At 46.4% G+C, this 126,173-nt stretch overlaps 3 protein-coding genes and 1 pseudogene across 8 annotated transcripts; all 4 read left to right on the forward strand.

Annotated features, from left to right (window-relative positions):
* Positions 1–23,901: 23,901 nt before the first annotated feature.
* LEMD1 (LEM domain containing 1) lies at positions 23,902–41,781 on the forward strand. The gene is made up of 9 exons (XM_084611142.1): positions 23,902–24,077; positions 31,764–31,935; positions 32,278–32,403; positions 35,559–35,632; positions 36,489–36,576; positions 37,307–37,401; positions 38,890–38,982; positions 39,421–39,509; positions 40,219–41,781. The coding sequence occupies exons 1-9, from the start codon at positions 23,931–23,933 to the stop codon at positions 40,463–40,465; spliced, it is 1,131 nt and encodes a 376-aa protein (XP_084467268.1). The 5' UTR covers positions 23,902–23,930; the 3' UTR covers positions 40,466–41,781.
* Positions 41,782–52,547: 10,766 nt separating this feature from the next.
* On the forward strand, positions 52,548–81,443 carry KLHDC8A (kelch domain containing 8A). 4 transcript variants are annotated; one of them, XM_084610882.1, is made up of 9 exons: positions 52,548–52,890; positions 57,708–57,922; positions 60,696–60,755; positions 67,463–67,529; positions 67,731–68,162; positions 73,051–73,215; positions 76,876–77,091; positions 78,080–78,181; positions 79,624–81,443. In XM_084610882.1, exons 5-9 carry the CDS (start codon positions 67,787–67,789, stop codon positions 79,815–79,817), a joined length of 1,053 nt encoding a protein of 350 aa, XP_084467008.1. In that variant the 5' UTR covers positions 52,548–52,890; positions 57,708–57,922; positions 60,696–60,755; positions 67,463–67,529; positions 67,731–67,786; the 3' UTR covers positions 79,818–81,443. The 4 variants fall into 4 exon arrangements, with proteins under 4 accessions (XP_084467008.1, XP_084467005.1, XP_084467006.1 ...); XM_084610879.1 differs by lacking the exon at positions 60,696–60,755; XM_084610880.1 differs by lacking the exons at positions 52,548–52,890; positions 60,696–60,755 and having other exon boundaries at positions 57,330–57,922.
* A 2,415-nt stretch (positions 81,444–83,858) lies between these two features.
* On the forward strand, positions 83,859–121,662 carry NUAK2 (NUAK family kinase 2). 2 transcript variants are annotated; one of them, XM_084611520.1, is made up of 7 exons: positions 83,859–84,044; positions 111,563–111,683; positions 113,931–114,082; positions 115,570–115,635; positions 117,516–117,635; positions 118,552–118,684; positions 118,812–121,662. In XM_084611520.1, the coding sequence occupies exons 1-7, from the start codon at positions 83,931–83,933 to the stop codon at positions 119,936–119,938; spliced, it is 1,833 nt and encodes a 610-aa protein (XP_084467646.1). In that variant the 5' UTR covers positions 83,859–83,930; the 3' UTR covers positions 119,939–121,662. The 2 variants fall into 2 exon arrangements, with proteins under 2 accessions (XP_084467646.1, XP_084467645.1); XM_084611519.1 differs by lacking the exon at positions 83,859–84,044 and adding an exon at positions 103,481–103,887.
* Positions 121,663–124,564: 2,902 nt separating this feature from the next.
* Positions 124,565–125,178, forward strand: LOC311511129 (small ribosomal subunit protein eS25 pseudogene; annotated as a pseudogene). Its single transcript has one exon. The product of its transcript is annotated as a small ribosomal subunit protein eS25 pseudogene (transcript).
* Positions 125,179–126,173: the final 995 nt, after the last annotated feature.

The following is a 126,173-nucleotide window of genomic DNA, read 5'->3' on the forward strand; positions in this document are numbered from 1 at the left end:
GTGGGGGAATTAAAAGTTAATTTGACCACATTTCTCAGAAAGCCAAAACTGGAGTGGCATGAAAATCACATGAATTGAAACCTCAGAATTTCTGTGCAAACCTTTGCCAGGATAATTAAAGGGCCAATGACACATCATGACAAACCTTCTCTTTCAGTGCAACTCTGCTTTTAGACATGTGAAAAGAGGGTTCACCTGATTCTTCCCTCACCCGAAGCAGAGCCCAGTGGCTATGACCGGTAGCCGTTTTTAGGGTAACAATACATGATACCACAAGATGCAAGTGATTGGTCAACCTGACAGTAGCAATTGCCCTGTAGGTAAATTTAGTCCTATGACTTCAAGGGAGGAATAAACAGTAGGGACAAATGTACTCGTCTTTTATTGCAGTGTAGACATAAACTTAGAATAAAAAGCATGGGTCAGATTCTTCTCTCAGGGCTTGTCTACATGGGAAAGTTTTACAAGTTATACCAGTATAACGCCCCAGGTAGACTCTCTTATTCCTCAGTTTTTCCAGTTATTCCTGTAGTAACTCCTCTGGGCCCAATTCACTGTCACCCTGCACCTTGCGTTGTCATTTATATCATTGCAAAGCAGGTGTAAAATGTTATCAGAATGCAACGGTAGCATTTTACTTTCACATTTCACTGGCGTAAATCGCTGCACAAGGGGCAGGGCAGCAGTGATTCAGGCCCACTGACTTTAGTGGACTTTCTTTGCATTTAAACCAGTGTAAATCACATCAGAATTTTGTCCCTTTGCGCTTCTCTAACCAAGATCTCATAGCACTTTATTCATTAAGCCACAAAACCCTCCTGGAAGGTGACTAATAAATACATTAACCATTTTACATATAGGGAGATTGAGGGCTTCTCTATACTGAGGATTTTTGCACCTTTCTAGCTACACCAATTTTTGCACTGGTACAAATCCCTAGTGTAGACATGTTGCATCACCGTACACAGGGGTTTGCCCTGGTGCACCATGTCTACACTAGGGGTTTGTCCTGGTGCACCAATCCCCAGTGTAGACAGGCCCTTCGAGAAATGACTACCCCAGGACCACACAGTGAGTCAGTGGCAGAGCTGGGAATAAAGCCTAGAAGTCCCAGTTCCCATTCGTTTGCTCTGACCACAAGATTACACTGCCTCTTGCCATACAACCGAGAAAGAGAGGAAAAGACAGCATGGACAGTCTAAGCTAAAATAAAGATTTCCCATTTCATCAGCCTGACCTGGCTGTTAAGAATAGCTGGGGTTGAAAAGCAGAACCCAGTGAAATCAGTAATTGCTGGGCTAAGGAATAGGTTCTGTCCAGCTGGTTCAGAAAGACATTTATTAGGACTCAGAGAAAGTGACATTATTAAAGTGAGCATGCTGATTTCAGACAGCTCCCAATTCATCACTGTGACAGTGACAAACATGGCCAGGGGTTGTGCAATTGACTAAAGAGAATTCTCTGGCTTAACATTTTTAATGCACCCTGCATTTTTTCTCTGCTGCACAGGGCTTTATCCAAAGGATCTTCTCCCTTGAATAGAAAGGGCAGCGTAGCTCTGTGAAGCATACCCAGCTCTTGCAAATCAAACAGGGCTTCTGTCACTGCTACCGAAGCCAGTTCATTTATTTTTTAATTATTCCTTGCTCCTTCAAGTTCCTTTTTCTACCTTTTCAAGAAGAACGGGAGCATTAGGCTCAGCTGTTCTTGCCTTCATTCTTCCAGGCTCGTTCATCATTGTCTGCTCCCTGAATGGAAGGCAGAGGGGTCACTTTTAAAAGCCTCCGTGCGACAAGTTTCCCTAAAGACATCAATAGTTCCATAATGGAAGCTGGGTCCTGTCAGTCAGACTGCCCAGGTTCTGATGATGGTTTTGTGTCTGCAGCTAAGTCAGTCTGTCCTGGGATCCGCTAATATCCAAGGAGAAAGGTATTTGAGTGATGCAAGTGCTTCGCAAATGTTTGTTAGTTAAGCCTCCCTGTGAGGTCTGGTAAGTAATTTTTTATCCCTGTTTAATAGAGAAAGTGTAGCAAGGAAGGGGAAGGGTCTTGGTCTAAAATGAGCTTGTGAAGCGAACTGGAAGTGGCCGTGTAAGGACAAGGAACGTGTCTGGTTCTGAGCAGCTTCTCTAGGTGCTCTGGATTCTTGAGACCTGGGCTCCATTCATGGTAGTAGCTGCCATCTTCCTCTCTTGCTGATTCTGAGTTGGGAAGGGCAAGTCATGCAAGGGTCCAACAAGAATCCTCAGCAGTTCTGCCTTTCCCATTCCCCCCTCCTTTTGAATGAGGGCCTGAACCTGCTCCCATTAAAGTCGATGGAATTTTTGTCATCAATTTCAACAGCAACGAGGATGAGGCCTTGGAGACATAAGCAGGCAGAGCAAAGGCCTGTCCAACTGGAGTCAGCACCCTCATTGGACCTGTTGTACCGTGAGCAAAGTCCCGTCCACACAGTCAATGGTAGCCACTTAGGAGCTATTTTATGGTTACTCTTTCTTTTGGTATTGGCCATTACTTTTTTGCCACCTCTGGTTTCCTCTGGAAGCTCTCGTGGGGCCAGATCCATAGCTGATGTAAATCAGCAGGGACTCTGCTGGAACTAAATCAATCTACACCAGCTGAGGATCTGGCCAATTGTCTCCCTGATTGCCTATGTCCTAATGGAAAGCCCATCAAAGTCAATGAAAAGTCTCAAACTTCAATGGGCTTTGGATCAGGCGCCTCGTGCTTTGGACCTGGCCCAGGGGGCTGAGATGCAGAGCACTAACGGTAAATATCAGCCCGTTGCTGGGCAGGAAAATGTCAATTCAGCAGGAAAATGTCAATTCAGCCGGAAATGCCATGGCTGCAGTACAGACCATATGCTAAATGTTTGTTATCTCCAGGTTCAGCTTGATTAAAACTTGTCTTTAGTTCCTTCTAGGTGGCCATTTGCCTAGAATAAGGATTTCCTATCAGTTATGTCAGGCTTGCCAGCGCCTTATGTGAGCTGCTGGCTCATTGTGGATACGTATGCAGTGGCAGATAGTTAGCAAAGGGAAATGCTGGCAGAATGATGTTGCCCATGATACATGTTAGAGCCAAGATTAACAGAGCTTGACCAGAGAATGGGGAGATCTATTGTTAGTACTACCTGCCTGACTGGGCTCAAAGGGACACACTATCTACCTATTGTATTCACACTTACCGTAGAGTGACAGCATGGTCAGATATGGTGTGGTCCAGAGCCCTGAACTCTACTCCTGGATCTGCCACTGAGCTGCCAGGTGACTTTAAGAAAGTCACTTAGTTCCTCTGTTTCTCCTTTCTCTCCCCCCCCCCCCCGATCTCTTTAGACTGTAAACTCTCTGGGACAGACTATCTCTTGCCATGTATGTACAGTGCCTAGCACAAAGGGGCCTCTAGGTGCTACTATAATATCAGTAATAATAATTTGTTTGGGTGCAAAATGCACTCCAATGAGTTTTACAAGACATAATGGGCTGAATTTAGCACTGGGGTAACTCTGTTCGTTTGCACACACCAGGGATTGACTTGATCCATTAATAATATTAAACAAATGTTCATGGGTTTTTAATATTAAAATCCAAGAAGATCCCATTTTCATTTTTCTTAAATTTTAACATTTCCTTGGAAATGCATGAGAAAAACAAACAGAAACTAGCTATGAACAAAAGTTAAACTCAGCTGTCAAGTTTCATTGTCCAAGCTGAAAAATTTGGAAACAAGCAGCATAAATAATGGGAAACAAATCTGACTTGAAAATGTATTTTAAATGGTAACAATGTAAGGGCCTGATCCTGCCATCCTTTCTCACGCTGGGTCCGATTCTGATAGCCTTGCCCACACTGAATAATACATTACTCAGAGGGCAGCCCCATTGATTTCACAGAGCTACTTGTAGCATAAGATATCAGACTCTGTCCCATTGAGTAGTACCTTACTCTACATATAGTGCAGGTTTCAAAGCCCACTGAAGTCACTGGATTTGTCTCCCACTGACTTCAGTGGACTTTGGCTCAGGCCCAAAGTCCAACTAACTTCGATGGGGTTACTTTGTGTGTATGAAGGGACAGAACTGGGCCCTAAAGTATTTGAGCTCAGATTCACCACTGGCATAAATGGTTGCAACTCCTCAAGCTTCAATTAATTTTATGCTTCTTATGTGAATGGTGAATATTACTAGACCATTTCCATCCAGCTCTTCCAGGGTGCAAGGAAACTACCCAATAGTGAGGTAGCAGGTTCATTGCACTATGACTTCAGATTTTTATCTTGACAGTGTATCTTGAAATTTCCCTGGAAATTGTCCCAATGTCCCATTTCCCTAAAAATGGTAGGGTATTGTTACCCTTGACATATGCTCACAACTGTACTTTCAAGAGGGTACCATTTCTAGGGCCTAGTTCTGATGGATATTATGGGCTAGATTTTGTTTTCCCTATATCTGGGAGACAGATCGTCCGCTGGTATAAATCAGCCTAACACTATTGACTCCAAAGGAGCTACACTGATTTACATGAGCTAAGGATCTGGCCTCTGGGTTTTTAAATATCCCCAAAATATGTTCGCCCATTTTAGGTGCAGGTGGTAAAACCCTGTTAAATAGTTTTAAAATCTTAACAGTCCTGAAGTTCTGCAGTACGCCTGGGTTTCAGGAGGAATTTTTAGCTAGAGCTGGGCCCACATAATATGTATGCTGAGAAATTTGAATCTGGATTCAGATTTTGACCACCCCCACAGTTGAGACAGATCTGGTGATTTTGTTCAGGCCCATGGCTGAGGTTGGGGGATGGTATTTGGGTAGAGGGGTTGAGGAGAAATTTTCTACCTTTACAAAAATAGTCATTGACTCAAACGCGGGGCCCCATCTGACTCCTGATGAGCCAAATTTACAGCTACTGACATCAGCTGAGGTTTCACGGGCAGTAGTGTCGTTGCAGTGAAATGGGAGTCTTTCCATTGACTTTAATGGGAGCTAGATCAGGGCCATAGGACAGAGTTTGGCCCACTGTCTGCAACAGGAGCTGAAGTGGGTTCACTGAGCCTGATTCTCCGCTTGCTTACACTGGCTTAAATCAGCAGCAGCTGAGGTGGGCGCAGTTACCTCAGGGTAAAGCCACCAAGGCATTTTCACTGGCTCTTTCTCTCAGTGCAAATTTGCAAGTATACCAGACCGGTTCGGCAGAGAGTTCCTTTCTGCCACCTCAAGTCACAGAGTGTCGCTACAGTGAGAGAGAGGGAGACACTAACGAACTCGCTTCATATCTTGCCTTCAGACAGCTTCGTCCAGTGGCACTTTGCTCCCTGCCGGCTATTACCTCAGAAGACCCTTTCGCTGGCTTATAATAAAAAGCAGCAGCATATAGAGAGACGCACACAGAGCTGCCACTATGCTAAGAAACCCTGCAGACAGGAAGACTCGTTAAGGAGCCTGTTGTCATTGTTCCTGACTCTGAGCCTCAGAGGTAGCATTGGGGCCTTTTTAATTTGGGAGCCTGCTAGAGAGGTACATAGAAGGCTGTCAAACGAAGGGGAAGGTGGGGAGGTGGGCGGCTGGAGAAGTTTATTAAAGGGACTCTGTCCCTTGCTTGCTGTCTGCTCTATATTAGTGCTGGGCCCTGATTGGAAAGACCAAGTCAGGCAAAAGCACAGAGGACAAAGCCAGCCCACTAGGTAGCTGCACTCTGGTTCCCAGGTTACTGGATGGGGATGACGTGATTTTCATTGCCATGTCGGAATGACAGTGCTGGGAATTGAAGGGCTCTTAATGAATACTGAATGGCCTTGCTGGAAGCCGGAAGGTCAGTCAAACATTCTCCATGGCCTTGAGGAGCTTAGCATGACCCCCTGAGAGCCAGCTGAGCTATTGACAAGCAGCCACCCTGAATGGGATTTTAGTTGCAGTCTCTCCATTGGGGTAACTATCAGCTTGGGATATTTTGTAACCCTGGGGGTGGGAAGGGGCAGAGTCACATGCCAAATGGATTTTTTTTTAAAGCAATATATTTGCCATTTCTCTTGCAAAATCTCCTTTGGGCCAAATCCTGCTCTCACTCAGTGGACTTATTCTGCACTCACTCTGGACCCGACCAGCAAATCTCTCAAGCACATATTTAATGGGACTACTCGTTGATAAGCACATGCAAAAGTGCACTGGTGGATCAGGGACAAATAGCAGCACTTGACCCAGTGTGTTCAGTTTAATTCAATTCAGTTAAAGATATTGTTCTTATTTTTCTCCTAAATGTCTCCATGTAAGTTAGAGACAGGTCCAGCCCTGAATTTCCACAAAGTTACGGGATGTATGAATCAGGCATGTCTCTGTTAGCAGCTCGCCAGTGTCAGAAGCTATGATTCATTGCTAACCACTGTGGGCAATACTTGCCCCTCTGGAGCTTATGCTAGAACTTATATAGCAGTTCCCACTCATGGATCTCAAAGCTTGGATGAGTTTCGTTATCCCCATTTTATAGAGGAGTTAAGTGACTCACTCACATGGTAATTTAGTGACAGAACTGGAAGAGTCCACTCTCCCAATCCCATGCCCTGTACGCTAGCACACACTGCCTTCCTTGCTGAGATAGGGATGAGGGGTCAGTTGAAGTTTCCTTCAGGACTTTCTGTATTTCAGAGACTAGACTGACCTAGCCATAGAAATGTAGAAATTTAGTGTTCAAGACTCCTGTTTTCGAGCACTTTAATCACTGTTACCCTCTTTCTCATTGGCAAAACTAGATTTAGTCATTTGCAAAGTTAGAAATGCTAAAAATTAAAATAGGGGGAAAGTGCGGGTGGGTTTGACTTCAGATGTTATTCTTTCCCTTCCATGTGTTTAAAAAAAAAGGCTTTTGTTTGCATAATTACATTTTGCAGCTGTTAGAGCTGTTACTCCCTAATGTGAGCTGTGCTTTGGGGCATGATTTGATCCACTGAAAATGGACAAGAAGACACTGAGCTTTGATATCAGCTGCTTCTCATTAATTGCGGTTGCTGGGTATATATCGCTAAGCTTTGTTAGAACACCCCAATAAGCCTAAGCTTAAGGTCCCTGTAATATTCATTAGCTTAGCAGACTGTGCAAACTATCTATGTTTCTGTGCATGTGGGAATTGCAGCTCACAGGCTTCCACGGGCAGCAAGTGTTTGGTTCAACCCCCTCTTCTTTTATTGGAAAGGAAAATTTTAGAGAGTGTGACTGGGGGCATCTGACATGGAGAAGGCTGGAGATAGGAGGTTCTGGCTGGGAGAGGAGACTGCCAGGAGTTCTGCATCTGGGGTTGGGGGGAAGTCTGTCTTGCAAATAAAGGCAGTGATTGTCCATCCCTGCCCACCCTCCTTCCCAGTCATCAGCAAGAGCTGCTCTGATTTAAAAAACGCTCTCTTTTTTTCCTCTCCCCGTCCCCAACTAGGTTTCCTTTGGATGCTCCTGAGCCTGACCTGCCATAGGGGATGCCCCAGTTCACCTTCGCTTGCTTCTGCGGGCTCCATGGCTTCTGCAAGATGAAGAGGAAAAAAGAAGAGCCCAGCGCAGAGCAGGAGACGTCCGTGTGAGACTTGTCTCGGGTGTATCACGTTTACCTGCTCACTCACATCGCTGGATCCCAGCCCCGGTTTGAACTTGGTATGACACTACCCACCTCAGGGGGAATCAGTCCCATTTCTGCTCTCTGACCTCTGTAGCCATGATGAGGCACCCATCACATCTGTGTCCCTTGCTTATTTTGCTCCCCTGCTGTACCGGAGGGTGCGCAGATCGGGGGGTGAGGGGAGAGAAGGGAGTCACAGGAGTGATGCTCCAAACCCTGGGACAGGAAGACCAGCATGTTCATTTAACTCCTAAAAGCAAAGCTGAGTTTCCTATGCTTGACTGTCGATAGTTAATCCTCCAAGTATAACTAGGGCCGCAGGAAACAGGGTTCCTGTCCAGTGAGAACTTTTGAAATTTCAAAATGCTTTCATGTCCTGAATCCGGATGACAAATTGAAATCTCAAAAACTTCCACTAACTGAAACACTTGATGTGCGCAGGGGAAACAGTTTGGATCAATTGTAATGTTTTGTTTCCATTTTGAGTCTTTCCCCTTTAAGCTTTTTTTTTTGGGGGGGTCTAAATTTACTAAAATTTCTGTATAAAACGTGGTTTCCTTTGAAAAGCCAAAACTTTTTTCCAAACATTTTTGAGTCAGGAGATTTGTCGAAACTGACCCAGTTTCATGAAAAAGTTGGGTGAGGGAATATCTTCTGTTGGACCAACTTCTATTGGTGAGAGAGATGAGCTTTCGAGTTTACACACCACTTCATGAACAATTTTGCTTTGGAGAAATCGGCCTTTTTCAACAAAAAAAGAAGTTTTGCTGAGAAATTCTTGACCAGCTCTAATTGTGACCTCCACTAGGAGACTGCAGATCTTTATTCCCTTCTAGTGGGTGGCCCATATAAGAGGCTTATGATTCTACTATTGCTCCTAGATAATGGCTTAGTCCTTTAGCCTAAGTGGTAGCAGCTTGTGCTTTGAGTATTGAAGGTCTTGGGTTCAAACGCTCTGTTGCGCGAAGTGGAGTCAGTTATACGCAGGGGTGCTGGAACAGTTTGTACAGTGGGGGTGCTGAGAGCCATTGAATCAAACTGTAAACCCTGTACATCAAGGAAACCACTTCAAGCCAGGGGATGCAACAGAGCCAGCATCCTCAGCACCCCTAGTTCCAGCACCTCTGGTTATACAACGTCTTTTGCACCTGAATAAATTTCGTTTCCTCCTCTCTTCCCCGTATAACAACCTCATTGGCATCCATAAGAGGACAGCCAGCTTCTTAGGGGACTTGAAGGGAGCTAGTTCAAGTTTAGTAGGATGTTCTTGGTTACTGTAGCAGAGGGAATTCCAGCCAGGATCATCTAACCATCAACACACAGCCCCCGTTAGCAACAATAGCTGTGACTGGGGCAAGGGAGGGGAAACGGGAAGTCAACATCAGTGCAACATTCCCAAGGGGCAGGCTGTCTTGCTCAGTACAGCCCTCCCACAGCACTTGATAGATGAGCTCGGGAAGGTGTCCTGGCAGGAGGAGGTGCGCCTGGGATGTGAATGATGGGCTCGCTCATCGATGTCAGCAGCAAGCTGAGGAGAAGGCGGAGGGAGCTGGTTAATTCGTGTTCACACGTTTATCCTGCAACTTCTCTCATTTTCTTTCTCTTCCTTCTTCTTTCCTAGAGACTTGCCTGGCTTGGAAAAAAAGCTGAAACTCAGAAATGACCCTTACAGAAGAGCCACAAACAGGCATTATCCTGGGTGCTAGGGTGGTTCAGCACAGATCCCCAGTCTCAAAGGTGCTTGGCCTTGGACCCCACAGCTATCCGCGGCAGAGAGAGAGTTTGTCCCTTTGCTGGGTAAAAGTTTCATTCATGAGAAAGCTGTCCTTGTCTTGCTCGAATATGTCCCCATGGACAAACTCTGAAAGAGATTTCCAAATCAAGAGCCAAGTCCTGCCCTCAGTTTCCCTGGAGTAAGTGGGCAGCAGGAATTGGCTCTGTGTTTTTAAGTTGTCTCACTGCTGCACTGTCAGCTGAAAATGAACAAGCTGTAGAGTTTTTTTAGTATCTCCCAGGTGAATGTCTGTGTCTACAAGAAGCAGTTCCTAATGCCTCTGAGACATTTTGTGCTCAGATGTGCTAGATGACAGCATGGAGAAACCCTTAGGAAGTGGTGCAAACACACTGGACTTTGATTCTGCTCCCTCTCGCACGGGTGCAAATCAGGAGTCACTCCACTGAAGTCTATGGTGTTAGCCCAGTGGGAGAGCAGACTCATGCCCCTTATGTGTCTATATTAACTATGGGAAGTGAATTTTGCATTTGGCCCCTTTTCTATAATGGGCTTGAATCAAAATCCCTGAACTTTATGTGGAGAAAAGTTTGGAACTGCGACTCAGATCTCAGCTTTGGAGCTCAGGTCTATCTCTAGTATGTATGCATCCTCCCGTGGTTCTCCATTTTTCCCATAATGGGTGCCCTCTTCCAATCTAGCCATTTAGCAACCTGGGAAAGGCAGAATGGCCATGACCCTCTGACACCTGTTCATGTACATGCTGTAGGTCACAACCCCCAGGATAAGAGCCCATGTTCTCAAAAAAATTCATGCAGCTGACAGTCTGGAAAATGCCAGTGTTCAAATAATTAACCTTTATTGCTGCCACTGCCTCACCTAATCCAGGCATAGCCATTAGCGTTAGTGTGGTGCTACAGTTTCAAAGGTTGTCCCTGTTTTCTCCCTCCTTGTCTGCACGCCTTTCCTTCCTGCTGTTAAAGCCCTATGGAAACTCCCTGGGTGCTGTGCCTTTCAGGAGGTGTTGCAGACAGACTGTCCTCTTCAGGTACACTAAAGTAGCCCCAGCAGTTGTCACTGTGGATCCCAGAAAATACAGCTATTTCACGGCCTGATCCAAAGAACACTGAGGTCAGTAGAAACCTTTCCTTTGATTTCAGTGGGTTTGGATCAGGACCTCACTCAGGAAGATCTTCTTGTGGTAGTGTTGGAGAACCCAACCCTCAGCTCCAAACACCGGCAGCCTTATGGCACTGGAAATCCAGACCCAAATTTAGCCACTCAGACCCAGCTCTGGTTAATTCAGGCAGCCTCAACCCCTTCACTCCTGAATCCTTTGCTGCGACCTCCAAAATGTGCAGCCCCTGAGACTCCTAGGGGTTTGCTCTTTCGATGGCAGTGACTAGGAGGGAATACCTAGTGAGGATGGTCACACAGTATTTGTAGCCCTTTCAGTCAGAATAAACTGCAGCTGCTGTGGCTTTCGAGAACTGGTGGCAAGGCCTGAGCTGGGTGCATGACAGAGTCAGAAAGGCAGGCTGTCAGCATGACAGGCTGCGATGGTAGCCGTGGAGATCTGGGGAGGGGTTCAAAATGGCTGCCTCAGGCAGGGCTGGTTAAGCCAGTACTGCAAAGCTGGCGGCTGTAGGGAACCCTCATGAACCCCCTCCTGCCCCAGTCATCTCTGTATGGAAAAGCCTTGTTCTTGCTCCAGGGTTCAGTGGTGTGGAGTAGAAGCTGCTTTGTACTGAACGCAGTGGGGACCACTTGGGCCCCCTAGAGAATGGGGGTGCCTCCTCCTTTAATATGCTCCTGGTTAGGGTAAATTGCTGGTTCTCTGCCTCTTCCTGTGTAACAGAAAACCTCCATTCACTTGCTCCTCTAAGTCCCTCAGCAAAGCCATTGCACCAGTTCTGGATACATCTCCTGAGGCCCGATTCCCATCACAGAATGGAACCAAGCCCTCAGAATCGATCAGGGCAGAGGATGGGTAGTGGGAGAAGGTCATGTGCTAAATCTGGTGGATGAGGTCTGGGGAGGGGAACAAGTGAATGACGTTGCATGGGACTGTCAATGGGCCTTCACTGCAGCCAGCCAAAGGCTTTGGGTAGGTTATTAATATTAAACAAAAAATAGTAATTGGGGCAAAACCACCATTTCTATTTAAAGACCAAACATGGAGGAGCGGGGGCACAGAGTACCTTAGGGCGGTGGGGCCAGAGATTGTTAATGCTGTAACTCTGATGCAAAATCTTGCCCGGTAGGGTCTCTGAGGAATGTTGTCTCTGCTCCCCTCTAGGAAGGGCAGACAGGTAAATCTTTAGGGGCCAGATCTGTGACCAGTGTAAATCAGAGGAGACTCGCTGACTTCAGTGGAGCTATGCAGATTTACACCAGCTGAGGATCTGGCCCCAAGAAGAATAAGTTGAGCTAACTCAGAAAACAAATCCTTTCCCCCACTTATAAAACACACTGACCTTTCCAGTGCTCAGACCGCTGCTGCCAGACCGGATTTACGCTTGACAAACAGAGCTGTGTGTGCTGGTGACAAGCTCTCCTTTTGGGAAAATTTGCTAGCTTGGCCGGCTACCAAAACCAACAGGGCCATTATTTTATTGTCTTATCCAAAGGGTTTAGCATGAAACCTCTGCCCAGCAAGGATGACCAATAAAAGGAGACACATGAGATCATCTCCTGGGGTATAAGAAGAGCAACGAACTAAGCGGCTTTAAAATAATCTTTGTCGGGTGCCAGTAGTCGGGGTTGCTCTAGGAGATGGTTGAGTCACTTCAAACATTTCAAACACGAAACAGCTGGTAGCAGACCATAGCAAGGAGTCCAACTGCACCTGATCTTGCTTAGTGAGTCAGTCTGGAAAGTTCACATGCTGAGAAGCACTGTATTTTCCCCATGGAGCATGAAGAAGATACTCACACAAGCTGCTGTCTGGTTCATGCACATGAAGGATCAAGCATTGGGAAAGGACCCAACACTGAAAGCATTGGGGTCACACTCCAGATATATATGGCCCAGATGTTTTTTTTTCTCAGCGAACTTTGGCATGGCTGAGCCAACTTGTGATGGTGACCATTTTGCTACTGCTTGATGCATTACAGAAGCCCATCACTGGAGGCTGTTGGGCTCATTTTCATCTCATTCCAATGGTGGCAATAAGTTTAGCAGAAGGCTGAATTTTAGGCTTAGTTTGGGTATCTAAATCTCCTAGGAGGTTTAGCAAATGGTCATGTTTAAATATTAAACATTACAGGCCAAATCTTGGGGTCTCTCACCCAGGAAAAGCTTTCACTGGGTCAATGCCTCACTGGAATGGAGCATTTTCAAATTCCATTGGCTGCAGAGAGAGCCGAAGGTGCTCAGCATCCCTCAGGATATTGCCCCTTGACTGGGTGTTTTGCCTGAGTAAAGACTTCAGGATTTGGCCCTAAAATTCTTTCCAATCATTGACCCCATAATAAAGCAGAAGGAAAAGTGATGCAGAGGACGAATCCTGTCACTGAGCATCTCTAGATGCCAATATCACAAGCTGGCAGCAATAGGAAACATGATTTCTAAAGAAAGCCGGCTACAGCCCTATTCTGGGTAGGGACATGCCTGCGCAGCTCCCACTGATGCCAGTGGGAGCCCAATATATGTATCCAAAGCCAGGATACAGCTGAATATTTCCTATCACAGTTCTGAGTTTCTGCACAGCAAGAAGTGCTTGGCAGCCTGTGAACTTTTACTCTGTTTTCTGCACTGAGCAAGGTGGGGGTAGTTGTTTTGACTCATCCCCATTCATTTTCATCAAGGTCAGCTCATCACCTCATGCTCAGCTGATTGTGTAACACACTGTTAGCAGTTATAGCTCTCCATGGATACCAGAGACTATCTTTACTGGCCTTCTACTTACACAGAGCAAGAAGAGCTACCTCTTTAGTGCAAGTGGCAGAGACTTGTGCATTTGGTGCTGATGGACACAAATTCAATCCCTATTTAGGACCAGTGTCTGTGTGGGTACAGCCCCTGCTCATCACAGCTGTAAGCTATAGCAGCCATTCTGGCAGCAGGAGGTTGTACCAACTGAAGATCAGTTGGCTGCAAGTCCCTGAGACCTTTCAAATTCCTTTGGGTCGAAGTCAGAGGCAGGAGATTTGCAGATGATCACAGTCGGTTTCCTTTTTAGTGAGTTGGACCCCATGTAAACTAAGAATATTAATGTTTTCTCCTGAGCGGTGAGTTTTTAATTGTTTAATGGAGCACTCGGTGAATAGCCAAGGTTACCGTTGTGGAACCTAGGCTGCTATGAGCCTTTGATTATGCAGCCATCACGGCTTCATAGTTAAGGTTCCAAAATTAATACACACACCCTGAGACTCTGTAAAGAGCTAACAGCTTTATTGAATGTATCCAGCTTGGCTGGAGGTTTATATAGTACGAATTAAATGCTCCTGAAATGGGTCTTACGTAAAAACTGGTATGGGTGCTTCAGAGGTTTTCTCTCCACTGTGGTTGTTCCAAAATCTGGTCTGGAAGCAGAAGGGGGATCTTTCCAGGACAATACGGTAACCTATTGAATGTATATTGTAGACCACCATATGGCTGCTGAATTTATCTCACCTCTAGAATTGCACCTGCCTCCAGCAAAGAGCTTCCTAGGTAGGCATGGATGAATACAGTATGTAAAATATACAGAGACAGACACACACATACATACATATATATATATATAAAACTGAAAATGCAATAAATTACACAAGTACAGTATGAATGTTTAAAAGCTCAAGGTGCTCAAGGTGCAATTATTTTTAAAGAGAACTTTCCATGTATGTGGATAGATAGCTCCCAAAGTGATAATATGTTATCCACAGTGGCTCCAAGCAAAATCATTTGCTCCTGGCTTGACCCCTGTGGTGCTCATAAATGCCTCGTGGTGCTTTTTGATTCTTCTATCATAATGACTTGACCTCTAGGTTGATGGCTGAAGGTTCCTTCATCCACAAATTCATTCCCACCAGGCTCCAGCACCGTGATTTTCTGCAGCAAACCTGTCAATAGTCTGAACTTCCAAGCAGTTTGCTCTTTGCTAATTGCCCAGGCTGATTGCGGGTGCTGCCAACTAACTTCCACATGACAAGTTTGAAGTGGGCAAAAAGTTAGATTTTTTTCCCCCAGTGGCAGCATTTTATTCGGACACCGGACTCTTCCAAAACTGTGAAAGCTGGAAAGCTAACAGCTCTTGTCAAAGTACAAATGAGCTCCCCCTCTCCCTTTCTCTTCCTCACCCACATACTTGCACAAGCCCTGGCATTTTTTATGTCTATATAAGAAGCATTTTGCTTCAGTGCCCAGAATTTCCCTTGTTCCCATACTTGTGTAACATGCTTTATGCTGCTTGTCCATCTGGCTTCCACCTTCCCATGTCAGAGGTGACTGCATTTCAGTGGTGCTATAGAAATACAAATCTTACTACTACCACTACTAAATTAACAATAATGATAAACTAATACAGAGCTATTCATCTATAAATCTCAAAGCACTTTACAAAGGAAGGGAAGCATCATTGCCTCCATGGTACTGAGGGGGAAACTGAGGCTCAGAGCAGAGACGTAACCAGCCCAAAGCCACCCAGGGAGTCAGTGGCAGAGGCAGGAAAATAACCCAGGTGTCCTGACTCCCAGTTGTCCCTGTGAAGCTCTTTTGGATCCTTTGGGTGAAAAGGGTGCTGTAGAAATGTAAGGTTATTTCTCCCTTTTTATGACAGTTGCTTTAATATCAATCCCATCCATGCTGAAGTCTGTGTATAATTCTCCCCATTATAACAGGAGTCTTAACTGTAACATAACTCCCCGGAACAGTTTCAAAGAGAAGTGTGCTATGCTAGCTACCATCATTGTTCCTCAGAAAATGAATGTTATGCTCCTCAAAGATGCATTTGTTCCCACCAGAAATAATCCATCTTTAATCCTATTACAGTGAAGGAAACCATCCAAGTTTCTCTAAATGAGAATGGAAGGATATTTCTGAAACAGGCAAATCTGCTCATCTCTGCAATGCAGCAAGCACTGAGGTGTGCAACTCCATTGCTACCCACCCCACTGGCCACCTGCCACCCTTCCCCAAGACCAGCTTTTCAGATGACCCAGTGGGGACCTATGAATTTAGCAAGGTGGTGGACTCATGGGAATTTAGGAAACCAAATATGCAGCCCCCTTTCCCCATCCAATCCTTTCTGGGCAGCTGGCAAAATGTATTTAAGTTAAAGGGCCAGACGCTCCACTGGTATAAATCAGCACAGCTCCAATTACACCAATTTACTAGAGCTGAGGATCGGGCCCAAAATGTGTTGCAATTAAAAGGAAACCAGCATTGCTTGATCTTGACAGTAGAGCGTCTGCAGTAGTGCTGATGGTGTAGTCAAGGGGGAAACAGCTTTAATGATCAAAATAACCAGAGTGTTGCCTTGGGCTAACTTCCAACAGAGGCAGTGTACCCTCTTTGTGAATATTGGCCTACTTTGGAGTCAGAGAGTCTCCAGATGTTTATTTGCATGACAATAAGTGGGTAGGGGACCAAAAAATTGTGTGTGTGTGTGTGAGTGGTGGGGTTTCATCCCAAGTTGTTCTGTTTTTTATCAGCAGCAGATGATCTCTTGACAGATGTGGTCTTGCCAAGGGAACTTTCACTGCATTTATTTAAGATGAAGGAAATATTTGTGCAGTGAGTTGGAAGGGTACAGAACATGCACAAAGAGTGAAGCCCAGAAAAAAGCTGCGGCTTGAACTCTTGTCGTGTAACATATTCCTGAAAGTCTTACTGAAGATGTGCAAAAAGAACAGGGATCTAGCCTAATCCAGCATTTCTTAATCTGTGGGCAGGACCCCAGAGTGGGTTGCGACCCCGTTTTAATCAGGTCGCCAGGGCTGGTGTTATACTTGCAGGGGCTAGGGACCGAAGCCCAACACCAAGTCCCACCATGCAGGGCTAAAGCCTGAGGACTTCATCACTTAGTGGTGGGGGTCAGGTCACAGGACCCCCACCTGGGGTTGAAGCCCTTGGGCTTTGGCTCCCCTACCCAGAACGGTGGAGCTCATTCTTTGGCCCTCCCGACCTGGGACAGCTGGGCTCAGGCAAGCTCAGGCTTCAGTCCTCCCTCCTGGGGTCATGTAGTAATTCTTGTTGTCAGAAGGGGGTCGCGATGCAATGAAGTTTGAGAACCCCTGGCCTAATCTAATCTGATACACAAGTCCACGTATCTATAATATATCAAGTTGGAATCTCTTTTTTTTCGTAAACTCCACAATAGGATTTAAGTCTTCATTGCACTGGAATACTTTGCAAACACAAGCTTTTGGCATTTAATTGGACTGGGAAAGTACCAGTGTTCTGTTTATTATGGCCAGAGTGATTTCTGCATTCCAGTGTGTATCCAATTTCTTTTAAGATTATCTAACCAAAGGTGTCCTTTTCTTTCTTGCACTTCTAGGGTGATATGGTAGGATTATGTTTTTTAAATGCACTTTACTCCCCCATGTTGAGTTGGTGGCCCCAGTTATCTTGCTCTTTATGATTATGCACAGGAACATCTATGGGTAGTTAGGTGTGAAGAAATCAAACATCTGCACACTACTGTCTCATCTGATACCGTCCATCTAACTGTAGCTGACATGGTCCCCCAATGAGTTTTTTGACCAATATTTTCAAAAGTGACGAGTGATTTTGGGTCCCCAACTTGAGTCACTTTAAGGAGTGCTGAGTTCCAGAGGGTGAATGTGCTGCACTTTCTGAAAATCAGGCTCCCTTAAGGTGTCTCTAGATGGGCATTCAGAATCACTCGTCACTTCAGAAAATCTCCCTGCCCTCCTCTCCCCCACATTCCCCCATCCCCACTCGTCAGCAGAATAGCCTTCCTGGTCCGTATCTTGCAGTCCTTTCTGTTGAGCTAAACAGGAATTTTTCCCTGAACAAGAACTGCAGGATCCGGACCATTATTTGCATCTCTTCTTTAAGAGTAAAAAGACAGTTGGTTAAATGCAATGTATATTTATTGAATGTATCTGTATATAATTTGCACAGCCACTTTGTAAAGCAGGGTGACCACATGGGTAACATACTCGTGGACTTAAACCACTGATAATCAAACAATCCTCACTATGAAGTTTATTATATGTACAGATTTATATATAGGGTCACATTTCACTCTCATTTATGCTGGTAAATGCAGAGAGTCTGTCTGTGTGTTCAAATGTCTCCAAAAAAATATGTGTAGTACAGAGATGGGCCTGAACCAACCCCTTGGATCCAAGCACCCCAAAACTTCCACCAAGTTTGGGGATGTTGGGGGGGCCTCAGACCCATCTCTAGTGTAAAGGCATGTCAACAAAAAGCAGAACAAAGCAAGGATATAGTCACAGAAAATGCAACACTAAGGCCCTGACTCACCCAGCAAAGCATATGCATAAATTTAAGCTTGTGCTAAAAAGCTTTGCTGGATTGGATCCTAAAATACAATGGGCCTAATTCACCCCTAATGTAACCCCATTGTTCTTCAGTGAAATGTACAGTTACCCACACATTTAAAGGTACAGGACTGTCTTTTCAATGGGTTAAGTGTCTCCCTGTTGTCCTTTTTTCTTTCACTGTCTGGATTCTATCATAAAGGGACCTAACCAGACATGTTCCTCAGGAGTCTCCCAGCCTCAGTAGCCATAGAAACCAGCTATTTTTAGTTTGTTTTTCAAGATGCCAATAAATGACTTTTCTCTACTTTGGAAAGACAGAGGACCCGGTCAGCCTCATGTATTAATGCATGGTAAATTAGTGTCTTTTAAAAGCCATGCAAACTTCTTGTAAAGTACTGTATTTAAGAAGAAAAATAAATGTGAAACTTGTTAATAGGAGAGTATATAAACATGCAGAGTAGATTATTCACTTACTATTATATTTCCTATCTAAGAAAAATATTTGTAATAATTTTTAGAGCACACGCTTTAGAGTATAGATTTTATAGATGTCTGGAGATAAAGAGTATTTTTGGTACATGACATGTTTTGCTTTCTCCTTTCTCAAGCTGCTTGCTTAATCCCTGTCCCAGACATACATTGGCAGTATTTGGAAATTAAATCAATGCCTGTGAGAATGCAATCATTAAAAATCCCCAAACAATGACTTTGTTTTCTAGGATTTCATTCATGTTTGAAGCTAGAGGCTTTTTAAACAGGACTGAGAAACAAATGTGTATGATTAATTATCACGCCGCATTTTAATGAGTGACAGTGGCTTAGCATTCTTCAGCCAGATTCAATATGCAATATGAAATAAATGTAGCGGGATAGAGGATCTGTTTCCTTGAGGTTTTCTTAAAAAAAATCACATCTGCAGAAATTATTTAGGTCCCAGACTTGCAATGCAATGTAACGGGGCAGACCTTTGCACACATGCAGAGCCCCATTGACTTCAGTGGCACAATAATACTGGCACAAAAGTTCACCCACATACATCACATTGCAGGACTGAGGCCTTGATGGTATTTTCCCACGTACTTGGTATGACTTGATTAAAATTATGCATGTATACCTTGTACGGTATTTTTTGAATACCCTAACCTTATACACCCTTCATACAGATCACACAAACCTTGTGGGGTGGAAAATTCTCGTAGGGCAATGGTGCTGTGCAAGCCACCCTTCATAGACTATCTGATCCTGCAAAGGGCTGAGTGTCTTCTGCAAGGTGCTGCTTGCCTCTCAGCTCCCACTGACTTCAACGGGAGCTGAAGGCATACTCTGTATCTTGCAGGAAGTACTGAGGATACTTTGCAGCATTGATGCCATAGAAACACAGGGCCAGATCCTCAGCTGGTGTAAATCAATGTAGCAGAGGATCCGGCTTACTCACTCCAACATTGGTAGCTGGGCTAGGAAAACTGTCCTGGAATCAGATCAATAAAACTCTCACGTGTGATGATGACCAAGGTGATTTTCTTTATACACTTAATAGCTATCCTAGGGCTATATATACATGTAGCCCAGTGACTTCTGGTGTAACATATCTAGTTTACAAGAATGTATTATAAATTATAGATGCATATCATGTCTGTATCTTGCACTGAAATACCTGCCTATTGATCTGTCTCCCGCTGATTAATTTTCTTGATTGACTAGTTCCATTTTTGGAAGCGGCTAACTGGCTTTATTTCTGTTCTTTTGTATGTCTCTGAAATCTATGCACCTGGAGTAAGCACTTTCTTGTTCTAACTGTAAAAGCATGACTAGGAAAGCAGGTATGTTAATTGCTGTAATAAAGAGTCTTTATAATATCCCTTTGCAGTAGATGAGTTACATTTTCCATGTTGTTGATACTTCTTTATTATTACTGAGGTCAATGAATCTACACCAACAGGCTATTGCAAACATTGCCAAGCAAAAGGAGTACAAACATGGCACTTACAGATGGTGGGAAAGAGAATATAAAGAGTAAGGCTGAAAGGAGAACATTTAAAGAGAGTGCAAATGGGGTCATTAAGATTACGATCAAAATTGATCAATTGTTCCTTATTATCCTGACTCTCATGAAAACAAATAAGGTGTCACTCAATCAACTTAACGGCAGATAACATTAAATCTAGAGGTTTCAGAGTAACAGCCGTGTTTGTCTGTATTCGCAAAAAATCTAGACAGGTTTCAGTGGTTACCATGTTAGTCTGTATAAGCAAAAAAACCGAGGAGTCCTTGTGGCACCTTAGAGACTAACAAATGTATTTGGGCATAAGCTTTCGTGGGCTAGAACCCACTTTCTAGCCCACGAAAGCTTATGCCCAAATACATTTGTTAGTCTCTAAGGTGCCACAAGGACTCCTCATTAAATCTAGAGGTTGCACCCTTTGTTATGTATATAGGCCAAGTTGTGCAAAGAAACACCCCTTCACATGCTGTGTATTTGGTAGAGCGGTGCAAAACTGGAGACATTTTGGAAATGGCTGTTTTGGATCCTGAGGGAACTGTACTGCCACAGCGAACAAGGGACCCCAGGAGACTTCTACAGAAGTTCTACTCTTGCAAGGATGCCTCCCGATCTGTGGGGTTTCTCCATGCATATTGGGGCATCTGAGGCTCAGAAAGGCCTGTCCCCTTCCCAAGCCCCCAGATACTTTGGAAACTCCCTGTGCCTGATTCTCCATTGTCTTGTACCTTCTTTAACCATTTATTTTGTGCAAAGCGGGTGTAAAACGGCAGCAGTGACATAAAGGCCTGATCCAAAGCTCACTGAATTATGTTGGCCTTTGGATCAGCCCTTCTGTGAGTGGAGAATTCCAGTCAGGTAGCATTTTATAGCCATTTTGGATGTGTCAATGGCTATTTTTTGTTCTGCGTTAGAACAGCGCCTAGCACAATGGAGGCATGGTCTATGACTGGGGCTTTTAGGCATTACTGCAACACAAATAAATAATAAATAGGGCTGTTGATTAATCACAATTAACTCACGTGGTTAACTCAAAAAATTAATCGCAATTAAAAAAGGTATCTCTATTAATTGCACTTGTAACCACACTGTTAAACAATAGAATACCAATTGAAATTTATTAAATATTTTTGGACGTTTTTCTACATTTTCAAATATATTGATTTCAATTACAACACAGAATACAACGTATACAGTGCTCACTTTCTATTATTTATTATTAAAAATATTTGCACTGTAAAAATTACAAAGAAATCGTAGTTTTCAATTCACCTCATGCAAGTACTGAAGTACAATCTCTTTATTGTGAAAGTTGCAGGAGGCCGCACCTCAACCCTCCCCCAGCCCCAACCCAGCCCAGCCCGGACCTACTACAGCCAGGGAGGAGGCGCCTATCCTGCAGTCCCAGCCCCAGAGCTGCTGCCTCTCCCCCCCCAAGACAAGGTGCTGCTGCAGGGAGAGTGAGCTGGGGGGAGTCCTCTCTCCCCGCTGTAGCCCCGGGGCAGCCTGCACCCCAAACCCCTCATCCCCAGCCCCACCCCAGAGCCTGCATCTCCAGCCAGAGCACCTCATCCCCCCCGACACACCCAACCCTCTGTGCCAGCCGTGAGCCCCCTCCCTCACCCTGAACCCCTCATCCCTGGCTCCACCCAAGAGCCCTCACCCCCAGCCAGAGCCCTCACCCCCACACCCCAACTCTCTGCCCCAGCCCTGAGTCCCCTCCCATACTCCCAACCCCTCAGCTCCACCCCCACCACATTAATTTTGTTATGTGCACCAATATGGAGGTGATGAGCTAAAAATAAGAAGAGCTAAAAATAGAGTAGCAGGACTTGCAGCAAGACAAATAAGGATCCTGCCAAGTGTCACTCGTTTCAAAGAATAAAAATATCTAGATCCCAAAGCAGGTCAGTATCATCATCCCCATTTTACAGATGGGGAAACTGAGGCACAGAGCAAGTAAAGTGACTTGCCCAAGGTCCCTCAGCAGGCTAGTGGCAGAACCAGGACTAAAACACAAGTCTCCTGCGTGCCAGTCTGTTACACCATCTAGTACTCCATGCTGCTTCTCTCTAAAGGCAGGGGTCTAGCAAAAACTAGCCACCTAGTAAAGGTAGGTCTTTAAAGGCTGAGTAAATTGTACAGGAAACTTTGGTGATGTGAGAAGAACTTGGACATGGCCTACAAAAGGTGAATCTTGGTGCAGTCTCCACTGTACAATGCACTGGTGACCTGATCTGAATCCTATCCAAGTCAATGGAAAGATTCCCACTGAAACAGCCCTTACCAGGGGTGCTGGAACAATTTATACAGTCAGGGGTGCTGAGAGCCATTGAACCAAACTATAAACCCTCTATATAATGGAAACCACTTCAAGCCAGGGGGTACAGCAGCATCCCCCCGGCACTGCTAGTTCCAGCACCTATGGCCCTGACAACTGGAAAGGTAGATCATTCTGCGGACATATTCAGAAGCAAACAGTCAATACAGGAAGCTACCACAGAGATGTTGAGAAATTGCCTTTGAAAAACAAGATTGAAATGAGAAAGACAATTGATTTGTTATGGATGGTGCTTGGATCTGGATTTGTCTGGGGCTTGGTGTTCAAGGCCCACGGGTTAGGTTAGGGTTCAACAGGACTGAAATATCATAACTGCTTGGGCAGGAGTGTGGCCCAAAATGATGTAAACCTCAGAAGATCGGTGCGATTTCTGTCACCTTGCAGCTTGCAAAAATAGGTCCTTTCTGGCTGGGATTCATCCCAGAACCACCCACTCGTGGGTTTGGATCGGGGGACTCTCATCCAACCCACCCTGCAAATGCTGGGGCATCTGGGGGCTGTTCTTTCTTTTCTACCAATGCTGCTGTAACCCAGAGCTCCTCCAGGAATGATGCAGCCATTCTGGTTAGTTTTAAATCAGCAGCAAGATGTGCCCAGCTTAAAAATAACTGTTTTGACAATATTGATGTAAATATGTGAATGGCATGTTCTGCTTTTTTCCTTTTAAAAAGAAAAGGAGTACTTGTGGCACCTTAGAGACTAACCAAGTACTCCTTTTCTTTTTGCGAATACAGACTAACACGGCTGTTACTCTGAAACCTTTTTTCCTTTTGCATTCTTCATTGCCTGATTCTGTGTGGGCTGAAGACAGGCTGAGAGACAGGGTGAGACAGTGCCACCTATAGGACATTCCTCAGTTCCAGTCTGGGTAGGTTTCAGACTGCTGTCAGGAGTCACTTTGTTCTTGTACCCCTCATTATATCAACCAGACCAGACAATGTAACACCTCCCACTCTCCACAGAAGCCAGCCTGATCAACAAACTACACGAGATGACAGGCTTAAGTTTAAAGTGGGGTTTGAATTTACTGAGAGGAAGATGAGGTTGAAGGGGGAATAATATTATTTGCAGGAATGTCAAACTGAGACAAGTGGAATGAGTGAGATAATCATATAGTACGATCCTGCATTAGAAAGAAGAAAGAGATGGACATTATGAAAGGAGATATCAGATTAACTGATTAGTTAATAGTCCAACGTGTAAGAATAAATGTTAAATACTATAATGTATAAGGGCTTTAAAATGCTAAAGTACAATAGTGATTTAAATATTACATAATACTAAATGTAATAATAATAATAGTTAATATTAAACCCAGAGATTTCAGCTTGAGCTGAGAACTGATGTCTGAGAAAACTCAGTGCACCTAATACAGCTCCAACCCTGGCTGGGCATGTCCTGTCCCTTTATGTCTGAGGTTGCATGGGAATGGTATAGTCCTGTGGAGTAAGAGAGAGAGGCAGATCCCCTCCCGGGAGTTGTCGGTGGTATGACCCTATGAGATGTGCGAGTGGTTGCGCCCGCTGACCCCCCCTCCCGCGGCACCGACACAGGGAATTGGTACCGCCCACAGGGGCGTGGCCGGGCGGTGGTTGGCTGCGAGGCGGCCCGGCGGGCGGTTTGAAGGCGGCTGGGTGGGCCCCAGCCTGGCCGTGGGAGGATGACGCGGGGGAGCTATCGCTGTCTCCGTCGGCGTCCGGCGGGGAGACCGAGGTGAGGGCCGCCACGGGAGCGCGCAGCAGCCTGCAGGGGTGGCCGGGAGCGCGAGAGGCTCAGGTGTGAGGTTGGGACGCCCCTGGGGCAGAGTGCGCATGCGCGGAGGGAGAGTGACGGGGAGGCCTGAGACGCACGCACAGCCTCTTCAAGCGCCGCTCCAGCCTGCGCTGATGGGACCTCGTGGCGCAACGGTAGCGCGTCTGACTCCAGATCAGAAGGCTGCGTGTTCGAATCACGTCGGGGTCAGGGTGCCCCCGGCTCGCAGGGGGATTTATTTTACGCCCTTAACAAACTAGAGGTGGGGTGGGGGCGTTTCCTCTGGCGTAGAGGGGTAAGGGGAGGTGATCCCCAGGCATAAACACAGGCAGTCTGAGACAGGGCACTGGGGGTCCCCCAGTAATGATCCCTGGGAAGGGTGGGGGGGAGCTGAAATAAAACACAAGTTGATGGTGCATGGGAGGGGTGCCCCTAAAAATAAAATGGAGGTGGCCCCATTAAAATGGAGGAAGACGGGGTCTGTGGGAATCCCCTATGCTAGGAATAGTGCATGGGGGTGCAGTTGGAGGCAGTGGGGGAGCAGCATAGGGTTTCCCCAAAGCAGAGGGAGCTAATAGGAAGGATAAGGATTCCCCAAATTAAAACAAAGGGCAATTGGGAGGTGTGGTTGCAGGATAGAGCCCTGGGCAGGAGTCACCCCAAGGAGCATTTTTATATATTTCTACTCATAGGTCTTGTCTATACTGCAGTGGCCCAGCTGCAGACTTTCAGTGTAGATGCTACCTAGGCCTCTGGGAGGGATTCTCCCTCTGCGCAGGTAATCCACCTCCCCAAGAGGCAGCAGCTAGGTCGAGGGAAGAATTCTTCCCTCACCCTAGCACTGTTCGTGTGGGGGGGAGACAGGGTGGCTTAACTACCCTGCTTCACACCCCTATGTGATGTAGTTAAGCCAATTTAATTTTCCAGTGTAGACCAGGCCACAGAAATGTAGGGCTGGAAGGCACCTCCTCAGGTAATCTGCTACTTCATCCTGCTGCAGCTGACCCCTTTCTTGTTAGCTATTGCACTCCTGCTTAGCCCCACAGGGAGGGGTGTATGTTCCTGCTCTTTGGATGCAGATGCTCAGCTGACTTGTGACTTCCCCTGAGGGAGGATGATAGAGGAAGGCATAAAACTCACTCTTCCTTTTTAAAAACACTATGTATATGTACATTTCTGGCATATATTCCTACAGCAGTCTTCTTTAGTCTCACAAAATCAACTTGAAAAGAGGGATCATTACAGATGTAAATCCTAAGCAAGTACTTACGATTATTGGTTAAACACTGTGCTTGTGCAACATTTATGTTCTAATTCTCAGTTGTGTTAAGATACAAACTACTTAAGCAAAGTAAACTGACATTACTGGGTTAAAATTACATGGGGGTGAGCCTCATTTGCCTATATAAATTACACCAAAGGTTAAATTGAAACAATCAAAGTTTGATTTTATTTCCTTTTTTTCCCTTTAACTGAATTATTGTACTAGTTAGTTTCACTCTGGTTATCATGCAGAAACTTATGGCTACAGTACTTAAGTTACAAATAATTAGAGGATGTAAACATCCTCCCAAAGCTGTTTTACTAACACTTAAAAGTCAGGAGGAGATTGAGTGGCTATAATGCTTATTGTTTTTTTCAAAAACAAAAAATCAAAACCTCCACAAATCTAAATTTGGGGCCTGATACCATTAACTATCAACAAATCTAGCCAACTGAAAAAAACAAATCTGAGGTTGTTTTCAACTATTGCACCTGCCTCTGAGTTCCTCTGCCAATGCATACAGCTTCACAACTACACTTTTTGATTCTTAAAATTCTGTTTTCTCTGCTGTATGAAATACTCTCATAAATATAACCGAGGAAACTGACTATAATTGGGGAAACGGAGACCATCTCTACATACAGTGCTGCTGTTAGATACATAAAGCAAACAAATCTCAGTGTTGAGAGGAATATTTTGCTCTCATCTTTCAGTTTATAGCATTTTTAGGTGTTTCTCGTAACCACAGCGGGGGAAAAACACTTTCAGGCAGAGTAGACTTTTTAAAGTTGATAGGGAGTCTCTAACTGCTTTTGACTATGTTGAAAATGCTATCCAGTCTTCTCAATGTACTGAGCATAGTCAAATGTGATCATGAGGTGGTGGGCAATTGCAGCTATCATTTGCTTCAGTGGGAGCTGTGAGTACTCAGCACCTGTCCAGAACAGTAACCTGTTCCAAAGCTCATTGACATCTATTGGGGTCTCGTTCACTAACTTCAATATGTTTTGGATCAGTCTCCAGCTCCTTACAGTCCTTGACGCTGTACAAAGCCTAGAGGAAAACTTAGGCAACTAACTTTGAGAAAGGTAAACAAAACAAACCCACCAGTAACTGTTAGATCATTAGACTGTTTCTATGACATGACACAGTTCAGCAGAGCTTTTTGCAAAGTCATTCAGTTAGTAGTTGCCTGGAACAAACAATTGCTAACCCAATTTTTGGAACTAATTTTACCTAATAATGCCATTTTATTAATTTAGTCATGATGACATTGCAGTGTCATGGTAGCTTGGAAAGTGACACATGCACTTGGTTATGCAAATAGTTTTGGATTAGGAAGCAACAGAATGCCTTATAAAAGTGTCGATTTTCACAATAGAAAAAGCTTTTGAGTGTTCTTGGATTCTAACCCTTTCAACCTTCATTTCAAGATGTTTTATTTTGTACACCTGCATTTCCTTTAACCTTGGTCTTTAGTGCTCTTCTATTCATTTAAATGTTCAGTCTCTTTTTCCTTAGATGGCTTTTGTTATGACTAGATTGTTCACCAAATCTCGCTGCGAACGAAAGTTGTTTTTGAGCTTATCGGTTTCCTCAATTTCTATTTATTTAGAAAAATAATTTCTGACTAAAAAGAGCTGAAGTTGAATTTCCCGTTTAGTCCAGTGTACTGTCGTCCTTGATGTTCTTTAAATTAAGAGAAGTTGATGGACAAAACCAATAATTCCAAAAGTCTTGATTAAGAGTCCTGTGAATGAAAGAGGCTATATTAAAATAATTCATATGGCTACAAGATCTAGAATTAAGTTTAAACCTAGCCTTTGTGGGGCTGAATAGGTCAAATAGCCTTGTCACATTGACTCTGATAACCAAACATACAGCCTTGATTGTGTTTTAGTTGTATGTTTGGGGGCGGGGTGGGCGGGGGAAGAGACGAAGTGTCGTGGGGAAACTTGAGGCAAGTTAATAGCATCTCTTCAAATGAATGAACTAGTAAAGAGTTTTATGTTTATGCATAAAAATGAATGGAAAACAGAACTTTCAGTTTTCTGCTGCAATTTGTTGACGTTTTAATGGAAATAGGCTTTGGCAGATGGCCATCTGAAATGCTGTTCGTTCAGTTTGGCTGACTCCTTTGTTAAAATAATGTATTTGTAGATTAAGTGAATGTGTAGACTCACAAGTGCAACTTGAAAAGGGTCTTTAAATGGAATGTGGCTTCCATGGGAAGGGAACTGAACACAATTTAAGATAATTGTTAGTCATGTTTTAATTGTAAGTGCAAGATGTCACTGAAGGTCCCCAGCTCTTGTTTCCTTGTACAAATTCTTACTTTGAATGCCACATGTTTCAAAGGGAATCCTATTTTCACATAGGCCTTTACTGAAAGGTGCATAGTATAAATACAAAGCTAGATAAAGGATTTTTAAATGTCTATCCCAGTGCTAGCTGAATAATTTTCCCATAATGGGCAGAAGGGAGTGTTTCTTGCTTTAAATAGGGGCTGAAACATGCCAGGTACTTGGTTAGTACTAATTTCTAGCTTTGTTATTCTAGGGGCCAAGGACAGATTGTTGAGGCCTGTCTGTGGTAGGGAGTAAAGCATCTGAAGAAATATTGTTTAATATTAGCCGCCTCCAGTGAGCTTGGTTAATGTAATGGCTGAGCAAATATCAGAACTTTAAAATGGCGGTCTCTGTAACTATTTCCTGCTCTAAATGTTTTTAAATGAACTGGAACACAGAATCCTAATAAAGTCATTCTTAAAACACCCATCAGCCAGTGACTTCTAGTTGCATTGTAGTCTGGAGAGCTGTATCTTGTCCTAAGCATTTCAAACAATGTCGTTGTCCCTGTCCTCCTCTCCCCCCCCCCCCCCCGCCAATTCTCTGGGAAGACTTCTTCTACAGTGTAGCTCTCTTCCTATAGAGGAGATCTTCATTAACATTCAGTCTCATTCAGCTATACATATTTAGTTCTCTTAATCTTGCCTCATAAATAAATCACTCCAGACTCTTCATCATTCTTGTTGCTCTTCTGAATTACCTTTTGTCTTAGTAATTACTATACAGTATCCTTTAGTCAAGGACTGTAACGAATACCTTCTAGTATTGAGGTGTCCAGAAGTGAATGCAGTATTCTAGTCATGCTCTCAACTGAGTGATTATAGACTGAGTATCTCTCTCCTTTTCCATTGTGTGATGCCTCTACGACCCTCAAAACACTAGTGTTTCTGCTGCTCTGTCCTTTGCTATAGCTCCTAGAACTTTGTAGACATCAGAAGATGTTCTTTTGAAATATCACTTCCATAAATGTCTATCCTGGATTAACTTTCCCCATATGTATTTACTTGCCTTCTGAACAGATGCATCTTGTATTTCTAACCTCATGAAGCTGTTACGTTATTTTCAGGCCTCACCGGCGTAATAGATTGGTTTTTCTTCTTCCCAGCAAAATTCCTCCTTGTAATGAACCTGTAGTGAAGTCACAATCTGGTTTGACACCAGTCTATTACCATGGAAATTAATGATGTCACAGATGAGTTACTAGAGCTTTATTCTGGGCATGAAGAGCAGGGGCATTTGGGCTTTTAGAAAGAGGAAGTCCCTTTTTAACATCTGTAGCTGTTTTAATTACAGAGTCAGAATTTCATAAGATCATGTGAGGGGGTAAGTGAATTTGTCTGGAATATGAGAACAGTCTCCAAAACTGTTTCTAACCTGGCATACGAGGGATCTGGCATTCCTATCCGTAGAGCTGTCCCAGTAGAGAGTGACCAATTGTAATTTTGACCAGGGTAGATTCAGCTTTAGGAAATGACACCCTCATTTTAAATTGAAATGGGTCTTTTCATGGATACCTTCTTTAACACCCCCCCCCCCCAAAAAAAGGCTGAACTTTGAGGCACAAATACGTTGTGAAACAGTGACATGAAATATCTAGACTTGGTTCTTGTAAAATTATGTACTTTGCCGTAAAAAATATGTAAATAATTTAGAAAATTGCCCTTTTTTACTACAGAGAAGTGAAGGCATGAGTTGACTTTGTATCCTGGGCTTCAGCCAAGAGATAAGAGACTTGTTAAGCTACACTAAAATATAGTGAGTTGACTGGCTCCCTGCATGAAAAATGGGTGCAAGCTGCCTCAGATAACCCATTAGAGTCTTTGTTCTAGAATCTTCATTAGACACTTTTAGGTACAATTAATTTTATTTTTAAAACCTCTTCTAGATGGAAATGTTTATTATTAAACAGATTTAGGGTGGGGCCAAGAGGGAGGTGCTCAGCTCCCATTGGAAGTCAGCAGTTGGATGCCTAGCTAGTTCATGCTGCTTTGACAATCCCAGTCTGAATTACAGAATTCTAGAACTAGAAAGAAGGTCTGCTTTTAACGTTCCTAAGGCCTGATTTAAACACAAAGTTGCATCCGTTTAGCTAATGGTGTGATGATAAACTGAGGCAGCTTTGTGTGTAGTCACCATTATGTCAGTTTAAACCTGGTTTTATATTGGTTGAGCTTGGACCTTTAGCTAAGTGTCCACAGCGGGTTTATACTGGCTTAACCAAATCTGTTTTTAAACTGGTGCAACTCTTGTGTAAACAAGCTCTGGATAATCTGCTACAATAGAGTATGTTCTTTTAATATGCTTTTTTTAAACAGAATTTTTATCTTAATAGTAGAGGTGACAGGGTTTTGAATTAGCCAGTGTTACAGAATAAAAGTCTATAGACCTGGCTAGTGAAGTTTTTTTGTAATTAGACAGTGACAGATCGCTAGCAGAGTATCAGTTTAACGTTGGCACTGATCATATCGTAACACGTAATTATATTGCAGTAGTAGTCACTGCAATATTAAAACAGCTCTGGTAAATGAGGGGTAGAAGTGAGTGATCATAGACAACATACGGTTAAGTTCACGTCTCAAATCATAAATAAGCAGAGTGAGAATTTGAATTGATGTCTAACTATCTATTTTCCCGTGATGCAAAGTGTTAAGGTTTGGTTGAATGTTTAAGACGTTCGGTAAACAAATGTAGAATTTGTGTTTGGAATAACCTCATTCTAATACATTGTCAACTAATCTTGAGATAAAAACTGGATTGTCTGCGCCAAACTGAAAAGTGTTTGAGGACTGTCTTTGTCTTGCAGAGCACCTCATATGCTGATGACAGTCAATAAATAATAAAGGCATATGAAAGTGCACCACAGATGTCTGTTCTGCCAACAATATATGGACTTGTCTGCCAGTGTTTCCTGTACTGCTTCTAAGACTTCATTCTGACATTCATGGGTCAATTGAAAAAATCAAGTGTGCAGAAGTATACAGTGTTCTAGTTCTATAAAAACATCACCCTTCTATAGCAACTTCCATGTGCGAATCCCCTAGGGCTTTGTAAATGTTAATGAATTAAACCTCACAACGTCCCTGTGAGGCATGAGACAGATGGGGTGATAGACACAGAAGCAAGCAAACAGAATGAAACCACTTTAATTCGATCTTATCCAGTTCTGTCAAGGTAGAATTGGGGTAGAGTGGTTCCCAAACACAATCTGAAAAGATGCATAAGATGGTTTCAAAACCTTTTCTTCCCACTAAAAGAAAGGGGAAGTGAGTGAAAGAGGCATGGCTTTTGCCCCTTTAAAATATCTGGGTCTCTACAGACTCTCTTCCAATCAGAACGGTGCCTGTTCTAATGAAAACCAGGACGCAAGAGACCAAGGCATGGAAGAGCAGCTGTTGCATGCAGTCATGCGCAATATTTTTCTGCTAGAAATGATTCATTTAGTCTGTGTAATATATATGGAAATATGCTGTGGGAATGTCCGTCTGGTACTTGAAAATAACCTATCTTATTAATATAACTCAGACAAAGCAGATCTTTGACTTGCAGATCTTATAGGCTTTCCCTTCGGTCATATAGGCATAGGCAATCTGCCTCTTCACTCTAGACTCTTTACTGAAGACTATTAAATCTACATATATACAACTTGGACAGAGTGGCAGGCCTGAAAAGGACACCACTCCATCACGACAAACATAACTGAATGATAATACAATATTTTTAGGTTGCTGCAGAGATGGCCAGCAAAAGGAAAGCAAGTTAACAAAACCATATTTCTGGAGCATTCGTGACAGACAAGGAAGTGAAGAAGGCAGGATTGAGGGTGGGATGGAGGAGAAATTATTTCCAAACTCTTGATACTGCAAACAATGGAGATCTGGACTATAAAAGGATACTCAAACTACTTTTCTAAACATATTGCATATAGGCCTAGGGATTTAGTAGTAATTATTGGCCATATATATTAGTGTACACACGGTCTTTTTACCTCATTTCTGGAAGCCGCCTCTGAAATCTGAGCACACCATCTCTTGTTCCACTTAGTTGTAATTGTTAGTTAAATATAATTATTACTTAACTTTGTATGAAATCTGTGATGGAATAGTGAGGCACTTGGAAACCATTCCAACAATGGCAAGAAACCCAAATGTAACTCTTCCTGTTTTATTAATCACTTCTATATTTTTAGATAAACTGGATTTGCAGAGCAACAGGATAAATGCTTAAAGATGCCTTGTGCTGTATTTAACTTTCATGGTAAATTCTCATATCTTATCTCAAAGGTTCTGCTGTTGGAAAAGATGGCCCAGGTCACTGTTGGTGTGTTGATAGAAAAGCAAGAACAAGAAAACCAAGACCAAGACACAACAGATGAAATCAGCATTAAACTACTGAGTGATAATGAATTGCAGGAAAAGCTTCTCATGTATGGTGCCGAGCCTGGACCGATACTACGTACGCTTCAAATGAATTACGGTTCTGGATTCTACTTCCCCATCTGTTCCTAATCAATTTAAAGGGTCTTTAAAGTGAGAAATTGAGTCTCAGCCCAATTCAGAAACATAAGACAAAAAACAAAGGCCTGAATTTTCAAAAGAGCTCAGCTCCCATTTCAGCACCTAAATGATGTGGCCAGACATTTCATACGTGCTCAGCGCTTGTTCTCAACCGGAGTTGCTAGGTGCTGAGCTCATTTGAAAATCTGGTCCTAAATTTCAGGGTTTTTACAACAATAAAACTAATTGCTCAGAAATCAATTGTTATTAATCCCCTTGTATTCGGAACTGCTTATTTTAGCTTCTACAAGGACTCTTTATGAGAATAAACTACGGCAGTTGGTGAATCCAAGTCCACAAGGATTATGTGCCAAGCCACAGGAAAGTGGAGATCTTGACCGGGACTCTGAGAGTGAGGAAGAAAAAGGTACAGTATTTGACTCTTTGGATGCAGAAATTAAAATGTCAGTTTATCAATCTTAATATTTTGTGTGTTTGAGAGCATTTAGTATTACTGAGTGAGCTTTTTCTAAATTGCCTAGGAACTATTTTCCATTAATTTCAATGGGAGTTAGGCCTATCTGCATCTTTGAGTGCTTCAAAAATCTGGTCTTAAGTAATTTAGGAGCACAAATCCCATTGACTCTCAGTGGGACTTGTGCTCCTAAGGCCTGGTTTACACTAGAAAATTATGTAGTCATAATTATGTCACTCCGGGATGTGAAAAATCCACACCCCTGACCGGTGCAGTAAAGCAGACTTAAATCCCCGGCTAGATCGTGCTACTGCCTCTGAGGGAAGTGGAGTACCTACGCCAGTGGGAGAACCCCTCCTGTTGGAATAGGTAGTGTCTACACTGAAATGCTACAGTGGCGCAGCTGTGTTTTAAGTGTAGATGAGCCCTTTGACATTTGAAAAGTCTACTCAATATAGTATGCACGATGTGCTAATCCACCTGTCTGAAATTATTTTAAATGTTGCTGATAAACAAAAGTATCTCAATGGTGACCTTTTATGAAGGAAAGTAATCTTGCTGCAATGGTTCTGAGAGTCTTTGCAGCTGAACTCCAGAGTAATTTCTTAGGTCAAATGCCTTTTGTTCCTTCCGTGTTGTGCTCTTCATAGAATCATGGGGTGAAATCTTGGTCCCATTGAAATCAGTGGGGGCTTTGTCATTGACTTTAGTGACGCCTGGATTTCACGTATTGTCCTTAATTTAGTGTGGCTTAATGGGTTTGTGGTCTAACTGTTCTATCACCTCTTGCTGTCTTCCACTCCTCCAGTCCCCATCTTGCACTTCATTATCAAGTGCACCCCTGCATACTGTCTGGTATATGATTGGGGGTTTTTTTGTTTTTGTTAAACCAAAGCTATAATGGCACATGGCTTATTCAGTGTCAGTAGAGTTGTAGACTGACTCTGCTCCGAGATGGAAAACTAAAAATGCTGTAAAACGCTGGGATGAGCAGTGTGATTCCGCAGCAAATGTCCCTGGGTGATGCAACAAAATAATTCAGATCTGGGCCACGTAACCCAAGTAAACCACACACACTACAGGGCTTGCACGTATTCCACAAATCAGAAAATAAGTTTCTTTGGCTTTTGGATGGAGTCTTCAGTCTCGTCTCCTATGCTGAAAACACTGGGACTCCTCAGTTTGAAGAGGAGGGAAATAAGGAGACACAATCCAGGCAAACAAAGCAAGAGTTTTGAGAAGGTAAATTAGGGACATAGAATTATTTGTATTAGATGCCTAGGAGCCCTAGTCATGGACCAGAACCCCATTGTGCTAGGCTCTGGACAAACACAGAACAAATGAATGCAATTGAATGGTAATGAACTGAATATTGATAAAAGGAAATACTTGATGCACAGCTAACTGTTGTAACTCAGCGTCACAAGATATTGTTGAGTCTGAGGGCAAGTCTACGCTACAAAATTAAGTTGACCTAAGTTACGTTGATGTGCAGCCACCGCAGTAAGTGAATTTGTTTTAAGCATCCACGCTATGCTCCTTGTGTCAGCGGTGCGCATCCTTACCAGGAGCACTTGCACTGATTTCACTGCCAGTGTGGGGCACTGTAGGATAGTTGCTGAAAGGCAGCAACTGTGAATGTCTGCAACACAGTGACTAAGCTGACGCTGCGTCAACCTGACTACATTGACGTAAGCACTAAATCTCTCATGGAGGTGGAGTTAAGTAGGTGTAGTGGGTGAGTTAAGTCGGTGGGAACTAAATTTTACTGTAGATGCTTAGAGTTAAGGCGACCTAAGCTGCTTTACATTGACCTAATTCTGTAGCAGAGACCAGGCCTGAGATCTTAGCTAGATTTTTATGAAAAGGACTAGAAGTTAGGGGCCTGATTCTTATTTGCACTAATACTTCTTTACAGGGCTCTGAGGGGCAAATCCGCAGTTGGTGTAAACTATCATAACCCTTGTTGAGGATTTGCTTCTGACATTGTAAAGGGCCTTAAATTGGCTCCTAACTTGTAACTTAGAATCAGGCCCTATATGGAAAATGAGAACATCCACTGTTAAATGAGACATTTAGAAGTCTGAAGAAATGTAAACCAGCATGTTTCAGGGCATAAATCAATCTGTGTGGGAATTAGGAAGCAATTTATTCTATGGGCAGGTTGTTCTGTGACTGCCTGCCACAGGGTTCTTTGAAATGTCTGGCACTGACCGCTGTCTGACAGCTATTGAACCTGATGGCCCTGTGGTCTGATCTGGCATGCTAACTCCTTTGTGACTATCAAGGAAATTGAAGTATCTTCAAAGGAAAAAACGAATGTAGGGTTTTCTCTCGGCAGAAGTGTAACGTTCAGTAGCTCAATCCTGAAGATCTTTTTGGGGAGCTGCATAGAACTGAAAACCAAGCGTTCTTTTTATCACTTGTAAGCCTCCTTTGAAGTTCCTATCAAGGAGATAGCCAAGCCTCTCATTTATTTTACAGGCTGTAAGGAATTGCTAGCTTTCTTTAAGCAATTAGTTTGGTGGGTCAATTTCTGTTGCTGTTTGAAAAAAGAGAGTTCCAAAATCCTGAGCGGATTAGAAGTGTTTTGAAAAATACTAAACCAACAGCTGCACGTTGGACTAATCTGACAGCATAGCAGCTGTCCTAACAAAAGCATAGCTAGCTCAAACAAACTGCCTGTTTTTCCTTTAAATTATTTTCACTCAATATAAAAACTTCCCTGGTTCTACTGCATAATGCTAGGGAATGGATAAGGAATTATTCACTCGTTAATTTTCCAGACGTGATTGCCAATATATGAATACTGTTCTGACCCCTCTCCTGCCTCTGTAGCCCTGAAGACTTGAATCTAATCTTCTGTTAGGTAGACCGCTGGCATTTGGGCACATTGCCTCTTTGCACCTTCTCATCTATGTATTTGTATGCTGCCTATCACCATTGTAGCTGGGTGAAAGCACAGGAGGATAACTAAGCAAAGCAATTTCTAAAGATGGCTGTCCTACAGCTCTTGTTTTGAAGTATTGACTTAGGCAAGGTGGCATAGATACTCCAGCATAATTACTCTTAAGTCCTCATTTATTAGTTTTCCTCTTCTTATTCAGAGACGGGTACTGAAGTAGTCCTTGAAACAAAAGACTTTAAAGTGACAGCAGCTTGTGCCACTGGCTACTGTAAAGTAAGTAACCTACTAATGCATGAATATTTTATGTAACTGCTGCTACATGCAGGAAATTTCAAGTTAATAGAAATGGATGTTCTTTGTATTAAGCTCTTGACAAATGCAGCAATTACCTTCAATCAGTTAATTATAGTATGCTTCTATGGCACAACTTCTACTGTGTAGCCCAAGGAAATCAACTGTAAAAGTCAGCTCGGGTGTTTAAGAATATGCAAGTGTATTTCCTGACATACAAAGTGCCCAAGTAATTTATAAATGCTGACTTATCAGTGTGTTTAAAATATAAAATTAACTATTTAAATACTGATTGTCACCAGTGTTTCACCATGTTAAATAACATTTAAGCTTAGATTTTAAAGGGACACAAAGTAAGGTGACCATTATAAGTGGTGTGAAAGCAAGTTCCTATAAACCTTAAGACCAGACTCATCCCATCTATCTAAAGTTCTTATAGGGAAGTGCTGTTATCCCCATCTTACATTATAGATGGGGAACTGAGGCGCAGAGAGAAACGAAGTGACCTTGCCCAAGGCTGCAGAGGGAGTTTGTGGCAAGACATGTAATTGAACCTCCGTCTTAGGTACTACTCTAACCATTGGACAAGCCTTCCTCATGTTTCTTCATATTTTGTGGAAAAAAATTTCCTAATTACAACAATTGGCTTCCAAAAATCTATAGCATTTGAAGAAAGCTGAAGTGATAAATACCATACTAAGATGTGCTGGCTCCATCTGTGTAAAATAAACAGTTCTATATTGTGCCCTTCAAAAAATATGGACCTTTAGTTAAGGTCACTTTTAGTAAAAGTCTCCATCGGTTTTCAGCGTTCCTCATGGATTTCTTTTTCTTACAGGCGCCACACATCGAATTTTCAGAACGCCACAAGAAACTCCTAGCACCTGATGCAGATTACAGTCTTGCCAAGATAGTGGCCGAGGAAAGTACCCACCCTCCCAATGTTTTAATTTATGGTTATGTTGGTGCTCCTAACAATTCACAAATCTTGAATTTTGTGCATGAACTTGCATGAGAAAAAGCTTCTCGTTAGGCATGCTGTAGTGGAGCTGAATGTTTCTTCGCTGCTTCTTACTTCACCTACTGCTAACTTTTCAGCAATGGTTATTACTGATCAGGGGTTGACCTATAACATTGGCTTTGGCCTATTTGCATCTTGTTCATATAGAAAAGCCTTATCGTTCAAATTACATACAAGAAATAGTCATGAGAATAATTCTCTTATGAAATTACTGGCCCATGTCAATGAAGGTGTTCCATTAACTGTCAAATGGGCCGTATTCTAGACATCTACATTGGGCCCTTAACAAATAAAGCAAGCTGATATTTGATTGCTACTTAGAGCAGAAACTGTTATCTTGAGAACTATTTTACACGTCTGATGTGTGACGCACAGATGATTCCAGGTTCTTACATTTAAAAAAAAAAAAATTAGCAGTGCACAATAAATGAAGGTGTAGACTTATTGTCGCAGGTGGAAAAATCACTAGTAGTCATTACTTGGATAAGCGCAGGTTGTTAACTGCAAGAGAATAGTCTCTTGTGCACAGTATTCTTGACCTTGATACAGCATCTTTGACCAGGAGAGTATTCAATTATGCATAGGTTGTTTACCCTTCCAATTAATGAATGCCTGTCTTGGATATTAACAGCTAGAGCAAATATTGCCAGAGGATAAGTTGCCAGCACATCGGACACAAGGACAGAAGAGGTCAGGTGGCGGCAGTCCCCAGGCTAGTCGTAGGACAAAGGTACTCTGGCACCAATTAACTTATAATAAACTGACTTTTTTCCAGAAAATCTTCCAAACGTGCTATCCACAAAACTATGTCCCAGAGCAAATAGTAAAGCAAAATGGTGCAAATGAGGTATCAGTGAATATCATTTAGCTACCTAAGGCACTATCCATGCCCTTCAAAACTCCTTTCCTTGGTGTTGCATTTGATCCTGAATACAAATCTTCCCTTACCCTAATTTAAGACAAAGTAGTGCTACCTCAAAGGTGGACTCTTAAAACAAGCAAAATGTACAAACAGTTGCATGACTCCTTTTAAAGAATAGAAAATAATCACAGAATGATGTTTCTTTGCATTTCTAAATCAGCGAGAGAGGTTGAAACTATATGATGTACCCTTAATAACTTTATGCAAAATTTCAGTGCAGCAGAGTTGAATTTGTTTTAGGCCCCAGTCCTGTAAAGTCTTATCACAGAGCACAAAGTTAAGCACATGTCTACATCTTTGCCAGATTGGGGCATTAGATTGTAATGTCCTTAAAGTGAGGGTAGCCAGAAGCTGGGACTGGACAATCAGATGGATTACTTGATTGTTCTGTTCTCTTCATTGTGTCTGAAGTATCTGGCACTGACCACTGTCAAAGACCAGATAGTGGGCTAGATTGACCATTGGTCTGCCCCAATATGGCTGTCCTTATGTTTGTACAGCAACCAGCACAGTGGGTCTCCAGGCCTGATGAAGGCCTTTGGATGCTGTGATAACATAAATGTTATATCACCAGGACATGAAAAGAGGAACCCCTCAGTGCCTGCTCTTGCAGCGTCACATGGACGGTACCGATGCCTAGCCATAATTCTTGCCTGACTATGGGACCCTGCCCATCCATCTCCCTGGACCAGCCAGTATGCCACAAGGCACAAATGTGGCCTATCCCAGTTTCTCCTTGCAGGGATCTCATGGTGGGAGAGGACTGAAGGCGTTAGCAGCTCTCTCTCAGGTTCCAGTCCTGCTCCCGCTGAAGTGAACGAGACGTGGGATATATATGATATATCACTGTTTCTTTTTCATTCTGAGGGTTTTAGACCAGACCTATTGTGTGTTTCAGCCCATAAACGTAGCTTATCCATAAAAATAATTGACTGGCAGTTGAACACTTTTTGTTTGGATCAGTGAATGCTAGTCAGCCTTCCAACAACCTAGCTGGGTCCATTTGGAGTAAGTGCCATTCCAATCTTTTGAACAGATTCACTCTTGAATTTCAGATTTGCCCTAAGTGTTACAATCAAAAAAAGCTTAAAACCCATTTCCTCCTCCCCCGTTATTCCATTTCTTTCTTACCTGAACCACTTTTTTTTAATTGCAGTGGTGATCTTTGTTACGCTTGTTTATATGGGCTATTGAATTAGTGGATTTAGATCCTATGTCCAGATACAAAGTACTTCTTACTGTGGAATGTTGATTTATTTACTTAAAGTAAGCTGCAATCACTTGCTTCTTTGGCAGGGTAAGATCATGCTGGACAAGAGCACAATGACTTATCGAACACCAGCTAATACTCCACAGGCCTCAATATTTGTTAAACAGAGTAGACTGCAGGCAACTAATCTATTTTTTTAAACTTAATCTCCTGGGTGGCTATAAATCCTTCACAAGGTGTTTTTTCTGGTTACGATAGAGGAAATATTCACTTTAAATGAAGTTATTTGAAGGCTGTTTCCACTTACTGCGTTGCTTCTTATCTGAAAATAAAGAATTTGGTTATTACATTTCTGGCACAACTCTCCTTCTGGCTTTTGTGATCACAGCTAATGTTCCAGGCTAGCACTGAGCATGTAATTGCCTTTTCCCATTCATCCTGGTTTTGGTCATTGAAAATCCACCACGATGAATCCTCACTCCAAAAAAGTTAACGAAGATATTCTTCCTCTCAAGTATCCACACCTTGTTCAGTGGCTTCAGCAGTTGGGAATAAAAGATCCTGCATAAATTCTATTTACTAAATCTCCCACTATAAACTCTTTCTTCCCTTGTTAGGCAGCTGACACAATGGGTGACTCAGTGGGCAAAGATGATGGTCAAGGTGAAACATGGTTTCCTGATCCTCGGTCTCCCATAGGAATAAGGTAATGCTCTTCAGCCATTCACGAATTCAAAAATTCACTACTCAGTCACTGAAACTAGTGTAGAGGCTTTTAGCTGCTTCTCTTTTAGGTATGAGCTTCCTTTGCAGCTCTGCACAAAAGCTACTTTCAAATTCTTTAGCGCTTCTAGTAAACAAGAACCCATGTGTCCTGCTGCTGCCTTAGAAAGCCTTGGGGAGGAGCGCTTATCATGCAGTGCAGCTCATTAAACAAAAGGCATCCTGACCTGCAGATTTTGCTTCTGTTGGCTACCAACCAGAATGCAGTGTTTCCCAATACCACTTTACCGTCACTGTTAACACAACAAATAGTGACCATATGGCACAAGCCCATCTGGGAAAGTATTCCTTCCAGTTCTATCTTAAGGCAGGTCATGCTGGTCCATGCGGTGTTAAAATGAACTTCCTGGCTGCAGTGGGTGCCCAGCCTGAGTTTAAAGCAACCCTTGGTTGTCCCCATATACACAGTTCACAAAAACGACCTCTTTTTATGTTAATCTCAAAGGAGCATGTTTGATCATATGGAGGTTTGCTCCAGCCATGACTATATTTTAGTTTGTCTTGATCACAAGAAGCCTGATTTCTGGTGCTATGTTTCTGAGTCTGTGTGCTTAAGTTTGAAAGGTAACTGTGGTTAGCAGTATGGATTTTTTTTTTAAAAGTTATCTTAAACTTTACCATCCTTTTCACAGTCCTACTAAGAGAAGATCAGTGAGAGAGAGTGACCCGTCAACACAGAATATTGTGGAGAAGTCCAAAGTGGAAAAGGAGAAGCCCAAGGCAGCAGCATTAGAGCGGGAGGAGGTCCATCGAGGAATCTTATCAATGCCCATAAGGATTGCTATACTCGCTATCTTTGTTTTCGTACTCTTTGTCTATGTAACTATGGAGACCAACCCAGACAATCCATTCACAAACTTCATCACAGGAAGAGGATAGTAGTGCTGTCCTGATACCTAGCTAGGAAGCATTTAGTGACTGCAAAACAAAGCAAACGCCTTTTTCCCTTTTTCGCTCCTTACTTACATGTGAATAAGCTCTTGAGATGGTGAATTAAAAGGCCAACAGGGGGAAAAAAAATTCTAGTCACAGTTTTCTTTGTCAAATATTCATTATATAGAGAGGCTCATAAGTCTTGGAGACCCAACTTGTTTCACAATTTATCACCTCACCTTGAGCAGGGGAGAAACAGACATGTATCTCATGATCAGATTCATCAGTTCATCCACTCGGAAGGGTTTTGCATTTTTCTAAACTACCAGTGGCTGATCATTCTTTCCCCAAAATGAACGCTCTTGTACTGAACTGTTGCTCCCTTGTATTGGAGAAGCACTAGCTTGAGACCTAGAAAACAAATTGCACACCTCTAACAAGCCAAGTAACAGCCAGCATGGTACCACAGACAGTGAGGAGCAAATCTCAGGTTCCCCCTGGAGTGCCTTCTCATATCTTAACTATGACAGGAAATTTGCTTTCTTTTTCACTCCTCCAATTCTGGATCATATCAAAAGTGGGTACTGTGGTTATCAGCACGTTTCTGAGGCAATGCGCTTCCTCCTGATTTTAAAGTTGAGCTGTCTCTTTTGTTTTTTAAATATAAAATCCTAAATCACTCAAGTTACAATGCTGTAAAAATTAAGATGCTTTAAAACCATAAATGAAAGTTCATTTCTCTTTACCTGCTAGGACCAAGTTGAGGTCTTTTAGTGTCCGCAGCTCTTGTAGGAAAAACACAGAATTCTGAACTTAGGGCTTCACCCTAAGAAATCTAACACATCACCAAAGCCTTATGAAATGTGTTTAATTTGAAGTCTACTCATGTAGTCTGTTAATGGCATAAGATATTGAATGGTCTCTTCTAATTTTTAAAGGCATTTCATTTAGCCTAAGATCTCAGCAAATCACTTTACGACTGTGTCTAATGCCCTCACTTAAAACCTTGGCTAAAGTTTCAATGTGAGATAATGGATTATCTCTTTCCTAAACAGATAACTAGTAACAAGGAGAAAGGGCTTGACTCCTACAATTGTTGTCTTTAATTCCACTGCCTCAGCAAATTCTGCCTCTGTATTCTGAGTTGCACGTTCTAAAATGCTAGCTGCTTTGAAAAAATGCCATCTTTCAATATAGCATATGCAACGGAAGCTGGATGGTGCTATTTTTGCATGGTTTTGTATTTACATGGAAACACTTACCTGGTTCAGATTGTTTAAGTACCAAGCTATTTTAAGTTCAATTGCTACAATGTTAAATAAAGAGCCTTGTGATATGAAATCTGTTTCCCTCCTCAAATTCACACCTTGTGATTTCAGCCTTTGACAGCAGGGGCACGTAAGCAGCAATCTAGCTGTCACTCAGTCCCTTCTCTAAATCTTGTGTTGTATTTTCCAGCTGAAATTGGTTTCTTAGGTCTGGTTATTTAGGATGGAGAATGGGAGATGTAGTTTGTACACCCTTAACATTCCTAATAGCTTGCTACTGCAAAACCCTTCTATTCTAGAAAGGTTTTAAATCTTCCTCTGAAGCAGCTAGTATTCTGCTTTTTGGCATACCCCCCCCTCAGGAACCGCTGTTCTGAGTTAGTATGGCAACTTTTGTCTTCCCAAAATCTGTCTTAGTTGTAAAATATATTCCTTCCGATAGATGATTCGGCTTAAGCAACTAGCTTTAAATTTTGTCCTCTTAAGGTCAAAGTTTGGTGCTTCCTGTGATGAAAAGAGCTAGGTATTGTCTCCCTTTTTTCCCCCCCCCATTTCCTGCAGATTCTGAGAAACTTTCTCTTGCCTCTACAGAGACTTTCAAAATTTATGTTGGTTTTGAGATAAGAGCTGATACTGTTCCAAGTTCTGAATACAGGGTAATGCAGCACAGGGCTTGTCTACATGAACTCTGAGTTTGTGGCAAGCTGGGGTATGAATCTACCTTGCAGTAGGCTGCTGTGCGCTGACTGTCCATGCACACTCTTCTGATGCGTGCGCGCACAGTTTGTTAATGCTCTGTAATCTACTCCCGTTTCAGTCTGCACCCTAGCTTACCGTGAACTCTGTTGGTGTAGACAAGCCCACACGTGCTTTGAAGAGAACCTGTCATTTTCCCAGCATTGAGATGTGATCTGAGACCACAGCAACCGACGTGCCAGATTTACACAATAGTCTTCATGGAAATACAAAGGATGTTGCACTGGAGAGAGTTGTATGTTGAATGGGTAGTTCACACGAACATCAATTTTTTTGTTTTACTTTTGTCTGCGAGTTCTTCTAAGCCTGTTCCTCTCATTACCACTAGATCAATTAAGTTTATAATGTGCTAGGAAGAAGCAATATTAACCAGACTTCCTGTCTCTTGGCATTAGCTGCCTAACACCATGGAACACATTGGGGGACCCATCAGTGCTTCCCCCACTGGGATAATGCAAAGAAGCTAGTGAATTTACTCTTGTCCATCTCTAGACCAGTGGTTCTCAACCTGTGGGTTGCTTGTGGCACACATCAGCAGCCCAGGTGACCTCCTCAGGGCCATACAGCATGTGTGTGTGGTATGGATGGATGGAGCCCATGTAACACACAGAGAGCTGCATATACAGCCCACAATGGTACATAGGTTGAGAACCACTACTCTGGACATCATGTGCTCCTTGCTTCTGCTGCCATCTACTCATGAAGAAAATGTTAGCAGGTAATGCCCTCTCCCTCACTAGGTTCTATTTCTTGATCTAGGACCTGCAAGGGCAAGTGTATATAGGTGGGTATTTATTTTATTTAATTTTTGGTTTGCTGGGCTACTATGTTCAGTACTGTACATTCTAAGTGAAGAGACCTGGGGGCAGGGAAAACCCTGAATTTAATTTATTGCAACAAATGCAGAAAACTGGTTTGCTGGATCTGCTGAAAATGCCTAGTATTCAAATTTCCACCCACCCTATAGCAATATCTGCTTCCCTGTAATTGATTCGGCTACTTAAGAAAGCATGTAATAGATTGAAAGCTTAGTTAATCCTTGTCAATATTTTTTTTTTTAATTCCCCTTCTCACCTTGGAAGGGGGCAACACAAGCAGCTTCCTCAATGTCCAGAGAAGTTGTTTGTGCCAGCTGTTACCCATCTCCCCTGAGCTAGAGAAGGCAACCGTTACCTTACCAAAGTGGTATAGGAAGCAATGCCTGTTCCTTAGGGAGCTAACTTAGCACATATTGTGCTTGTTCATTTCACAGAACAGATCAGCAAAATGAACAAACATGAAGGTGGTGTAAGTCAGCGATAGAAGATGAGCTGTGCTACACCAGGATATCAGTTGTTGAAAAATGATAGCTACAGGCAATATTCTCGTGTGTGTGGAAGGTAGCTTTAATACAGTCCGTAACTAATAGTGTGTGTGTGCGTGTGTGTGTTCTTGGCAATTAGTCTACAGCCATTGTTCTTGATGGGCACAGAAAGGCAGGGGGCATCAGAAATTACCAGTACATCAGTCCTAGCCAATGCCTATGGTAAAACATGGTTCCTAAGTTCAGGGATCATCCAAAAGTGCAGCAGGGCACTTATTCAAGTTCAAATACTGCTGCTTTCATTTTCAGCAGCATGCCCTGGACAAAACAAGGGAATAGGGAAGTGATCCATGGAGAACAGAGATGGAAAAGACCTTATTGGCTTACTGTTCCTTCCTCCTCCTCCCTTCGTGTTCTTGTACCCTGCAATATACCATACTATTATTACCGTCAGACTTACAGCTCCCTCCAGACAGGGCTCCATCATGCTACTGTACAGACAAAGAGTAAAAGACAACCCTGGCTCCAAAGAGTTGACATTCTTTTACTAGGTCCTCACTGACAACCTGTGTCTGTTAAACGCACCAAACTATCCAGCTGTAAAAACCTACTGGAGATAAAGCACTGTAGTTCTACTGTGTGCTAAACTAGGCAAGGTCAGCCATGGGTGTGGGTATAGTGCTAACCTCACCTCGCTACCATGCAGCAAATGCTTCACGTGCCTCGTCTTTTAGGGGTTTACAAGATAAATATCGTGTGTTCTCACTGTATTTCAAAACCCAAACCTTTCAATGAAGACAAAGCCTTAGCCTGAGGAATAAATGGGAGGAGGGGACATAACTGAGTCTAGCATGGCTCTCTAGTGCTTTGTCAGGCTTGTTATCAACTAGCTGGACTTCCAACTCCCTTGAGCGACAATCCTAGAATCTATTAGATCTTGTGTGTGTGTGTTGGTTCTTCCTTAATTCAGCCTGAACTTCACTTTTCACAAACTTTTTGGGTTTCCCCGTGTGTATGTACTAATGAGGAATGCCTCGTGTCATGTGCTCTTGAGACATGGCCTAGAACATATTGCAGTTGTAAGAAAGTTTATGCAGGGGTGCAGCTTTGTTGCTGAAATTAAGTGACCAGTTTTTGTGGGGCAGGGGAGGTGGTTATGCTTATTGTTACTACTTCTGCAGTAATCAAGGCTGCTCTTCCAACTCAAACGATTCCCTCTGTAGCCAGGGATCTTTACTGTGGGCCCAGCTGCTGAAGGGTGGTGGTCACGATATGAAGTGCTGAGGCTGCTGCAGCGTATCCTGAGTGAGAGCAGACAACCTCAAACAGTTGCTCGTCTTGCTTGGCTTAAGGCAAGCCACTTGAATGATTTCTACCTTATGAGAACCATAAAGATGATATTGTGATCACAAGGCACATTGTACAGCCAATACCTGCATCTTGCACTGGTTTTGATAGGTGTGGAATGGCAGATAGAAAAGGAGGACTTGTGGCACCTTAGAGACTAACCAATTTATTTGAGCATAAGCTTTCATGAGCTACAGCTCACTTCATTGGATGCATACTGTGGAAAGTGTAGAAGATCTTTTTATACACACAAAGCATGAAAAGATCTTCTACACTTTCCACAGTATGCATCCGATGAAGTGAGCTGTAGCTCACGAAAGCTTATGCTCAAATAAATTGGTCTCTAAGGTGCCACAAGTACTCCTTTTCTTTTTGCGAATACAGACTAACACGGCTGTTACTCTGAAACCTGTCAAAAATGGCAGATAGGTAAAGCATTAACATGAATGGTACTTCATCCAGCACCATTGGAGTTAGTGGGAGCTTTATTCTGGGCTCCAGAAGGGCACAGGATGACGCCCATGATGATGAATAAACCAGATTCCATTATAGAGAGATCACAAGTGGGTTGTAGTTCATCAATTAGCCAAATGAGGAAAGAGGAAAATAAACAGGGCTCTATATTTCTGGTTTCACTCTTATTTTAAGGTGTCAAGCATCTGGTGGAAGCTCAGTAACTCCAAGTTGTTCTGGGGCAATCATTACTTGGCTGAAAGCTTTTTGCCTCAACTGAATTTAACAGTTCTTGGAAACTCGGATGTTACAAATAGCAGTAAGTTGTAAACTTCTTTTGCAATCAAAATGTGATGCTCAGACTCAGCTAGACAGGCTCCTACCTCTTTCTTTTAAATCCATTTTGTAGGAGTTTTGGGTCTTTAAACTTGATATGCTGTACACTTAAGGTCATTAGATGGCAAGATTTCAGTAATACATTTGCTGAGTTTCAGCTGAACATGGCTGAACAGTCCATATTTGCAAGCAGAATGTTGGAGGTATCTTTTATGCCAGTCTCCACAAGTTTAGAGCTTGTGTGGCCAACTTTAGGGTAGAATTTGCACATGGCTTAGTGTTTAAGAATCTTAAAATTATGTTGATCTTTAATAGGAAAATCATGTTCTAAGGTGGGTTTAAATAGAGTTTAGTTGCATGTGAGTAGAAACAAGACCAAATCTCTACTTGTGTAACTCCATTGCGGTCAGTAGAGTTACACTTGCAAAGAATTTGACCTGGGGAGTTCCAGGTAGTAGGGACAATATGGGAGAAGAAATGATGAATGTGGAGAAAGCAAAGGATGGGTATCCAGCAGGGGAGCAGATGGAAATGGGGGCTCGAAGGTGAGGATGTGCAGCTAGAACTTGGTAGGTCAGGTGAGAGGAAGGTAGGAAAGGGATGTGAAGTGGGGAAATGACACATGGTCAGAGCAGCAGGACGGGGAGATGGGTTTTAAGCAGCAGCATTTAATCAGCTGGCTCTTCACTAAAGGAAGCAGCCAAAGGAAGTAATTAGGCTGCTGAGATGAGGCAAGATAAATGATTTCATAAACGCTCAGCAGAAATTCCACTCCCTCTATTCGGGGTCAGAAAAGAGTCTCTGGAGATCAGAGGAGATTCAAATGCACGGTAGGTCTGGGGAGCCCGTGCACATTAAGGAACTTGTAGTTCCCATTGACTTTAAATGGAGTTGTGGGTGCTCAGCATCTCTGAAAATCTGACCCGGAAGCTCTGATCCAGCAAAGTGCTTACCTCATGGGTAAGTCCCACTGAAGGCAAGTGCTTTGTTGAATCACGGTATACGTGAATGGGTGAGGGTAGCAACATGGCCTGAGTGCTTCACTCTCTCAGCGGCTAGGGAATAAGTCCTTCCTCTGCTAGTTCGTTGTGCCTCACCTCTAGCCCTTTGAGTCTTCATTTTAGAACAGCTTCCAACATTGTGCTCTAATTGTGCTCTGTGGGATTTCGTTTCAAGGCTATGCATTGACTTTAATGACCAATTGGCTAAAAAAAAAAAAAACTATTTCGTTATGCTCTCTCTCCTATCGCTGTACTCCATACAAAATGTTATAAACAGGACCTTTTGTACTAGTTCAGATTAGAACACAACACAGAGCTGTTTATATCTTTGCCAAAGCTACGATTCTGTAGCATTCAGTGCACAGCGTGGAGGGGTCAGATTTATTCCTGATGTCACTTTGTTGAAGGTAATGAAGTTTCCAAGAACAGCTTTGGCCTCTTAATATTTAATATGACATTGTTGTCACTTGATCTCCTAACACTTTGGAATGATTAATCCTCACAATCTCCCCGGGGGAGGCAGGTAAGTTTTATTACCTCATTTTACAGATAGGTAACCCAAGGCAAAGAAGTGAATCTCACCACATTCTGCTCTGTGCAAGGCACATTTCTTTTACTTTGCCCTCTCTACCGTAAACAGACAGCTGTGTGTGTTGATTAGATATTACCCACATACTCCATATATGTGTATTTGTGTGTACACAGATAGTGTGTGTATATAATATAAGCATGCGTGTGTATATAAATCCAAAACAAACATGGCACTGTTCCCATATCTGCCCTGGGGAGAGGATGACTGAACATGTGACAGATGCTAGTCCCGATGCATAATGCCCGCCTGGAAGGCGCTCTGATAATACAGCGAGGAGTGTGGCTTAAGAGCCTACACCAACTAGACGAGGGAGTGCAAGCTCCCATGAATTAGTGGCAGCATTGGGAATAGTGAGTCAGTTCTCATAGCCCCCATGTTGCTCCACCCACTCAATGCGTTGCTCACGTGGCTTGATCGCTCTTCAACACACCCTTATGAGTGGAGCGAAGTGGGAAATGGTGTCACTTTTATCAGAACTCGGACGGCTAAGTAGCAGCAGGCTATTGACTGATCAGCTTTGCTAGCCATAGGAAGCTACCAAATAATAACGATAATGAAGGTGAGAGTCTGCATGAAAGATCAAGTGTCGTGGTGGATTCTCCATCACTGAGCATTTATAAATCCAGACAGGATGTTTTTCTAAAAGATCTGCTCTAGGAATTATTGTGGGGAAGTTCTGTGGCCTGTGTTATGCAGACTGGATGATCGCAATGGTCCTGTCTGACCTTGGAATCTCTGAATTAGCAGTATTTCAGTATTTCCCAACCAAGATTGGGACCTATTGTGTTAGGTGCTGTATATCCATGGAGTGAGCCATGGTCCCTGCCCTAAAGGGTGTACAGTCCAGCCATGATAAATAGTGGGAGGGAGGAGGGATTTGTATTTGAGGCACAGAGAGGGTAAATGACTGGCCAAAGGTCACACCTGGAATCCAGCCCTCTTGAGTTCTGTAGCAGTGCCTTAGCCACAAGCCCACCCTGTACATACATTGTCTTGCCCTTTTTATCATCTGTTTCAGTAGATGTATGAAATCCTAGTTACAGAGTCAGGCTGGGGATTTGATCCGTTTTCCTGTCTGTTACAATTAATCCCTCTGAGGGTGGAAGCCTCATGCCTTTTTCTTTATGTTCAGAGAGACAGCAGCAATGTTCCGTAGAGAGGACTGGCAGCGGGGTAGGAGGGGTCTGTCCACGGAGACTGATTGCTGGGGAACACAGAGCAGGAAGCAATGCACAAACTATGCTTTCTTGGCTGCATTATCCCCCACTCTCTGGATTTTATCTCGTCCTGACTGCTCTATGTCGGCTCCATAGCCAAGAGCCTTATGCTAGTGCTTCATCCCATCCACTCAGAGAGAACCCCTCAAGCTGGCTAATCCGACTGCTTAACTCGACTACAAGTCTGACACTTTATTTACTTTGCTTGGGCGCAGACCCTTCTGCTTCCTTTCCAGTCACTTTGTGAACGTAAACACCTGCTGCTGGTCTGTGCTGTGACAGCTCTCAGCATCCCGCCAGGACATGGCTTCCCGAGGCATTCTGTTGCTTAGTATGGAGGAGACAGTAGCCGCTTGTCCTTTCTTCAGAAAATACTTCACAAGTGCAAGAGTTGCATCTGCATCTCAGGGAGAAGGAGCAGCGGGTTTTGTTTTGTTTTGTTTTTTTTGTATATCTGGCTAAAGAGAATAGCTGCCCCTATATCCAGGAAACGCAAGTGAAAGGTCCAATCATGCTGGCTGTCATGCCCCTGTCAGTGCAGAGAAACTTCAGTGAGCACTAAAAGGATCGCTAACGTGTAGCAATAGGTCAAACAAGTCTGGGTACAGAGACCCCCGCTAGATAAAAAGGGAAGACTATATTTGCACCAGCTTTTGTTTCAATTATCTGGTTTGTTTATATTTTGCCTCTGTGCCTTTCCCTCCATCCTCTGTGCCCTGAATTCCCATCAGTGAACTGGGAGTTATGATGGCTGGGCTACGATCAACTCTCCCTTCTTAACCAGCTAGCCCCTCCTCTGCTGTGCTTGTCGCTGCCTTCCCCTTGGGTCATACCACCCACAGATTGCTGGCGGGCTGCCATCTCAGACTGCCTCTCCCACCCATCTAATTTTATGCACTGCAGTCTTCTCTTGAGACCTGTCAGCAAGGATCTGTGCTCGGCAGAAATAGCCCTAGGAGAGTAATGACAGCAAAATGGTTGCTAAATAGGGAATGGCTGGGGCACTGCAGCAGTAAGGTCAATTATAATCAACTTGTCTCCATATTCGTCAGACATCCCAGGGATGGGGAGCAGCTGGGGCTGTAACACATCTTAGAGAGCTGCCCTGATGAAGACAATAAGGTATCAGACGCATAAGGAAAAGGTAATCGTCCCATCCATTTGCCGTGGTGGTACTCTGTCTTCTCCCATTGTTGTGAACATAACATCCACTAGTTTCTCTTGTTGTTTTGCGAGGCTTTGGATATTTGCAAAAGTGCCTAGACCTGGACCCTAGAGGCTTGTGACTTAACTTTTCATCCACCCAACTGTGGAGCTAGAGAATGAATGGACTTCTGAATGCAGGTGCTCACCTATCAGTACAGGGTTCTGCCCCACTGGCATGCAAACTAAATGGTGTACACCTGTTTAGTGATTAACACACTTGCTGTCTTTAAGACTCAGCTAAAGTTCCCCAAAGTATTTTCAGAAATTCTTATGAACGCTGAACTTCCTCGAGGGCTTTCTCAACCAGATGATCTCCAAATGCATGGCAGACACTAGCTAAACCTAACACCCTGCCTCTTGTGAGGAGAATAAACGACATGCCCATTTTACAGATTTCTAAACCAATACAGAGAGTTTAGCTGGCTCGGAGAGCTCACAATAAGACGATGGCTGAGCAAGGAACAGAACCCATAAGTCTCAACTCTCATTCCTCTGACCTAACCACCAGAGTACACTCCTCTTCCTGGTCAGGGAATGGAGCCCATGACACCTGATTCCTAAGCCACCTGCTCTAACCACTGCCCCCCCCCCCAGCTATGAATAGAATCTAGGAGTCCTGACTCTGATTTGCCTTGCTCAAACCATTAGACAAACGCGCTCACTTACTCTTTCTCACTCTCTCAGAGCTGGGAACAGAATGTAGAAGTCCTGATTTATGATCTGCTATCCTAACTGCACTGCCTTTTGTGCTGGACTACGTAGGAAATCATCTTTACCTTCTTAACATACAGGACAGTCTTACTGAACTCAGAGCATAGGGAGCTCATGACAATAGCAAACCACTGGTTAATTTCCATGGGTTTCCATTTATTACAATGGTAATCCTGAGTAGAGATCAGCTATTTTGATTCCTGCTAGGTCCCAAGTAAGCTTTCTCCATAAGAACAAACATTTTCACAGCTGTAAATAAACATGGACTTAAAAAAAAAAAGTCACAGAAAGAATGATGGCTTATTTTTCATCCCGTTTATATAGGCTGTCTTGTTATGCAGCTTAACATCTTCTGCTGATAATGATGAAACGCTACTAACTGGCTAATTTTGAATGTTGCTGTCATGTATGTATTTTTCCAGCCACTATCTTTTCTTCGAGGCTGCGTCTGCTGAAATGACGCCTCTCTCTGTTTGTCAGAGGGTCAGGTGCAGCCGATGAATTTCTCCCCTTGAGAGATCCTGAAGCTCTGAGCTCACGCTTCCAAGGATTGAGGTGACTAGCTATGGCAGAACTAGCTGAGGGCCCTGCAAGAGGGAGAATTAATTAAATGCCAGACTGCCAGATCTATGAGAGAGATTGTCAGTAAGGACTGGATCCAGCAGTTCTAACTCCACAATACAGGCCTCTACCATGTAAACGAAAGGGCTAATTTTGCTGGCTATGAGCAGTTAGTAGGTGGCGATCCTGTATGGGTCAACCACGGACTGGCACCAAGACATGCCTGGCCAATGTGTTACACCTCTTTTACCCTGGAAATAAATCCCACGCTGCTGAACAGACGTCAGATCTCCTGCTCTGAAGAGGATTCCTATCCGTTGGGCTGCTGAGCCACCATTAGAGTCTGGGGTGTGTGGAATAAGCCATTTGTTCTCGTCCATTACCCTTCGCCTGGTCTCATCTCTGCAGCTCAGCCAAGGGATCCATCAATAGCAGAGGGGCCACTGCAGAAGCTTCAGCAGAATGACCCAAGAGATGAATCTGGCTCATAGTGCATTAGTCAATGAATGCTGGGAAATTAACCCTTTACTAGCTGCTCTAAAACACCTTGCTGCGTAAAGCATACATGCAAAAACAGTATCTGGTCTGATGCCACAAGGTAAAGGATCCACGAGGCAGGTTAGTTGCCTCCAGATTATTTAATATGCCAAGGAAAGAGCAGGGGGTGGAAAAAATGGCCACCTCTTTGACAAACTGCATATGTTAGGAGCCGGCTGAATCTTAAAGGCTGCAGGTGCGATGGGAGGGAACCTGAAATTTGTAGTGTTCAGCCTATTTGTGTAATTTACAAGAGTCCGGACAATTCTGCTGCTGCTGTTCCCATGGAAACAGATGTTGGCTTGCAGAAAATCTTTACAGGTTTTGTTGTTTTGTTTTTTAAATTTAGGTCCTCCTGCCTCATTTTCAGAGAGGCAGGACATTTTTGCTACCTGGTCCCTGCTTGCCAGGGCAGGCCAGAATTTGACTGGGCCGTTACCAACCCACAAGCTGTTAAGCATCTTGAGATCCTTCTGCATCTGCCCCCATGCCAGGGCAATGCTAAGACTATCCATAAAAATGAGGACACCAGCTGGAGTCAATCCATGGATGGATTTTTGTCCTGCTTGTTCTGTAGTTGTACTTGACATTGTCCTCTGCTCTGACCATATTTAAACATAAGTTGCTAGACGAACCTGTCTTTCTCTCTCTCCCACTCATCTAATGGAACAGTCTGACTTCCAAATCTGTTTGGTGGGTTTGTTTCCATGGCAGTTGTTGTCTGTCTCTGCGTCCCTCCCTTTCATTACAGAGCAGGCCCCCAGCAGCCAGTGAGATGGTGTAGGTGGAAGGAGGTCTAGCAGCTATATACACTGCTGTGGCTTTTTTACCATTTAAAAAGCAACTTCTAGGCTAAGCCAACTCCTATCTTTGTATATGAAGACTCTGGAGTCTCTGTAGCATGTTACGTAAGCTTGGTTCTTGAGAGACAGTTATTTTCCAGCTTGTCAGGTCTGGCTCAGACAACAGGGAAGTCATCAGTCATGCAATGAACACGTTGGCTTTTGTGGCCGAACTGATCTACCTATCGCTGCAACACATTTCTCTATCTAGAGCAAACCCTCTTTCTTCCACAGTCTTGATCTTTCACTTCTTTTGTCTTTTGCAGATGTTAATGTGATGCAGTTTATTCTCGCTGGGAAGGTAAGTCTCACTGAATTACTCTTTTAAGAAATGATTGCCAGGCAAATGAAAGATCGTAATGTTATGTTTTAAAAAGCAGGGTGTATTAGATCTGATGGGCTAATAGCATTAGCACTTATGAACGATTTTATTAGCATTAGCAAGAATGAAACCATGAGGACAGAGACTGTGCAAGCTTCCCCACATGCATCTCTGTTGATACATTCATGATCAGCCCTGCAACATCTCTGGTATCCTGTTAGTATTCATATTCCTGTAGGACCTACAGATCCCAGCTAAGGTCAGGTCATGTGGTGTAAGGCACTGTGCATACACATAATAAGACCTAGTCCCTTCCCCAAAATAGTTTACAGTTTAAAATAGACCAAAGGTGGGAGGGGAACAGAGAGATGGTGTCTTGTCCAAGATCACACAGCAGGTCAGCGGCAAAGGCTGGAATAGACCCCCAGGTGTCCTGAGTCCCAGTTCTGGGCCTTCCCATTAAACTCCCCTAGTACTGGCTGTCTCAACCCATTTTATGTTGCTCTGTAATGTAACCCATGCCAGCTTGCTGAGGCGCCCTGCGCCCTTCTAGTGATGGCTGGGCCACCTGGAGGTTGATGAGCCTGCGACAGCCTTGGCTAATAAGAGAGGTGAGTCTCTTCAGTCGGGCATAACAACTCATGCACTGGCTGGAGGACAACACCTCCAGTCTGTGACGGATTTTGAGATTTCAGAATTTGGCTTTGTTGGGCATCGGAATGAAACCGGAATGCTTTTTCAAAATTCAATGTCAACAGCTTTTGATTAGATCTTCTGTTCCATGTGAGAGACATTTGAAATGAAGACCTTTCAAAATGCAAAAGCAAAATGTTTCATTCCCCAGTTGTTGAAACGGGACATTTCAGCTTTGTTTGAATGTTCACTTCTTCCTTTCCCCTGTGCCCTCCACCCCATTTTTTCCCTGAAACAAAAATTCAGAGGAATTGATAGGACTCCACTAAGTGTTTCGAGTGTGATGGGGGAATCTGCATTTTCCAGTGGCAAATGGTTCCATTGAAGTTTTTCTGAGCTGTTCTAATCCAGAGATCTCAGGTTTGGTCCCAGCTGTTGACCATTCACCCATGTTTTTCTGAGGTGAATAAATGTCCGTTAGGGAGCATGGCAATCTCCATTTTAAAGCGGCTGAAAAATGAGTCAAACGTTTTCACCAAACAATTTTTTTCTTAAATACTTGAAAATTCTACAACAAATATTCACTGGAATTTCACTTTTTGAAATTTTTTGACCAACTTTCTGTTTTCATTTTTCATGCCACAGGCTCCGGAGTCTAAAAGCATCTTAATGTATGTAATACATAGTGATAGGCACTGTACAGACATGTAAGAAGAGGAATGATCATCATTAGAGGTGGGAGCCTAAGCCGCCAAATTGGAACACTCAGGGAGTTTGAATCCAAGGTTTCAGAGTATCCTAGTAGAAACACAGGGATCAGTAGACAAACCTCCTAGACCCTGACCCACAAAAAGAGGTGTGTGACTTTGTGTGTGAGAATAGTTCCACTGGGACTACTCACATGCTTAAATTTATGCAAGTGCTTAGGTGCCTTGATGGATGGATGGAGCTCATTTGCATCTTTTCACTTACTTATCCATAGTGGCTGTTTCATTTGGGGGCACGTCAGATTCCGTTTCCACAGTTCCTTCCCCTTACCTTATAATTTATATTCTACTCAACCAGGTGTTTCATGGCCTGAGAGGACTTTTTTCATGATGATGTTCCCACCTCCATAGCAGTCAGCTCAGATCTTGCAAATTCCTTGATGTCAAACTTTTCAGCTGTCTGGATTGAGCTGTAAACAGTCTGTTAAATAATAATAACTTATAAATACTAAGTATCTAATAAAACCAAACCTCTAATAAGCCCTCCATTAAAATGCACGTTGACATTCTTTTTAATTTTTAAAGAGGCAAATGCATTTGTAATTAGCATTTTAACATTAGATTGGCCATGTTCCTAAGGTTTCTATTTAAATGCAAATTAAATCCTCCCGCTGGAAAGCTAATAGGAGATGAAAATAGCTGGTAGGGGATGGGAATTCGCTTTCATGTGGAGTCATTTTAGTCATCTTGCTGTTGATTTCTTCATTTTTTATGGCCTGGTTTGCTTTAAAAATAGAGCTCCTATGTAGAACTGCATGAAACATCTGTAATAATTAACCTTGCTTGGTTCCGGACAACACTGAAAGTTGAGCTCAGAGTCTCCGAAAGGTTTGCTAGCTTTTTGCAAAGGTGGACAAAGGTTAGAACTAGTCTGGGCCCAGTTTTAGATGATCTAGTGCTTGGTTTCACATAGTAATCAGGTGAGAGAGGAAGGATGGTCCCGTGTTAGGATCCTGGAGTAGGATTTGGAAGTTTCGTTTCCAGCTCTGCCACATGCTTCTCGTGTGACCATGGACATGGCACCTGGGGCCAGATTTTAAAATGTATTTAGGCATCTAAAGATGCAAATGGGCACCTAGGGGGCTGGAAATTAGCTGCTTAGGCTCTTTTGAAAATCCAACTAGGTGCCTATCTGCATCTGTAGGCACCTAAATACCTTTAAACATCTGGCCCTTAACTCTCTCGGTGCCTCAGTTCCCAATCTGCAAAAGGGGGACTCCTTGTCTGAGCTAAGCACACATGCAACCCACACTAAAAGAAACTGAGTCTTTGTTGCCCTGTACTGTCTGATGTATATAACAGCTTAAAGAGGCTACTACAGATAAGATAATAGGACAGGGTGGGGGGACGTTACAGGGGCTGAGCTCTTTAGGTCAAGTGATAGCTGCTCATGCTTTTAGATCTGAAGCATGCAGGTTCAAACCCTACTACATATCCAAGCCTGGGTGACTATACACCGATAGAGTGCTATGCATGTGCTGGTTTAGGATGCATCCATTGTCTCAAGGAGCTCACAGATTTAGGAAGTGATATCCAATGGGATCATCAACCATTTTCCCAGGCATATGTGAATGTGTGCAATTCAATATGAAGAGAGTCAGCAAAAATAAGTGGTAAAGAGAACGAATTAGAGAGAGTTTCATAGTGTAGGGAGCTCCTCAGTAGATGGTGACGTTGGCACCAGAAAAAACTGCTCTGGACCATTATGCAAATATAACTTTGGGAAGCAACTGCTGGGATATACTTTGAGAAACAAGGTTGGTGAGGAATATCTTCTGTTGGTGGAAGAGTCAAGCTTTTGAGCTCCACAGACCTCTTCTTCAGGGCTGGGAAAGTTAATCAGAGCGTCACAGCTGAATACAAGATGGAACAGATTGTTAAGCATAAGGAGTTAACACATGTTCCAAGAAATTGTTCAAAATGAAGTGGGCAATTAACACCAACCATCATAGGACAAAGGCAAGTTAGTGGGTTACAAAGTGTTGTAATGAGACATAAAACCAGTGTCTCTCTAGAACCCCTGACCTTTGGTGTCTAGCAGAGTTATGAATGTAAGATCCCAGCCTCCTCTTCTGAAGGTGTTGTGCAGGTTTCTTTTGAGGACAAAGACTGAGAGGCCAGCTATAGAGTATTTTTGTGAAAAGTGATCAGTTGCAGGAGATAGGGTGTTTTTGTCTTATCATTTTTCTGTGTGAGTTCAATTTAGAATCTAGTGATTGTCTAGTTTCACCCACGTTGTTGTTGTTGTTTGGGCATTTGATGCACTGGACAAGGTTCAGCACATGTTGTGATAGGCATGTGTAGGACCCTTGGGTCTTCAAAGGTGTGTGTGAGGGCGGGGTGGTATTGACCATCATAGCAGTGGAGATATGGATGCAGGTTTTGCATCTGTTATGACAGGGCCTGGTGCTGCTTTGAGATGGTGGGTCCTGGCCTTGAGAGGCTAGCTTCTGATGATGAGCTTAGCGATGCTACAGGATTGTTTGAAGGCCAAAAGAGAGGGTTTGGGAAAGATTTCTTTCAGGATGTGGTGCCCATGGAGTATGGGTTGTAACTGTTTGATGATACCCTCTTTGGGTTCTCGTGTGGGGTGGTAGGTGACAGCTAAGGGTGTGCAGTCAGTGTTTTTTTTTCTTTTCTGTATTGAAGCAGACTCGTTCGCGGCATTAGGGAGGCCCATTCCGTGATGTGCTCTACTTCTCTCATGGAACATCCTCCTTTGGGGAAGGTGGTTTCAAGTGAATCAAGCAGTTCATTAAATCTTGCCTCGTCCTCCGGGGCTCTGGCTCAAGCCAAACAGACACAAGGGATCATTTGCATCTCTCTCCCCTGCCCCTAAACGATCTAGGGTGTGGACTGAGCAGCTGCTTAATGAGATGCTTTCTGAGACCTTGAGCTAAATTCAGTCCTGGCTCAAGCAGGCAAAACTTTCCACAAGTCAAGGGAGTTACATTTGTCTCTCTAGGGCTACCTTTTGGCCCTCTGTGTCTCATTGGAAACATCTCCTGCTTTTCATCTTTCCTATTTTAGTTCTTCCTTCTGCCTCCCTTTCCCTATTGCTTTTGTTTTCCCTGCAAGTTCAGAGAGAGAGAGAGAGAGAGGCCCTCTTACAAAACATCCTGTGCTAGCACTGGGTGCCATAAAAGGCTTAGCATGGCTCTTATAATCCAGTACGTGTGTGTGTACACACACGTACACACACATCTCTCTGACTCAGGGCACTGAGAAATACAGGTGGTCACACCAGATGGGGATTCCTCTGACTCTAATTGGCTTTCATCTTTTGTAGGAAAGTGATTAGGTCAGTTGGATTTATGCAGCTGGTTGATTTTCTTTCTCCCCCCCCCCCAAGAAACCCAGTCTGCTTCTTTCTTGCTTTACTTTCCTCTTAACAAGGGCTGCAACCTCCTGGGAGAAGGAGACAGACCAACGCACAGAGAGAGAGAGAATGGCTGTTGAGAGAAATGAGACAGAGGAACAAGGGAGAGGAAGAGAGATTCACAGCTGCTCTTGCAGGAGTTTGGTGTCTGGACTTACTTGTATTAAAGTTGCAGAGCATTCTGAATAAAGAGCAAGTCTTCCTTGGGACCCACCGCTGCCTCGCAAAAACTGTAAGTACAAGACATTTTTGAAGTATTTCTTTGGCAGCCGAGAGAAAATTCCACGCTCGCTAGAGGTCATTGGGTTATTAGTGTGTGTGTATATGAGTGCAAGCCTTGCAAGGGAACAGCTTCTTCTTTCACACATGAGCATAGCTTCTAAGGCGCAACCTGGGATGAATCTTTAAGAGCATTAGTGTTCTCTAAAAGAAATACGTGGGTCAGGCCAGGGTGGTAATTTTCTCTCAGTGGTTGCTTTTTAATTGCTTCAAAGCTAAGGTTGCATTGAGTATAAATTCTCAGAGGGTGCTTCCAGTTGGCATCTCCTGAGGATATATCTGTGGGGCTGCAGCTCACCTTGCCACAATCCAAAGCCAGACAGTGTCAGCCTTTTGCAGTCCAAGCCAATCCTTGAAGGAAAAGAGGCCCAGATCCTCAGTTGATATAAAGGGATGAAGTCGATGGAGCTATGTTAATTTACCCCAGTTGAAGATCTGGCCCAAGCTCCTTAAATTATATTTATAGAGGTGGCCTAAATGCCACAGGGATGGGTATATCACGAATATGATTGTTGAGGCTGAAAGATATGAAAGTGAAACTTGCATATTTGACCCCGTGAAAAATAAAATGACTTGTAGAGATCAACAGTAGTTTTGACAGGGTGGGAAGGAGGAACACAGCATGGGGATTAGGAAGATCAGGAAAGGGTCAGCGTTTGCTATGTGAAGTGGTTTGTTTTTCTTTTGTAGGAATTGTAGCTCTGAGTCTCTCCTTAGACAAATCCCAGGATGAATCAAGCAGTCCAATAAATCTTGCTATAGCCTCCGGGGCTCCCCAGCCACACAGGGGCAAGGGATAATTTGCATCCCTCTCTGTCCTAACAGGCAGAATTTCCAGAGGTGTGGTGCCCACCCCCTCTAAAAATCAGACAGTCATTTCTTTCTCTTCCGCCCCTGATCTGGGGCTCCTGCAGATTTACCTTTGCCCTGCTGTTAGCTGTAGAATATTTCCTTGCAAATGCCGTTCTGTCCTCCTGTTTAGCAACATCGGAAAATTACATTTGGCATGATAAGACGGCAAATAACAATCTCAAGGGGCTGCTAATGGGGTTAAAACCAGGCAGGAAGTTAAATATTCATAGTCTGCTGTCTTTGCATTAAAACTGTGTGCATATAAATTAAGAATGAGCTCAATGAACTGCCCATTGTAGCAAAGGTCTCATCTCTCCTCACAAAGTTTCAGGTAATTCCCATTTACCAAGACAATCTTTCCCTCTCTCTTTCCACACTGAAAGCATCTTTTCCGCTGCACAACATTTTGTAGCCATGGAATCCTGGAAGAAATAGGGCTTGCTGGGGTTTTGTCGGGTTTTCTGGTAGCTGTCGAGAGACTCGATTCAATTTGATGGGAGGTCAGCAAATGTCCAGTTCAACCTGAATATATATAGTTCATTTAGAAGCCTCAGCTGTCAGGCCTTGTGCAAAGGGGAAATAATGTTGGCACCAGAGTGCCAGTTTTCAGAATGATTTAAAGCCTTTGCAGCTAAAACGTGGTATAATTTGGGGTCATTTGAAAGCACAGGCTGGTAACGCAATACTGTGTGGGGCAGGATAATCATAAAATAATGCTCTAAGCTCACAGCTTTCAGATCCGCATATGGAAGGCCTTCCTATCTGCAGATATTGCTGAGCTGCACCGCTTTTCTGCGAGGGTAGCAACAGCAGGGAGAGAGGCTTTATTTGTACAGGATCATGCTGTAAAGCATGAAAATCTTTGGTAAGAGGGCCAGATTTCCAAGTGCTCAGCACTCACAAAAGGCATCCGAGTTGCAAACAAGATGCTGCTCCTGTTTAGGCACCAAAAGAAATGGCCAGAATTCCAGGGGAGCTCTGCAACTTGGGTGCCCACTGCGTGCTGAGTGCTTGGAAATCTGGCCCCATTATGTGTGTTTCGCACTGAGAAATCTGGCTCGTTGCTTTTCTGAAAATCTGCCCCACGGTGTATTTCATGCTTTGCTCATTGGCTATGTCTTCACTGCAAAAAGGTGCATTTTACATCAAACTTGGTTGCTCGGTGTAAAATTCAAATAGAGAAAAGATATGGGTAGTTTTTCACCTCCATACAGCTCCCAAAGGTCAACCCCAGGTGGTGGGCAGAGAGTTGACCTTGAATAGCTGCATCAAGATAAAAACAACAATGCCTTGCTTCCACTAGGATTTTACATCGAGAGAGCTACCTTGATGTAAAAACCCACTTCTATTTGCAGAGAGGACATAACTAACGAGGCCTGATTCTGCTAGCCTTGGGGCTTTTGCCACTGATGTCTGTCAGCCCACGAATCGAGCCCTTTGCACTAGGTTCACCTTGGCTGAAATTCATCCAGAACATTCCATGCAACTAAACGAACCAAAAAAAAAAAAAGCACGTGAATTAAATTTTATATATTTTTAGATGAGCTGAAGCAACTGATCTTGAAATGAAACATTATAATCAAAATTTACAGGACATTCGCTTGTCTGGAACGTTTCAGGACACAGCATGTGTTTATTTAAAATACATTGCATCCTGCCAACTTTTTGTGCATGTAGCAACAGGACAAAAAAGGTTGAAAGAAATATTCATAATTATTTTTTTCCCCTGGTTTGGTTGTATTTTGTTTCTCTGTAAGCTTCCTATTCTGTTCTAGAAAAATGTGATTTTTGTTCCTGTTGTATTGTCAGGAAGCTCCAAGTTCAAATTTTTAAAATGCTGCTTCTTGCTTCTCTGTTAACGGCACGTGTAACAGGGTGTGCTGGTGCTGTAAGGCAGGCCTACGGTTCAGTTCTTCTCTGAACGTTTCACCAAGGTGAGTCAATTGAGCTGGATGAAAGCTAGCGTGGGTATGCTGCATGAGCTGCAACTGCACCCCTTGACTGCAATACCCCAAGAAGTGTACACAGTACAGGGGTGGAAAACAGCCACAAGGAGATGTGATCTTCAGCACAGTCCTTGTGGTGATTATGGAGCATGTAGCTACGGGCTCCATGCCGAGGCCTCCCTCCTGCCACCAGGTGTCCCATGAAGGCTGGATCGGGATCCCACGTGCGCTCCACATCCGCTCAACCTCATCCTCATATGTTCCCACAGGCTCTAGATGGTGACATTCGAAGAGCAAGTATCAGCTCGGTTCTCAGCCCTGAAGCACCTCCCTTGAGACGGTGTCTCTATCTCCGAGCCATGCTGCCTGTAGTCTCCTCCTGCTCTTTTTAACTGAGTGCAGGCAGCCGGTATGATTGAAATGAAGCAGCTCGCTCACAAATGTAGATGCTGTGCTTGGGGAACAGGAGAGGAGATCTTTCGCCAGTGTTTGCATAACATTCCCAACCTATAGTTGCCCGTCTTCCTGTCTCTGCTGCTGTGACTGTCCCCAGAGTATTGAGAATAATTGTGGATTCAGCTATTGGTATTGGTTTGCTGTCATATTATTCACAGCAAAACATTCAAGCCTCCTTGACCGTTCAGATAGCACACAGCAGACCTGCACAGCGCTTATCTGATGTGACATTTAGGTGAGTACAAGAGCTTTCTTTTGGGGTCAGAAGGAATATAGATTTCTGGTGTCTTTCTCAGGCTGGTGGCTAATCTGCATCTGTCTATCTAGCCCACTCCTTGGCAACAGTGCGACCAGTCTGGGGAGCTGTAATATGGTAGCATCGTGATCCTCAAAGGGACTCTGTCAGATGTCATGGGCTTAGCTCACCTCTCAATTTACAGCAGTGTAAATCAGGAGTAACTTCACCAAAGCCAGCAGAGTTCAGAGTCGCCTGTGTAAAGCCAATGTGAGATGAGAATGAAGCCCTACATTTTTAAGAAACACAGTGGCAAATCAAGCCTTGTAACTCCATGGAAATCAGTATCATTCCATCAGCTTGGAGCATGCAGTGGTGTACCAGGCTCCAGATTTCCTTAACCTTTGGTATAAAATGAAAAGAATTGTGAGCATCACATTTACTTTTCAACATCTAAGACTTGGAGGGTGAAAAGAGACTCCCTTTCTTTTCGAGTCATTCTCTAGTTAGGTTTCACTCTCGGCTCTCAGGCACTAACTAGCCACAAGGGTACAACGTTTGGGTTTGCTGATGCTTTAGGACAGTGTTTAAATACAAACAAAGCTGTTTTCACTGGAATGAAGATTCAAGACTTAAGTGGCTCTTAGGCCTTGCTGTGACCCACTGCGCAGGAGTTACCATTACAGCATGATGCCCTTTGAAATATGAGAGTCTAGGAGAGGAGAGAGGTAGCAAAAAGGACCTACCTGCATTCTAGCAAACCTAGGTGTGTTTGGAGTTCATTCCCCGCCAGCTCACTCATGCACAATCACTTTACTACAAGACTTAACACACACAGCTGTTAATAAATTTCAAATGGCTGTTTCATGAAGAGCAAATTGCTGCAAATAATGTTGCTTTAAAAAACGTGGGCCTGGATCTCCAAGCAGGAGTGACTCTGTGTAGCTCTGTTGACTTCAATGGAGCCACGCCAGCTGAATATTTGAAAAGTAACATTAATTGTGTGTGTTCTGCACTCCCCCGAGATACCAAACAGTGAGCTGTTCAGAGCGTGATGGAAACCAGAGGGCAAGGAATAATGGTTTTGTCTGTAACAGCTTCCAGGTTGTTGTTTTTAACTCTTGTAGAATGCAAACTATGGGCTAGAGCAGTGGCTCTCGACCTTTCCCGACTACTGTACCCCTTTCTGGAGTAGGATTTGTCTTGCGTACCCGCAAGTTTCTCCTCACTTAAAAACTACTTGCTTACAAAATCAGACATAAAAATACCCAGTGTCACAGCACACTTTTGTGTCCATTCTTATTTTTACCATATAATTATACAAATAAATCAACTGGAATATAAATATTGTATGGACATTTCAGTGTATAGTATATAGAGCAGTATCAACAAGTCATTGTCTGTATGACATTTTAGCTTGTACCGACTTCGCTAGTGCTTTTTATATAGCTTGTTGTAAAACTAGGCAAATCTTTAGATGAGTTGATGTGCCCCCTGGAAGATCTCCGTTTACCCTCAGGGATACGGTACCCCTGGTTGAGAACCACTGGGCTAGAGGCTTCCGTTGCTGCGCACCCTTTGCTCCCATCAATTTCACCTCCCATATTCAGGCCCCATGTATTTTTCTTTCTTGAGGTTGTAAATTTCATGCCTTCCCTGCCACCTTGCTTTCAACATCTTGTCACCTGCTTTGAACCACAAATGCACTGGGTGGTCAAGGGATGCCCCGCTGCTAGGAGCTTTTATCCTGGCAGTTTCTGGCCGAGAACGATTCGGGCAGCTCTGGCAGCTGGCTCAGCATGACGAAGAGAATCTCTCCTCTCCCATCTCCTTTGATAGAAAAGCAATTACTATTCATTTTTGTTTTAATATAGCCATTTAGGAAGAAAATGTTAACGCTTCCAATTTGTTTGGTATAATTAAGTGATCATTCCATTTGCCTGGGAGTAGATGAAGAGGAACATGGCTGAAGTAGGTTGGGGCTATTTGCTCAGCACATTAGTGACAGCCATACAGTCCCGAGGCATAGCACAGTTATTACTTGGGAGTGAAAATCCTAGTGCCCCTTGAGAGAGGTGGGAAGGACTAAGTGTTTCAGGCTGACCTTAACTATTTTTTATTGTATGTTGTTTAGAGGTGGACGGCAAGGCTAGAAGATTGTTTCAATGCCAACGCAGCAGAATTCATACGAGGTAGCAGATTAATGCACTAGACGCTCCCCTTTGGATGCCCACACGTGGGTTCCATTTGACTTGGTCACAGCTGGAATGAATTTGGCAGGTCTCTGCTTAGTCTGTCCTCACTAAGGGCCTGATCCAAAGCCCAGTGAAGTCTGTGGAAAGACTCTTGTCCACTTCAATGGGGCCAGGATCAGGCCTATGGGTTTCCTATGCTCTGATGCAATTGGGAGTCTCTGATGCTCAAGTGTGAGGCTCAGGGTTTGCTCCAGGACAGGATTAAGAGAGGTCACTGGCTGAACTGTCTGGGAATCCCAGCAATGAAGGGGTGGGGGGGACCTTCAGGGAAGGGCTGAGGTGCATTGGCTCATTACTGCATTGTGTAGGAGAGCCCAGACCTGGTATGTACAGTAGAACCCCTATTTTGCTAATTAATTGGAGTTTCAGGTCATAAAATCAAACAGTTCATAAAATTGAACAGCTCAAATACAGCAGGTGCAGGGCATAAGTTGCAGCCTGGTTCACTGCGCGACTTTCGTCTTGTCATTCACCCCATGGCAAAGCGATTCCCCAAGCACTGAAGGCATCGGAATGGGAAGGGATATCTACTTGTTCGTCATCGCTTTTGTTCTCCCGTGTTTTTCTCCAGTTGGGAAAAATGGTTTGTATAACTGGTTGGTCATAAGACTGGTGCTTGTGAAATCGAGGTTCTACTGCAGGGTGTGGAGCTTCAGGTCAGGGCCAAGATCAGTTAGCAAAGCTGTCGGGGGGAGTCAAGAACCCAGCACTGGAAAGCAGGTTCCTCAAGATCAGGACTGAGATGCACTGGCAGGGCTGTATGGAGGCTCAAGACTGGAGTAATCAAATTGCTCCAGGTCAGGAGGGAGATGAACTAGCAGGATCCCTTAGGCTGAAAGAAGCTTGCATAACAAATGTCTGCACTGTGCAGTGTTCTCAATCCCTTCATTTTCACCACCATTGCAGTTCCCTAATGAGACCGCTGAATACAGACTGCGGGATTGTGACGTTGCCTCCCTGTTGTTGTTAGCCCCTTTATGTTTGGGTTACCTTAGATTTTGCTCCTAGGCCCTGTTGTCTCAGTTTTGCATCGCTTTTTTCCCTCAAACCCATGCTGAACTGGAGTGACCACCCACTGAATCGTATGCAGGAAAGTCTGCTTCTTTCAGGCCAAACTGCACAGAGGCCTCGGAACCCTGTGCCTCTCCTGCTCCAATGAGGATCATGCATTTCACAAGGGAAGCAAGGCAACTCAGCACGGGGCCGCATGATCCGCTCAGGCTGCTGCCAAAGGCGCTGAAAGGGTTATAGCTCTTAGCAGCTCATGTGTGAAAAGAGTTTGATGGATCTCAGTCCAGTTGTCGGTGGTCAGCTGTCTGCATCACAGTTGCTCTCCCTCTATTGGCAGTCCCAGTGAAGAAGCCAAGAAGTGATTGGGCTAGGCAGACTGAGCTCACCTGCAGGTGGTCCTTACAGATCAAGGCTAGCGATTGATGGGCAGGACAGTGGGTGCGAAGTTTGCTTTGCTGATGCCAGTTCTATGCCCACCCGGGGATAAATAATAATAATAGCTTGCTGTTCTATAGCACTTGCCATCTGTGGATCTCGCGGGGCTATACAAACTATCATTATCCCAACTTTCCTGATGGGGAAAACGGGGGATTAGTGATTTGGCCAAGGACATCCAGCAGGTCAGTGCCAGAGCTGGGCACAGACAACAGGTCTCCCTGCACTACCCACTGTGCCATAGCAGGGCTATCAGTTCTGTCCTTTGCCACAGCACTGAATTCAGGCTGGAAATTTTCAGCCATGCAGAGCCTTTGTGATAGCCCTGGTTCCTTTGGCGTGAAGAACCTCTGCCCCTCTTTCCTTCTGGGGAGAATTTGCTCATGCTCCACAGTGCGGTTCAGTGAACCCATCAAGATACCAGCTCAGATCCAAATCGATGGGTGATTAAAGGGAGTTGTAGGTGGCTGTTGCTAGGCTACAGACTCTCTCAATCTGCTCTCGCTGTCAAAAGGTTCTGGGTTGGGGAGATCTGAAGCGATGCGGCCGGGACTGGAGGAGTAAGTGCTTCCCACCCTTTCAGTGTGTGTGGACAGCCCTGTCGGCCCAGAAGCAACCAGAGGCTTCTCGTGTGGGAGGCCTGGCTCCTTAGGAAGCAATGCCAGGCATTGCATGAGATGCGCTGTGGGTTAGTAGGAGGTGCTGCAGACATATCTCCTCTGGAATTCTGTGATGGCTCCTAGTTCTGGCAATGGCAAGGGGCATCCCAGCCACTGCCTTTGGGCAGAGCCATGATCTGCAAGTGGCTGTGTGAGCTCAGGCTGCTGGGATGGGGTGCACAGGAGTGTCTGGGAGCAAGTTGTTTCCTCTCCCTCTGCTCCTGCTGTTGCAGAGGGACGTGGGGCTGGCCTTTTCCCCTAAAAAGCCAGCTGTCCCCTAAAAAGCCAGGACCACGCAGCCAGTTGCTGACTTTGCTTGGGCATGGGGCTTGCCATTACCTTATTTTTGAAATAGGATCATAGGTACGAAAGCGCCATTAGGCTATTGATCCTACCCCCTCCCCCATCCCAAACAGGAGAGAGTCCCCCCCCCCCCCGCAATAGCGCAATCGCAGTATCAGAGGCTTAAACTGACGCCATGTTCAGTCTTAGCCAGAAGGTTGAGACGAGATGATGGGCGTTAGCTTCTCTAAAACAAAACCGTGCAGAGGAGCAGGCTCAGGCTGCATCTCACATGCATCAAGATCCCTAAAGCTCCGGAGGAAGAGGGCACCAAGTCAGATAGGCCTGCACTCTGGGAGTCCAGATTCCTGTTTTTTTTCCCCATCTTGGACACTGATTCACTGTGTGACCTTGGGCAAATCACTTCACCTCTCTGTGCCCCTCTGTCAAATGGGGATAATGTTACTCTGTGAAGGCACTTTGAGATCCTCCCCTGAAAAGCGCTATAAAGGAGAAGTATGAAGCATTACAATGCCAGGTGCAGGAAGGTTTCCCATATAGGCTAACAAACCTCCACATGTGCTCTCCTTTGATAGTGGCAAATATCCATTATTGCCAGAGGCCTGAATTTCAGGGATCAGTTTGTGACACTTGGAGAGGAGCATTGGCTGCTGGAGCCAGAAGTGCACCTATGCTCTGTACACAGTGTGTGTGTCCAGGGTGCTGCAGTCCCAGAGTGATGGGATATATAAATTCTACTTTACTTTAAGCAGCTCTGGTTACATAACGAAGGCTGAGTTTCTCACTGCGGTTTGCACCCCTATTTATACACAGGTGTGAGTGCGTGGGTGGCTGCCTCTCTCGCTCCCCTTTTGTGTGTCTGCTCTCCTCTGTCGCTCTTCATTTGTTCATTTCCCCTGAAGGTTTGACAGCTATTCAGGGTGAGAGGAAAAAATAATCCCTGGTTTCCAGTGGTAGTTTGGGACTCTCTCTCTCGCTCTCTCTCTCTCTGCCCTGCTGGGCTGCTTTTTGGATCTTTTACAGTTCAGCTGTAATGCTGCGTGTGACAGTCAGAGAGCTGTGGCTAGAGGGTTGGTCTCTGTACTCCAGCCTTTTTGCCTTTCCCAGCAGGAGGTACCATGGTAGGTTTCCCTGGGGGTTTGGGAAGACGTTGACAATGGGCATTAATATTAATCTTGTCAATGAAGAATTAAACAAAGAAAAGTTCCTCATGAGCTAAGAAAGCTCTGAGCCGGGGAGCAGACGGCTTGCAGCATCCTCGGTTGGAATGTCCTGTGGGGGAGGGGATGCTTGGAAAAGCGGGGGAGCGAGCTGAATCCAACCTGTGCCTTTTATTTTTAGGACCTGGCTCCGCGTGAGCTGCTCTGGCAGATGTGGAACTGCAGGATTAATGGAGACGTGATGAAAGGTACCGGCTCCTTCTTCTCTCTCTCGCTCTCTGGTAGATGGGACCTCTCATTATGGGCGACTGCATGGATGCATTGCTCATGAAGGGGTTGCTGTGCTCCCGGCTGCCCGGCTCTCGGGGGTGGGGGGGGGCTGTTTCTTTGTATATTTCTCTGTTGGATTTTGTCTGTGTGTGATGCTTATCTCTGGCTGTGTTTTGCAGCTTAGCCAGCCCCCTGGCAAGCAGGACAGATGCTGCCTCATCCCTGACGATCCGCAATGGAAGTGCCCAGTACCAAAGACTTCCAGTGGAAAACCCTCGCCCCACTCCCCAGTGGCAGGGTCTACTGCTCGCTGGTGGAGGCAGGCGGCCAGGTCTTTGCCATCGGAGGCTGCGATGGCAACGGAGTCCCCATGAACTGCTTCGAGGTTTACTCCCCCGAAGCCAACCACTGGAACTCTCTCCCTCCCATGCCCACGGCCCGGGCCGGAGTAGCCGTGGCCACCCTGGGCAAGCGGATCATGGTGATAGGAGGGGTCGGGATGAAGCAGACGCCCTTGAAGATAGTGGAGATGTACAACATAGATGAGGGCAAGTGGAAGAAGAGGAACTCCCTGAGGGAAGCCTCCATGGGCATCTCCGTGACGGTGAAAGGCAAGGAGAATTTGTTTCCTAGGCAGCGTGTGGGGAGTCGCACTGCAGAGAGAAAGGGTGGAGGGTAGGACATGGGTTCAGCTTATGTATCTAGCCAAACAGCTTTCAGAGGCACTTGGGGTGGTGAGGGGCTTTGAACAGGGGCAAGGAAACAATCCCCCTTCCCAAACCCTGCACTGGGAACTCGAGCTGAGCCTTACCTCAGGTTGGAGAAGTTGGGTCAGGTAGACCCCTCCCCCTTGCAATGTTCAAACGAGGCAGGACTGGACCAGAACCACTGTAAAGAGGACTTTTCACTGACGCTGCTGAACCCAGACAGACCCTGTGGTTCCCACTGGCTCTCCAGCTCTGCCTGTGGATGGTGAGCACTCTTATGGCCGTGATTATTTTAGACAGGCACAAGCTGCATTGCTGCAATCCAAACTTTCCCAACATTGGGTGACTTTTGGATCCCAGGTTTTGGCTTGTGCCCAACTCTAATTTTGCCGGTTTTCTATAAGGCAGAGATGCCATAGGGGTTATGTAGGGCCTAGTTCTGCTCTCAGTTACACAAGTTTCAATCCCGGATTGAATGGAGAGCAGAATTTGGTCCTTGGGATGGTCCCATTCATGTGTATTTCCAAGGTCTTATGGCCTGATTGTCAGAGATGCGGGAAACCTAAAGCTCCCGTTCATGTCACTGGCAGTGATGAGTACTTAGCACCTCTGCAAACCAGGCTACAAGAATCATAAAATGGCTTAGAATCCGTGAGCGGAGACAATTACTGTGACTTTTCCCAAGGGGCTACGAATAGGAACAAGTTGCTCTCGGTTGGCATCTATTTCCAAGGGCTGTACAATTGAGATGGTAGGCTCCTTATCTCTCCTTCCATTTGGGCCACAGGATGGGTGGGATCCACCACTTTATCTGGTTTGGCACTTGTACCACTGCCCTCTGGAGAAACAGACAATGGAGCAGGCAAGTCTACTGTAGCCATATTGAGCTACTAAGTAGACAGGTGCAGTCATTCTGCCTCCTGATTTCATTATAAATGGGAAAAGCCTTGAGCTTTCCCTGGCCCACCCCAGCTCAACAGCCTTTCAGAAGTCTTCCAGGGACAGGGCTGCAGCTGACCTGGGGCTCCTCTGGCGGGGGGGAGGGGGCGCGTTCGGGGCCATTGATTGATCTGCCCTGGGGCCCAGAATCGCTGTCGGTGGGCCTGCCACCGGCAGCACGCTCACCCCGCACCACGCTGCATGTGTCCCTAGGGCCCCTCTCCACCGGCTCCCCCGTGGCCCCAAGCGGGGAGGATGCATCCCACCACCCAGTGGCTTGACTGGTGAAGGGTCACGGCCCGGGGGGAGAGGTGCCATCACATCACATGTGCCTCCTCCCTCCGCAGACCACAGCAGCCGTCTCAGTCCGCCCCACTCCCTTGTAGCTGGAGTGGTGGAGCGGCATTGGTGGGCATGGTGTGAAAGAAGCCAGCCACCAGCTGGCAAGGGAGCATAGCGCAGGGAGCAGCAGCCAGCCGCTGCGCAGGGACACTCTGGGGGAGGCACCCGGGGGCAGCGGGCAGGGCCAGTGGAGCCGGACCCCCGTGCTCTGAATATTGGTGGAGCATGGGCACCGCGGGCCCATGTAACCCACCGCCTATGCCCGAGGCCCCATTGTGAACTCCCTGAACCTCACGGCCAGTTTAGGGAGAGTATCAGTAGGTGCATTTCCAACAGTCAATGCCCTAATCTTCCTTGGAGAGAGGGTGGCAATTTGCCCCTGAAAAGGGCCAGGTTGCGATACCCTATGGGGCTACTCATGGAATAGGGGGATTCTGCAGCATCGGTAGGGATATCCCAGCCGGATCCCAAAATTTGCACCCGTGTAAATGAACCAACTGCACAAGTGTGAATGGAGCATTGATGCCTCCCATTGCCTGATTCCCACCGCTTCAGGTACTGTCATTAGAGGCACAAGGGCCCTGGTTTGCACCACTGACTGAACTGTGAGTGCAAAATGCAGGTACAAATTCTGTGGTGCAAGAAAAGGAGGTGTCTTTTGGTGAGCTCCAAACACTCCTCTTTCCTCTGCCTTTCATAATACTATGGCATTAAATGGACAAATGGAAAATCCTTGTATCAGGGCTCTGGCTTGCCTATTTAGGCGTCTTGTTTATAATTTCTAAGCGGAGGCCTGGAATATTAATTTCCTTTGGAATGTGCTGCCATGCAATGAAAAGCCCCAAGCTGGGAGCCATGTTCTTATGCAATGAGCCCGAAGGTCAGTTAGCTTCCTGACGCGATCTGGATCATGAACGCGTCTTCTGCCTAATGGCCAGACAGCTTCTTTGGAAGTGGTTGGGTTTTCATTTATTTTTAGGTGGATTAAAAAGGATACTGTCCAGGCATTTTAAAAAAAACCAAAACCCAATGTTTACCATTATCGAGCTGGTTTCATCCCTGCTGTAAGTCTGCTGGCTTAAACACAGATACAGCAGGGATCAATTTGGCCGGAGAAGTCTGGAACATAAATCCTTCCCACAGTATTTTGTCTTCCTTGAGCAGACTAGTTTGTTAGTGTAAGGTTGTTCAGAAGTTGGGGGTGGGGGTGTGTGTGTATATGCTGGTGTGTTATAGGGTTGCTTGGGATTGCTAAGGGCTTCCTATACTGGTTTATTATTGTAGGGATGCTCAGTAGTGCTCTGCTCTGGGTACACTGGGAGATTATTGTAGGGATGCTCTTGTGGGCCAGGCTGCTGCCATTGGGTTCTTGGATTTCATTTCTGGGAATAGAAAAGCCTAGAAGCGTTTGTGTAGGAGAAACCCCGCCCGCCCCCTGTGTCTGTATGTAAAGGGTTCCATCGGTGAGGACTGCATTTGTTGTTACCCAGGGACAGATGTGGGTGACAGGGAGTCAGCTATCAACAAATCGGTTCTGTGCCTTGTGTGTGTCCTGGCTTGGGTCACAGGACTCACCATCTTTTGCCTGCTCTGAGGCGGTTCAAACGCCCTCCCTAAGTATGGGCTGGAGAGTGCTGTGTTGATTCTGCTGTAATTTGAGTGCTCCTCCTGTTTCTATGACCTCATCTCCTCTTCCAGGGAGAAATAGCCAGGTACTCGTATCCAGCCAGAGTGAAACAACACAACCGGCTCCTCCACAGCACCTTTCGCACCCTGCCCCCTCAGGGGCCAAGCAGCCCCAAAGGCAAACAGTCACCCCACCTTAACCCCTGTGATGCAGGCTAGGACAGTGGGGCATCAGCTGGGTACAGGGAACACCTAGACTGAGTAGCAGGAGGGGCTATGGGTTGGGATTGAGGTGCTTTGGCTGAGCTCCACATGGGAACCCCAAGGCTGGAATAGCAGGGGGTGCTGCAAGTCAAGACATAAGGCACCAGCAGGGCTGTGTGAGAGCTCAGGCACGTATCTGGCGCCAGCCAGGGATCTTAGTCCTCACTGTCATGAGCCCCATTTCCCCTCACAGAAGGGATGGTCTAAGCAGGCTTAATTCTGTCTCCGTGCGGAGGGCTGATCTCTGGAGATCCCTCCCAGCCCTGCATTTCTATATCGAAAGCAAAGAGCCCCTGTGTGACCAGGCTTTTCCCTCCCCCCATGACCCTCTGGCATTATTTCCCTATTCTCCAGTCATTTATTTGCAGCTCCCACTGTGCCACCAGTTCTCACCCCTACCATGTGTGCTATATTGGGCCTGTAGGGGTCTGTCTACACTGCACCTGGAACTGAGCTTCCCAGCCCAGGCAGGTAGACTTCAAAGACATGCTAGCATGCTAAAAATAGCAATGTGGACATTCCTGCTCTGGTGCAAGCTCAGGGTCTTAAGCCCACCTGACCACCTAGGGAGCCCAAGCTCCAGCCTGAGCAGAATGCCCAAGTGGTTATTTTTAGCTTAAGCCCAGCTGGCGGGAGTCTGTCCGCCTGGGCTGGGGGGCTCGCTCCCAGCTGCAGTGTAGACATCACGGAAGACTGAGATTCAGGCTTGTGAGTTGCTGGGAATGTGGCTAATGGACACGGGATCGGCTCCGTGAAACGCAGACGCCCCTGTCTGCAGTGACCGTTTGGTGGCCCTGAATAAATCAGGCAGGATGGCAAAAGCAAGCTGGGTGAGAGAATCAAACAAACCCCACCCCTTGGGTGAAGCTGCTTTTCTAGTTCAGAGCACAAAGGTGCTTTATTTGCTGTAGTGCTTAAATATCTGTCTAGGTGCACTGGGAGGGGGATAGAGGAGGTGGACTCATATTCATTCCATTGTTAGGAAAGGGAAGAAAGCCTCTTTGGCAACTGCTTCTGGTTCATTAACCCTTTCCCTGCCCAGGACAAGTGCCGTGGTGCACTGGAATGGGCCTGACAGTAGAATACCTACTGGTCTGAGTTATTGCAAAGATTTACATGGCACAGTGGGCACCGCATGAAAACTGAGAGGGTGGCTCCCAAATATTCTTCGTGCCAAGGGACTATGGTCACTCTAGACCCAAAGTTACCTGTGCTCTGGGCAAATATGCCCTCTCACTTTTAGGGATGTAAATACTCTATCTCAGAACAGATCAATGACTCTGAGGTTCTAGAGAGTGCTATTTACATGGAAGGAAGAAAGGCACTGCGGGGGAGTGGATAGAGCACTGAACTGGGGCTCAAAAGTATCTCCATGACCTATTAGCAGTACAAGGGCTATGACATAGAGTTCAGCAGTTCTGATTCTGTCCAGTAGAGGACAGTGCAACGAGCCCAGGCATGCACAAACACACACCTGCATGTTCACATGCATGCAATGCATGCGTTTTTGCACCCTGGAGATTGCCCTGAGGGCAAGTGTCTTTTTCGTTGTCCCAGGAAATAACTAGGATCTGGATGCATTCCTGAGCTCTTGTGGCCTCTGCTTCTCTGCCCTCTGCAGACTACAGAGTCTATGCGGCTGGTGGGATGGGACTGGACCTGCGGCCTCACAACTACATGCAGCACTACGAGATGCTCAAGGACATCTGGGTGTCACTCGCGACAATGCCCACACCTAGGTACGCCGCCACTTCCTTCCTGCGGGGCACCAAGATCTACGTGCTTGGTAAGGATGGGCCTTGGCTGCCTCCTTCCTTGTTCTTCTGTAGGGGGTCTGCTGGACAATAGCTCCTCTGATCCGTGTGCTCCTGTGAACGCTGACGGTGAGAGAATTCCTAGAACAGACGCAGACTGACCTAAAACCTCATAGGAGGTTCTGGCAGCTGCTTCCGTCCACCCCCAAGTGGTGATTTTAATGCATCCCATGGGTTTAGCCACCATTAGAAATACCAGGCCTGCTCTTGCATCTGCTGAAATCAGTGGGATTTTGGCCATTGGCGCCTGCAGGTTCAGGGTTGGGTCTGTTATGAGGGAGATAAGTTGCCCACTCAAGTTGCAGACCAGAGACACCTGCACAAGTACCTGGCCTTTAATAACAATAAAAATGCTCTGTCTATACAGAGACCGTTTACGTCTTCAAAGCCCTGTACAAACATAAGGGTCTGATCCTGAATAACAAAACCCCACTGATGTCAGGATGTCATTGCCCCTTTGTGGGGAGTAAGTATCCTTATCCTCCTCTTGTATATGGGGAAACTGAGGCAGAGGTACAGCACTACTTGCTTAAGATCACACAGCAAGTCGGTGGCAAAGCTTGAATCAAAACCAAGGAGCCCTGACTACACTCAGATCCCTTGGTAATGTTGCCTCTCTTAAGGTTGCTGCAGAAAAGAACCTTTGATGCATTTGAAGTTTACCCGCTTCTACTGATCACACAGTGTGCAAGGCCCTTCAGCAAGCGTGCATTTCCAGTCTTCAAAGACATGCCGAGCACCTGAATGGGAAATAAATGTATTCATTTGCATTTGATTTATAAAAAGAATAATATGGCATCTTTTGCCATTAAGTACTAGCTGCCTCGGCCGTTCTAGTCTATCACTTTGAGTTCTTGGCCATGTTGTGGGCAGCACCAGTGCTGAACCCAGTCTGAATTGCAAAAGTTCCTGAGCTGGCAGTACCCATCTTACTGTGAATTAGCCTTGATTACACTGGCACGTATTTAAATACCTTTCAGTGCTAGCTATCCAGCGTCGCTCTAAGTGCGGAACATGAAGTGCATGGTGCATAAAAAGGACATGTTTTCATTGTATGAAATAGAAGCTGGGAAAAGTCTAGTTCTATTTAGTTTCAGGTTCAGGCTGTTGAATTCAAATGAATATTTTAATATTTCTTTTTTAAAAATGTCCTTCATGGTGTTACTAATGGCACTTCTAGACTATTACAAAGGAGAGAATTTTAAAGCATGAACCAGTGTTTTCAACTTTAGTAATTTTATTATAAGTCTTGAGAGATTTGCTGATTTTTCTTAAAGCCCCAGCTCCTGGAGTCATGTGATTATTTGAATCTCTGAGCTTTTATTTTTGTTTTTAAAAAAACAAAAACAAACTACCTTTCCAGAACACATGATTGCAGAGAAAAGCTTGTAAACATAAATCCTAAAGACTAAGGAGGCAAATAAAAAGACCACAACATTTATTATTTAAAAAAAATCTTGAAGTCTTTGTCACATTCTCAGGATTTTTGATGGCCTGACTCATGATTTCAGAGGGGTTGCAATTGGCAGTGCTGAACCACCATTAGTTATACATTCCTACCGTTTGTTTCCTTTTTTGCACTTCACTCTCCTTAGGCCTCATTTTCATTTGAACTGGAAGGTGTAATTCCCAGCTTGCATAGACATGCCTGCGCTAGTGTAGCTGGGGCTACTGCCCTAGTACGTACCCGGGGCTCCGAGTGGGTACATGCTCTGGCGCCTAGCCCAAACCACCACCCGTGCTACCCTGGCGACAGTGCTGTTTTTAGCATGCCAGCTTGAACAAACCTACATGAGGCTGGGGATCACACCTCCCAGCTCCCATGTAGATGTAGCTTTAGGTCAATTGTTTCCGCTTACTGTCCATAGTCCGTTTAATTTTCCAGTCCTTTTGCACTAGCTCAGTGCTGTCACGTTTGGGTTCTTGCCCCTACAAGGGAATGCTAAATTCAGAGTCCGTCAAGGAGGAGGGACGCAGTAGATCACCCCAGTCTTCCATGTAGTCCAGTGTTCTGTTTCCAGCAGCAACAAGCACCATAATATTAACAGTTACGATGATTTTGAATGGAAGTTGGGTACCATCTTCCTTAGCAGTTAGGTAGCTGGTGTGGTTGAGAACACTGTCGATCAGCTGAGGGTAATGTGCCATGGTTTCCTAGTGCTTCCCGATCTCTGTCGTATCCACCCGTTGTCTCTTGTCTTATACTTTGGATTGTAAGCTCCTCGGGGCAGGGACCATTTCTCTGGTCTGTGTTTGTACAGCATCTAGCATAACCCCCTGCCCGGGGTTCCTAGGTGCTTCCACAATGAAAATAATTAATTATTAAGCTGTTCTGAAAATCCCAGCCACTGGCTTTTGTACCTCAGCCCCCCGGCCCTATCCCACCGCTGCCCCCCCCCCGAAAGCCTCACATGTTGTCTTCCCACTTCCTGTCATCGACTCTTTCCCCCAGCACTGACCTTCCCCTGCATCCCCTGGCTTCGTGGCAGTGACATTTCCATGTGCTGTCATCCTAGAGCAGCTGGGCTCCACGATGGCTGTGCGGCAAGGAGCGCGCCACACATCAAATCACATTTTTAACCTTGTTCAGGGAACCGAGTGATCCGTTTACTTATTGATTTTAAAGGTTGCCAAGTGAGGATAAGTGCTGGTGAAATGTGCTGTACTGACAGCTTTGGAGGCTGATGGTCTCTGTCTATCTACAGGGCTGGCACAGACAAGCTCCCCCCATTCACTGCGCCTCGTCCCTGACCTGAAGGGATCCCACGCCACGGCAAGAGGAGAGTTTAATCTCTATGGCCCAGTCAACCCCTGCCAACAGCTGGGATAGATGGTCAACTCCATTAGTAACTGGGCTTATAACCATTGTTATTTTGTATTACTGTAGCACCCAAAGGTCCCTCTTAGGAGCAGGGGTCCATTGTGCTAGGTGCTGTGTACACACTGAGGAAGAGAGAGTCCCTGCCCCCAAAGACCTTCCAGTCAGAGAAAATGGTCAGAAAATGGGATTTCTTGCCTTTTCTGTGCTATAAACTGGTCTCTCTAGTCAGACCCCATGTCCCATGATGTACCACAGTTTCCCCTCTGTTGGAGGAGGCAGAGCATCATGGGAGACGTAGTCCAACCAGGGAGCTTAGCCTATAGAGGAGAATGGGGGCATGAGGCACCTGAACTACAACTCCCATGAGGCACTGCAGCAACATTTCAGATTACAAATATTTTGGGTTTTGAGTGTTTGGGTTTTTTGATGAAAGAAACTGAAAATTTCCACAGAAAGCTGATACTTTTCCTGATATTTTTCATTTAGTTAAAAACCCAATTTTCCATTGAAAAACCGTTTGGATGGAAACTTTCTGACCAGCCTTGCTTACCATCTAATTTAAGACTAAGATGCATCCAGCGAGTGTGGCGGATGAAAGCAGAGGGAGGGAGGATGGATAAGGGTAATAATAATTATAAGTTGGTTACTTAAGTTCCTTCATATGGTTCTGTATTGCCTGGAACCCACCTCACGCATTTCAGCTGCCAGGTAAGTTACTCCCAGTTAGCCCAGGCTTCTCCCGGAGCCTGGAAGCAGCTAACTGACAAACTGACCCTGCCCTGGTATGCTGCTGTCCCCATGTCTGTCACAGGTGGGAGGCAGTCCAAATACGCCATCAATGCCTTCGAGGTCTTCGACACAGAGACCAGGTCATGGACCAAGTTCCCCAGCATCCCCAGCAAAAGGGCCTTCTCCAGCTTCGTGCCCACGGAGAACAGCCTCTTCAGTCTCGGGGGGCTGCGGCAGGGCAGGCTGTACCGGCAGCCCAAGTTCATGAAGACTGTGGATGTGTTTGACATTGAGCAAGGTGGGTGTCCATCAGGTTCAATGCTTGCAGGTGAGGAGTGTGTGTGTGATGTGAAGGGCAATATCTTCTAAGTCAGCAAAGGCCTAAAGAGAGAGAGCTAGACCTAGGTGGGCTGAGAGGGATCTGCAGCTCCCATCGGCTTTGTTGAGAGTTGAGGCACACTGCCTCCCGCAGGATTGACTGTGGATCGCTTGCACCCAGCTCTGCAGAAGGAATGTCATCAATAGTAAAAAAAGCAAACTAGCCATGCAGCCTGCAGGTGGCAAACCCATTGTCCAGGCAGCTGGCTCCAACACCAAACTCTCTCCTGGACACTGCCCTGAGAGACCCTGGTCAGCTGTGACATAGGTTTACACAAGCCAGGGCAATGCCAGGCAAACAGGCTTTATGGAGGTGGAGAGGCCAGCAGGGTTTGGTTTAGTTGTGCCGCACCTGTTTGCATACAGGTAAGATCTGCATGGAGCACATGGATTCTCAGCTGTTCTCCCTTCAGTAAGGAAACACCAAGCAGGGCCTTGGTTTTCCCTGGCTTGCTGGTGTGTCTGGGCTAGTGTGAAATGCAGGTGTTTTGCTTGGCGAGGGAGGAGATGTTTATGCCAACTTTCTGGAGATGGGCACAGGATGTAAAATCTGAATCCAGATTTTTCTAGCAGCCCAGTTTGGATCCAGGGTTTGGTTCAGCCTGTTGGAAAGATAGGACAAGGGCCTTTTGAAAAATCGGTATCCTTTTCTGAGCTCAGATTTCAAACACCCAATGCCTGGCCCTTCAGGGAGCTGGGATTTTGGCTCAGGTCTATCTCTAACTTCACCCTGTGTGAGGTTAGTACCCCCCCTCCCCCACAGTGACTTTTGACTGAGTTTGTGTCTGGGATTCAAACAGAACCAAAGATTCTGAGCGAAACTCCCCAACAAACCACTGAGTTTCACCAGGAGAGCGGTGAACTGCTGAGTTTAGCACGGATCATCTATCTGTCCTTTCTCTTCTCAGGTGGCTGGATGAAGATGGAACGCTCCTCCTTCCTAAAGAAAAGGCGAGCGGACTTTGTCGCTGGCTACTTGAAAGGAAGGGTCATCGTGGCCGGGGGGCTAGGTGAGGAACAACTGGAGGCGAAGAGTAACATTTTCAAAAGCACTGAAGTGACTTAGGAGCCTAAGCCCCATTTTCAAAACTCACTTAAGCACTTCAGAGCCCAAATCCCATTAAGTTTCAGAGAGCCTTAAGGAGATTTTCAAAGGCACGTTGACTTTCAGTGGGAGTTAGGTGTCTAACTGCCATGCGAAGCTATGAAAATCTCCCCATTAGTCTCCTGTGTTGTTCAGGCACTTTGGGAAATCTCACCTGAATTGGGCAAAACTCTCACAGGTCCCTGTTGATTTTGGGTGGCTGCATTTTTGGCTGCCCAGCAAGGGATCCCGGAAGTGGCATAATTTTTCTGTTGAGTACCTGCCTTCTGAAAATGAATCCTCTTTCCAATATCTTAAGTGGGGCACCCAAAAATGGAGCCATCTGAAATCACTAGTCACTTATGAAAATCGAGGCTGAAATCCTCTTCTGTCTCATACGATGCTTGTGAGGTACAAATCTCTCTTTCCCATCCCTCCCCTGAGTTCTGGGTAATGCGTTACCTGCGAGCTTCCACTCCCATTAGGAGATGCCCGTGAAAGAGTTCTTGCCCTGCCCCCCCCCCCCCCAAATTCATATGGTTGCTGCTGGGTGTTTGGGAGCCATCCTTCGTGGTAGTTGTTCCTGCCTGGGTAGTTGTGAGGGATGGTGCAGGGGGTTCACTGCATGGTACCTTCCAGCTGCTGACTGCAGCCCTAACAAGAGTGCAAACCGGCAATTCCATCGCAGGCCAGGAAGGGCATTGTGGGTCCTGAGGAGCCAGCGTGGCACAACTGCCATTGTGCAAGGCTGCCGGGTGCAGCTGCAGAGACTAGAGGTCATCACCCATTTTGGACAGCAGGGGGCAGATCAGTCACTACAAGCTGCAGCTTGCAACTGGCTTTGGTTTCTGTGTCCTGCAATATGTGGAAAGAAAGAAATTATTCAATGCAAGTTCTCATTGCTTCCCTTCCTGTACCTCAGTTTCCCCCAGTGGGGCTAAGGATACTGACCTGCTTTGTAAAGTGCTTTGAGATACATGGCTGAAAAGCACTATGTAAGAGCTAGGTGGTGTTTTTATTTGTATGATTAACACAAAACAGAGTGAGCAAGACTGGAAGCAGGAATGTGAGCAGAAGCTGGCAGGTATCCCCTTGGGTTATGCATGACCACCCAGAGACGTCTTTGTTCTTTGGGCCTCAGTATATGTAGCAGAGAAGACCTCCTAGGCATCCTCATGGGAAAGGGGGAAAAGAGATGACAAAATGAGGCCATTTCTGCTTTTGGATCATTGCCTCAAAGTGGTGATTTCTTTTCTGCTCAAATCTGATTTCCCCCCCCCCATTCTTTTTATATATTTATCCTGACTCCACCACACTTTTGCTCTCTTACCCCCTCCCCGCCCCTCCACCCTACTTTGGCTCTTTCAGGGAACCAGCCAACGGTCCTGGAGTCAGCTGAAGCCTTCCACCCAGGGAAGAACAAATGGGAGAGCCTGCCGCCCATGCCGACCCCCCGCTGCACCTGCTCCAGCATCGTGGTGAAGAACTGCCTGCTGGCCGTTGGCGGAGTGAACCAGGGCTTGAGTGACGCAGTGGAGGCGCTGTGCATCTCTGACTCCTAGCCAGCCCCTTCCCAATCCCCACCCCCTGGAGGGTCCTGCTCCGAGGTCCTGGGAAAGCAGCAGTGGTGGTGATGCTGTCTGGATTAGCCTTGCGTAGTTTGCACCCTGCTCTCTCCTGCTGCACCTCTGTAGCTGCCTTCACAGGACGTCCCGGCAGCACCCCACCCTCGTGTGCACACACCTCTGAAGCTGTTGGCCAGCAGGGGCTCCTGATCGTCTGTTAGCCAACCATCTGTACCCAAGGGCATCACCCCTTCATCTCCACCCTCATCCAAGACCCCATAGCCCTTGGTCCTACACCAGCCCCAAATTGCTGAAGAATGCAACAGCCTTGTACCGCAGTGCGGGAGATGACCAGTCCAGGAGGAGCACTTTGGTGGGAGGGCGGGGGGGGGGAGTCAAATTCACTCTGACCACCTGCAAAGGTCCAAGAAGGAGCTTGGCTGAGAAGAGCGCCCCATGGAGCCGGAACATTGTGTCCCCTGCCATTGGGAAAGGACGCCTTAGATCAGGGTATGCAGGGGCTATGTGCTCATACTCTACTGTGCTTCTCTAACCATGGCTCAGAGCTGCAGCACTCACATGAAAACCCTGTGTAGCCAGACACGCTGGTTAAAGAAACCCCTCTGACTCCATTGTTTGGATGGAACCAGCCTTCCTGTTCTGATGTGACACTACGCTTGCCAAGCACCCAAGGTGCAAGACATCCCTCCCTGCACAGAATCCCTCGGCGAGCTACAGAGGAACTTCCTAATCATATAAGCTAGAATGGATGGTGAGCACCATCAGCCAGAGAGGAGCCAGTCCAATGCCTGGATTGACAGCAACTTCATTTCCCATTAACTTGCCCGTTTCTTGTGCCCAGAGCTGAAGCCAAGCGTTGTCAGCACTCCTGGGCGTGCTCTGACAGATGGAGGCACGGGGGCTAGATTGAGGACCGTTTGAAGCAGACGGATGACTCTGCTTTTAGCATAGAATAGACAGACCTGCCTTCACTTGTTCTGGCACAGAGATGGGGCCGAGCTGCAACATTCAGATCCAGTTCCAGGTCAGGATTTTAATGCCCATGATGCTCTGGGGTGTTCAGATCCACGATTATTATTTTTTGGCTCACTTCACAGACAAAGGACCATTTTCAAAACCTGGACCCCGAGCTCACTTTGGATTTCCAACACCCCAAGAGTTTAGGGGATGGCTTTGGACCCATCTCTTCGTACACGCGTCCCACAGCGAAGCCAGAATGCCACAGCGGTCACTTCCTCTTCCTTGGTTTTGATTAAATTTGTATCTGTGGTTTGTGGCCAAATGCTCTTTGATGGATGGGTTGCGATTCCTGCTCCTAGCAGCAGCACAATTAAAACCTGTATTCACTGAGCAAAGGCTCTGTGCAGTGAGAGATTCTGTAGCTCCCTCCCTGCTGTGGAGGGATCAAACTGGGGAGCTGCAAAGCTGGGGCGTGGACTAAAGGGAGGGGGAGCCAGCCTGGGAAATTCTTATTGTCGCTAGCAAGTGTACAGACTGACATCGAAGGCCCTGCACTAGGGCAGCCTTAACGCTGCTGCAGCCACCAGCTTAACTGGCTTTTTGTGTACATTTCTGAATAAAGTCATTTGCCTTAGAGGAAAATGGGATTTACCAGTGACAATCCCTTCCCATCCTGTGCAGAACAAGCCAGGGTGTAGCTGCAGGACGGGAGGGGAGGAAGCTGCATGGCAGCTTAGCCAGAGCCAATCACAAGTGTAAACCACCTAAGATCCTTCCATGCTTCCTGCCTTTGAAAGAGCCCATTGGTTGTAAACGTGATTTGTGATGGGGCAAGCGCTCCGGTGACAGGCTCGGTCAATGAGAACAAAGCCAAGCTCTCCCTTGGCAGGCCGATATAGCTGCCCAGGCTAATCTCCTGGCCATGCTGCACTGGGCAGAGCCATGGGACAAGGCGGCTGCTAGCAGGGAGAGCTTCCCTGATCAGAACAAGGAAGGGGGGTTCGTTTTCTCCTGCCATCTGTGCTGTCATCATGTTCTAAAACCATCCTTGTGCTTCTCCCGTGGCCGGCCTGCACGGTTCTCAGAAGGAAATCCATATCCATGCGGCTCACGCTAAGTCACGTTTAAACATGACTCATACCAGCACAGAGCAATCACTGGGCCTGTCTGCAACAGGGGAAGTTGAGCACAGTTTTCTCAGCCGTTTATGGATAGGGCTCGGCTGGGTGACTCTAGCCGTGGGTATGGAAGGGTGTTACAGCCTTGCTGCTACTGGGGCCCCATTTCCCTGGCCTTCTGCTGCTTGGACTTGTAGCTACTTTGGGATCCTGGGATGAAAGGCCTGATGGGAGTGCAGGGTGACTGTTAGTGTGTTCCGAGTAGCAGTGACTGGAGATGCTAAGGGGCCAGGCAACGGATGAGCGGGGCTGGGGACAAGGCCCCTGAGGAATTTGTGCCACCACAGGGCTGGGGATGGATGGGTTATTGTTGCCATGGCAGGGTGGGGTGGTTGGGGTACTGGTGCCACCGTAGGGCCAGGAAAGTCCAGGGAAATGGGGCCCTGAGGTAGTTTTTAGCACTTTGAAACAATCCATAAAGGTAGCCGCAATCGGCCAGAGGAGCAGAAACACAGGTGCTTGCAAAGCTCCTGGCACGCCAAGCCCAGTGCACCCAGCTCAGGATCGCCTGGCTTAGCTGTCTCTTGGGCAGCAGGCCCATTCACAGTGCTTCTCTGAGGGAAGACGCCTGGCAGCGGGGTCATAACCAGATTACGCTCCCACAAAACTGCAGGGAGCCAGGGAGAGAGCCAGCCCACCACCGCAGCAGCCACAGCCGATTGTAACCAGTGATAACCGAGCCATTTCTGATCGGCCGCCCGTCTTCCCATAGCAGACACTGCGTGAGACACAGGACCTCTGCCCTCTCAAGGTAACTACACCAAGGCCGTGCTATAACCTAGGGATTGAAAAGAGCTCCAAGAGCGAGCATATCTTGTCCAGCCCCTTCTCAGCCCAGTGCAGGACTGTTCCCTACTGGATAGTGTCATGTACTGTGCGGCTGTGCATCACTGCCCTCTCCTGGATAGAGTCGGAACTGCTCAGCGGTGTGTCATATGCCCTATACTGGTAGCAGATAATGGGAATTCCCAAATGGCAGGGACTTGAGCTCTAAGCCATGAGCACCTAAATTCTATCCTTGCAGTTGCTGTGAAGTTCCCAGTGTGTGGCCCAGTGACAGCGGGGAAATTTTTGTTGTTACAACATTGTAATTTTTGAACAACTTTAAATATCTCATTTACATATTTTTGTAAAAAATAAAATCACAGAATTTCAAACAAACTGGAAAAAAATCCTTTTTAAACTGTTGCACAAAATATACTTTCCTCTTACCCAGCACACCAGCTGCCAGGCAGCGTCTGATGCTAGCAGCTCAGAGCAGAGTGAGGGGATGCAGAACATTGCTGGGAACACCAGAGGGCACTTAGGCAGGGAAGGGAGAAAGAGGGTGTAAAATCCAGCGGCTGCTGCCTTGCAGTTGTTCGCACCTGTGTAAAGTGGGAGGGTGATGTGACCGGATCTCAGTGGCTGTGCTTTCTGCAGGGAGAAGTGGGCCCATCACAATGAGATGTTGGCATTTTGTGAGTCAGCGTCAATAATCCAGTTTCATCTCCCTAAGCCAGATGCTGCAGCTCCTGGGGGAAGTATTTGCTGCAGATGAGTCCCAGCTGTGCAGATTCTCTCTGGCCACACTCCCTGCTCACTAGGAGGTGGGCACTCCGTGCTGTCATGGTGATGTAACTCTGTGGGGCCTGGCTCAGCAAAATAACCCCTGGGATCCTCCCCAGCTCCATTATGCAAAGCCTAGACGTGGATTCATTGTAATCGGGGGATCAGCCTGTCGGACGTGCTGCAAACGTTTCCCTAGTCTTTTCCCAAATGCCCAATTTAATACTCCTCACTTGGATCCAGGCCCTACATTCAGGATAGGGCCTAGATCAGGGGCAGGCAAACTACAGCCTGCAGGCCACATCTGGCCTGCGAGCTGTTTTGAGCCGGCCTGCAAGCCGCACCACACAGCTCGGCCCTGCTCCAGCACTCTGGCTGGGGCGCTGAGTCGGGGGCTGCACCGATGGGAGCTGCAGGGCAGCTGCCTGTGGATGGGGCAGTGTGCAGAGCCACCTGGCCGCCTCTCCGCATAGGAGCTGGAGAAGAGACATGCCACTGCTTCCGGGAGCCGCTTGAGGTAAGCACCACTCGGAGCCTGCACCCCTTGAGCCTCTCCCCCTGCCCCAGCCCCTATCCCCATCCCACTCTCCAAACCCCTCAATCCCAGCCCGGAGCACCCTTCTGCACCCCAAACCTCTCATCTCCAGCCTCACCCCAGAGCCCACACCCTAACCCCAATTTTGTGAGCATTCATGGCCCATCATACAATTTTTATTCCCCAGTGTGGCCCTCGGGCCAGAAAGTTTGGCCACCCCTGGCCTAGCTCAAGCAGTGCCAGTGAGTCAGAGGCAATGCAACAGATGGTAGCAGAGGTCTGGGCTGATTGCAGCTGGCTGACTCTGCCTCAAAGATCAAGGAGTCAGGAGAGGGAGAAAGAGAACACTCTTGTTGGGAGGCAGGAATGAAGGCTCCCTGCCAGGGCTGGGGAAATCTGGGCCAGATAGAAGAGTGTCTCCAGGGTGACTCAAGACTTCAGTGGATGGGCCAGCACCATGATGCCTTTTGCTCTGGTCTGTCATGTGCCATGTGGGCTTTCGAGCTGGTTGGGGTAGTTGGTCATGGGTTGCATCCTGAAGCCCAAAGGCAGTCGATAGCCCAAAGTGCAGCAATGGAACATGCAGAAATCCAGGGGGCAGAGAGGCCTAGCAAACCCACCCAGTCGCCAGGACTGAGTTCCCTGCCACTCCAGCGAGTTGCCTGGCTAATCTTTGAGCCTGGCGAAGGAGCAGGACTGTCTTGGGTTGCTTTTGTGCCGCTTTGAGGACACCTAGTGGCTTTTTGGGTCATCACATTTGGAATTCTCTAATGAGGTATTTCTAATACCAGAAGCCCTCATCCAGTGCGTCTCTGCAGAGAAGGAAGGTAGTTGAAACAAGGGATACCGGCAGGGGACATACAGAGTATCCCGTTCCATTGTAGCTGCATAGACATGAGAGGGAGTGGGGTGGCTGGCTCAGAGTCTAGGTAATGGGCTATGCTGAGCTGTCACCATGTCAGATCCAGCCCTGCTCAGTAATACCCTGACTACTTAGCACTGCAGAGGGTCTGAAGGAGTTTCCTAGGCCTGAGCCATTCTTTTTAGGTGATAAATCAGAGCTTGATCAGGGCGCCTATGATCCAGATCTGAATGCTGTGGCTTGAGCCTTCTCTGGAAAGTTGTTGCAGAGGCCGTGGGAGAAAACCATTCCCGTCTGTTTGCATTTGCCATTGAGCAGTGAAATTGGTGGCCCCTTTTGAAGTGCTGTCCTGCCAGCTGTAAGTCACCGTCCCCTCTGATCTCAGACTGCCACCTGGTACAGATGAAAGGGGGGGAGATATTTACTCTGCAGCTAGCAGCCCCGGAGCTAATTAGTTACATCCCCCTAGCTAAACACAAATGGCAGCAGCTATGGCCTGTCTGATCACACCCTGCAGCAGGCTCCCACCATGATTTAGGAAGTAGGGCCCAGATACTCAAATGTATTTAGGCCTCTAACTTCTATTGGTTTCAAGGGAAATTAGGAGCCTAAATACCTTTGAGGTTCTAGGTCTAGGAGCCCATGATCGAGGAGCTCGGGGATCCCAAAGAGCAGCCTCTTTGAGAAGATAGTCTCGGCTGTGGTGGGCCTCTGCTTGTTTCTGGCCCAACCCGGGGAGCCCTGTTTGTTGAGCACCGTGGACAGTGGTAGGAGTTGGGAGCGCTCAGCGCTCGACAGGGCCAGGCCTTCCTGCAGGGAAGGAGCTAGATAAACGCAAAATAGGAACTGCAATACGGGATGGTCTCACCAACAGCGGAGATGCAGTTACCTCTGGGGCGGAAGGCAGCACTGCCCAGGAATGCCACGCAGTCACTGAAGATGGGAAGTGAAGGAGAACGCTGAAGCCAGGTGAAGCTACAGGATCAATTTAGGTTGCCCCATTGCAGATACAGAGTGGGTGGGACTGATAACTCTGCCATAAGCACCAGAACTTGGTCCCTCTTTGTACCATGCTGGGGCGTTGGGAAGAGCATTGCAGCGAATTGCTGTGTTTTCCCTGCAGGCCTCCCTTCCAAATACAGAGCAGGCACAGCCCGGCTTAGCATGTGCGAGCTGATGTAATGGCAAACTGGACTGATGTAGCTGTGGTCACAGATACTGTCTAAGGGAAGGGGAGGGAAATGTCAACAAATTATTCAGATGCAGGGGACTAATAAGCGAGGTGGGAAGGAGGAAATGACAAGAGTGTTTGTAAAACAGCCTGGGATTAGTGCCTGGGGTGGGACACTGGTGGTTCTAATTTGCTAAGTGGTGTGTGAAACTAGTCAAGGCTAAAAAACTTCTCTCTGAACTCCATGTGGGAAATTCCATGAAGCACATCCCACAGCACATCCCACAGCAGCACAGCCCGCTACAGTGGGCAGTGGTGCAGTCTGGTAGAGTTGCGAGCCAGGACTCCTGGGTTGTGTGTAGGATACTGGGCAGGTTGCTTGCCTAGCCTGGACCTCAGTTTCCCTGTTGGGAGATGGACACCGCCCCAGCTTTGTAAAGCAAATTGGCTAAACTGTACAATATGAGTGCAGATTATTGCATTGATTTATTGTGGTTGTGGAGTATTGTGTCCAGTTCTGGGCTAGATGGCCTCTTGAGGTTCCTTCCAGTCCTACACTTCTGATTCTGTGATGACCACGATTCTCCTCCCGCTCCCATTGAAGCCAGCAGGGCTATCAGTGGATTTGGAATCCATTGCGCACCGTGCCACTATTATCCCGATGGCAGTGAGGCCCAGCCCGTCGAAAGGCCAAAACTGCTCAGCATGCAGAGCCAGAGGGAGCCATGTCCCGGCCTAGAGGCTGTGAATCCCTCTCCTGTTCATGAGTTGCTGGTGTCTTGGGTAACACGCCCTTCTGTCTCACAAATGCAAATGTCTCTGAGAGCTGGAAAAGGGGCGGCTTTTTTTCCTTTCCATTTTAATAGCAAACCCCAGCTCCCAGCACCACCTCTGCACAGCATAAAATCTCCATGTATTAATTAAACGCTTCCCTTTGTCCTGAAGGAACCTTTTCTCCACAAGACGCAGCCTGCTGCTTCCCCACTGGGCTGATTTTTCTCATTAGCGTTGAGCCCTGCTTATTACAATGAGGCATTCTGCTGCCAGAGACTCGGGGCTTGATTCTGATGTCACCGGCGCTGGTGTAACGCTCCGCTGGCTTTGGTGGGGGCTATACCAGCATAAGGGAGGGAAGGAATCCTGCCCCTTTGTCTCGCTTCTAGATGCAGTCCGAAGAAGGAGCCCAGGGCCTGATTCTCTTCGTGCTTCCTCCCGTGTGGATTAGAATCCACAGAACACACTAGAGTCAGTGTGGTGTCGGTGGGAGGGGGATCAGGCCCTGAAATGCAGAGCCGGGGCGGGCGGGGGACTGGGAAGAGGTGAGGGAGAGACAGTTACTAATCAAAATAATCGCTGTGGAAAGCACTTAGAGAAAAAAATAGTTATCCGAGCCACACATTTGCTTGGAGCTAACTCCATTTGCATGAGCTTAGTTAACGAACCCAAAGCTCCTATGTGCAAACTGTAGATCATTCTAACTATCCCGCGGCTGTTGTTTGAAATGAGTGGCAGCTCACTTTGTACTTCTATCTAGTGATGATGCACTGATGTGCTCGGAGAATGTGTGGAGGGACTGGATGGCTCAGGGCAATGGGCTAACCATAGAGCCTTTTGCCTCTTACCAGCTAACAGCTAGGGTGTGCGGGCAATGAGTTTGGTGGGTCTCGTGTGCACTGGGTATTTCCTACCTTGGTGTAGGGGCACTAGTGTAAAGAGGTGAGGTGGCTATTTGCACTGATGCAGCTTTGCCTGTCGACAGTGGGGGTTTGCACCTGGGTCTGGCCATTGCTAATTAGTGCCAACGGCAGTGACGAAGAGGCCTGCTCGCTAGGAACTGGACTGAGGCAAATCCCCAGAACAGACAAATCCTCAGCCTTGCTCCTAGTGAGCAGGTCTCTTCGTCACTGCCGTTGGCACTAATTGGCAGTGCCCTCATTGGCAGAGATGCCAAGGATCAATGCTGCCAGCGAGGCTCTGATCCCTAGAGAAGGGGTCCAGCAAGGTCAGGGTGCTGAGGCGTGTTGATGGAGCAGTATGTGGGAAACCTGCCCTGTGGTCAGAGATGACGTCCGCCTCCAGGGCTGCCAAGGCTCTGTCTTTCTCCAGCACTGAAATCCAGAGCCTGCTGCCATCCAGGAGTGGTTCCAGGGACTTTCAGGCAGGCAGGAGGAACCTCATTTCCTCTCACCTGCAAGGCAAATGTTTCTTGTCTCTCAAGAAACGGGAGTGGAGGTTCCTCTCTCTCCAACCTGTCTGAGCATCCTCCTCTCATGCCACAGGAAAACCAGGGCAGCAGTGAAAGGGACTGACTTCCCTGGCCCTCTTAAGATTGAATCCCAGGAGTTGTATCGCCTGACAGCTGCATGGACGTAGCCCAGGTGTCTGCGGCTTGCGGAGAGTGTGACTTTCTTGTTAACGTCAGCCTCGGTTGCAAATGATACAGGGGAAGGAGGGTGACAAATCACAGGGGGTTTCACACCATGTCATTTACCCAGCCTCCAGGAAGACAGTGGGATAGGGAGCGAACAAAGCTACAGAGCCTGGAACCCTGGCTGCGGAAGATGAGCGAATGCATTTCACAAGGCCATGCGAGTGCATCGGGATCCCTGGCTCCCCGGAGTGGGTTAGGGACCCAGAGGGTAGCACAGCTGCAGGGATGGAGGTGAGTGCTAGCGGAAATGGGAGGCCAAACTGCAGTGATCCTTAACCCGAATGTGCCTGGCAAGTGTGGACGCATGGCACTGGTTTGTGCTTTAACTGCTTAGTGACTATTCCATTCTCTAGCGTAGACACAGCCGAAGCTCAGAGGTTTGCGCCCCATGCCAGGATGGGGGCATGTAAGGCTGGTTTATGGGAAGTAGCTCAGTTCCCAGCTAGGCCAGATTTGCAAAACACTCCACATCCAGCAGCTCTTGCTGCAATGGGCAGATTTGCACAAGAGCGCAGCAGCCCACATGCTGCAGTCTCATGAAAATGTGGCCCCGGTTGCAGCTGCTGAGCCTTTAGGCTGTAGGTACCCACAGCCCTGCCTGGGCACAGGTGACATTTATTTCCAGGTGACATTCCATTGCATCTGATGAAGTGGGTTCTAACCCACGAAAGCTTATGCCCAAATAAATGTGTTAGCCTCTAAGGTGCCACAAGGACTCCTCGTTCTTTTTATTCCAAGTTAAGCCTCTTCATTGACTATACTGTAGTCAGAGCTGCTCTGAATAATAATACCTAGTGCTCTTCATGGGTGAGCTCAAAGTGCTTTACAAAGGAGGTCAATATCATGACCCCCACTTTACACATGGGGAAACTGAGGCACACAGCAGGGGACGTGACTTGTTCACGGACAAACGGCAGAGAGCTGGGAATAGAACCCAGGTCTCCTGAGACTCACTCCAGTGCTCTATGCACTAAACAACACTGCCTTAGGCATCCTAAGACCAGGCCGCTCCTGGGGATGGCTCTGCCTGTACTTGGCACTGCCTGGTGGGAGCTAACAGGGTTTTCAGACTATTCTTCCTTTAATTATTTCAAGGAAAGGTTTCAAACAATTTTTTTTTAGCGGTCTTCCGGCTTCACATGAAACTACCGCAGCCTTCGTTAATTAATCACAGTGTGGGAGGTTTAATGAGACTGCTGTAGGGAACAGGGGAAACCCAACCAGCAACTAAAACCACCATGGAAATGCACTAAGCCCCACTGCCTTGGAAAGAGGGTTCAGTGCTCCAGAACCAGCTGTCCAAGTGAACTGCATGAAGATCCCCAAACGGACAGGAGCTTAGTTGCTCTTCTAGGATGACGGTGTCAGAGGCAGAGGCAGACAGGCAAGCTTCACAGGTGCAGCTCTCAATGCACCCCAAAAACAGCCCAGTCAGTGCACCTCGTTCCTGACCTGCTGCACGCCTTGCTACTCCAGTCTTGGGCTTACCCCCTCCCAGCTCTCCCACTGCATCTCAGTCCTGATCTACAGATCCTCCCCCAGGGATTTCCATTCCAGTCATGGAGCTCTCTCCCCGTACATGCGCCTCACCCCACGCCTAAGTTGGGGTGCCTCTTATATCAGCCTTATGCAGCTGCTCTGCTGGCTGGATTCTCCCAAAACAACCTCTCAAGTTTTCTAAATGACTCCTTCAACATCCCTGCAGCTACCTCGCTGTATGAATGTGGGCAAACCACTCAGCCTGAGCCACCCTCCTCCTCTTCTCAGGCCTTGCTACCTCCGAGCACTGTGGACGGGTCACACAGAGGACCTCCAGCTGTAGCCACAGGGCTGTCGATCTGGCACAAGGCAGGAGACGTGGGGCACTGATGGAATGAAATGCAACAAGAAAGGAGGCGTGGAGAAGACACCGAGAGAGCGGCCCTGGTGACCTGAGGGTGTCACTTCGAACCATGCGGTCTGAGCAGGCACCCAGTGCACTGATGTTGGAAAGGGGGTGCTTCAGCACAGGTGGCAAGAAGGCAGCTGTTGCAAAGCCTCAGACCTGCTCCCCCTCTGAGTCAACGAGAGTTTTGCTACTGGCTCTGATGGCAGCAGGGTCTGAACCTAAGGAATTTCCAAGGATGTTAATGTCTCCTTCATGAGCTGGGTCAGATTAAGAGACACGAGGGTACGAGGCTCCTTACCAGACCCATAGTCCATGATCACAGCAGTTAGTGCTCTCGTTGCTGTTCTAAACCACAGATCTCAAAGCACTTCATGAAGGTGGGAAAGTTTCATTATTGCCCTCTTGCAGGGAGATGAAGTGACTTGCCCAGGGTCATGCAGTGAGTCAGTGGCAGAGTCAGGGATAGAACCTAGGTTTCCTGACTTCACTCCCATGCCCTATGCACTGGGTCACACTGCCTTTCCAGAGAGAACGGCCAAAGAGGCAGGCAGATCAGATAATGGCTAAACAGCAGTACTGGCAACTCTCCCGACTTTTGGTGTATTTCCTTTAGCTCTGGCTACTGGACTTGAGAGAGAGCATGAGAATCTCCTCTTTCATTTAAAACAAAAAGTGAGTTTCTAGGCCTTATGCTTGAAGAAAAGCTTGGAAACACGACCTGAGTTTACCCCAAAGGCGGTGAGACCAGAAGATCCCCATATTTGTCATTTTAAAAAAAAATCTCATGACTTTTTAAATCAGTTTCATTCTGGATTCATTATTTTTTAATGCTTGATGCTGGCAATACCGAAACCTGGCCCCGGCCGACTCAGCGCAAGGAGTGTCCAACCTACCCATGTCCCCATTGGCTAGCGGAGAATGCTGGATCACATTTTTGGACACTTGAGACCAAACATCCTTCTTCCCTCATTGACGCATCAGAGGATGGCTTAACACGCCCCCCGCCCCAGCCCCTAATCTGCCTAGCCATTTGTGCAGCCCATGGTGCAGAGGGACAGAAAGGATAAACCCAACCCCTTCCCGAGCAGGACACGGTGTCCCAGATGACATACAAGGAACTCCTTCAATCAAGGTACTGAGTCTTCCTGGAGAAGAACCTGGCTCTGTACTTTATTGACCATGCCTCTGTCGCAGGGGTAGCTGCACTACGGACTATGTTCTCTGTGTCATGTCCCAGCATGCTCCGGGCTTGGTGTCAAACCAGGATGGAATCTCTGATGCCTGATTCCGTCCCATTGAATGTAATGGGGATGAAACCTCTGGGATTCCATAGAAATGTAATGGGGTTCTATAGTTAATCACCCTAAAACCCTGTAGGACTTAATAGAGTACATGATCCTTTCTATGTCCTAAAGCAAGGGAAGTGGTAGAATCCTCTGTTAAATTCTCTAGGATGCTTCAGGAAAACCCATAGAAAGGTGATTGTTTTCTTTTATATTCTGTAAGCGTTACCCTCTATCTGGAGCAAAAGTCAGTTCAGTTGTTCTAAACTTTTGGGTGGGAGAGAGGGCTCCTGTAGGAAAACCTTGAGAAATCCAATGCTGACTTCCACCTTTTGACTGACTTTGACAGCAGAGCATCCGGAATGAGGATGTTAAAGGTCCGTACCATGGCACATTGCTCATACTGCAGTGTTGTCAATCCAGCATCGTTCCCCAGCTCTCTGGGTCTGGCCTGGCTCCCACTGAAGTCAAAGGCTATGCTTTCCTTGACTCTAGTGGGAACAGGACTGGGCCCTAAATAAAACTGAGTCCAGCATTAACCTGTATATTGTGTCCTGATTTTGTTCTACTCCTGAATGAAGCACATGCCCCCGCGGGATACAGATGTCAGGGGAGGAGGTGAGAAGGTAGGAAGGCTGGATAAAATAAGAACCACTCTACCTGATCCAGTGAGAGGTGGATCCACCTAGTTATGGACCTGCTAATCCCCAAATAGCTTTCTATGGCTGAGCAAAGGGAGCTTCCAGGAGCTGTGTGGTTTATGGGGGCAGAGACCAGGATACCTCCTCCACTTCACACTAGCTGCACTGTGCTCAAGGACTTCCATCCACTTCAGCAGAGGTTGGGGGACAGGGCAGGATTGTCCCTGGATGCTCCCCACTGAGGCTACCTGGCAGGTGACTACGGTGGGGGGTGACACTGGAATTTACTGGTTATCGGACAGAATTCTCTACCCACCCTGACCCCCTGCTTTGTAAATAGGGTGACCAGAGAGCAAGTGTGAAAAATCAGGACAGGGTGGGGAGTAATAGGCTTCTATATAAGACAAAGCCCCAAATATCAGGACTGTCCCTATAAAATTGGGACATGTGGTCACCCTACTTGCAAACAATGTCCCATGATTATTTCTTGCTGGTGCTTTTGCACTGTTGGCAACTCTTAGGAGCTCATCATAAGTGTCACAGTTTTTACTGTTTTTCCTACAGCCCCAGCTGCTAGAACTAAGAGGTCACCCAAGAATCTCTGCTTTCTTTGGAAACAAAAAGTGAGTTTCTAGCCCTCCTGGGTACAGAGGAAAGCTTGAAATGTGACCGGAGTGCAGCCTCCAGGCTCCAAAACCAAAAGGCAAATCACAAGAATCCAAATTTTTATTATTTTTTTTAAACAAAATCTCATTATTTTCAAGCCAAACTTATGAGTTTTCAGGGCCTGACTCCGGCTTGTTGAACATTGGAGGTTGGCAATACCGCTTTTGTTCCCTTTCTTGTGACGCCAGAACTCTCTCTGAACAGCAGAGGGCACCCCAGCTCTTAGCCTCAGCCTAAAGCAGCTTCGCCAAGGATTTGGTTTTCCCACTTTACTGCTGAAGGGTCAAGGCCCACTGCAGCCTCCAGCTAGCTGCATCCGAGGAAGTGAGCTGCAGCTCACGAAAGCTCACGCTCACATAAATTGGTTGGTCTCTAAGGTGCCACAAGTCCTCCTTTTCTTTTTTTCAGCTAGCTACAGTGGTACTGTAATTTCCAGCTCAGGTAGCCATGCCTTGATCAAGTTAGCATGCTACAAATAGCAATGCTGTGGTACCCTCTCGCCACCCCAAGTAGGTACCTAGGTCCGGGTGGGATTGTATAATGAGTCCGACCGCCTACACCTGCAATCCTATGTTTAGCACGCTAGCTTGGTCAGGTGTGAGCTGGAAATTACACCGCCAGCTCCAGTGGAGACCGATCCTCAATGATGCTCGTATCAGTCATTCTGTGATGTCCAGCCGGCAACACTACGGCCCACACTGGAATCCTACCACAATGCTGAAGGGGTAGGGTGCTACGCCTACCCCTGTGCAGGAGGGGTATCAAACTCATCTCTGTTTTGCCTGTCTCTGCTGGCCTGTCCTCCAGAGGAAGTTAAAGATCGGGGCTCTGCTTTCTGTGCCTAGGTCTTCCCAGCACAGACTTCCCCTGTTTGTGACCTAGGACCCAACCTTGCAAAGTGCCGAGAGATGTCACTGCGTTGTGTGCTCAGCACCTTGCAGATTTGAGCCCCTCGTGGAGATGGGTGCGAGCCTACAGGCCAATTTTTGCTATCCATTGCATCTGTGCAGCTGGTCCTAGTGCAGGCGTGACCACGCAGAAAGGCTCTATGGTAAATCTGCAGATTCCTGCCCAAGAGCTTTGGGGATTGGAGGGTTGTGGGGTTTCCTGTTCCAAGACACAAGCAGCATGCTGAGTGTTCCCCAACAGCCAATTCGGAGAGGGCTTCCACCTTTGAAATTAATACTTGATGGATCCTATTATGCCTAGGGGGACAAGGCAAAATGTAAGCCAGGAGGTCTAGGCTAGTGATCAAACCAGCTCCTTAGAACGGGCCCTTTGATCATAATTACCAAATGTGGCAGGGTTACTTACCTTTGCAGCGTGTGCTGGGGGCTGCTGCTCTGGATGAAATGTAACAATGAAACCAACTGTCTTCCAAAAATAGTTTGACTCTGTCTGTGAAGTATGACGCGGGGGGCCTGGGACTTGATGCAGAGATAACACTGCACCACCTCTGTGTGTGTGAGCACGCGCGCATGCATGTGAAAATCTGTGTTCATAAACTTTACCCTCAGCATGCCTGCGTGTGTGTGCACGCATAGGGGTGCACAGAGATACGGAACCATTTTTCTGTACGTGTGTACATGCAGTTGTGTGCGTTCATTGTATGCGTATGGCATAATGCATAGAGCTGTGCAACATGTTCCTCAGCTAAAAAACAAACAAACAAACAAACAAGCCCCCTCAGCACTGGGTTTGAGTTTTATTGCCAGACAAGGACTCAGTCCACAAAATTTGGATCTAGATTTCATACACCTCAGATTTCAGGGTTGCGCCGATCTGAACTTTTGGTCCAGCTCTACTGTAAACACCGGGATCATCTGCAAAATATGGGCCCAGTTCAAGTTTGGGTTTTGACTCTTCCTGCCGTCGACTGGGGATTTTCAGCTACAGGTCCCTGCTTCTGCTCCTTGTGAGAAATAGGCTGGCTGTGAAATTTGGTATCAGAGATATAGTTAGGCCCCAGATTTTAATCATGCTGTAACCCAGTCTGAGGACAACAGTGTTGCAACTGGTAATTACAATCAAAGGCTCTGTTTGAAGGAGCTGGTTTGTTCCTTTGATTTCATTCTGCTTGTGGCATATACAAAGCCACTTAAGCAGATGGTGCCAGATGGAGTATCTTCTACCCTGCTCTGCCACTGCAAGCCATCCCTAATGGGATGCAGACACTGACTCTTTGAAGATTTATTTTATATAACTGCAGCATTAGCCGCTCACTTTCCATAGCTGTAGCCATGCCTGGTTGCCACAAAAGACAGGAATGCTGCCAACGATTTTGCTCCTGCGAAAGGAAGCTCTTCAGATCTACAGAGCCAGACTGCAGAAGGAACAGACACGGAAACATCATTCTGAGTACAGTAAACAGAACCCCCATCTAACGTGGCAGATCACTGCAGCCTTACAACAGCTCACAGGCCTGTAAAATATATACAGTGCAACCAAGGCTAGCCTTGCATCAGGGTGGTCAAGGGGCCCTAAGCATGACTAACATCATGTGTCATTCCATCCAGATGCAGTAGGCCCTCCTTAAATTACAAGGAGAGCAAACTGAGCTGCTTAAAAGGACCTCAAGGAGGTACTTGATTGAGATCACATGCTGCACCAGCCCAGTGAGCAACACGCATCAGGATGTAAGAAATCATTGTCATGTCTCATTGATCCTTCCTGCTACACCCTAGAAAGGCCACCTCAGCTCAGGCCCTTTTGGCATTTCCATTTACAAAAAGGATCACTTCTGCCCCAGTTAGATTCCTGAAGCCCCAGGGAGGGTAACGGAAGGCAGAATACAGCCGTTCATTGTTGAGGGGAGGCAAGTGCAGTGACTTTTCCTCCCTTTCGCAATTCACAGAGGTGGTTGTCACTGCCACTTCAAATGGACATTTCAGGGATGGGACGCAGGGAAAAGCAGGAAATGATTTAGGCTCCAATTCAACAGTGCACCTTAAGCAGGCGCTTAAATACTTTGCTGACTGTGAGCCTTAGATTATTGCAGTCATCTTTGATTTGGAAATCAGTTAAACACACACAAAATGATCTGGGTTTCAGTTGCTTTCTTACCAACATTTCTACCAAACCCAACTTCTTCTTATGTGGCATCTCTGTTATGGAAGGGTTGCAACAATGGTAGCCCATTCAGTACCATCCTCTGTTACTCTCTCTGTAGACGAATAGTCCTTTTGGTCCATCATCCATGATTTTTTTTTTTTTCTGCCTTGTTGTTCTGCCACCAACTTTCCCTTCCAGTGCCTGTACGCATGCATCACCTGCAGACCCCCAAAAAATGCACCTTGCCAATCCGAATCTTTCCTTTGATAAGATATATGACTACTAGTGTTTGCTGAGTTCCCATAATCACCACTTCTTCATTGGTTACACCATCTATCCATGAGATTTTCAGAATTCTTGTGTACCACAAACTTAGCATGGAAAATTATTGTCCATAGTCATCTGAAAATGGATTAGTAATTATCTGAGGCATTTTGGAGGAAATATACTTGAGATCTAACAAAGACAATTACATTTAAGAATGATTCCATTTAAATAGGCCAGAATTTTCTCTATAGTGTACTGTGCTGTTCTTTATTATGGGGCTATACTATTCCTGAGACCCAAATCCCATAATCCCTTTCAACTGCAAAGGATTGTGCGATATAATGGGTCACAGGACAAGTTTTTGCCCATTTTGTGGGTCATGAACTAAAAAGGTCTATCACCATTAAACTCCTGCTTTGTTATAGGATGAAGCGGATGGATGAATGGATAGATACATAGATAGAGAGGCCTGATTTTAGGAACAGCATTAGTTCAACTACTTTCTTTGTGCCTCCAAATAATAGCAGGCATAATTCTGCATGTGCCTTTATTTGCAGACCCAAATGAGATGGTGTACTTGTCAAGCTACCAACCTGTGTTTAATAAATCAGGAAGCTCGCTGCCTACATGTCCTTGTTTGAACCTGCAAATAGGAGAGACCACGTTTACCAGATGCCAGATTTTAAAATCAGACCCTGCATGTTGTTCTGAATCAAATCTGCACCAGGCAGTCAGATGGCTGTTTGGCAGGATGCCCTTTTCACTGGTAAAAGTCCCTCCTTATTGTCGCTAGACAAAGCTTATTTATATACAAACACAACACACTTCTTTAAAGGCATCCCTCTGCTTTTAGGAAGAAGCCAGCTTCTAGAGGAAACCCAGAATAAGTTCTATAGGCAAAAGTTGCACTGTATTAACTACCAACCAGGGCAGTTAACACTGTACAGCCCTGCTAGTGTGGATACAGTTACCCCAGCATAAAAGGACGTGTACTAGTGTCGTTTATTCCTGTAGGGGAAGAGGAATAACCTATAGGAGTATAGGGCACTTGTATACCAGTATAATTGCATCCACATTCATGGTTGTACTGGTATAACTATTTCAGTCAAAAATCGCACCCCTAAATGACACTGTTATACTGGTACAAAACCTGTGTGTAGACTAGGCCTTAAGAGCACGCAGAATTCAGTCCCTGAGTCATGGCAGTGAGCTACCGTCTTTCTCAACAGCTAGCAGACAAAATGATTCAACATCCATCATTTGCTATTACACATCGACTGTGACATGCAACATGTTGCTTCTTCCATTTGATCTGATGAGACGGACCCATTAAGTAGATATAGTAGATGGACCTCAGACAGAAAGCTACATTTAAGGTTTATATTCTCCTCTGGCAGCATGGGTGGGTAACTCGTTTTTGTTGACACGCACGCATAACTCCCATTAACTCTGCATTAAAGAAGCCATTTGCATGTATCTGAGGGGAAAACAAAACCCTAAGGATCTACTTCAAACTCACAAAAGCAGGGAAATGTAGGGTAATAGCTACCACTCCGTCCTTATCTCAAGCCCTTGTCTGTGCTTCTTATCAGCTGCAATTTGGAAGTTGTAGAACAGTGGGGGGTCTTGCACACTGTATTGGCTGAAATACTCAGACAGAATGCATCCAATGGAGAACACTGCTTCTGCCTTAACTATATAATGTCCTAAGTCTTGTGAGTTTAAAGCATCCATCTTATCTATCTTATGTTGGCAGTGTTGCTAGCCATATTAGTCCCAGGATATTAGCGAAACAAGATGGATGAGGTAATATCTTTTATTGGACCAACTTCTGATAGTGAAAGAGACAAGCTTTCCAGCTACACAGTGTAGCCTCTTCTCCCACCTTGTCTCTCTTGGCAATTCTAAGATGACCATCACCTTTATATATAAGTTACCATATACTTTAAGGTGGCTTTTTTCCTGTCCTTCTGTATCATTCTGCCTTTATAAGTGAATAATTACTTTTCATTTATCCAGGCCCAAAGGGGTTAAGAGACTTGCTCAAATTCACACAGGCAGTCAGTGGCAGAGCAAGCAACACAACCCAGGAATCCTGCCTCCCCATCCTTTGTTCTAATCACTAGAGAACACTGCTACCCTGTACACAGTATACAGAAAAAGCAAGAGACCGATAAGCATTAACTGCAGTTTTGCTTTGCTCCTTTTACTTCTCTGTGCACTTCCATTTATCAAACTGTCCACGTGTAGAACTGCTCATAGAAGCGAATATGTTTTTTCAGCCACATTGTCCAACAATGCAACAAGACAATATGTATGCTTCTACCAATTCTGCATCATTTGTGTTCACAGAAACCAAACCAATCAGTGATGTCATTGTCATCTTCGAAATCGAAGGATGAACAACAAAACAACATAATCGTTGACTACAACAGGTCTGCTTATCTCTGCAGATATGTCTAACAGGGAGCCAGATTCAGCTGTTCTTATTTACAATGCATAGTGACTTACTCCATACTACTATTTATGAATAAGCTTGGCAGAAGCTCAGTTTGTACGTACATCAATGTCAAATTGATGTTCTATATTAAGCCAAGCCAATATTGCAAAAGCATTATGAAAAGTGACTAGCCAGGGCACAAAATCTATTTGTCCAGCCCTTATCAGGATGGCATTGAAAAAAAAATTAAAAATACTTACTTGTCCGTCAAAAAAAATTTCTAGCTCCAGGTGAGTGGATGAACAGAATGGGGCCCTGTGGATTAATCAGAGTATCTCATGGACTGCTACAGTGGAATTCGGTGACCATTGTACTGATCATTAGGCTTGATAGGTCATAAATTACTTTCCATAGCCTTTTCCTATTGGTGCTAATGTGTTTGCCCCTCTCTTATGCTGATCAATGGGGCACTCAGTTGAAAGGATCAGAGCAATGTTAGTTTCTTTGGTGTTTTCAAAGGCAAGAATGAATTTCACACCTGTCTGAATACTGCTCAGCTGCAGGTAAAGAATGTTGCCAGTTGGCAGGAGTGCTAATTAGAGGCAATTATAAACTAAATGACCCTCCTTGGCATTTAAATACCTAGCAGAACTCTGCCTTTTTCCAAGATGGAGCTCGTGATTCTATGAACATGTCTGATACAGGAAGTTCATTCTTGTATGAATCTAGAAATAGGGCCCAACCTGTTGCTATTGACCTCAGTGGCAGAAAAGGTCAAACCGGGGACATGTCTAAAAATGTCACGCCGTCACACCAGTGTTAGCAAAATCAGGAGCCCTAGTGTTCGTAAGGATCCCAAAACATCCCAAAACATCATGTTGATTAGAGCATAAGAAGGTAAGAATGGCCATATTAGGGCAGACCAATGGCCCATCTAGCCTAGTATCCTGTCTTCTGACAGTGGCCGCTGCCAGATGCTTCAGAGGGAATGAACAGAAAAGGGCAATTATTGAGTGATCCGTCCCCTGTCATCCTGTCCCAGCTCTGGCAGTCAGCGCATGGGGTTGCATCCCTGATTAGACTAGCTCTGAGCAGGTTTAATTGATACAGAGCCAAATTCCATGCCAGCTTCCCTGTTGACTTTAATGGCGTTATGCCTGTAGAGAATTCAGCCCACAATGTTAAAAACAGCTGCAGCCATGGGAGGCCTATGTACACTAGGATGTTGCAACGGGGGAAATTTTAAAGCTACAGTGATCCTAATGACAGGTTTCAGAGTAGCAGCCATATTAGTCTGTATTCGCAAAAAGAAAAGGAGGACTTGTGGCACCTTAGAGACGAACCAATTTATTTGAATATAAGCTTTTGTGAGCTACACCTGAATGCATCCGATGAAGTGAGCTGTAGCTCACGAAAGCTTATGTTCAAATGAATTTGTTAGTCTCTAAGGTGCCACAAGTACTCCTTTTCTTTTAGTGATCCTAATGATTACAATGAAGGATCCTTACACTGGGTTTGGTTCTGTATACTTGGATATTTCCATAAAGAAATCATGTATCTTGAGCCAACTGGGTACCAGATCATACCCAATGCAACCCTGTCACACCAGTTACAACACACAACTACAGAAAATAATTCAGCTCTCACCCCAGTCAAAGGCCCCTAATGCAGGAAAGCATCTCTATAAATCAATGGGAGACTTAAGAACGTGTTTGATTTTAAGTATGTGCTTATGTGCTTTCCTGGATTGAGGTCTAAATCAGGAGTAAACCCACTGGTGGCAATGGATTTACACCCATGAAAGACAATTTTTGTAGGGCGGGGGAGCTGAGACCCATTGAACCAAACTGTAAACCCTGTATAGAATGGAAACCACTTCAAGTCAGGGGGTGCTGCAGCAGCCCCAGCACCCCTATTTCTAGCACCTATGGTAAAAGAAGAATCAGGCCCAGAATGGTCTAAAACATAGTGGATTTGAGCTCAAGAAAATGAAATTTCTTTGCTTATTTTTACTGCAATGAGAAGTCTGTTTTCTCCCCTTTCAACTATTCAGCAGTATCTCAGAGTTGCCTTTAGCAGGATCTTGTATGTTTATTTTGCCACTGAAATTACAGCTGTTTATTTAATCTCATCTACACCTTATTTATCTTGCCTATGTGACCTGCTGGCTGGTTTAAGACTGAAATGCAGCTGCTGTTATTGCACAGTAAATAATTTGTTATAGCAATGCTGCTGCAATAAAAGAACTTATTGGCACAAAAGAAACCTCTCAAAAGGCGTAGCTGAACTCCTGGGTGTCACCCCTGATTGTAACATAAAATCTGAATGATAGATAGATAGATATAGATGATTGTGCCAGTGGGGTAATTTCAATTTCACATGTTACAGGTCCACCCCTGCATTGCTTATAAATCTCAAACTACCATTGACTTTGGGGGGAGGTTTTTGAGTGTACAAGGAATGCAGGCTCAGACTTTTCATTGTTTTTGTGGGCATGATCTTCCAAGAGTCCCTTAATGTCTGTTGAAGAATTGTAAGTTCCACTTACCCTAAGACCAATAGAAAATGAGGGTGTTTGCCATTTAGCAGGGCCAGGTCCTCTATCACTCAACTATTTCTAGCATCTAGGCACCTGATCCAAAGCTCATGGAAGTCAGCGGGAATCCAATCAAAAATAATCTTGATCTGATGATGCACTAATACAGAGCCCTTCTTCCAGGAATATCCAAGCACTTTGCAACAAGAACAAAACTAAGAAACATATCTGAGGTCTAGATCTACAAAGATATGGAGGTGTGTCACTCCAAGGCACCTCAATACCTTTGAGGCCCTGGGCCTGAGTTACAACAGTTAGTCTTAAAAAGAGCAGGAAGACTTGTGACACCTTAGAGACTAACCAATTTATTTGAGCATAAGCTTTCGTGAGCTACAGCTCAGTTCATCGGATGCACACAGTGGGGAGATTTATATACATAGAGAACATGAAACAATGGGTGTTACCATACACACCATACATCCGATGAAGTGAGCTGTAGCTCACGAAAGCTTATGCTCAAATAAATTGGTTAGTCTCTAAAGTGCCACAAGTCCTCCTGTTCTTTTTGCGAATACAGCCTAACAGGGCTGCTACTCTGAAACCTACACTTAGTCTTGTGATTCTATAAGGGCCTGATCCACTGAAGTGAACAGTCTTTGAATCAAGCTTTAGCTCCAGGTTTCATCTTTCCTTGTGTGTATTCACATAAGACCCTGTTATGTTTCATCTTGTCATGCTGCCCTTAGCCTTTTGAAGTTCTGGGGAAATCCAGGTCTGATTGTATGGATGAGTAATGCTGTAGTTATCTCTCTTTTTTCCCCCCAATCAATACGATGATGTCCACACACATGCCAAACCCAGGCGAAAGCTTTTGTTTTGTCTGCTTTTGAAATACAGACATTCTTTTGATATTTGAAAGCAAAGAATTACCATAGGGGCAAACAGACCGCGGTGAAGGGCAGTGTAGAGCACAATGAAATAGAACGGCACGTAACAGTTTTGCAAATGAGAGTTTGATGTAAATGTACAGCACGCCTTTCCCCACCCACCCCCACAGTAAGCATACATAAGCAGCATTTATTCAATCCACAGAGCCTATGATTCTATTAAAGCAAAGCAAAGCAATGTTTCACACCATAAACACAATTATTACATCAATGCACATAGAGTGCTCACGCAGGAGGTATTTTTCTTCAATAACTATTTGTTCTGTCTCTTTTTTAAAGAGAGAAACCCAGATCCACTATGCATGCATCTGTTTCTGACACACACTGTGCCTCTGTGGGTACATCTCTGTCTATGGTTGCATGGACATCTCTCCATATAGCTGTGTATCCCATTGTGCCTGTGTCTTTTGGGATATTTGTGTGTAACTCTGTGTGTGTGTCTGTATTTCTGTGGCCTTGTCTATGCAGAAATTTGCACCTATTTAGGTAAACTAGTTTACAGTTAAAATTCGTGCAACCCCCTGTGTGAGTGAGCTGCTTTTGGTTTCAGAGGAGGACTTGTGGCACCTTAGAGACTAACCAATTTGAGCATAAGCTTTCGTGAGCTACAGCTCGCTTCATCCTGTAGCTCAGGAAAGCTCATGCTCAAATAAATTGGTTAGTCTCTAAGGTGCCACAAGTCCTCCTTTTCTTTTTGCGGATACAGACTAACACGGCTGTTACTCTGAAACTTGGTTTTAGAGGGGTTCACTTCAGTTTACCTTAAACGTGGTTCCTATTAAAATAGACTTTAAATCGATACAAGCCTGTTTCAAACTGAAATGAGCATGTCCACACAGCCTTTTGCACCCCCCCGAACATCACGCCTTGATTTAAACCAGCACAAGTCTGCCTGTAGACAAGCCATGAGTGCCTCTGCCAGTCTCCCGCCAGCGTTCATCCTAAAGTCTGCCTCTCCATTTCTGTCTCCCCTCCAGTACCTTTCTGCGCGTCTCCCTCTCCATCTGTTTGTCTATATTTCTGTGTCTGTCTCTTTTCCGGTACCTGCCTGTCTTTCTGCCTCTCCTCCCAGCGGTGCTGGAATCATTTTTACAGTGGGGGGGGGGGTGCTGATGGTGATGGCAACCCGGTGTGGTGTTTGTTATTACTACAGCAAGTCGCGGGGGGGCGCAGCAGCAGCCCTAGTTCCAGCACCCACGGCCCGTCTCTTTCTGCCTGTCCCAGCCCATCTCTGTCCCTCTCCCCAGCTCACCTTTCGCAAAGAGCCCGTCACGTGCCCCGGGGCGGCCACTCGCAGGCGGGGGGCGGGCCCGGACCGGGCAGGTTTGTAGCATTTATCGGCCCCGGGGCGCCGCGGCCGGCAGAGGGTCGCTGCCTTGCGCCCTCACCTGGGCTGGAGATTGCGGCGCTGCGCTGCGCCCCGGCCATGGCTCTGGCCCCGGCCCCGGCCCCGGCCGAGGCGCTGCTGGCCCCCTCGCTGGCCGAGGGGCGCATCCAGCCCCCCAAGCCGCCGATGAAGAAGCAGGCGGTGAAGCGGCACCACCACAAACACAACCTGCGGCACCGCTACGAGTTCCTGGAGACGCTGGGCAAAGGCACCTACGGCAAGGTGAAGAAGGCGAGGGAGCGCTCCGGCAAGCTGGTGAGTGGCCCCGGGCGCCGCGCCCTGGCCTGCCGCGGGCACCTCTGCTTGCCCCCTGCAGCCCAGCCCCGCTTCCCTGCTTCTGGCCGCTGCCCCGCAGGGGAGACCCCCAGCCCAGGGCTGCTCCGAAGGGACGGTGCCATCCCCGGGGTCCCCAGCCTGCCCGCTGCCCCGTGCGCGGAGAGCGGCCTCTCCCTCCAGCCCTCGGGGGCTCCTCTTGCGCCTGTTCGGCTTAAGGAGAAGGAGGACTTGTGGCACCTTAGAGAGGAGCCAATTTATCGGGGCATCCGCTTTCCTGAGCGACAGCTCACTGCGTCGGATGTAACTGAGCTGTGGCTCAGGAAAGCGGATGCCCCGATAAATTGGCTCCTCTCTAAGGTGCCACAAGTCCTCCTTCTCCTTATGCAAATACAGACTAACAGGGCTGCTGCCCTGAAACCTGTTTGGTTTAACGCTCTCCTAGGGTGACCAGACAGCAAGTGTGAACAATCAGGACAGCGGGTGGGGGATAAAAGGAGCCTATATAAGAAAAAAGCCCCAAAATCGGGACTGTCCCTATAAAATCGGGACATCTGGTCACCCTATGTGCGCTCGCTCGCTCTCTCTCTGGCTTGATGCGTTTACACAGGGCACCGGCGCTGCCTGCCTTTATCGCGCGGCTTGTTCCGGGATGCAGCTGCCGCTCCCCTTGTGCCTGCGGCTGCAGTAACCCCCCGATTTTGGTCCTGTCCCGTTTGCGCGTTGGTGCGCGATGCTGAGCTGCGCGGGGTGTGCGCAGGGCAGAGCTAGGCGTGGGCTGAGCCAAGCTGCCTGCGGCTCTGCAGGTTCAAGGCTACGCTATTAATGGAAGTGGGGGAATAACCAGTTGCTGGGTGCTAGTAGGTGACTATTTACCAGAATGTAATTCAAGGGAGGGGGGGAGGGGGGAGCGTTGCTGTAATGAAACCTTAGACCATGGAGGTGGTGGTAATAAAAGTAAGGCAAAAAAGAACTGAAAAGTTAATCTTATATGGAACAAATTAAATGAGGTTACTGGCTCTGCCACTTGTCTAGACAAGACCTGGTAGAGCAGCCTTGCAAAATCTACTTGCACAGGGTGAGTAATTCTCCTTGATGCGGGAGAGTAAAAACGATTAGGCTCTGCTTCCTGGTGCAAACTATACTTGGATGGGTGTAAACGACAAGATGTTTTCTAAGTGGCTCTGTAGGTGGAGTAGGTGAGATGGTCACAGAAAATCCCTTTAAATGTTCCTGGGCTGGGGGCCTTCTCTGTGTGATGAGATTATAAAATGAACAGGTTTCAGAGTAACAGCCGTGTTAGTCTGTATTCGCAAAAAGAAAAGGAGGACTTGTGGCACCTTAGAGACTAACCAATTTATTTGAGCATGAGCTTTCGTGAGCTACAGCTCACTTCATCGGATGCATGAAATGAACAGCACCTTGTTGTTGTTTGTGAAGTAGGAGGCTGTGTTGTGCAATAAAGAACGCTTCTGCCAGGGAATTTATTTCCTCTTGAAAGGGAAGGACAAGCCAGACTAGTCTGCTGTATTTACTGTAGTTGCTATAATTGATCTGACATGAATTGCCTGGCACTGGTCTGCCTTCATGGCCTGTGCTAATTTGAAATGCAAAAAGGCCACCTCTCTTTGGCTAGGTTTCAGGGAGCCTATTGTCCAATCAACAGGGATTCCAAGCTCTCTCCCCTCTCATAAGGGCCTGCCTGATTCTGATCTTGCCTACCCTGGTATAAAGCAGGAGTAACTTGACTGAAGTTATTGGAACTGTGCAGGAGGTGGAAGGGGCAGATTCTGGCTTTACACTAAAGCTTTTGATACTGCACGCTGTAAAACTAGTTGGTGCTCATCACAGGCATGTAAATGGTTAGGCTTGCCAACAGATGACATGCATCCCTGTATAAACGCTTTCTGAGAGGTGTAATGTGTGAGGGTTTGGCAAGATCTGTTGTTCAGAGAACTTGGTCCAGCAGTTGCATTATTTTACTACCTCCTGGAGCACTATTGAGTGGCTCATTGGAGGGCGGGGGGGGGGCGGTAGAGGAGGTCACAGCTTCCTGTTGCACACTTGACCATCAAAGTCAGATTTGCTCCTGAAAAGGGGTTTGTACGTATCCTGTCATAGTACATATCGAGTAGTGGAGAACAAACATCACACTCGAGTCTCTTCCCCCTGAGTTTTGGTTACTATGAAACATATAAAGTGTAAGTGGTGCAGCATGCAAGCAGCTCTACGCCTCTAGATTGTCTCCTCACCCCGACTCCAAGAGTGTCTGCTTTCACTGAAAGGTTAGTTCAACTTTATGGTGTTTCTGCCTCTCTCAAGCCAACTACAAGTTTTTAAGTTTCAAGCCTCTCCAAAAACTGTGTGTGAAAACACACACGTATTGGACTTGGTGGTGGTGAAGCAATACAGACCAGCTATGCAATCTGTCTAAAATGGGAGAATGTATTGTAAATTTCCCTGTGGTTGGAGGCCAACATCCTATCTTGAGAGGTCTTTTTGGGGAGGGAAATACTGACACAAAATGGATCAGCTACAAACTGTGAGTGGACCTAACCCCCCCAAGGAGCCTCTGCAAAAGTCTAAAAGGCAAACCTAGACACTTGCTCCCTGCTTTGAGTCACTAAGGTGCGAGAGGTGATCCATGGAAGACAGATTCATACACACAAACCCACGTGATCCCCTCTTATGTGGGTAAACATCAAGACACAACTTCAATAACTCAACTGGCCTGGCAAAGCATCAGTGTTCAAGTCCTGAGGAGAAGGCGTGGGTGGGTGTGAGATTCAATTACTAATGTGCCAGAATGGCATGTAAAGAAAAACAATTGTGCTCTGACTTGCTAGAATTCTAAATGTATGGTTTTCCTTTCCTTACGTAACATGAAGTAGTTCTTGGCTGACTTAAGTAGGTGTAATGCTGGCAAAAGAAATGGCCTATCCGATGACTCTGGAGTCTCCTAATCTGCTGCATAACCAGGACTCTGGCAGTTCAGTCTCCCACATCTTGACCTGGAAGGATCCCTTTGGTTGGGAGCTGGAGAAGAAGGGTTGGTTCAGCCTCCGTAGCCCACTTACCACTGGATTTCTTTGAGTACCCAAAATGAGATGTCATTGGGCTCGTCTAATCTAATACTTGGAATTAAGCTCTTTGGGGCAAGAGTTCATGTTTGTACACTGCCTAGGATAATGAGGTCCTGGCCTCCTAGTGCTACCGTAATAGAAATAGCATATGCAGGCCACCAAACAATCCCTAGGTGTAAGTGACTTGGCCAGTTCATATGTAGAACTATTCACCTAGAAGCAAGTGCCTGCATCACAAAGCCCTCTTATGTTCTCTTCCTAACTCCATTTGGCAGTAAAATGGGTTAATATTTGTTCATTTTTAGTGGCTTCCGCTTCCTAAATAAGGAGTAAGAGCAAATAACTTCATTTGGTTAGTCTTTTCAAGGACTGTGAGCGATGCTAACCCTGTTAGCAAGAGTCACAGTACCCATGGTATTTCAGCCCGCGCGCGCTCTCTCTCTCATATCTGGCTAGGCAGAAGCTGCCTCTGTTGGTTTAACTAAACACAGTCACACACACACACACACACCCCAGTTGGCTAGCCTAATTGGCTGTTCTTTCTCCTATCTCTAGTCCTCCTACCTAGACTCAGACCAATCAAAGCAGAACTTGCCGTCTTGTTTAATTGTGGAGCTGTCGGGAGTGTGGATTTCTGTTGAAGTTCGCAGACTGCATGGAAATGGTGACATTTTTGTGTGAAACGTTAATTTTCTGCTATAAACGTTTCTTTGGCTGCAGGGTTCTCATGCCCTGCTGTTAAGATGGAAGAACAGGTTAAAACATTTTTCATTGTGGGTGTCCTTCCTGACCACTTGGAAGCTTTCCTTCCGAAGTAACTGGGATGCTGAGAGCGTGATTGGCTCTTGCCCTTGTTTTGAAATGAAACTCCCAATGGAAATGCAGCTCAGGGGCTGAGCAGTCACCCTGCCTTCTGCACCTGTTTGCTCTGCAGCACCTGCCCGTAGGCTGGGGGAGAGACTTGCTTTTAGTGCTTGGGTTTCAGCCAAGCCAAACAAGAGGCTTGAGTTTCTATGGTACTTGCCTGCAATGTCTGACAGATACTCATGGGCCAGGGCTATGTGAAGGGGAAAGGGCACCTGGAACAATTTAAAAATAGCAAAAACCTCCCTTTTGATCTTTAGTAACAAGACAACACTGGACTTCTCCACAATGGGATGGAATCTATAATTCACCAGGAATGATACTGTGTGCACAACCTGGAACAGCTTTAAAAGCACCTGATGATGGGCTTGTGGCTTAGTAATGCACTGTTTGTCACCTCCTTGAAATACTCTGCTCTTTCTGCCCATCCCCCTTGCCCCCCCCCAGCATAATTTAAACCCTCCTGATTCAGAACTTGCTTTCAGATCACCAAGTGGCAATGACCAGCAGAGTGCCTGGTAATGCGAAGTCCACAACAGACTTTGAGGCTCTTGTGTGCCCCACAGGATGTTCTAGACATGCATGCTCTGTTATTTAGGTGGCCTGAAGCTTGAGGCAGACAGAGCTGGCTGTCTAGTGTTCATGGTCGGCCCCCAGTGGCACAGGTGTCTACCTCCTTAACAGCCCCACCAGAGTGGGGCATGAGCAGACTGTGAAGAGTGAACTACTTTACTGCCAACTCAAAGCTGGGAGTTGGCACTGGTGTTGCCCGTGCTGTACCTGTGATGGGGCAGGAGTAAGGGAAGCTGAGTAGCATGACTTCAAGCCAGCAATAAGCTAGTTGCTGGAGCTCGACTACTAGACAAACAGTCTTGTATAATAATGGGCAGCTACATTTTTATTGCACGAGATTGGAGCACAGACCATGGCTTCTCCTTGCTGGGAAGAACTCTTAAGGTGCTGAGCTGGAAACCAAAGCACTAGCCTATCCAAACCAGAGTCTTTCAAAGTTGGGAGGTGAGCAGGATGGGGGGGTAGGGGTGGGAAAGAGACAATTGCTGTTAGCTGTTTACTGTAAGCTTGATGGGCTAATGCCACTTGATGCTGCAGGAATATTGGCTTACACAAGTTTGTATACCCAACTGCATCAGAAGCCTTAAGATGCCGCCATTTTCAGAGGTTTGGTTGGAGCCATTCAGCATCTGTCTGCTAGGCAATAATAGGCTCTTGCTTTGAGACCAAAGATGTGTGCAATGCAATCACTCTTCAGTCAGCAGGCACAAAAGCTGCTGATGCAGCAAGTGGCTCTGTGTCCTAAAGATCATCAAGCCAGGCTAGATGCCAGGCATTCCAGCCACATGGCTCTGAGGAGGTGAATGGCCAGCAAGTGACTCACAGTAGGGACTTGCGGGGGGGGGGGCAGGCAGGCTAGCTTGTTACATAAAGGCTTTCAAGCAGTTGTGCACACCCCAGATAATGGAGTGGGACAGAAAGGGTTAATCTTTAACCCATGAACGGAGCAGAGAGGCCATTGAATGAGTGTCCAGTGCTCATGTCACTCTTGAGTACATGCCTTCTGTATTGTTGGATAACAAGTCTTGGACTTGAGTTTTCACATCCTCTCTGGCTGGGGTTTGTTATGGCCCTTAGTAACGCTTGGGTTTAAAGCCTCTAACTGGGCCAGCACAACTTCCCCTCTCGCATATGGAAGTCAAGTGTCCATCTCTGACCTGCTGCTGACCCACATGCTAGTGCTTGACTAGGTCTAAGTGAGACCCTATGTAGAGAGCAGGGAGATGCTTTGGCATGTGGGAGAATCAGACCTCTCCTCTCTCCGTCTGTCCAAACGATCCCTCGCACAAAGGGACCGACGTGGCAATCTAAAGCTTGGTGCTCTAGCAGTCAACAATTCGTTATTTGTGATGTGACTGGCTTAGCTCAACTGTCGGTTTATTTTGGGAGATGTTGCTCTGACAGCACCGGGACACGCTTTGCAGACGAAAGAGATGGTGACATAACAGGAATAGCAGCGATGCAAAGTGTGTGGTACCTCTTGTGACCCCAGTGTGCGTGAGGAGCAGCTAGCTGGAATGCATGCGCCTAGTTACTGTAACTTCCCAATCCGCAGCATGTTCAAGGCAAGGAGCCACGTCAAACCTGACTTGGGAAGAGTCTAGGCAGTGGGGCACTACTCTGGCAGGCTGGGGCGGAGGAAGAATGCCAGGGAGGCATCAGGTTGAGCATCTGGCATTCAATAATGCCAGCAGATCACCTGTGGGAAGATTTCTCTTTAATGAAAAAGGGACTCTAGCCCTGCACTGACCCTGGGGTGCAAGGCAAAGCTCCCCCCCCCCCCCCTTTCTTGTTGCTGGGAGACCTGGCACTTTGTATCATCTAGGATCCTTTTACAGGATTAACGCTGTTCCGCATTCTTGTCTGAGAGAAGAAAAGAGGTTCTGCCGGATTCAGTTGTAAATTCAACCCAAGGAGTATATTGTTTCTCTCCAGTCCCTTTGAAAGAGGATTAGGAGGCATCCATTCTCCAGCACTTACTTTTCTTTCTCCTCCACTCTCTCTTGCCTTGTAGAGGAGCATTCATAATGAAGAAATCTGAGCAAACTCTGGCTGCTGCTGGCAGTTTGTATTTTCAGCATGCCAGCCAACTGGTCCCATTTCAGGGAAGTCCCATGCTTACTGCTTGTGCCTCTGTCACGTGGGGAACACTAGCAGGAACTTGCTGATGGCTCCTTGAGTGCCAAACTTTCTCTCATCAAATCCAAGTAATCTGTTCCTCTGAAACAAACAAGAAACCTGTTTGACATCTGCACCAAACCAAGATGTTGTTTATCTTCAAGTCATGTGTAGAGGTCACATTCCATTCCCTGGCTGTATGTACAGGCAAGCAATGGTGTCGGACACTGTTCATGTAATGTAACTAACAGATTGGCCCCTTGCTACCTTGCAGGAAAGTGGGGTTCATGGTTTCTGGTTGGGGTGACAGAACTAGCAGCATGCGTGGCTTTCTGGCTAGTGGGAAGTAGAGAAAGGAACAGCTTTTCAGGGAGACAAGGGCCTTTCCCCAAATCACACTGCAGTGAACTAGAAATCTGGAGCAGTTCTGACTGGATTGTATGAAGGGGAGCATTCACCCAGATCACTCCCCTAGAGGTGTGAGGCATGGGATTCAAAGGAAGATGACCATTTGTAACGAGCACCCAACAAAAGAACTTGCCAAGACAGAGCCTAAACTATTGAACTACCTCCTCAGTAAGGCTGAGTCACAAAATGTGAAGGATGGTCCCGTTAAAGCACTGGGCGAGGACTCCTGGGTTCAATTCCCTGCTCTGTCACAGACTCCTTGTGAGACCCTGGGCAAGTCACCCAAATCTCTGCTTCCATTCCCCGTCTCTAAAATGGGGACACCACTTCCTTTGTCTATTTAGGCAGCAAGCTTTTCAGGGCAGGGGCTCTCATGTTCTAAGTACAATGCCTAGAACAATAAGCTTCCAGCTCCTGTCTCTAGAGGCTACCCCCATGCAAATAAATATATGAGCTGAGGTTTCATCTGCCATTGTACGAGTCTGGTTACTCCAATCCCATGCACCCAGTAACTGGTGAGTCTCCTATCTCTTGTTTCAGTGAGAAACACTCTGAAGGAACCCCATAGGCTCCAGCGTTAATCCTTCCTTTATTTCTGTTCTCATTTACAGGTTGCGATCAAGTCAATCCGGAAAGACAAAATTAAGGATGAGCAGGATCTTGTCCACATCCGGAGAGAGATTGAGATAATGTCGTCCCTCAACCACCCCCACATCATTGGTATCCATGAAGGTAGGCTTGGCTAATGTGGATAGATGGGGACACACAACTGAGGCTTTCACTCCATCCATAACTTAAACTGGTCTGCAAGGAAGTAACCTTCCTTTAAGCATCTAATTTATGCTTTGTGTCTCACTGCCAACTAGCCCTTCACCGCTTGCTGCACTTCGTGCAGTTGACACGTTCCTAGGGAATCTGCAGAGCTGGCTAACGGCATGTGGTCAGACTGACTTTTGCTGTGTCTGCATCCTGCCAAGTGCAACATCTATTGAAAAGATCTTCCCTGGGCCTTAACATGCAACAATACCCCTCTGCACCACAAAACTGGCTTCTGTCACTGAGCTGCTCTGAGCAACCTGCAAACTTGGGAGAGAGACACTCTGGGATGAGCGTAGCTGCAACTCTAAATACTACCCCCTGGAATTCATCTACCCAATACAATATCCTGTATGGATGCAAGATCCTGTATCCAGTTGCTAACTGCATCATGTTGCAGCATCCCTCAGTGTGATGTAACTTGGCTGTCTCTGATGCAGACTTAAATTGCCTGTGAAAGCTAGCTGGGGTGGGGAGTTGGGAGGTGCTTTAAAGGTTACTGGTAACCAGGCATTAGATTATAGAATCCCTTCAGGGCGGGGGGGAAACGAGGCAAAGCTAAAATTTAAGCAAGCCACTTTCCCTGTTAGGGACACCCAAGACTTTGCAGTTCCCCTCTAAAAATGGGAAAATATTGCAAAACAAGCAGACGGAAGCTACTCGCTTATTGCTTATGCCTGGGGCATGTGTGGGTGACTCAGCAGCTGCCAGAATAGAGTGCAGTTAGGCTCTCAGGCTTCTGCTGATCAGCTCTTGGATTTCATCCTTGTTTTGTGTACAAAATGAGGCAGTCAGGTGGTAGGAGGGGAATATCTGCTCTAAAAATAGCCTCTTTCCCCTCCCCTCCATTCTGAACCATGCAGAGAACAAAGGCTTGAGAGCTTCAGAAGCCTTTTTAGTCTGCCTGCCCCACAACTGCATGTAGTCAGAAAGCTAGAGACCTGAAATGCTGCTTTCAGCAAAAGCATGGACTGGATAGCCCAGAGGACCTTTCCTTTCTAGGTCCTGCATTTGAATTCCAGCTCAGGTAGCTGTTGAGTGATCTACTGCCACCAACTCCAGGTCTCAATGGCCCAGTACCAGCATTGCAAAGCACTGCAGTAGTTCTCCTAGTAGGAATACCGAGCTACTCTCTACTAGAGTTCTCCTTTCCCCATCCAAGGCTTGGTTGGCCTCTGGCAGGGTGGTGAGGAAGCTTGTGCTGCTGCCCATGCTGTCTTATGGACAGAGGACTTTGATCTCCAGTGTTGTGGTCTCCAGGCACCATTCTTAACGAGTGCTGAACTTGGGTGAAAATTTGCTCTCAAATTCTAGTTGCAGTCAAACCCACCCAGAGCAAGTCTCCAATCAGACTGGTCTAGTATCATTTGAACACCTCCTACTTCCTTGATTCTTATGAACTTATATTTAATATCTCTGTCAGCTGGCTCTGTGGAATTTTTATAGCTTTTTCATGTCTGCTATTAAACTACATGATGATGTCTGTATCACACCCTTTCAGAAATTGTGTGAGGTATCTCAAGGTTTCTCCTCTAAACACAGCAAGAGGACTGGTGGCGTACATTACGCTGAATGTTTGTATTGACTGAGTCATTCTGATCCTGGCCTCCATTCTCAGAATCCCAAAATACCACTTCTGAAAATAGCAGAAGAAAATCCTACATTTCTTGGCTAAATCTGGCTTTGTAAAATGGAGTCTGAGGGTGTAGTGGTCTACACCCAAACTGGAACCATTGCAGTTTTCCTTGTCAGGGCTATTAGGAACCACATGCCATCTTTGTCAGCTTGGAATCCTTTCTCACATGGTCTGTGGTAGCAGATCAATATAGCAGCTACCTAGTGTGTCCTTGACATCCCCAGTCTGCTGAGCAACAGTCTGGTTGTACCCCCAGCAATTGAACGGGCACTTGTGCTAAAGCAGTGGAGTCTAGATGTTACCTTTTTGGCTCAAATCAGAGACTGCAGAAATGGGGTGGGTAACTTTTTTTTTTAAAAAAAAATCAGACTAGTGGACAGAGACCAGGATGCCAGTTGAAAGAAGATGCCAACTGGACTCCTCCATGTTTGAAGGCACGCTAACTCCTGAGCATACATGAATGCTCTGTGGCATCTCCTGACCCCCCCCATCCTCCCCCCCCCCCTTTTTTTTTTGGTCCCATCTAGTGTTTGAAAACAATAGCAAGATCGTCATTGTGATGGAGTATGCCAGCAAGGGAGACCTGTACGACTACATCAGCGAGCGGCAGAGGCTGACTGAACAGGAGGCACGACACTTCTTCAGACAGGTCGTGTCTGCGGTCTACTACTGTCACAAGGCAAGTGAGCATCGCTGCCCTGAGTCTGGGCGGCAGGAGGGTGTGGGGCCTCTCCATGGCCTACTCGAGGCAAAAGGTGATACTTGGCCACCGCCACGGTCTCCAACCAGACCCTTACCCATGAGTGTTAGTCTTTCTGGTGGGGTGGAGGAGGATATGATGATACAGCAGCATAGACTGAAGGGGTACGTTGGTCAAACTCCTAACTAGATAAAACCGCCTATCCGGAGGAGTGCAACCTTGATAAAGAATATCACCTGGCTGGCTGATAAGCTCACTCTCCTGCACGTCACGTTGTGTTGTAGCCGAGTCCAAACCAACATCTTTTTCCCCCACCCACACTCTCCAAAAAAGACCTGTTCATCGAATCCTTGACTCCCTGCACCCTCCAGACAGGGAGCATGCAGGGCGAGCCCTGTGCTGGTGCCTACCTCCTGGGTTTGGAAGGGAATTGCAAGCTTCCCTTGGGGAGACAAGGGTGCCTAGCACTGGCATGTCTTAATGCTAAAGTGCTGTGCCTTTCTAACTAGGTCAGTCAGTGTATTAATTCCAGCCCAACCCCAGGGTAAGGGAAACACCCAGAGCTGTGTCACAAGTCATAAAGTAAAAGCTAAAATAGCCCAGTTCAAATTTCACTTTTCATAGTGTGACTTATGCTTCAAGTTCATGTGGGGAAATAGCATGCAGGGACACCTGGTGAAAGACCTTGTTTGAACCATCCCAATGCTTGTACCTCCTCACGCCCAGAAGACCTGGAGTTGCAGGTTCTTGCTTGTTTACAACCATGGGCAACCGCATTCCATCACAAATTTCACACCAGCTTAAGAACAGGTTACTGGACAATTGGGCCGCTTGAGCTAGGCAGTTTATCTGCTACAATATGTAGATGCCAAGATTCTCCAAGTTTTGCACCCAGTTCGTGGTCCTCTTCAGAGATGTCCTGGAAAAATTTATTTCAATGTGGGTTGTCGGCGATCAATAATTCGGACAACCCTGGCAGTTGTTAGTAAACTATACAGGTACATAGCCAAGCACCAGAACGTGGGTGGAATCAATGGGAAATATCCGTACAGCTAATCTAGATGAGGTACTTCCAAGCGAATGGAAGTGCTGAAAGGCCCAGCTTTTATCTACTTGTTCCTGGCCCAGTGGTGGGGTGCCACCTGTCACCCAGAAGAATTATACTTCAGCCTAATGCAAAAAAGCACCTCTGACTTGAAGTCAAGGCCCTTCATTTTGGCACCCCATTATGGGAAGCAGTTTAGTTGAATACACAGACACACACGTTTCATCTCTTCTCCATTACCAGGAATTCCTGTCTTGTTTGAGCTTTTCACCAGCTCAGATATAAACACAACCTGTCCACCTGCTGCCTGCATATCTCAAATACAGGTTGTGTCTGTGAACTTCGGTAACTTCCCTGCTGTGATTAACCCTCCCTTTCTCAGGCCAGACACCAACTCCCCTTTCTCTTCTGCCCCCTCTAGAATGGCATTGTTCATCGAGACCTGAAGCTGGAAAACATTCTGCTTGATGGAAAGGGCAATGTTCAGGTGAGTGAGGCTGACAAACCCCAGTTGCATTTTTAAAGGTGAATGCAGTCTGTGTAAAAGCTACTAAATCTCCTGGATTGCAGCAAATGTATGAACAAGACCAAGGGTTCTTGCACCGAGCATGGCTTCATTCCTTAATGGATGGGGCAGTGCATGGTACCATATTTGACCCGTGGCCACTTAAACACTGGGAAGGCAGAATGTCTCTTAATCTCCTCTGGGTCAACCGTTTGCTAACCTCCAATGCGTTTGGGCAGGGCTCTGACCATTTCTGAGCATTTGTGGGATCAGTCACACACGCCTGGTTCTTGGTAAGGCTGCACTAAGATAAGATTTGAGACCTGTTGGCTCACCACAATAGCCTTCTACTTCTGCAGCCATGGGAGCTATCCCCTAAACTGCTCATTGCTTCCTCTGGCCATGCAATGTAGGAGGATGTTCTGAAGCGGAGTGTGGTTGGCCAGTTTGCTCAGCAATGGAGGATTATTGGCTACTAGCAAATCCCTGAGGTGGGCGGGAGATGAGATCTAACTTTTATGATCCTGCCAAAGTACTCCAAGGCTTAGATCCCTCCCTAGCAGCAGGGTGCCTGTATCATGTCCTTGCCATTCAAAGGGCCTGCAGTGCTGATGCAGGCCAACTGCTGCCTGACCTTCTAACCAGGGTTAGACTAAGGGCCGCAGCAGGGCTAGATAATGGCAAATGATTCCCAGAAACTTTCCAAGCTACTGAAATCATTATTGCTTATCTGATGGCTGGTAAACAAGCAATACAGAAACTAGAGTCCAAACAGTGACACACCTAGCCAGCTTGGCACTCCAAAAGAGAAACCACTTTATAGCTTATAAAGGAGGAAATGCCAGTTTCCACTAAAAGAAGGGAATTTCTGGTAAGCTTGCTTCCTTCTGAACTTATTTGCTAGAAGCTTAAAATCCAGCTTTCTGGGCTAGGCGTGAGCTTCTTGTAAGCATCGGCTCTTCCTCCTTCCTATCAGATGACCTCTACCAAGTGCTTCATCTGCTTCTGTCTTTAAGCAACACTTTTTTTATTTCTGGCCTCTGGCTCTGTGCAGCATGGTTCTAGCATTGCTGGTCACAACCACCCAGGGAGTCCATGTTCTCCCCTAATAAGGGAGACGGGTACAAACAGAGCAGGGACTTTGTACAGTTAATAATAAACAAAGCCCTGTAGGCTGTTTATCTTAACAATAGGCAATTCTGCAATTGCAAACCTGCAAGCATGTACTGTACCTTCTGGTTCACTTGGTTGGGCATAGTGTTGATAAAGATGATAGGCATTTGCTGATGGTACAATTTAGCTGCTATGGGGCATGCCAACAGAGCGCAAAATCACTGAACTGCCTCTTGAAGCTGTCACATACCAGAGCCTCAGGTACAGACTAGAAAAGCTTTTCCACATGAAACTTTTTTCTTCGGAGAAGTCCAAGAACTATTTCGTACAAGTACAAAGACCTCTTTCCTCTGGGCCTCATTGAGTGGCCTCTCCTGGCCTTGTACTAACGGCAGGTTCACTCTGTCCTGTGCTGTTGGAGCCTTTGTGCAGTGGAGGGTCTGAGTAGATCGGAGGACCTGCCAACAAGAGCGGCTTTGGGGAAGGCTGGGTAGGGCCGGGCAGCAGATCTAGTTTCTGAAGTGGAAGATCAACTTGATGCAGCGTCTCACTTCGTGACCAAGGGGAGGGAAGAATATTCTAGCGGTAGTGCTCCAGTGGACACAATCTAGGGTACTCTGGTCTTTTTGTAGGGTCTTCTCTCCAGTTTAATAACACTGTTGGACTCCTACATCTCTCCCCTCTCTAACTGCTAACATTAACCTTGGCTTCACAAACCATAACACAAGTGAATCTCTCCCCCTCTCTAGATCGCAGACTTTGGCCTATCTAATGTCTACCAGCAAGACGCATTCCTGCAGACCTACTGTGGCAGCCCTCTCTATGCCTCCCCCGAAATTGTGAATGGGAGGCCCTATAAAGGACCCGAGGTAAGCTGCATTTCCCTCTCCTAGAAAGGGCTGGAGTGGGAGGGAACCTTTCACACCCCCCCCCCCCCCAGCATGGACTAGTGCAGCTGTCTTACTGTAATTGAAGCAGAGGAATATCCCACTCGTAAGTGCAGGGCACGGCTTCTCATGCCCCTCCGCTTGAAGTCAGAAATGTCACTTCCCATGAGCCAGACCACCAATATCTGTCCCATGACAGTGCTCACTAACTGCTAGATCTGCTGGCCTCATTAATGGCAATCAATGACCATATGATCCAGCAGACACTGTGTGGTAGGCAAATACATAAACACAGCAGCGTAAAAGCGATTTATGAGAGTTCACATGTAGTTAGCTCTCGGAGAGCCACTGTAGCTGCCCGCAGCCATGGGTGGTGCGTATCGTAGGCTGGGGGACGCTATGCCTTCCCCAAACAGCTCAGCGTGGCCCCAGCCCAGGCAGCCCACTCCTCTTCAGGGAAGTGGGCTGGGGCTAGGGTGGCTGCAGCTGGCTTGCAACCAGGACTTGGGGTGAGGGGGCTGGAGGCACTGGGGCTGCTGCCCACCATGTTCTCGGGGGCTGGGGAGGGGGCTATGTGCTCATGGGGGGGGTGCCCAGGGCAGGGCCACCTTGCTGAAGGAAGGCCACCTCGCTCTCCACCCATGCCTGCAGTAAAGGAAATGACAGGGCATTAGTAGAGACCATACACAGGATGTGGCCTGTGAGGTCACTGATGGGCTCGTTCAGTTCCTCTAGCACTGGCTGCAGTTGAGTCACAATCTGGCCAGCTAAAGGGGCTCCCTGTTTTGGACCTTCAGACACTGGCAGTCGGCACCGACTCTGAAGCTCTGGGGTGGCGGTAGGGGGAGGACACCTGGCCAGGATTCCACCCCGTCTCAAAGATCCATCTGTCTCCCAGGTTGACAGCTGGTCCCTTGGGGTGCTCCTTTATATCTTGGTCCATGGGACGATGCCTTTTGATGGACACGACTACAAGACCCTGGTCCAGCAGATCACTAGTGGGGAATACAGAGAGCCCACTAAGCTATCCGGTAAGCAGAACTCTACACAGCCTGGTGGTGGTGGTGGTGGGGAGTGTCTCCTCTCATTCCCTCCCCATGTCTTCGTCAGACATCTCCCACCCTACGGTTCTGATCGGGATCTTGTTCTGCCTTCTAGATGCCTGTGGGCTGATCCGGTGGATGCTAATGGTGAACCCGGAGTGCAGAGCCACCATTGAGGACATTGCCAGCCACTGGTGGGTGAACTGGGGCTACAAGGTGCCTATCGGGGAGCAGGAGTTGCTGCGGGAGACCGAGACCCCGCTGGCCACGGTGGCAGACTGGCTGCGGCGTTCCTCGCGGCCCCTCTTCGAGAACAGCTCCAAGGTGCGTTGCTTCTTCAAGCAGCACGTCCCTGGCGTCTCTCTGGAGAGGCAGCGTTCGCTCAAGAAGTCCAAGAAGGAGAACGACGTCACCCAGGCGCTGCAGGAGGTGGCCCTGGCTACGGAGAACCCCTCCAAGTCCATCCTGAAGAGGCCCAAGGGGATCTTGAAGAGAAGGAACTCCTGCGAGCAGAAAATGCAAGCCCCTGTCCCTCTGCCCATGGCGGCTGCTGGTGACACGAGTGACGACCATGGGGCGCAAACACCAGACCCGATTCCTGGCCTCTCTTCCAGGGGGCTTGCCTGCACTGCAGATGCTGGCTCTGCTGCCTTGGTGGTGCCCAAGAAGGGAATACTGAAGAAGCCCCAAAAGCGAGAATCTGGGTATTACTCCTCCCCAGAGCATACTGACTCCAGGGACCTTTTAGACTCCGACTTGGATGCCAGCGCCTTTGCTAGTAGTCCTTCCCCTGGCCAGAGCCCCGAGGGCCTTCCTGCTAGGAGGAAGGGCATCCTGAAGCACAATGGGAAATATTCCTCAACCAACACAGAATCAGACAGCGACCCCATCAAGGGCTTTGGTTCCTTCAGCGAGGTGGCCCTGCCCAAACACCCGCTGGCCTCCTGGGCCCACCCGTCCAGCGCTGTGAGTGAGGACAGCATCCTTTCCACAGAGTCCTTCGACCAGCTCGACCTGCCTGAGAGGATGCCAGATGGGGGCAGGGGCATGCGCAGCTGCATCTCTGTGGATGACCTCCTCTGGCTGGAGGAGACTGAGGAGGAGCCAGGGCGCAGGCTCCGGCGCTGGACTGTGACGCATTGCCAAAGCCCCCTCAGGGACAGTTGCTTCTCTCTGGCAGACTGTGAGAACGTCACCGATGTCTACAAGCAGGCCATGGCCATCAGCATGAAGCTCAGCTGAGGAGCCCCAGCCTGCAAGCTCTTGAGCATGCCACTAACACCACTGCAGATGGGACTGCTGTGGGGGACGGCAGTGCCAGAAGAATTGCACTGCCTTGGAGGTGGGAGAAGGGAGAGCCTTCCCCAGCCTAGCTGTCCCCTTGCAGGGCTGGAAATGCAGCTGTGACATTGGAAATATTTATTTGCATCCTTGTACTCTTCTGGCATGGGGTGCATGTGGAGGGGAAGGGCAGGAAAGAAGGTTCTGGTTTTAACAGTGCTGAAGTGACTTACAAAGGGTACGACAGAGTAGAGGCATGTTTAGAGGGAACAAGGTATGTTGCATGAGAGGGAGGTGGATGTAGAGGGAGTGAAAGCAAGTGCAGTGGGGTGAGGTATGTATGCAAGAGTGGGTACCCATCTTGATCTGCAGGGAACTCTCGACGGACCAAATACCGGAGAAGTAGCAAGACTGGTCTCATGACCACCTAAGAAACTGGAGTAACTGCTGCTGCAGAGCAGTATAGGAAAGGGTTAACTCGAGCAGAACTCTGCAGACCACTTTTGCAGCTCTCTCCTGGACTCCCTCACCTCTCAAAACAAATAGACTTGGTTATCTCAAGTTAGGGTATGAAGAAGCTGGATGACTTCAGATTTTATTTAATTTTTGCACTCTGCTGTCCACTGTACAAGAGGCTAGGATGGGATGGTAGAAATACAGCCAGGAAGGGGATCAAGACTTGCCAGGGCAATGACATGAGAACAGCCACTGGGCTGAGAAGATAGCATTTGGCTTGTTAGTCACTGAAATCTAGGCACTTAGGATTTACTGGCATGTATGGGGTCCAACATCCATCCCTTCCTCTTCCCCACTCTGGGAAGCCTGAACTGGAATAATGCACCATTTGTTTTAATCTTGTAATGTTGAGACAGTTTTTTCCCATCTCAACGCTTCAGGCAGAAATGGCTTGACACCTCAGTGACCATCAGTGTAACATGTATTGCAGGCTGGTCTACAGTCCCAACCTTAACTCCTCCAGCTGTTTGGGTTCTGATGCATCTTGCTTGGGCCATAGTCGAGTTCAAGTAATAAAAACCCGCTGCTCTCTGCAGTGGGACCCTGTCTTGCAACGGCTTTAAATCCACTGGCCTGGAAGAGCATCCTCTGACAGACTGTAAGGTTAGCTATCCGACACGGCCTCTGGCTAGAGGAGCTACTCCGCTCAATGGGAGTTAGGTGCCAAACTCCCTTAAAGCCCCTCTTAAAAATTACAGCCAAGGCCTGCCTCTGGCGGCAAAAAGCCAGGTGGACCTAGAATCTGGGCACCCCAAAAAACCATGATATTAAAAACAAATGGGCATGTGTTCCCTGCTGCCAATATGAATGGGGGGAAAAAAGTTTGAATTTTTTTTAAAAAAAGTATATTTTTGCTTGTCTGGGGCCCTTGCGGGAGGGGAAAAATATTTATTGTCTTGTTAACACTGAATTGTTATGTAAATTAAAATGGCACTAGGTTAACCTGGCTCCAATGCAAAGCTTCTCAAGTATCTGTCAAAGGAGAAAAGCAGTCTGTAAATGTGGGTCTTGTAACTCTTCAAATTGTAAAGCCCCTTGCACTATCTTGCCATGTCTCTTCTCTGGCTCCCAACCCTTTCCCAAGATGTGTACGTTTTTCTTACCCCACTCCCAGAATGTGGTCCAGAGAAATTCATTAAATTAAATTAAAAGCAAAATGTAGACCTGAACTCTCGTCTGCCTGTCTGTCCATCTGCTCTGAGCTGTCCCACGGACCGTGGGAAGATTCAAGTTTAAAAGACACTTGGTGTGGAGTTGCCAGCTGGCGTTGGTGCTGCTTCAACAGGAGTTGCCTGCCAGCAGCTCTGGAGCAGAAGCCTTTCCACCTTTTGTGAGATGGCATCTCAATTCCCGGGCTCCATGGAGTCTCCTTTCACATTTCTGGTCCCTCTGTTTCCTATGAAAGTACAGCTTGGTGCAATGTCACGTTGGCCATGGGGACAGCTCGGGCGTGTGCTGGCCTGGGAGAGGCAGAAGAAGACTCTTGCCTCACTTCTCCCTGTTTTGGAAACTCTCCTTGAGCCTTAGTCTGTACAATGCAACACGCTTGCACACTGCTCTGAACCCAGCAGCTCCACTGGGCTCTGCATGCACCTGCTGTGATGGAGGTTGGTGGCTGCGAGAGAGTTGGCGCGAGCAGAAAGCTGTAGATGGGAGCAGTAGCACTCGTGTCTCCTGTTCTAGTGTTCATACAAGTCCTCTGTCAGGGCCTTGCACAGTGGTCTTGGTGGTACTGGGGGATGATCTCTAGCAGCCACCTCTCCAGTCCTCATCTCCCAGACCCAGTCACAAACCTACCAGGCCGCATCTTTCCAGCGGTGTTTGGGTTATTCCCCCATTTCAGACTCTGAAAGGGGTTGAGCCTTAATGCTAGTTAATACATACAGAATAACCATCCAAAGCTGAATCAGTCTTTTGGTTCACCAGGTAGGTGGCATGGGCTCATTTAACAGTGAGGACTGAATTCCCATTCTGTATTCAGTCAAATTCCCTCCCTTCTTCCCCTACACACAGTGTCCTGTGTTCTGGCCACTCCAAGCATTGCTATCAACCTTCACAGCAAGGAACAAGTTTTACCCACTAACACATTCCAGTCTGAACTGGAATTGGTCAAACCTGGCACGTCCCCCGCAAATCATAGAATCCTAGAATATCAGGGTTGGAAGGGACCTCAGGAGGTCATCTAGTCCAACCTCCTGCTCAAAAGCAGGACCAATCCCCAATTAAATCATCCCAGCCAGGGCTTTGTCAAGCCTGACCTTAAAAACCTCTAAGGAAGGAGATTCTACCACCTCCCTAGGTAACGCATTCCAGTGTTTCACCACCCTCCTAGTGAAAAAGTTTTTCCTAATATCCAACCTAAACCTCCCCCACTGCAACTTGAGACCATTACTCCTTCATCTCTCTTCCATCCACCATGCTGGAACTTCTCAGCTGTTGCTTAATTCCTATAGGATCATTCTCCACCCAGAAGGCTTCTCTTTGAGAAGCAAAGGACAGCTTGAGTGGAGAACGCAGAGTGCTGCCTAGGTGGAGGGTATCCCTGGTGTATCAGCTGTATCTGCAGAAGAACGGTCTCTGGCCTAAGTAGCTCTGTCTATTCAGGTGCAAGCAGAAGAATGCAGAGTAGACCACCCAGTCACTCAGTGCCTTTTGGGCTGCTAAAACATATAGCAGCCAAGAGCCTGCAAGACATGCAGTTACTGAGAAGTGGGAGGGTGATGACAATCAGTGTAATTAACAGCCCTAATATGAGGTGGGAGAATAGGGTGCTGAGATCACAGCAGCAGTGTGGGGATTATGCGCGCCACAGGGAGCGCTCTGCCTAACCTGAACTGAGAAGGGAATTGTCCTCAGAACAATAGAAAGATTTTTGTCATTTTTCTATGAGAGCAAGCCTCCTCCACCCAGATTTTATCAAGCATGCAGCACCAGCCTCGCGTTCCTGGGGAGGATTAGAATAAACCTGCTGCCTACAGTCAAAGGGTGAAGCAGAGGCTCTCGCCCTGTGGCACCTCTGCTATTCTCCATTCCTTTTCTCAGAGCTGCGGTGTAGAGCTGACCGGAGGGTGAGCAGCTGAGAGTAGAGGGTGACCCATTAACAGCTTGCCGGGATGGATGAAAGAGGCAGGGCCCTTGCTCCGTTGCCAAAGCCCTGGGCTGTAATAGTTGGGTCCAATTTCAGTTGCTGGGTTTAGTGCCTGGGTTTTGGTTGCCTGTCCACAGGCAGCAGATCAGACTCAAGCGGTTGGTCTAACTACTGTGACGCTGTAGTTCTAACTTCAGCCAAGCCTCAGAAGAAACAGGCAGGAGGGTTGGATGAAAGACTCTGGTTTGGGTTTAGGCCTAAACTTACAATAGCTAGGAACTGTGGGTGTTCAACAGGAACCACCATAAAGGGTTCTGATACATAGAAAGCGCTACACGCTCACGTTTTAACAATCAGGCCCTGGTTAGACATCTGTGTGGGCACCCACAATCACATGTCAGTTCTCAAAAAGAAAAGGAGGACTTGTGGCACCTTAGAGACTAACCAATTTATTTGAGCATGAGCTTTCGTGAGCTACAGCTCACTTCATCGGATGCATACCGTGGAAACGTAGCCAGTACAGAACAGGGCCAAAACTCAAGCCTGGTCTTACCAGAGCTGCAAGTGAATGCAGACTGACCCTAAACCTCTGACTGCCGGAAGATGGGTGGGTCACTCCAACAGGTCTGTCTGCCCACTCCCCTGATGCTCTGGTACTAGTCGCTGTTGGAGCCAAGCTAGTGGGCTATATGGACCAGGGATCTGACCCAGTTTACACTGTAACTCAATATGGAGAAGTAATTGTTCATAGACTGGCTCGTATTTGTACTAAGGCTTTGGGCCAGCTCTGATGACAAGCATTAGCAACTTGTGGGCAAGCTTGCCACCCAAGCTGAAAAACACACACACACTTGGCCTCCACCCTGCTGTATTTAGTTTGCATCAGTCTGGGTAGCGTTTGCTCAAGGGAATTTTCTACAATCATGAGCTGTCCCCCTCAGGCTCAACATGCAACTGGCTTTCTTCAGAGACAATGTCAAGATCCTAGTTCTAGTCTTAAAATAGCATCCCCCAGCTGCATTACAGTAGCACTCAGAGGTTCCACGTGAAATCTGGGCCCCTGGAACTGGGCACTGCGCCCACCCAAGCTAATCAGAGGGGTTGGTTCTGTGGTTAGGGCTGGGGTTCTGTTAAGCTGGTTGGAGAGGGCTGCCTACCTAACGACATCTTGAAGTAGCAGCAGCAGCCATGCCCCCCAAGGACAGTACGAAGAAGAAGGATGCAGGGAAGTCCATGAAGAAAGACGAGGACGCAGTGAACAACTCTGGGGGTAAAGCCAAAAAAAGAAGTGGTCCAAAGGAAAAGTAAGAGACAAACTGAACAACCTTGTCTTGTTTGATAAGGCTACTTATGACAAACTGTGCAAAGAAATGCCCAACTCCAAGCTCATCACACCAGCTTTAGTATCTGAAAGGTTGAAGATTTGAGGATCTTTAGTAAGAGCTGCCTTCCAAGAACTGCTCAGCAAAGGTTCGATCTAACTTGTGTCCAAGCACCGAGCCCAAGTGATTTACACCAGAAACACGAAGGGTGGAGATGCACTTGCTGGTGGGAAGGATGCTTAAAAACGTTTTCTAGTCACCTCTGCAATATTTCTTATGTAAAAGTATACAATAAAATTGTTGAATTAAAAATAAAAACACAAGCTGATGCAATCACAACCACACACAGACACTGGTACTTCTTATGCTCCTACCCTAGGGCCTGATTGATGGAGATGGCAGCAGGAAGTACTTTCAGAGCACGGCAGTGGGGCCTTTGGTGCCATGAGGCACCGAATGTCTGAGAGCCAGCTTTGGAAAGGAAGAGGAACAAAGGTTCCAAGAGACGCATGGGAGAGAGCAACGACCACCACCAGTGCCACTGGAATAAATGGAGTCTGTTGAGTTTGATGCAGAGCTCCTCCTCCCCCTCCCCCTTGTAACTCTCAGTCCGCAAGGGGAAGGGGATACTCAGGTTCCAACCCAGGGTCTTGATTTCACAGAATGATAAGGGCTTTGTCAGGGTTCCTTCCCCACTCTGAACTCTCGGGTACAGATGTGGGGACCACAGATTCTCAGAGTGTTAGGGGACCAGCTCAGATTTTTGCAGCAGGCAGTGATGCCCCAGGAAACTGCCTCCTCGTCTCTTTCGGGTTTTTAAACTATTGCTGCTTAAAAAAGGACTGACTGACTGAAACTGAAATGTAGCAGTAAAAGCTGAGATGGGGTCATGTGCACGCTGAGTGCCAGAGGGAACTTCCCTCTTCCCCCACCCCTGCAACTTCATTGTGCTGCTGTCCTGCTATTGCACGGAAGTAGATTTTATTAATCCGTAAAGCACTGTAACATTTTCCCCTCCGTTTCCACTTGGGTTAATAAAAGACATTTCACATCTCCGCCCCTTGCCCCACCACTCGCTGGTTAACGGAGGGTGAAATGAAACGAAAGGAAGAAAGACCTGAATGCCTGGAATTTTTTCCCCTCTTGTCCTGTTTCAGATGAAATTAACAAGGGCAATGTGCAATCCACCCCCTGCGGAGAATTCCCTGCATGCTTCCAGATCCATTAAGAAACTCAGGAGTGCTTTAAAGCCCTTTTGAGGACAGCCAGA

The sequence above is a fragment of the Lepidochelys olivacea genome (assembly GCF_965140295.1).
Source record: "Lepidochelys olivacea isolate rLepOli2 genome assembly, chromosome: 21".
In the NCBI taxonomy this organism is placed as follows: Eukaryota; Metazoa; Chordata; order Testudines; family Cheloniidae; genus Lepidochelys; species Lepidochelys olivacea.

What these genes read in the sequence shown, in the direction of transcription:
- LEMD1 (XM_084611142.1), top strand. Translation starts at nt 23,931, where the DNA reads ATGCGCGGAGGGAGAGTGACGGGGAGGCCTGAGACGCACGCACAGCCT. An exon ending in CGAGCCTGGACCGATACTAC is followed by an intron (nt 31,936 to 32,277) that starts GTACGCTTCAAA and finishes TGCTTATTTTAG; the next exon opens with CTTCTACAAGGACTCTTTAT. An exon ending in AGGCTAGTCGTAGGACAAAG is followed by an intron (nt 37,402 to 38,889) that starts GTACTCTGGCAC and finishes CTTCTTTGGCAG; the next exon opens with GGTAAGATCATGCTGGACAA.
- NUAK2 (XM_084611519.1), top strand. Translation starts at nt 103,672, where the DNA reads ATGGCTCTGGCCCCGGCCCCGGCCCCGGCCGAGGCGCTGCTGGCCCCC. An exon ending in GGGAGCGCTCCGGCAAGCTG is followed by an intron (nt 103,888 to 111,562) that starts GTGAGTGGCCCC and finishes TCTCATTTACAG; the next exon opens with GTTGCGATCAAGTCAATCCG. An exon ending in CGGTCTACTACTGTCACAAG is followed by an intron (nt 114,083 to 115,569) that starts GCAAGTGAGCAT and finishes TGCCCCCTCTAG; the next exon opens with AATGGCATTGTTCATCGAGA.
- KLHDC8A (XM_084610882.1), top strand. Translation starts at nt 67,787, where the DNA reads ATGGAAGTGCCCAGTACCAAAGACTTCCAGTGGAAAACCCTCGCCCCA. An exon ending in CATCTCCGTGACGGTGAAAG is followed by an intron (nt 68,163 to 73,050) that starts GCAAGGAGAATT and finishes TGCCCTCTGCAG; the next exon opens with ACTACAGAGTCTATGCGGCT. An exon ending in TGTGTTTGACATTGAGCAAG is followed by an intron (nt 77,092 to 78,079) that starts GTGGGTGTCCAT and finishes TTCTCTTCTCAG; the next exon opens with GTGGCTGGATGAAGATGGAA.